Source organism: Hyperoodon ampullatus, assembly GCF_949752795.1.
Source record: "Hyperoodon ampullatus genome assembly, chromosome: 19".
Classification (NCBI taxonomy): domain Eukaryota; kingdom Metazoa; phylum Chordata; class Mammalia; order Artiodactyla; family Ziphiidae; genus Hyperoodon; species Hyperoodon ampullatus.
In genome coordinates this window covers 38,826,748-38,962,545 of record NC_136932.1, presented here as the reverse complement: position 1 = coordinate 38,962,545, position 135,798 = coordinate 38,826,748, and the positions used below count along the sequence as shown (strand labels likewise).

At 49.6% G+C, this 135,798-nt stretch overlaps 4 protein-coding genes across 4 annotated transcripts; 3 read left to right on the top strand and 1 right to left on the bottom strand.

Annotated features, from left to right (window-relative positions):
• Positions 1–6,684: 6,684 nt before the first annotated feature.
• On the bottom strand, positions 6,685–11,662 carry TP53 (tumor protein p53; the record flags this gene model as incomplete). The annotated part of the gene is made up of 11 exons (XM_079726073.1): positions 10,857–11,662; positions 10,153–10,254; positions 9,994–10,015; positions 9,647–9,904; positions 9,019–9,205; positions 8,826–8,938; positions 8,503–8,612; positions 8,024–8,160; positions 7,863–7,936; positions 7,328–7,434; positions 6,685–6,766 (listed from the first exon to the last, which is right to left on the bottom strand). The coding sequence occupies exons 1-11, from the start codon at positions 10,946–10,948 to the stop codon at positions 6,685–6,687; spliced, it is 1,284 nt and encodes a 427-aa protein (XP_079582199.1). The 5' UTR covers positions 10,949–11,662.
• An 8,026-nt stretch (positions 11,663–19,688) lies between these two features.
• On the top strand, positions 19,689–31,715 carry WRAP53 (WD repeat containing antisense to TP53; the record flags this gene model as incomplete). The annotated part of the gene is given in 11 exon segments (XM_079726186.1): positions 19,689–19,760; positions 19,763–20,094; positions 20,245–20,343; positions 20,824–20,935; positions 29,354–29,442; positions 29,642–29,732; positions 29,842–29,974; positions 30,538–30,746; positions 30,953–31,056; positions 31,201–31,335; positions 31,454–31,715. Coding segments are annotated over 11 exon segments (1,623 nt in total). The 3' UTR covers positions 31,701–31,715.
• Positions 31,716–33,820: 2,105 nt separating this feature from the next.
• Positions 33,821–37,721, top strand: EFNB3 (ephrin B3; the record flags this gene model as incomplete). The annotated part of the gene is made up of 5 exons (XM_079725660.1): positions 33,821–33,942; positions 36,115–36,407; positions 36,577–36,669; positions 36,772–36,876; positions 37,312–37,721. 5 exons carry the CDS (start codon positions 33,821–33,823, stop codon positions 37,719–37,721), a joined length of 1,023 nt encoding a protein of 340 aa, XP_079581786.1.
• Positions 37,722–47,317: 9,596 nt separating this feature from the next.
• DNAH2 (dynein axonemal heavy chain 2) lies at positions 47,318–135,301 on the top strand (the record flags this gene model as incomplete). The annotated part of the gene is made up of 87 exons (XM_079725443.1): positions 47,318–47,474; positions 51,674–51,735; positions 54,038–54,208; positions 62,979–63,207; positions 63,751–63,861; positions 64,030–64,268; positions 65,236–65,427; positions 66,357–66,514; positions 66,994–67,081; positions 67,411–67,616; positions 68,054–68,183; positions 68,449–68,631; positions 69,134–69,348; positions 75,497–75,643; positions 76,452–76,608; positions 76,860–77,099; positions 77,394–77,582; positions 77,779–77,926; positions 78,649–78,841; positions 80,205–80,405; positions 80,501–80,657; positions 81,022–81,196; positions 81,600–81,763; positions 83,625–83,786; positions 83,887–83,990; positions 85,012–85,168; positions 85,320–85,402; positions 85,493–85,673; positions 86,281–86,419; positions 89,317–89,534; positions 89,750–89,851; positions 90,182–90,307; positions 90,785–90,895; positions 91,205–91,393; positions 91,838–91,941; positions 92,042–92,231; positions 92,763–92,943; positions 93,681–93,808; positions 94,136–94,288; positions 94,569–94,694; positions 99,104–99,322; positions 99,551–99,668; positions 99,881–100,017; positions 100,535–100,672; positions 100,763–100,921; positions 102,351–102,503; positions 102,675–102,766; positions 103,095–103,293; positions 103,445–103,669; positions 104,660–104,764; positions 105,509–105,697; positions 105,897–105,982; positions 106,111–106,241; positions 106,399–106,548; positions 106,902–107,069; positions 107,316–107,476; positions 107,755–107,894; positions 109,309–109,441; positions 109,553–109,692; positions 110,989–111,199; positions 111,410–111,526; positions 111,697–111,838; positions 112,523–112,692; positions 112,829–112,945; positions 120,540–120,704; positions 121,402–121,527; positions 121,666–121,814; positions 121,888–121,954; positions 122,095–122,245; positions 122,498–122,646; positions 122,833–122,966; positions 123,121–123,265; positions 123,347–123,546; positions 125,027–125,153; positions 126,652–126,838; positions 127,062–127,210; positions 127,337–127,520; positions 127,759–127,949; positions 132,370–132,561; positions 132,732–132,916; positions 133,133–133,361; positions 133,446–133,597; positions 133,720–133,834; positions 134,326–134,502; positions 134,600–134,674; positions 134,851–135,001; positions 135,147–135,301. The coding sequence occupies 87 exons, from the start codon at positions 47,318–47,320 to the stop codon at positions 135,299–135,301; spliced, it is 13,521 nt and encodes a 4,506-aa protein (XP_079581569.1).
• Positions 135,302–135,798: the final 497 nt, after the last annotated feature.

Here is a 135,798-nt window from a genome sequence, read left to right as displayed (position 1 = left end):
GAAAGAGGCAGAGTTCCTGCCCCCAAGGAGCTCCCCAGTTTAACAGGAGAGGGGAGGAGCACACGAGAAACTCTCAAACCAGGTAGACCTAAATGTATTTCCAGGAAGTGGAGAAAGCTGGTGAGGACAAAATTCAGAGTGGTCACCCACTCCCTGTGGGGGCTTCAAAGGGCTTAAAGGATGTGGTGGTTTTAGGGGGAGAGACTAGCATCAGCAAATGCCCAGAGACGGGTGAGGAAAATTGATCAGAAGAAACAGATCTCAAAACAATATGAACCGTAGGAGCCCAGTTTTGTGCATAAAAAAAGTACACACACAAGCATAGAAAAAAAAGGATGGATGAGTTTATACCACAGTGTTGATTGTGGAATTTGTGGATGGCTTTATAGCTAATTTTTATTTTCTTGGGGCTTATTTGTTTTTGTTTGCAATGAGTTCCTCAATATTTGCCTTGAAAAATAACTTTATTACACAGTTTTATCATGAATGCATAGTAAACACACACACACACACAGAGGGATTGCTGGGTTTTGGTCATTGTTACACCAAAATTAGATCATATTATACACAATTCTGTGCATCTCACTGTGTTCACTCAATTTCACCTGGCCTGGTAGACCTCTAATTCTTTTTTTTTAATGGCTGCATAATATTTTTTTCTGTTGGGTCGTTCTTCCCTTGTTAATTCGTTAGAGCTCCTTGACAGTTGTAGATATAAACTGTTTTATGCATTATAGAATTTCCCCCAATCGATTGTTTGCCTCTTGAGTTTGTGGTTTCTTTTACTGTTAAAAGTGGTTTCTGGGCTTCCCTGGTGGCGCAGTGGTTGAGAGTCCGCCTGCCGATGCAGGGGACACGGGTTCGTGCCCCGGTCCGGGAAGATCCCACATGCCGCGGAGCGGCTGGGCCTGTGAGCCATGCATGGCCGCTGAGCCTGTGCGTCCGGAGCCTGTGCTCCGCAACGGGAGAGGCCACAAAAGTGAGAGGCCCGCGTACTGCAAAAAAAAAAAAAAAAAAAGTGGTTTCTTTTCCGTTTTTGTTTTTGTTTTTGTTTTTGGCCACGCCTCCTGGCTTGTGGAATCTTAGTTCTCCCGAGCAGGGATTGAACTCAGGCCCTCGACAGTGTAAGCGCAAAGTCCTAACCACTGGACCGCCAGGGAATTCCTGGTTAGTTTTTCATGTAGTCAAATGTGCTTTAGTTGTTCTTTTGCACTTTCTGGGTTTCCAGTCAGTAGTGTATACTCGTTTTGTAAATTTTTTTGACAGGATTTTATTTCAATTTTTACATTCACCTTAATTCATTTGGCCTATTTTTTAAAAAATTAAACTGACTTTATTTATTTTTGGCCGTGCCTCTCGGCTTGCAGGATCTTCCCTGACCAGGGATCAAACCCGGGCCCCCCTGCGGTGGAAGCACGGAGTCCTAACCACTGGACCACAAGGAATTCCCATATTTGGTCTATTTTTGTTTCTTTTTGTGTGTGGTGTGAATGAGGAGTCTGGTTTAATTTTATTTTTTAGTTGTGTCAGCTTCATTTAAAAAATATCCTTAATTTACCCCCATTGAATTGAAATGCCAACTTCGGTTGTATAATACATTTTGCTGTATGCTGAGATCTACTTCTGGATTCATTACTGGCTTGTCTTACCACTCCATACACCAAGCCATACTGATCTGATTCCAGTAGTTTTATAGTATGTTTTCTGATATCTAGCAAGGCAAGTAAGGCTCCGCCCATTCCTTTTTAAAAACAGCTATTGGCTATTTGGGGGCACTTATTCTTCTCTATAATTTTTTATAAAAATAAGTAAATTTATTTATTTATTTTTGGTTGCGTTGGGTCTTCATTGCTGTGCGCAGGCTTTCTTTAGTTGCATCGAGCAGGTCTACTCTTCGTTGTGGTGTGCAGGCTTCTCATTGCAGTGGCTTCTTTTGTTGCGGAGCACGGGCTCCAGGTGCACGGGCTTCAGTAGGTGTGGCACATGGGCTCAGTAGTTGTGGCTCGCAGGCTCTAGAGCGCAGGCTCAATAGTTGTGGCACGTGGGCTTAGTCGCTCCACGGCATGTGGGATCTTCCGGGACCAGGGATTGAACCCCTGTCCCTTGCATTGGCAGGCGGATTCTTAAACACTGTGCTACCAGGGAAGTTCCACTTTTGTTATTATTTTGAATGGAATATTTTTCATTCTTTTTTCCTCAGTGCTTTTGCAAGAAGACAAAAATTTTTTTCTATCTACTATCCATCTGCCTTATTGAATTCTCTTAATTACATCATCTATTATTAACTAAGAAGTTAGTTTTTAGGTACATGATCATACGATCAAAAAGGCAAACAGGGGCTTCCCTGGTGGCGCAGTGGTTGAGTCTGCCTGCTGATGCAGGGGACGCCGGTTCGTGCCCTGGTCTGGGAAGATTCCGCAAGCCGCGGAGCGGCTGGGCCCGTGAGCCATGGCCACTGGGCCTGCGCGTCTGGAGCCTGTGCTCCGCAGCGGGAGAGGCCACAGCAGTGAGAGGCCCGCGTACCGGAAAAAAAAAAAAAAAGGCAAAGAGATTTATTTTTTTAACCAATGTTTTGTTTTCTTTTTTTTTTTAATCCTCTTGAGTGTTCTAAAACCATTATTAGTGGGCATTCCTATATAGTTCATAATTTAAGTTTAAATTATCTTAGTCTTTAACCATTAGGATAATACCAGTATTCCATTACTATTTTTTTTTAACATAAAACAGATCGTGTCACATTCTGCTTAATACCATTTAATGGACTCCCACTGCTTTTATTTAAAAAAATTATTATTTTTAATTTATCTAAATTTTTGGCTGCATTGGGTCTTTGTTGCTATGCACAGGCTTTCTCTAGTTGTGGAGAGCGGGGGCTACTCTTTGTTGCGGTGCACAGGCTTCTCATTGCGGTGGATTCTCTTGTTGCAGAGCATGGGCTCTAGGCGCGCAGGCTTCAGTAGCTGCAGCACACGGGCTCAGTAGTTGTGGCTCACGGGCTCTAGAGCACAGGCTCAATAGTTGTGGCGCATGGGCTTAGTTGCTCCACAGCATGTAGGATCTTCCTGGTCCAGGGCTCAAACCCGTGTCCTCTGCATTGGCAGGCGGATTCTTAACCACTGTGCCACCAGGAAAGCCCGCTCCATTACTATTTTAATTAAGGTTTTTTTTTTTAAAGGAGTGGCTGCTGAAATTTAATCAAATTCCTTTCAGCATGTTGATATGATATTTTTCTTCCTTAATTTGTTTTTCTTAATTTATTTATTTACTTTTGGCTGCATTGGGTCTTCGTTGCTGCGCGTGGGCTTTTCTCTAGTTGCAGCGAGCAGGGGCTACTCTTCGTTGCGGTACACGGGCTTCTCATTGCGGTGGCTTCTCGCTGCAGAGCACGAGCTCTAGGCACGTGGGCTTCAGTAGTTGTGGCATGTGGGCTCAATAGTTGTGTCTCGTGGGCTCTAGAGCGCAGGCTCAGTAGTTGTGGCACACGGGCTTAGTTGCTCCACAGCATGTGGGATCTTCCCGGACCACGGCTCGAACCCATGTCCCCTGCATTGGCAGGCGGATTCTCAACCACTGTGCCACCAGGGAAGCCCACTCCATTACTATTTTAATTAAGGGTTTTGTTTTGTTTTTTAAAGGAGTAGCTGCTGAAATTTAATCAAATTCCTTTCAGCACCTGTTGATATGATCATATTTTTCTTCCTTAATTTGTTAATGTAATGAATAATGTTGATAGATTCTCTGTTAAACCAACTTTATGCTCCTGGAATAAGCCCTACTTGGTTATAGTGTTAATACTCTTTTGATTCATCAATGTATTCTGATACTACTTAGAGATCTTGTATCTCTATAAATTAATTTGGCTTCTAGTTTTTTAGTATCTTGATCAGGTTTTAATATTAATAAAACCACAATAATTTTACATGAATTGGAGATTCCACTCTTCCTATGGTCTGGAATAGTTTAAATAATATTGGATCAATTGGCCCTCGCTTTTTTTTTTTCCTCAGTTAAGCTCTTGAGTTTTTCTTTTCTTTTAAAGTGTATTTTTTTTAAAGCCCTGCTTTTGAATCTATCCTTTCAACCAAGATTGCTTTCTCTTTCAGTAAGTTATATCTTTAATTTTTAGGATGCATGCTAGGTTGCTTTCTTTTTCTTTTCTTTTTTTAAATAGTGAAAACATTTATGGCTTGACATTTTCCTCATTATACAACTTCTGCTGGGTGTTATAGATTTGGGGACCCCTGTGTTCCTGAAGTCAAGGAGGTAAGTTTTTTTTTTTTAAGGAGGTAAGTTTTTAAAATTATTCCAAATCTTAGTGGGACAGGACTTGAGCTCTCTGAGCCTGAGGGCAGGGGCCATGTCTGCCACAGGCCCCCACAGCCTAGAACAGTCCTGGGCACAGAGTAAAGCAACAATCAATGAATATCTACTGGCTAGATTGTCAGAGGAATGAACACAACCAGAGGGGAGGAAGTGAGCAAGTGGGACCAGAGAGGTCAGGGACTCATTGGAGGTCACACAGCTTAGTAGAGCTGGCCTGAAAACCCAGGACTAATAATTCTCAGACCAGTAATCTATCAGCTCACAAAGGGATTGGCAGAGCCAGAATGGATCTGCTTTCTGAAGTAGTAGAGCAGAAATAAAAACAGAGCTAAGGACACACTCGAGAGAAATGCTGAGCATAGGGGGGTCCCGGACACTGGTCAGAAAGAGAGCTTCAAGGTGACCTGTCTACAGGAGTGAGAGGATGGAATGAGTTTCAAGTGCTCTGGTTTGCCAAGGGCCCGGCTGGTGGGGAGAGATGGCAAGGTTAAAGATCTCTAAAAGAGGTGGTTCTGGGTCTCCTGGGGAGTGTTTGGCATTCCCCAGCAGGGAAGAAAAAAGGTGGTTTTGAGGCCAGGGAGGGCGGTGGCTTCACAGCTGTCTGGGATCCTCGGGGTAAGCCAAGGGACTCCCACAGGCACTTTAAGCCAGGTTGAGAGGACAGTAGCCCCAGAAGCCCCTTTGGATCTTACTCCCTTCTCTCCGCCCCCAGGGTGGCAGGATGAGCCACGTCCCCACTGTCTGGCCATCCCTCCGAGCATTGGCTCGGGCAGCAGCGGGTGATGGGGAGAGCTCGCCCCCAGCCCTCCTCCTTGGGAGCTGGCAGCACTGAGGGACAGAATGGTTGGGGAGAGTGCTGGGTTCCCCAGGCTCGACTCTCCTCCCTACCCCAAGAAGCCCTTTGAAAGGTTTTCCTGGCAGAGTTTAAAGCTTCAATTCATTTAGCTGGCTGGCATGAGGCCCAGATGAGGGGATGCTGGGAAGGCCCCAGTCCCACATCCCAGCCCTCACCTTAGTCGCCCCCACTTCCTGGGGACCCCAGCTGGCAGGCCTCCCCCTGCTCTCCTCGATCCATTAGCACCCGCCCTCCTTCCCCTTGGGAACCCAGGTATCCTGCCCCTTTCCCGTGGAGCAGATGGCCACCCCAGAGGCTCAGGCTTGCTAAATCAGACATTTAAATCCCATAATCCTTGGTGAGAGGCTGAGACGGGGCAGAAGCCCAATCCTAGAAGCAGGAGCAGAAGACCTTGTGCCAGCCCTGGCAGGAGAGGAGGGGGGACAGTTGGTTCCCGAGTTATGAATGGAGTCACCCCTTCCCTTATTGTCATGCAGCCTGCGGACTGACCCAGTCTCCAGGCTTTGTTCTCCTCCCGGAACCCAGGCGCTGGGCCCCCCAAACATGCTCCCTGAAGACTCAGGTGGCTGCCTCCCAAACGCACCCCCTTCTTCACCCCTGCACTGTGGGCCCCAGGCACCCCGCTCTGGCACCGATCTCTCAGACACACAGGTGGTAGCAAAGTTTTACTGTAAAATAAGAAATCAATATAAAAATGGGATATAAAAAGGGAAGAGGAGGGGTGCGGGTGACAAATGCAGATGTGCCCTGCAGAGTACAAAAGAAATCTGCCGGGGCATTTGGGGGAAATAAAACAGATCTCGGTAGATACACCAGGGATGGAATCCTCCAGGACGTGGGATAGGGTCAGATTTCCCCTTGGGTGCTGAGGTTCGCCAAGAGATTAGATAGGCTTTGGCAGGGCCGGGAGCGGAGGGACTTGGAACTTCCTTCCCCTTGGCCAGCCATCCAGTCATAGAAACTATCAAATCATCCACCAAGGGGGACACAGAACAGCACCCACAAAGGCACTAAGTCCCAGACATCACGTAATAAAAAGATGGTTTGGGGGTCAGACATACATTATTTCATTAACCCTCACAACAAACTCCGTGAGGTAGGTATGATTATCAGCATTTCGTAAATGTGGACAATCAAGTTCGGAGAAACTCAACAACTTAAGATAGCTTCCCTGGCTAGTATGGTGGAGAACTGGGCTTCCAACCCAGTATGGCTGGTTATAAAATGTTCCTCACATGCAGGAACGTTTTCCTACCTCTCTCAAATGCTCCCCACAGTAAAAACCTTAAAAGCTAAGCTGGAAGGCCCCAGCTACCTCCCCAAAAAACCACGAGTGCAGGCCAACCTCTTTGGCAGAGCCCCAGGCCAAGCAAACGGAAGAATTCCACGGTGTTTTTGAGGCACACCTGCACCAAGCAGAGGTTTAAGCCCCTGAGACCCAAAAAATGGCAGGGAAGGGGGGAACGAGGGTAGGGGTGTCAATAGGGGACAGGAAGCAGAAGATGTCAGTCTGAGTCAGGCCCTTCTCTCTTGAACATCAGTTTTTTATGGCGGGAGGGAGACTGCCCCTTCTTAGACTTCAGGTGGCTGTGAGGAGAGAGGGGGAGGGGAGATGACATCATCTGACTAAGAAGCTCTGGGCCCCTCTTCCTGGACCTGGGCTTTGAAGGGCCTGAGGCGGGAGCAAGGAGAACTTAAGTTAAAATGGTCACCACCAATGGCAGACATGCTGACTGAGCACCTTGGGATACTTGTGGGTATTAACCTCTCAGTCTTCCCTTATCCCATTTGACAAATGAGGAAACTGAGCCTGGGAAGGGAAGTAACAAGGCCACACAGGACTCCTCAGTACTTTGCAGGGCGGAGGATCTGACCCCAAACTCTGACACTGTGTCCTATACTCCCACAGTTATCAGTCCCCTATTTGAGACCCTAGCTCTGAGGGTCTAGGGGTTGTTAGAAATGGCAAAGAAATATCCATGCCCCTGGACCCCCGGAGGCAGGAAAGTAGAGGAAGACTAAAGAATGTCTGGGCAGGGCTGGGACCCGATGGCAGGGTCCCAGCCTTTTACCTTGAAGGCAGGATTAGAATGGAATCCCATGGTTTTCCAACACAGGAAGGCAGGGGAGGGGACCTGGGTCACTCACCTAGAGTGAGCCCTGCTTTCCCCTGGCTCCTTTCCAGCCTGAGCATCCTTCAGCTCCAAGGCCTCATTCAGCTCTCGGAACATCTCAAAGCGTTCACGCCCACGGATCTGTGGCAGGGAAGGAAGGGGATAAAGAAGTATTAGGCAAAATCATAGAAACCGTTTTTATGCTCTCTTTAACAATTTTCTTTTTGGAAGAGTCTTCTTTAAAATGTGTGTTAAGGTACAAGCTGGCGTTTGAAGTTAGGCACAACCAGGAGCCATTGTCTCAAGGCACCACTGCCCCCTGATGGCAAATGTCCTAAATACAGGCAAAGCAGTCAAGAAGAAAATAGCATTTGGACTGCTAGACTTGAAACTTAAATCTGTCAACCCAATAATATTAACTACAAGAGTCAAGGCCATGGACAGGGGACAGGATGGCTAGAGAAACTGGGCTTAACCTCACATTGGCTACACTTATATTTTTTCTTCCCTTATCCAACCCCCATTGAGTGGTGGCAAGAGCCTGCATCTCTCTCTCCCAGACTTGGTACCTGAAGAGTGAAATATTCTCCATCCAGTGGTTTCTTCTTTTGAGGTGGAGAGGAGCTGGTGTTGCTAGGCAGTGCTGGAAAATAGGCAAGGAAAGGTGAGAAAAGAGTGAATCTTGGGCAGAACTGCACCCTCTCTGCCTCCTCTTGTTCTGCCTGCTTACCTCGCTTAGCGCTCCCAGGGGGCGGCTCAGGGCAAGACTGCCCCTTCTTGAGGAAATTTTCTTCCTCTGTGCGGCGGTCTCTCCCAGGACAGGCACAAACACGCACCTCAAAGCTGTTCCGTCCCAGCAGATTACCACTACCCAGGTAAGAAGAGGGAAGCAGAAGGCAGTAAGGAAGGTGGGCCCCGCCTCCCTGTTCTCCTGTAAACCAGGCCCCACCTACTCCCAACCACCCCCATCCTACATGGACCCTAAGGTCCAGCTCCAGGAAGATTGAGAAGCCACAGGCTAGAGAGATCCCAAAGCCAGAGAAAAGAGAACTGGGAGGGAGCAGCAGAGGAAGTCTACCAAGGGGATGCAGTGAGGAAAAGATGGCTGGTAGCACAGAAGAAAGTGGTGAAGGGCAGAGCCCAGGGGACAGAGAGAGGCGGAGGTTAGGGAGGAGCATGCCAGCGTGGAGGGCGGCGTGTTGTCCCTACTTGGAATCTTCCAGTGTGATGATGGTGAGGATGGGCCGCCGGTTCATGCCCCCCATGCAGGAACTGTTACACATGAAGTTGTAGTGGATGGTGGTACAGTCAGAGCCAACCTGGGAGAGAGCACAGGCCCCAGGTGAGGCTATGTTAGCCTTTGTGAGCCTCGGTTTCCTCAGCTGTGGAATGGGGATAACCCATCTGCTCCACACACCTCACCAGGTTGTGGGAGATCAAGGAAGGAGAAAGCCCTCCATCTCCCACTTGGATGGTCACTGACAAACCCCTCTGGCCCCCTTCCCCCAGAGACCCCAGTGGCCAAACCAGACCTCGGGCGGCTCGTAGGGCACCACCACGCTGTGTCGAAAAGTGTTTCTGTCGTCCAAATACTCAGCACGTAAATTCCCTTCCACCCGGATGAGATGCTGAGGAGGGGCCAGACCTGAGAGCAATCATGGAGGAATTAGGGGTTTGGGGGCTCCAGGCACCAGCCTTGCCCATCCACAGCCCCCCGCTGCTCACCGTCGCTATAGTCAGAGCAGCGCTCGTGGTGGGGACAGCGCCTCACAACCTCCGTCATGTACTCTGACTTCTTATAGATGGCCATGGCACGGACCCGAGTGCCGGGCGGGGGTGGTGAGCTGACCCACAGCTGCACCGGGCAGGTCTTGGCCAGCTGGCAAAACAGCTTGTTGAGGGCAGGGGAATACTGGAGGAGAAGGAAGAATGAATGGAAGGTCAGGGGACAAGGACCTAGGGGTCAAATGAACAAACACTGCACTAAGTACCGACTGGAAGCCATGTCCTGTGGGGGGAGGGTAGCTAGAGATGGCACGGTCGAGCATCTATATCCCAGAAGCTTACTTACAAAAGCCAAAGAATGAATGAGAATGAAGAAAAAAGAATAAAAGAATGGCCTCATGACAGATGCTGAGAACGTGATGGGAAGGATGAAAACCCAAGGTCAAGGGGGGAAACGCAACTTTGGGACTGGGGTCAAAGGTCATAGACTAACTAGGTAAAATGTAAAAAGACTGACAAAAAGCCAAAGGCTGAAGTGGAACCCTAGAGTTCCGTACAGAGAAACCCTGGGGCACAGGGGCCATGCATCGAATTGTCACAGGGAAGCCAGCCCTTCAGGGCCACTGACCGTGCAGGTTACAGACTTGGCTGTTCCAGAATGCAGGAAACCTAGATGGAACCCATAGCTGCCAGGGTAGGTCTTCTGGGAAGGGACAAAGGACGACAGGGGCCAGGAGGTGGCTGGTGCTGGGGCAGCCGGGGCGGGGGCAGCTGGCGCAGGGGGCTCTGGCATTTGGGGGGCTTCATCTGGACGTTCATCAAGCCAGTTTGCGACGTCTTCTGGGGACAGCAGCAGGTCATCCACGGCTGGGGAGAGCTCAGAGGACTGTGGACGGGAGAGACAAGAGTCAGAAGGCCAGGTTTTCAGCCCCCAGCTCTGCAGCCCCTGGGCCCTTCTCGCAGCCCAGTCCTTACCAGAAGGTTGTTTTCAGGAAGCCTGAAAAACAAGAGCAGAAAGTCAGTACTGGTTTTTGCTTCCCACAGGTCTCTACTTAGGGGGCTGGGGACTCGGGTGGGGCAGGGTTATTAGAGGCTGAGCAGTGAGCCTGCCCCTCCCTCCAGACCTCCACTTACAGTTTCCACAAGTCTGAAAACGTCTCCTGACTCAGAGGGGGCTCCACGCCGAGTTCTGCCTGCGACTCCTCCATTACAGCTCCCTGGGAGGCAGTGTGGCCACTGCGGGGAGAAAGGCGAGAGGATCCAGTGTGAGACATACCCAGCCGAGGGTCACCTCGCCCTGAGGCGAGAAGGAGCCCTGTGCACAGACCACGCCAGGGCGGTGAGGATCTGCTACGGGGGCAGGACTCCCCCACAGCCCAGGCTGCGGCCTGCCCCTCTCCTCACCACGCAGAGAGGGACTTCCAACCCTCCCACCACTGAATCCAGAAGCCTTCCTCAGTGTCTACCTATTTCTGCCCTCCTTTGTGGTAATAAGGCTGAAGCAACTCTCAGCCCACTCCCTCCATCTGGGGGAAGATACCTCCCCTGACCCGCCCATTCCCCACCTGCACCCTTGGGACGGCTCCTCACCCCTGGCTTACAAATCCCTCAGGACCCAGGCCCTGCCCACCTCTTTGACCTCATCTCCTAGCACCCTCTCCTTTCTCTGGTGCTTGAGCTCCACTGACTGCCCTGGTGCCAGAAAGGCTGGGGACCGCTGCTCTACTGGAATATAAACTTCCACAGGGCAGGGAAGTTGACTTGTTCACCAGTTATCAGCATAATGCCTTGCACCTGGTTGGGCTCAATAACTGGGGTGAATAAGTGAATTGTCGTACCTGGGCCATGAGTGGTTATAAGCAGTCAAGGGAACAAGGGGGACAGAGAGGTGGCTGCGGTCCAGGCCATGGCCCTGCCGCCATCGTCTCATCTCTCAGGCCAGCTTTCAAATGGTTTCATCATGCCCTCTTTCTTTCTTTTTTTTCTTTTTGTTCCCAGTTCATTTCCCCATATATTTATTCTCGGATTAGTGATTTTTGAACAGGTGTTCATCTCTTTAGAAATACCTGTGCCATGACCGCAGACTACTCAGATTTCTTTTTGGCATTTGGTGGCATATGATGGGGAAAGTGATGAGTTGTATGACAGGAGAGGTACAAGGTGAACCTTAGAGTAAGTAAGACTTTATGCATAGTTCTTTTTTTTTTCATGTGTGAATTCTTTTTTTTTTCACACACACACACACACACACTGTATTTTATTTTTACAAGAGATAAACAGACTGACACCAAGCATTGTAAATGGATGACCACAACAAAAGCAACAATGATTGCAATTACCAAACACGAAACACAGTCATACTATGTCATAATATTGACATTCAGTACAGGAATCCTCCACTGTAACAGCTCCTTTACTTTGCAGTGAAATTTGATTTGTATATCTTGCCTCTGAGTCCTTGTGGGATTTTTTTTTTAATTCAAACAGAAGGTCACAAAAATTATAATCATCCTCATCAGTTCACTCAGTCCCATGTAATTAATTTTTTTTTCATCTTGATCTTTTGTTAGCACCATGCCCTCTTTCTTGATGCCAAATTTGTCATCAGCTTTGCTCAGAAACATGCCCACTGAAAAAGTTCCTGTTCAGTACATTTTTCCTGCTGTCTCAATGGCACTGACAAACACCTCCCGCACCACGCCCCCCAAGCAAGCAGCTCTTTTCTCATCTCCCTTAAGGTTCACCTGCACCTTTATGTTGATACAGAACCTGCTTTCCTGTGTATTTAGAGTGTGCAAAATCCTTTCATGTGGGTTACCTTATCTGTCCCGATAACCACACCTGCCTCTTGACAGGTGAGAAAGTCTCACAGAGGTTAAGTGACCAGCCGACAACACACACAGGTGAGTGAATGAGCTTTTATGAAAAATGACTGTTCGAAGGTCTAGGATTAAGAGGCTTACTTCATCACAGACTAACCTGCAGAGCGCTCATTTGTAATCAGTTAAGTCTGAACTTGAAGATTTTAGCTGATGAAAGCCCGCCCACTGAGAGGTTGGCAAAGGGCCTCTTATCATAGCTCCCAAAGCTGATGGGGGATGGACTATGAACGTGCATGGAGGAAGGCAAGAGGGGACAGCAGCGGGACCCCAAACATTTGCCTTGGGGGGAAGGACCAGGGTTCCCCCTGGATCGATGATCAAAACAACTTTGAGACTTTTATGGAAGGGAGGCTCGTGTCAACAGAGATGGGGCTCAGAAGTCAAAAGCCCTTGGTTTGATGTTGTATTGTCACTTAAATTTGCTGCATGACCTCACTTATCTTAAAGCTCCCATGGCAAACGTGGCAGAGCATGGGCTCTGGAGGCAGACAGTATAGGCCTGCATCCCAAGCTCACCATCTAATAGCTGTGTAACTTTGGGAGGTTGCTTAACCTCTCTGTGCCTTAGTGTCCTTTGCTCTAAAATAGGGCCCCACTTGTTATGGGAAATATAAAGAGTTGAGAAAAGCACCTAGCACTTAGAGCTCAATAAATGCTTCTTTTTATATGATTATCCCAATTTTATTTGTTCTCTATTATTGTTGGAGAGTGAGAGCTTTGTGATTGCGAGGGGGTGGGGTTTTTGGGGTCCTGCCTGCATTCATGCTAGTTCCCCTCCTTCAGGCAACTCTGTTTAGTAAACATGCCAGGAGGGGCTGTCCTGGGATGGTGGGCCAAGGTCTCAGTCCCACTGCGGGGAGACAGCCCCATGGACATAGGAGGTCTCCTTCTCTCAGACCTCGGCAACAACTGAATTCTCAATGTTTCTTTCTCTAGGAAACCTCTTCACAGTAGGTACTTCCCATGGGTATGAGCATCAGGGGGTCATGATGGTTGTGCGAGGCAGAACATTTACACTGGCAGCCCTGGTGGGAAGGCAATAAACTCAGCTGGGACCCAAAGGCGGGGCAGGCCTGATGGCCATCATAACAATGGCAGCTGTTTATATAGACCTTATCTGGATCCACTGCTTTCAGTGGCTAATCTCAATCCTCTCAAAAAGCCAGTAAGGTAGGTCCTATCATCAGAAGAGAGGAACTGAGGTTAAAGGAATTACCCAGGCTCAGAAAGCTCCCAAGGGGCAGGGCCAGGGATTTGAACCTGGGCTGTCTGAAGCCACACCCAAGCTCTAAATAATTATGCTCCTCTGGCTCCACCCAGAATCTGACGTAAAAAAAATTTTTGGCTGAAAGCTATGTGATTGGGGGAAAAAAAAAAAAATTGATTCTGGGAAGAAATAAGGCAGCGTCTGGTGAAACTGAAAACACGTACATTTTACTACTCTGCAAAACCACTTCTAGGTGGACGCCCTAGAAAAGTGGTTGCAGGGGGCAACAGAAGGAGTCTTGCACAAAAATATTCATGTCGTTGTTCCTAATGGCAGGTGACAAGAAACAACCTTACTATCCATCAATAGGAAATAGGTAAATGAAACGTGGTGTATTCATTACAGTGGTTTAGGGAAATGAATTATCTGTATATGTAATCCAATACAGCTCAGAAACATGTTGGGTGAAAATACAATTTGCAAGAAAAAAGCAAAACACAGTAATTTGGTTCATGGAATTTAAAAATATAAAATGACGGACTTCCCTGGTGGTCCAGCAGTTAGGATTCCGGGCTTCCACTGCAGGGGGCACAGGTTTGATCCCTGGTCGGGGAACTAAGATCCAGCATGCTGCGTGGCAGCACAGGGGGATAAAAACAAAACAATATATATACATATATATAGAAATATGAATATATATAATGACTATTGCTTATAAACGTGTATGTAAAAGTATGAAAGACAGGCAAGAAGAATAAAAATTCACAAAATCTATGATAGTGATGGTCTCAGGGAGAGGAGGATGTATGCTTAGGGTGCTGAGGGTAAAGTCAAAGGGGGTTTTAGCTTTATTAACAAAGAAAAATTTAAAAAGATGGTATCCATACATTACTTGTATAATTAAAATATGGACAAAAATAAGACAGAATGTTAAGTGTTAAAATTATTTGGTGGGGATATGTGTTATGTTACTTTTGTACCTGTATTTTTCCAAAATAAAAAATATCTAAAAATGAAAAATAAATAGAAATTATGGAAAATTTTAACCATATAAAAAGGTAAACAGAAAAATATCCCAAGTACCCATCACACAGCTTCAAGAATAATCAACATTCTGCCTTTTTTGTCTCATCTACACCTCTAGCCACTCCCCACAACCCCACAAATGTTTTTGAGATAAAACTTACATAGGTTGAAATGGCATCATACTATTTTGATCACAAAACTTGACAAATTTTGATACAGCTCTGTAACCCACCCCTACCAAGACAAAGATGTTGTGTTCTCTGAAAGTTTTATGTTCAGGTCTATTAACCATGTCAAATTAACTGTTGTGTATGGTGTGAGGTAGATGTCAAAATCCATTTTTCTGCTTCAGTTGTTTCAGCACTGTTTGTTGAAAGACTTTCCTTTCCCAACTGATTCACTTTGGTGCCTTTGTAGAAAATCATTTACCATATTTATGTCTTTTCCCATACTCTATTCACTGGTTGTTGTCCTACTGTATCTTTTTTTTTTTTTTTTTTTTTTGCGGTACGTGGGCCTCTCACTGTTGTGGCCTCTCCCGTTGCGGAGCACAGGCTCCGGACGCACAGGCTCAGCGGCCATGGCTCACGGGCCTAGCCGCTCTGCAGCATGTGGGATCTTCCCAGACCGGGGCACAAACCCGTGTCCCCTGCATCGGCAGGCGGATCTCAACCACTGCGCCACCAGGGAAGCCCTGTCCTACTGTATCTTTACAGTAATCTTGATATCAGGTATTTTAAGACCTCCAACTTTGTACCACTGCTTCATTTCGGAATCAGCTTGTCAATTTCTACAAACAATGTTTTAAATCATTGAGTTAAATCATTCTGAAGAGTACAGATACCTTAACACCAATAAGTGTTCTAATCCATGAATACGGTATCTCTCTGTTATTTAAATCTTCCTAAATTCTCTCAGCAGTATTTTGCAGTTTTCAATATGGAGCTCTTGTCCATCTTTTGTTAAATTTATCCCTGAGTATGCCGTGTTTTTGACTTTGGATTCAAGGTTGCTATTATATAAAAATACAATGTATGTATATTGCCTGTGAAACTTTTAACTTTGCTACAATCACTTATTAGTCCGCATAGTGTGAAAATGAATTTTCTATTAGGACTTTTTGTGTACACAATCATACCATCTGTGAATAAAGCAATTTTATTTCTTCTTTTCCAATTGTTATGTTTATTTCTTTCTCTTGCCCGGTTAAGACCTCAAATTTACAATGCTGAAGAGGCCAGAGTCAAATCCTTATCTTAGAGGAAAAGCATTCACTCTAGTCTGTCACTATTAGGTATGTTGTTGATGGTAACTTGATTGGGGGTGCACTGTATCAGACTGAGGAAGTTTCCTCTCCTAGTTTGCTGGGAGGTTGGTTTTTCTTTTAAAATCACAAACAGGTGTTGCATACTGTCAACAGCTTTTTATGCATCTATTGAAGCTGAATAGGATTTTTACCCTTTAATCTGTTAATGTTGGCAAATTACAGATTGATTTTTGAATGTTAAATCAACGTTGCAGTCCAGGGATAAACTCTACTTGGGGACGATATATTTATCATTTTTATATATTACTAGGTGTGATTTGCTAAAGTTTGTCAGGTTTTTGCATATATATGCTGACAGCATTACACTGGCCTCATAAAATGAGTTGGGCAATGTTACTTCCTCTATATTCTGAAAGTTTATGTGAGATTGGTTTTGTTCCTTCCTCAAGTATTTGAAGTGAAGAACAAAGGATAGGAAATACCACTAAGACAGCAGATTTAAACCCAAATGTAACAATAATTGCATTAAATGTAAGTGGACCAAGAGCTCCAATTAAAGCAATTCAGTGGGGAAAGGAAGGCTATTTCAACAAGTGGAGCTAGAACAACTGGATATCCATAAGAAAAAATAAAACAGAACCTTGACCTCACATCATGAAAAAATTCTTAATTAATCAGGTAATTAATTATGGCTCACAGACCTAAGTGTAAAACCTAAAATTAGAAGGTTCTAGAAGAAAATATATGAGAAACTATAAGAGAATATCTTCATGACCTTGGGCTAAGATTTCCTAAACAGGTCACAGCAACCACTTAAAAGAAAAAAGAATCTGCTCCTCTTAAGAGCTGTTAAGCAAGCAACAGGTCAGGAGAAAATACATGTATCTGACAACAGATACACTCTTCCTATCCAGGATGTACAAATAACTTCAACACCTCAACAACACAAAAAGCAAATACACCAATTTTAAAAATGGGGAAAAGACTTGAACAGTCTCTTCACATATAACACAGAAATGGCCAACAAGCACATGCAAACTGTTGAACATAGTTAACAGAGAACTGCAAAATGAAACCACAGTGACGTGCCACATCAGAGAGACTGACAAACCAAATCCTGAGACAGGATATATCCTGCTGGTGGGAGTGTAAAATGGTACAACCATTTTGAATAATTAAAACTTTTTAATAGAATTTAAAAAAATATATAGATCTACTCCTCACTCTATGACCCAACAATTCCACTCCTAAGTATTTATCCAAGAAACATAAAAACATGACTACAAAAGTAATTGTACAAGAATGCTGATAGCAGCTTTATTCAAAATAATCTCAAATGGGAAACAACTCAAAGGCCATCAAAAGGAGAATGCATAAACAATCGATGGTTTATTCATTCAGAGGAATATATTAAAATAAAAAGGAGCAAAGTACGGATACACTGATACATGCAATAAAATGGGTGAATTTCACAGATATAAGAAGTTCTCCAACAGGCAAAAATAATCCATGGTGACACAAATCAAAATAAAGGTGGGGAGTCAAAGACAGGGAAGAAGCAAGAGAAACTTGTATTTTGATAGGCGGCGGGTGTAAATGCTAGCCCTAATTTAGAAAAAAGAACGCAAGTACAGCGCACAGTGTCTGGTTCGTAGCAGGTGCGTGGTAGGTGACCGCGCCCTAAACGATGAAAATGCGGGAAAAATGGATACGGGTCCCACTTCGCGCGGGGTCCGCCGCCTCCCGCAGGCCAGAACTAGCCGGGACTGCAGAGCTGCACAGAAGACCTCGGGCCCCGCCCCTCTCCAAGCCCCGCCCCATCCGCTTCAAGACGTTCACTCTGCGTCCGAAATGGGAATGGCTCAGCCCAAAGCCGAATACAGAAGAAATCGTTTCTCCGCCACAAACAAACGACCCATCGTTACACTCTTTTATCGTTTAATGCTCAGATGTACCCATTCTCGAAAATACCCAGGGTCTGCCCTCAGACACTTAAAGAAAAAAAACAAACCATCCCACGCAATGGTAGCGTCCGCCTGGTTAGCAGTCGACCGGGATGGAGCACACCATTCAAAGAGGGGGGAGGGATTGAGGTTTGCATGAAAACGAATACCTTTTCCTTTCCAAAAGCGGTAGCTAAGTAGTCCAGGAGGGGGAAAAAGAAAAAAGAAAAAAAAGTAAAGGGGGTTAGCAACCTCCCTCCGCAAGCAATAGGAACTAGTCTAAAAGACCTTTTCTCTTTCTACTTCCCTCACATAGGGTGAATAGTGGTCTGTTCCGAAAAAAGAAACCGGAAATGCTCCTGCAAGTGGCAGAAATGTAAATGTAGAGTCAAACAATAACAGGACTCCCGGGCCTCTCAGGCTGAGTTAGTTCTGCCGGGCTTCGCGGGCAAATCTCTCATTTAGCACGTCCCACTTCCACGACTGACAGTCTTTAACCGGATTTTCTCCTTCTAGCGGAGCCACGGGCTATTTGGAAAGATCACTCCAGGAAGGACAAAGATCCGGAAGTTATGGGACCATAGCAGCTTGGCCTTCCCGGATCACCCCGAATAACCACTTCGGAATGGAGCCCGAGGTTCCACTGGGATGCCAAACGCTCTAAAATCCCGAGCCAAATCCCCAAAGTTCCGAGATCCGAAAGTCTCAGACCTTGATGCTTTCTGCGTCTTATTTCGGAATCCCCCACACCCTGGGATGGGGTGGTGGTGGTTGGAAGAACCCCTTAGGCCGGCTCAAGTTTCCCCAAAGCCCCACTCCCCCGCCCAAGTGTTCAGCTTGGAGTTCGGTTGGTCCTAACATCCCCATCATCTACACTCGGGCCTCCCAATATTGCATTCCTCTGTTGGTGCCGCTAGCCAAGCTTGCATTCCCCCCAGAGTCGCTAAATCCCCAATGCCCCGCCCCCAGCCCCCAGCCCCCTCTATTCCCGCGAGCTGAAAATACACGGAGCCGAGAGCCCGTGACTCACAGAGGACATATGAGGCTCAGTCAAGAGCTTACCCGAAGCTCAGGGGAGCGTGTCACCGTCCTGGGATGCACGCTCCGAGGCTGGACGCCAGGTGACCCCGGACCCCAGCTACTACCTGCGGCCAGGATGGTAGCTCTGGACTTTTGAAGAGCTCAAAACTTTTAGCGCCAGTCCGGAGCACGTGGGAGGGGAAAATCCCAATCCCAGCAACCCTCGCGAGGTTCCTGGCACAAAACTGGACAGTCGCCATGACAAGTAAGGGCAAGCAATTCCCCTGAGGGCGGAGGCGATGGGAACTGAGATTAGGAGAGGAGATTGCGGGGAGAGTCAGGATTCTCGCAGTATTGGTACTGTAGCTACTGAGAGTTTGGGGTGGGGAAGTTCGACGAGCCAGAGCCGTGAGGGCACAATTGGTGGAAACCATTTTGGTAGAATTCTGCCACTGTGTCAAATATGAAGGTGAAAGGAAGAAAGGCTTTGCACTTGTCATTCCCTCTGCCTGGAACACTCCTCTTCCTAAATAGCTGGGTAGTTTTTACTCAACAGCTAAAATGTCACAGCCCCATCACTTTCTGAAATGATGTGTTCCTTGCCTTGAATACACAGCAACCTAAGCCTTAGGAGGGCGGAGACCTTGTCTACTATCTTATTCATTGTTGTATTTCCCAGTGCCTAGTACAGTACTGGGTAGCAAGTAAGAGTTCAGTAATAAATATTTATTGAATGAATGAAAAGAGACGGAGGTCTGAAGAATTTAGCGAGTGAGATGCGAAAGAGGCTTAAAACCAAACATAGCGCTAGCGCCCTCTGCAGGTGGGGGAGAGGAGTAGGTGCTTTAAGAATGATCGCAGAAGACCGCAGGGGGAGCTCAGGCACTTCTCGCCGAGGCAGAAGCCTTTGGACTACAACTCCCAGCAGCGACTAGGAGCCCCAGGGCTTGATGGGAACAGTAACCCGTGACCTGTTACGTCCCTGCCCTGTCCCTCCGTGGGTCCCCCGCGAAGTCTGATCCGGGATGCGGAGGTCCAATGGAAAGGTGTGCCCAAATCCCGCGAGAACAGGTGGCTCGTAGCGACCGAGCGACCGAGCAGGCTGAAGAGCGCCGTGCTTTCTAACGTTGCAGTTCCGCAGTTCTCCTGGCCTTCTGCCCCCTCCCGGGGGAAGCAGGAAGGCATCGGTGGGTTTCTCCAGTTCTGCATCCGGATCCGTGCGAACTTTGAAGGGGTCTCGGCCGTTCCGCGGGCCCGGCAGCTGGTAGCCGGTGGGAAGAGGGCTGCTTGGCCGCGGCCAATGTCTTCCGCGCTTCCTCTGCAGTATGAAGACACCGGAGGCGCCGCTGTTAGCTCCGGACTGCCTTCCTTCAGACCGGGCCCCAGCTCCAGCCCCTCTCTCTCTCCTCAGGCTTCCCCGATGGATAAAAATACGGACCCTGAACTGATGCCACCGACACCCGATGGCGATGATCCGCCCCGGGTGTCCCCAGATCCCATGGCTGTCTCAGCTGTGTCCCAGGAGCTGGAGGAGGGGGACCCAGCTTCTCTCTCCATTCCCCTGGAAACAGGGTTTGGTATTCCTAGTGGGTTGAGCCCTCGAGTCGAAGAGCAAGAACTTTCTGAAAATGTGAGCCTTCCTGCAGAAGAAACGAACAGGCCAGAGTTGGGGCCCGGAGAAGACGTGGAAGGTGTGTCTGAGGAACCCGCTCCAGAGGATGAGGGATACACGTAAGTGGTGATAGCAGGTGGCTCAGGAATCTGTGGAGATTGGAAGTGTGAGATATATCTTATCCGCCAGTCTTCAGCCCCACTTCTCCAGGCCCATTTCCACTTTGCTTTGGTGAACCCAGGTTTGTTGTTCCCCCATCTTCCTTCCAGCGTCTGGAGCTACAGCTTCTCCGAGGTACCTCGGTTTCTCAGCGGTTCCTGGTCAGAGTTCAGCACCCAACCTGAGAACTTCTTGAAAGGCTGTAAGTGGTAAGTAAGCATTAATGGGGCAGGGAGATAATCACGCTCAGGATTTCCACCTTAAAACACCCCAGTTATCTGGGAGAAGGAGCCACCATGGTGGGAGAAGGAGTAAGAATTCCTCTGGATTGAGTTTAAATTTCATGTGTGGGCTTCCCTGGTGGCGCAGTGGTTGAGAGTCCGCCTGCCGATGCAGGGGACACGGGTTCGTGCCCCGGTCCGGGAAGATCCCACATGTCACGGAGCGGCTGGGCCCGTGAGCCATGGCTGCTGAGCCTGTGCGTCCGGAGCCTGTGCTCCGCAACGGGAGAGGCCACAGCAGTGAGAGGCCCGCGTACCACACACACAAAAAATTTCATTTGTGATTGTGTGTCTTCTACTTTCTCAGGGTCTTGGGGGTGCTTACCTATACCAGAGGTCAGCTCAGCCCTAGTCCTACACGTGGAAAATACAGGTCTGTCCAGCTTTCTAACTCTTTCCTACTCCTAGGGCCCCTGATGGTTCCTGCATCTTGACCAATAGTGCTGATAACATCCTGCGGATTTATAACCTGCCCCCAGAGCTGTACAATGAGGGGGAGCAGCTGGAATGCGCAGAAATGGTAAGGGTAGGGGCTAACCCTGCCCCTTCATGAGACACTGCGCGTTTAATTCCTTCCTGTAGATGGAGAAAGTACAGTCCCCATGTTTCCTGTTCACAGGCAGGACATTTCACCATGAGGTTCCACAGGTAGCATTTTCTACCCTGAATTCTGAAGTCATTTAAAGAGGTGTTTGTCCTTCTTTAGTTAAGAATATGTGTTTTCCATAAAAGAGTAGTGGATTTCTCACGGTGGTTTTTAATTGACTTATAGGTATTTATTGAATGACTACCAGTGTGTCACTTACTGTGTTTGGTGTTGGGATAAAGTAATGAATGTGACAGATGAAGAGCTGCTTTGCTTTCTTGTATGGGACATAGACAACAAACGTAAACCAATACATAATCAAGTTCATTACAGATTATAATAAATGCTACAAAGGAAATCAACAGAATGAGGAGAGACTAACTAGAGGATGCCGCTTTAGATAAAATGGTGGGTCAGGGAGGGGCTCTCTGAAAAAGAGACATTTGAGCTGAGACCTGAAGGATGATGAGATCAGTCATGTGAAGAGCTGTAGAAAGAGCGTTCCAGGAAGAGGCAAAGATGCTACAAAGACCCAGAGCTGGGGAAGAGCTTTGTGTGTTCAAGGAACAGAAAGAAAGCCAGTGTGCCTGGACCAAGGCCAGTGAGGGGGAAAGCGTGGTGAGGGTGGAGAGGTGGCCGGCAGCCACATCTTGTCAGATCTTCTTGTGGGTAGGGCATTTGGAGTGTTTCTGGGGGAGCCATGGGAGAGATTTTAGAAGAGCAAAATGATGGCTGAATTTTGGAGAATAGATTGTGAGTGGGCAAGAGTGGAGACTCATTAGGAGGCATTTATCACGGTCCAGGCGAGAAATAATGTTGGCTTTGCTAGGGTGGTATCAGGCGAGATAGATGTGGGTGGATTTGAAGTATATTTCATAGGACTTGGAAGTCAATTGGGTGGATGGGGGTACAGTTTACTCAGAGGATATGAAGAGGTATTGGGACAGAAGTCAAGGGTTTAGGTACTTTATTTATTTTTATTTTTTAAAAATAAACTTAGGACTTCCCTGGTGGTGCAGTGGTTGAGAGTCCGCCTCCCGATGCAGGGGACACAGGTTCATGCCCCGGTCCGGGAGGATCCCACATGCTGCAGAGCGGCTGGGCCCGTGAGCCATGGCCGCTGAGCCTACGTGTCCGGAGCCTGTGCTCCGCAACGGGAGAGGCCACAACAGTGAGAGGCCCACATACCACACACACAAAAAAAAAAAATTATTAATTATAAATAAATAAATAAACTTATTTGTGTTTCGCTGTGTTGGGTCTTCGTTGCTGTGCACGGGCTTTTCTCTAGTTGCGGTGAGCGAGGGCTACTCTTCATTGTGGTGGCTTCTCTTGTTGTGGAGCACAGGCTCTAGGCACACAGGCTTCAGTAGTTGTGGCACGTGGGCTCAGTAGTTGTGGCACGCAGGCTCTAGAGAGCAGGCTCAGTAGTTTTGGCTCACGAGCTTAGTTGCTCCGCGGCATGTGGAATCTTCCCAGACCAGGGCTCAAACCCGTGTCTCCTGCACTGGCAGGCGGATTCTTAAGCACTGCGCCACCAGGGAAGTCTGGGCTTTTAGGTACTTTAAATGTGAAATGTTAAGCTAAGGAGAGACTTTGCGAAGGGTGCTAGGGATATACCTTGGAAGCGGGAGAGCATGTCGATGGTATCTTGTGTCTTGAGAACGGAGTCAGTCTCAAGAGAGAGTGTAGATGGACAAAAAGGCTCAAGCAGAGCCTGGAACACTCCAGCGCATTGAGGTGGGTGCAGGAGAAATTATAAAAGTGGAGGCAAAGAGTCATGTCTCACGTTGTTGAGAGTGAGGGCAAATTTAGAGAATGACCCAAGAAGACATAGTGACCTTGACGAGAGCACTTTCAGAGAAGTGCTGGAGGCAGAAGGTAATTAGGGTAGGAGGAAGAGAGAATTCTTTGGAAGTGTTTTCCTGTGAAAGGGAGCTGAGAAATGGAATGGTGACCGGAGGGAATGTGGGGCTAAAGAAAGATGAACAGGATGCTTCTGTGAGGTCAGAATTACCCCTGAAGAGAGGGAGCAATTGCTGCTGTTGTCGGGGATGGTGACGAAGTCCCTGCATGGCTGGGTGAAGACAGGATCCAGAGCACGTTGAAGGACTAGACTGACAGGCGCAGAACCCTTCCTTGCTGTGGGAAGAAAGGCAGAGGATGCGTTCAGAGGCAGCTGTTTGGTCGTGGGAAGATTTGGGTGTCTCTGTCTCTTGGCTTCTCAGTGAAGCATAAAGGGGATGTTATCAGCTAAAGGCAGAGGGTTGTGGGGAGAGAGCAGAAGGTGTGAGATGATCGGTCCTGGGGAGAAGAAAATCAAAACCACCAAGGAATGCTTGGTGTAGAGTAGCATTGCTATTCTTTGCTCAGTGCCCACTAGAAATTTGTTGTCAACCATGTAAAGTGAGACCAGTTAGCATGGTTGTGCATCTTTCCCCAGTAAGTTGACTATAGTTTCTTTGTTTGTAAAATGAGGATGATAATAATAGACCCACCTCATAGAGTTGTGGCGAGGATTAAAAGAATTAGGGTAGGACTTCCCTGGCGGTCCAGTGTTTCAGATTCCATGCTTCCACTGCATGAGGCACGGGCTGGATCCCTGGTGGGGGAACTAAGCTCCTGCACGCTGTGTGGCACGGCCAAAAAAAAAAAAGAATTAGCGTAAAGTGCTTAAAGTATTGCCTGGCATGTAGTCAGTGTTCAGTACATGCTAGTTGTCCTTGGTGTTAGTTGGATGCAAGCATGGACTAGAAGGAATAGGAGGTCTGGCTGGGGTTTGCCAGGAGAGAAAGACCAGGGGTGTTTCGAGAGTGTCTGCAGGGGTCCACCTGTTGTGCTTGACCAGAGTGTAAAGTGGGTAAGAAAATGGATTGTGAATGGGTTTCTGATGAAGCTGAACAATTGTAGTGGAAATGGCAGAGCAAGGGAGCTGGGTGGGTTGGAGATGGTGGTCAGAGATTGTAGTGATGACTCGACTGTGGGAGTGGGCCCCTGGTGTAGAGTGAGGGCCGCGGCCGTGGGTGCTAAGGAAGTCAAGGGATGGCAGAGGCCAGGGTGTTGGGTGTTTTTATTCATTCTTTCATTGATTCATTCATTCAACAAGTTTTCATTGAGCGCATTCTATGTGCAAGGCCTGTTTTAGCTGCTAGGGGTCAGTCAGGAACAAAACAGACAAAAGTCTGTGTCTTTGTGAAGCTTCTATTCTAGTGTGAGAAACAGGCAATAAAGAAATAACACAGTGAAATACATATCTGACAAGTACCACGGAGAATGATAAAGCAGAGAGGAGGACTGGGGGAATTCATTGCAATTTTAAAAAGGGAGGTTGGGGGCGTTCCCTGGCAGTCCAGTGGTTAGGATTTGGTGCTTTCACTGCCATGGCCCCGGGTTCAATCCCTGGTCGGGGAACTAAGATCCTGCAAACTGTGCGGTGCAGCCAAAAATAAAATAAAAATAAAAAGGGCGGTCGGAGAAGCCTTCACTATTCAGGTGACATTTGAGCAGCGATCTGAGGGAGTCAGGGAGTGAACCAACGTGATATTTTGGGGAAGAATATGCTGGGCAGAGAGAGCTGCAAGCTCAAAGTCCTGGTGGAAGTGCACGTCACCAAGAGTCACAGTATTTGTGTGGAGTGAGAGACTGAACCAGGAGATGAAAGTCTCAGTGATGAGGGAGGGAGACAAAAACAGGGAGCTAGTGTGATGGCAGGAACTGCAGAGGAGGTGGAGTTTGGAGAGGTGAAAAGATTTGGAAATGACCTTGATGTTTGTACTGAGGAGGGGAGTGAGAATGAAAGACATCTCAGCCTGAGAAAGCCACAGCGTCGGGCAGGTCCAGGTGGGTGGACAGGGCATTCTAAGAAGATGCAAAATAAGGGAGTTTGGGCTTCCCTGGTGGTGCAGTGGTTGAGAGTCCGCCTGCGGATGCAGGGGACACGGGTTCGTGCCCCGGTCCGGGAAGATCCCACATGCTGCGGAGCGGCTGGGCCCGTGAGCCATGGCCACTGAGCCTGCGCATCGGGAGCCTGTGCTGTGCAACGGGAGAGGCCACAGCAGTGAGAGGCCCGCGTACCACAAAAAAATAAATAAATAAGGGAGTTTGAAGGTTCTAGAGTGGGAATTTCAGAGGCCAGGAGGTAAGGATTTGGGGGGCAGGGAGGAGTGTGGGATTGGGGCCAATCAGGGAGTGTGTTGAGCAGCGAGCAGGTGGTGGTGAGACCAGATGGCCCAGAAGCCTGGGACTTCTTTAGTGCCTGAGGTTCGTGGGAGTGCCGGTCTTGATGGTGAAAGAAGGGTGCGTTCCGGGGATGGTCCTGAAAGCCTGCCTAACCTGCATCTCTGTGAGATCGGAGGCTGCAGACATGTGAATTCTGTGTGCAAGCTGTCAGGCACTCCTAGCCCTGGTTCCTGGAACAGAAACCAGTGGTGTCCAGAAACCAGGGCTGGGTGGGCGTGGCACAGCCAGCCTGAACGAGTTCAGGAGTAGGGATAGTCAGAGGAGACTGGAAACGTGACAGGTCGAATATTTATTGTACACATTCACTTGAGAGAAATGAGAATGTTAAAAAGGGAAAAAAGGTGGGAATTCCCTGGCGGTCCAGTGGTTAGGGATCGGTGCTCTCACTGCCGAGGGCCCAGGTTCAGTCCCTGGTCAGGGACCTAAGATCCCACAGGCCGCGTGGTGTGGCTGAAAAAAAAAAAGGGAAAAAAGTCATTGTTACCTACCACTCTACAAAATTCAGCCCTTTAAGTTTTTCTACATTCTTTCTAAGCTCTGTCCAAGTAAGTACTGGAGCTCTCTGTGTGGTTGTAACTCTTTGGTAGATGGTTTTGTACCCTGTTTTTTCTTTTAAGAATCATATCGTAAATGTTTTTCACGGTGCTCCAGTGTTCATAGTTATGCTAAATGGTGTATGGTATTTCATTGACTGCCTATGATAGTTTTCTTACCTGTTCACCTGTTTTGGACTTTTGGGTTGTTTCCAGGATTGTTATATCATAAATTATTTTTCAGTGAACATCTCCATGTGTTTTGATGGAGATTCTTCAGAGAATCAGAGAAATTTTACAAGTAAGAAACACCCTAGGTGAGAGAGAATCAATATCTTTTTTTATGTCTTGTGATACAGATAGTCAATTTGTTTTCGAAAGCTTTTTGTGCTGCTTATTCTTTTTTTTATTATTATTATTGCTGTTGGCAATATGAATGTACCAATTCTATCATAGCCTAAATACCTAAATACTCATTAGGCATTTTCATTTTTAATGTCTGCAAGTTTAGTATGGAAATGGACAGCATTTGTATAGGTGGGGAAATTGGGGGAGGATATTTTGGGGTATTTCTGTACATCTGTGTACTGCTTCTTACCACCATAGTTTCCCAATTCCTCCCCTCCCTTCTCCACCTTTTCACAGAGCTTTCTGGAACTCCTGTTTCTAACTCCCCACTTCTTCCCTGAGTACTCTCTGTACCCCGTGGCTCTTGCCTGAGGCTTTCCCTTTCCTGTACCCTCTCTGGGAGAGACTGCATCCTCTGTGCCCTACATATCTCAGGTTGGAGAGGGAGTGTCCTCATTCCCAAATGCTATATCCAGACAATTGCTCTTTCACTTTGTAAAAACTTTTCCTTTGACGCTTATGCTGTCTGAGTCTCCCTAACTCACCGAGGACATTGGCACCTCATAGCCTTCCTGTGTACCCCAAGTCCTTCCACCATCTTGGTGACCTCAGGTATCCAAACCAGAAGCCAGGGTCTCCTCTTTTAATCTTCCTTTTCCCTAACCCCCATGTCCAATTAATTGCCAAATCCCGTCAAGTTCTCGTGATCTTCCTAATCTATCCACTTCACTCACTTGACTGCCTCTGTTTTAATTCAAGGTGCTATTATTTTGGGCCTTATGTTATTGGAACGGTCTTCTGTTTCCATTTTCCCATTAAAACATTTTTTTAAATTTAATTAATTTATTTATATTTTTGGCTGTGTTGGGTCTTCGTTTCTGTGCGAGGGCTTTCTCTAGTTGCGGCGAGCGGGGGCCAGTCTTCATCGCGGTGCGCGGGCCTCTCACTGTCGTGGCCTCTCTTGTTGCGGAGCACAGGCTCCAGACACGCAGGCTCAGTAGTTGTGGCTTACGGGCCCAGTTGCTCCGTGGCATGTGGGATCTTCCCAGACCAGGGCTTGAACCTGTGTCCCCTGCATTGGCAGGCAGATTCTCAACCACTGCGCCACCAGGGAAGCCCCATTAAAACATTTGACTGCTGATTGTACACTAGGTGTTGGGGAAGCAGTGGTGAGCAAGACGGACATGATTCCTGCCTTCTCAGATGGGTATGCTGTAGCGTGGAGGGCACAGAGGGCTCTTGGAACGTGGAGCAGGGCACCTGGCTCAGCTCGAGGGGTTGGGGAGGCTTCCCAGTGGAGGAAGTGTCTAAGAGACCCAAAGGATGATTAGGATTCAACCAGGAAGAGTCACTGGGGGAAGTGAAGGCAGACTATTCCAGACTTGGAGACTAGTGTGCCTGAAAGTGTGCAGTTCAAGAGTGTAGGGGGTTGGCATCTTCTAGGAACTGAGAGTCAGGATGATGGGACGTGGAGCTAATACAGGGATGAGGGAGGAGCCTGGAAAGGTGGGTATGGGGTAGACGCCTGGTAAGGGAAGCCTTCATAGGAGATTGGGTTTTATACCGCGGGCTTTGGGGAGGCATTGCAATGTTTTAAGCAGGAGAGTGACGCTGTACAGGATTCCAGGGGCCTCACTGTGGCTGCAGGGTGGAGAATGGAGGGGCAGATTGGAGTGTGGGGTGCAGGGAGGCTGGGGGAACGTGTAGAAATGCTAGCAAGAAGGCAGTGGCTTCACGTGGGATTGAAGGCAAGGGGACAGGTTCAAGCGAACCTAGCGGGTGCAATTGGCAAGCTCTGGCCTTGGGTTGGACGAGGAGAGGAAAGGGAGTGAAAGGTAGTAGTAGTCAAGGTACTCAGGTTTCAGGCTTGAGAACTGGGTGGGGAGCCCAGGAGGAGCAGCAGGTTCACAGGCGGCAGAGGCTGGGTCTGTTCCAGACAAACTGAGTTTGAGGACCCTGTGGGATGCCCCAGTGGAGCTTTCCACCAGGCAGTCGGATGCAAGGGTTCAAGGTGGAGAAGTGGAGCCTGCCTTCACGGCTGGGTGACATCACCCGAGGGCCAAAGGGGTGACGTCACCTCGCCAAAGGACTGGTATCCAACTGATGTAAAGATTTCCTTCAAGTCAGTAAGAAAAAGACAACAACCTAGGAGAAAACTGAGCGAAAACCATGAAAAGGTGCCCTTAAACATAAAAATGTCTAACTTCACTGGTTAGACATTGAGAAACGCCAGTTTATATCGTAATGAAATACCATTTCACAGCCTTCAAATTGAGAAAAATTTGAAAGTCTGACAACACTGAGAGGATGCGAGCAACAGGCGCTCGTACATGCTGCTGGGGGGAGAGTAAATCTGGATGAGCACTTTCGGAAAAACGTGACATGATCTAGTAGAGCTGGCAGAGTGCAGACTGTAGAGCCCCAGTGATTCCCTTTTAGCAGAAACTGCAGAGAAACCCTCCCACACGGGTACCAGAATGTTACAGCACACTAGCCAGAAATTGGGAAAACACCAGTGACTGTCAGTAGAGAGGGATGGGTGAGTGGAGCGCTGTACAGCAAGGAAGATGCATGAATTTGAGCTCAGTGTGTCACCGTAATCTCACAGTCGCGGTGGGATGCATACAGCTTGCTACCATTCATATTAAGTTTAACAGCACGCAAGACCATGGTATATATTGTTTTTTTCTCTGTCTGAATGTATTCCTAAAGAAATACATGAGAGTGATAAATTCAGGATGGTGTTTACCTCTGAGGGAGGGTTTCAGTGGGAAGAGGTTTTAACTGTTTGGTAAAATATTTTGTTTCTTAAGCTACGTGGAGGACTCACAGGGTTTGTTTGGCTTTGTTTTAATACTTCTTTGCTTGTTTGAACTGTTCAATAATTTTTTTTAGAGGATCAAATGGCGCCTCGTAGGCACTCGGTAGATATTTGTATCATTGGTTGGTTCTTTGTTTCTGGGTTGGGAATTTACTTGTTTCTTCCTCTCTAAGTGTTGAAAAAGCAAAAGGGTTACTCTGCATGGCTTTTGGTGGCCCAAGTCTGATGTTAAAGTCTGAGCTAAACCATGAACTTTGAGATCAAGATCCTGTTCTTCATATTTACCCCGTCTGCCTTCTCCTACCTGGTTAAACGCCCACAGAGCATCTCGCTCTGCCATAAAACTGCTAGATTTCCGAGTGGGCCTCCTTTTCCTGCCAGTGACCCAGGCATCCCCACATTTCTGTCCAGGCTCCCGTCCTTCGAATGGTGGAAGGCGACACCATCTATGATTACTGCTGGTATTCTCTGATGTCTTCAGCCCGACCAGACACCTCCTAGTAAGTGATGTCTTTCACCTCCCCTCCCCGCTCCCCCCATTTCAAGGGGACCCTCCACTGAGAGAGTCGGGGGCTGCCAGGGGTCTCGGGAGGAGGAAAGCTTGCTGTGCCCTTCAGATGTGAGCTGAGAGGGCCGGTCAGTTGGCTTCCTCCCCTTCCTTTGACAGCACTGGGGCCTCAGTGTCCGTGTCTCTCTCAGCGTGGCCAGCAGCAGCCGGGAGAACCCGATTCACATCTGGGATGCCTTCACTGGAGAGCTCCGGGCTTCCTTTCGCTCCTACAACCACCTGGTAGGGACCTCCCCGCCCAGCCCCAGGGCTCGTCCTGGCCCAGCTCTCCTTCCTTGAGAACGGCTGAGGCTCTTTGCTAGGCCTATTTCCAGCCCTTTCCCGCCCCCAGGACGAGCTGACGGCAGCCCACTCGCTCTGCTTCTCCCCGGATGGCTCCCAGCTCTTCTGTGGCTTCAACCGGACCGTGCGTATCTTCTCCACGTCCCGGCCTGGCCGTGACTGTGAGGTCCGAGCCACGTTTGGTAAGCAGTCTGCGCCTCTGAGGGAGGAGGAGAGAAAAGGGCCCAGCCACATGCAGAGGGGCCTTGTGTGAGCCAGGGGGTCACGTGCAGGGGTGAGGCGGGGGTCACATCATCCTCAGTACAGACCTGTGGGGCAGGTTGGGCCCAGTGGGCAGGGAAGAAAACAGTCTCAGGGAGGGGACGAAACTTTACCTCTGGGTAAAGAGCTGGTTCACTCCTGAGCCCACTGCCCTGTACATTTTGATCTCCAAAATCTTGGTATCTCCAGGAAACTGGAGGTAAAGCTGATTCCCTTTTCCTATAAGCCTTCAACTTTCCAGCCCTTCAAGGAAAAAAAGGTTTGAGAGGGAAGAAGTGGGGCTTGGGCCTTTAGGTCCTTTGCAGGGGATAGAAGGATCTAGGGAGCATCAGAGGTCTTCATCTTGCTTAAAACGAACGGGGTGGGGGAGGCACTGAGTCCAGCACATGGGCTCTGGGACGGGAGACAGAGGTGCACCTCTGATTAGCGTGGTTAATGCCAGGTGCTCTTGCCCTCTCCCCGACTTTGTTCCTTCCCTTTCTAGCAAAAAAGCAGGGCCAGAGCGGCATCATCTCCTGCATAGCCTTCAGTCCAACCCAGCCCCTCTATGCCTGCGGCTCCTACGGGCGCTCCCTGGGTCTGTACACCTGGGATGATGGCTCCCCTCTTGCCTTGCTGGGAGGGCACCAAGGGGGTATCACCCACCTCTGTTTCCACCCCGATGGGAATCGCTTCTTTTCAGGAGCCCGTAAGGTAGGGATCATGTTCTGAGATCCCAAAGCAGGGGGGTAAAAGGCAGGAGTGGGGATGTAGTTTGTGCTGTGTTGGGAGATGGGCATGGGAAAAAAAAATCAACCCAGCTAAAGGAGTGCTTATAAAGCTGGAGGGCAGCAGGCATGTGTTGGGAGTGGGGGAGTGGAGGGTGGAAACGATTCCAGGCTCCTGTTCTTTGTCCTTAGGATGCCGAGCTTCTGTGCTGGGATCTCCGGCAGCCTGGGCATCCACTGTGGTCCCTGAGTCGTGAAGTGACCACCAATCAGCGCATCTACTTTGATCTGGACCCGTGAGTGACTGTGGGTCCTTCCTGCCCAGGGTCTTGATGCCCCCAGGGATGCCAGAGCCCACCTGTAGGGTCCCAGCCCCTGACCGTGAAGGGTTCCTGCCCCAGGTGATGACCATGCCAGCAAGCCTTCCCTCTCTTCCCCAGGAGTGGGCACTTCCTGGTGAGCGGCAGCACTAGCGGGGCTGTCTCCGTGTGGGACACCGGTGGGGCTGGGCATGAGGGGAGGCCGGAGCCAGTGCTGAGCTTCCTGCCCCAGAAGGACTGCACCAATGGAGTGAGGTCATAAGTTAATTCTACAGATTTGGGGGCTTGGGTTGGGGAGAAAGGTAAAGCCCTGAGGGAGCAAGCATCCTAGCTTGCTCATGGTGTGACTGGCACCACCCATCTCTCCCTACAGCCTGCACCCTAGTCTGCCTCTGCTGGCCACTGGCTCCGGTCAGCGTGTGTTTCCAGAGCCCACGGAGAGTGGGGACGAGGGGGAGGAGGAAGTGGACCTTCCCCTGCTCTCCATGCGCCACGTCCACCTTGAATGTCAGCTTCAGCTCTGGTGGTGTGGGGGTGCCCCGGATACCGGTGTCCCTGATGCTCACCAGGACGAGAAGGGACAGGGAGGGACAGAGGGAGGTGGGTGTGAGTTTATATAAAAAGGTTTTATATGATATTAGAGTCTTTGTGTCTGTTTGGGGAGGCAGATGATGGAGATGGGGCCGGGAGGGGTACCAGTGAGCTCCCTGGTCCAGCAGCAGTGGGGACTGGCATATTGTTCCTGAAACCAGGGTTGAGAGGTGGGACTAGGCGGGAACCAATGGGGCTGCTGAGCTTGGTGTGAAGTCAAGTAAGTGGGGGGTGGGGCTTCATGCCACTGACTGGCTGGTTGCTAGGCAACTTGGTAAACTGAAGGGGGGAACCTGTTTGAAATCTCACTCCCAAGGTGGGGGCAGCAGGGGTCAGGGTGAGTGTGGCTGAGCGGGAGTGGCAGGAGCTGTGTGTCAGACTGTTGCGTGTGACTGTGTGAGACTGTGCAGATGGTGACAGACGACACCCGCTCACTCCTGCTCAACACTATTTACCATCCTCCAGCAGCAGAGGGACCATTAGTCAGCTCTGGGGGAAGGGGAGCAGGAGGACTGCCTCCCCTCCCCTGGACCCCCCCCAGGAGGCAGGTGACTGAGTAGCCAGAGTCAAGGGCACACATGAAAGAGTAAAGGTGCCGAAAAACACAGATGTCACATTCTGTATTCCCGTTAGATGCAGGACAAGGGCGAGAGTCATTCAGTAGCTGTCGCTGGTCTGGTTTCTTCATTTATCTGCTCTGTCTTTTTGGGGGGTATGTTATTTCAAGCAGTGGCTCCCCCCTCCCCCCACCTTGCCACACACTGAGAAGGGGGTCTCTGAAGAGATACTGTCAGCAGAGGATTTGATTCTGGACCTCACAGCCTAAGGGAAGGGACTGGAGGCCTGTGACGACTAGAGAGGGGAGAGGAATGTCACCTCTGCCCAGAGGTGCTGAAAGCCAGGGTTCTTACACCCAAAAAGGCAAATCCTCCTCCCTTCCCCCAGGATAATTGGAAACAGCCCTTCCGGCTGCATGCGGGTTTTGGGTTGTAGGTTCTCCCTATCTCCCGGCCCCATTTCTCCCCACAACCATCTAAGAAGGGCCCAAGTTTACCCCCGAATCTCTTGCCTTTCGTCAACCTCCAGATAGTAGAGGGTCTAGGAAGGAGGCTGTGACAAAAGAGACCCCAGGAGTGGGAGTCCAGCAGCCTGGGTCTGGTTTCGGCTTTATCCCAGATTCCTCGTGTGACCTTGGGCAAGTCACGGGGCCTCTCTGAGCCTCAGTTTCTTCATCACTGCCACGGGGGTCCTTAAGCTCTGCCCCTCCCATTTCACACAGGTAGTCGAGAAGGTCAACTCAGCCCACTCTGTAAAGTGCGGAGCCTTCAAGGTTATTATTATTCTCTCCATACCTCCCCGGAGCAGCGGTGTTGTTTTGGGATGGGGGAGGAGGGGGCTGCGGGAGCGAAAGGGGCTGGGTTCCTCGGGGTGGAGAGGGCGAGAGCCTTTCTGGATTTGAGGGAGCGGAAGATTCCAACCGCTCGGGCGATCCGAGGGCAGGAAGGGAGGTGGGCAGAAACTAAGCCAGAGCCGGAGAGTTGCAGAGACAAAGGGGGCGTGAGACACCGCGCGGGGGAGTGAGGCGGGGCGGCGGGGTGAGGGCTGGGAGGTGCGCGAGGTGAGGGAGGTGTGGGGGGCGTGGGCTGCATGATCGCCCGCTCCGACTCGGGCTCCAGCTCCGGTTTTTCCCTCCGCCATCCTCTCCCCCTCCCCGCCTCTCCTTTAACTCCCCCCTCCTGGGCTCAGGACTGGTTGGTTTCCTCCCTTAGCCCGCTGCCCTCAATCCCGGCGAGGCTGGGGCTCCGGCTCGGCGCCCCCTTCCCCGCTCCCTCGCCCGGCGCCCCATGCCGCCCCCGCCCGGTCCCCGGCTCCCCCAGTCCCCCACTTAGGCCCGCTCATAAATACCGGGGTGCCGGCGCGTGGGCCGGGGGCGCAGGGCGCCTGCAGACGGCCCCTGGAAGGGCTTCTGCGGGCGGAGCGCTCCGGAGAGGGGACCCGGGCGGAGCAGGAAGCGGGTCCGCGTGGGAGCGGGGGGCATCAGCCACCCGGGTGGCCGGGGCAGAATAGCCCGGGCGCCCAAGACAGTCACCCCAGGGGGTGAGCGACTTTGGGGGAGTTGGTGCCCCGCCCCCCAGGCCTTGGCGGGGTCATGGGGGCCCCCCATTCTGGGCCGGGGGGCGTGCGAGTCGGGGTCCTGCTGCTGCTCGGTTTTTTGGGGCTGGTGTCTGGGCTCAGCCTGGAGCCCGTCTACTGGAATTCGGCGAATAAGAGGTGAGTGGCCCGGGGGTGGGGATACCCCACACCCTGTGGGCAGGGAGTCTGGAAGCCTTGGGGACTTTGGGGGCTGGGTTCTCGGAGCTGGGAGGAGGCGGAGGGAGGGTGCTGGTGATCGGATGTGAGCTGATGGGCAACCAGACAGAGGTGGTCTTGGGAGCCAGACTCGCGGGTCGCGCACAGAGCTGGATGCGGGTGGTGACAACCATGTGTCAGGAGTTTGAAAGACCCCCAAGGGGCAAGGATTTGAAAGATCATGGGTAGCCGGGAGGGCAGTGGAGTGGTTATTTGGGTTTGTGGGAGACCTGTGTGGTGTCGGGGGCTGGGCTTAGAGGGAGCCTGGTTAATGTCAGCTCTCAGGAGAGCAGCTGAGTAGGTGCTGCTGAGGCGCTGAGAGGAAGGGCAGGGTGCCTCCCTCTCCAGAAGGGACTCAGTGGTGGAAATGGGAGGGAAGGGCTCTCAGTTTGGGGGCTCTGGGGACAACTCCCCCAAGGCTTTTTGACCCTTCTTCCCGCATCCGTCTCCTAACTCTTGCCCACAGCCAGAGGGTCTGTGAGTCCTTGATGGAACAATTTCCCAACCAGAAGATTTTCCTGCCTTCCTGGCTTGGAGATTTCTTTCTGGAAGAAGCCTGGAGCCCCCTAAAGCCCCCACTTTCCCTCTTGCATCTGGAGTCCTGAGGACTCCGTTGCCGCCTCCCCCATCTTTGCTGCAAACTCTTCCATCAGACCCTCTGTTCTGAGGCATGCTTGCTTTGCTCTGAAAAAAGGCCAGGGGTCAGATGAAACTTCAAGCCACACAGAGTAGCACAGAACCCTTGGGAGGTCATTTGGGTCCCTTGCCTCCAAGCAGATCCTACTCCCCGTTAGCAAAAGAGTTTTGTGTTTTGAAAACTTCCTAATTGCCTGGGGAGGCTGTGTGAGGCCATGCAAAGAGGGTGTGCTTTGGAGCTCATCAAATCCTAGGTCTTAATCCTAGGTCTGCTGCTTTCTGCTGTGTGGCCTTGGGCAAGTCACTTAACCTTTCTGAGTTTGTATCCTCAATCCTTACAGGTTTTATGAAGATTAGAGGTAAGGTATTTGAACATATTATATGCTCATTAAAGGAAAACTAGGGTAATTATTCTTCCTCTCTTTACTTCGCAGCTTCCCTCACATTTCCTGTCCTGGCCTCCCTCCCATATCTCTTGGGGTCTAATCTCAAATGTCTTTTCCCCTCTCAGTCTCCTACCCACCAACTCCCAGATGCAGTTGGAGTATCAGGAGCAGTGTGAGGATGTAAGTTAGGCTTATCCTGATAGAGCTGAGAAAATGGAGTTAGGGTGTTCTGGGAGCTCTTTGGGATGTTGGGGCAGGGAGGGAGGGGGTTATTTGGGAGTCTGGGAAGATACCAAGCAGCAGTCCCCTGTGACCAAGTTCTGAGACCCTGTCTGCAGTTGTTGGCAAGTAGTGGCTGTGCTGGGCCAGTGGCTGCCGGGGCTGAGGGAGATGCGGACTTGTGTCAGCTGTGGGTCGAAAAGTCAACTCTTTCAATTCCAAAGCAATAGGGCACTTTCCCTAAGAAGTGTGGGACCTGGGGGAAGTGGGGTACTGAGCAGGGAAATGTCTGGGCCAGCTGCTCCGATTAGCCCCATTTAGGGCCATTGCCAGACCAGGCATTTGTGTCCTGTTACATTGCCTGGCTACTTGGAACTCTGGTCTGGATCACCCTCCACACCCCCTCCCCCACCCTGCCCCCTTTGCCCTGAAATCACTGAAATTCAGTGGTGGCCTGTGGAAGGGGAGGCTCTGCCCCCATGGTTGACTGCCATGGAATAGTGAAATCACCCGGGAGGGGTGGGCTGTGTGGTTCCAGAGAGGCCAGCTCCTTGGTAACTGGCATCCTGTTGCCATGGCAACAGGACTGGTGATGGAGCGAGAGATGGCAGTGTGCATGTGGTGAGGGCGGGCTGAAGAGTGCATTTGGGCACACCAAGGGGCAGGAGACCTCTGAGCCTGGCTTCCTGCTGCTTCCGTGAGCTTCCAGAGACCTTAGTGCCTGCTCTGTCAGAACAGACTCTCCACTCAGACAAAGGCTGTCTTGCAGGGATGTGGGGTGAGGGAGGCAAAGCTCTGGGGACCAGACCTCTGACACCTCTCATCCTCATCCACCTTGCCCTCCTCCCCATAGGTTCCAGGCAGAGGGTGGTTACGTGCTCTACCCTCAGATCGGGGACCGGCTAGACCTGCTCTGCCCCCGGGCCCGGCCTCCTGGCCCCCACTCCTCTCCTAATTACGAGTTCTACAAGCTGTATCTGGTAGGGGGTGCCCAGGGCCGGCGCTGTGAGGCACCCCCTGCCCCAAACCTCCTTCTCACTTGTGACCGGCCAGATCTGGATCTCCGCTTCACCATCAAGTTCCAGGAGTATAGCCCTAACCTCTGGGGCCACGAGTTCCGCTCACACCACGATTACTACATAATTGGTACTGCTGGGCAGCGGGCAGGGTCGAGTTGGGAGGTGCTCCTGGGATCGAGGGCAGATGAGGGAGGGGACCACTGGAGCCACCTCGGGTGGTGTTGGGACCAGGCATGGAGACAGAATAGGGGTAGACTCTGGAACGCCAACTTCTCCCTCTGGTTCTTCTCTCCCAGCCACATCGGATGGAACCCGGGAAGGCCTGGAGAGCTTGCAGGGAGGTGTGTGCCTCACTAGAGGCATGAAGGTGCTTCTTCGAGTGGGACAAAGTGAGTGGGGCTGGGGCACACCTCCTAGGGGCCGAGGGGCAGTACCATCATGGTCAGGGGGCTGCTGTCTCAGCCCCTCTCTTGGCCCTTCCCCATCTCCAGGTCCCCGAGGAGGGGCTGCCCCCCGAAAGCCTGTGTCTGAAATGCCCATGGAAAAAGACCAAGGGGTGGCCCACAGCCTGGAGCCTGGGAAGGAGAGCACAGCAGGTAGGAGCCAGGGGTCCAGCCTCCTGTCTTCCCTAGCCTCCTCTGCTCTCGGACCCCAGCTGCCCTAGCTTCACCCTCTCCCTCCCTCCCTCCTCAGTTTTGGGGGCAGTGATACAGGAAAGAGGAGAAGAGAGGATGGGAGGGTGGGAGGGGAATGGAAGCCAAATGAGGAAAAGACTCAATTAGAACTAATTAGCCAAGTCAGTGCTTCAATCAGTGCTGTCAGAGAAGGGGGGAGGACTACTTGGCATGGAGCTGAAGGGCTGGACACACCTGGATTCCGAGTGGGGCTTGGAGGGGAGGGGAAGTAGGGTCCCCAAAGGGCCTGGGCACTGCTGGGGAAACCCATGGGGACCCACAAGGATGGGTGTCCAGATGCCCGGGTGGCTCCTTCAGCCCCACCCCCTCTTTCCTCCTTCACCCCTTCCCTGCCAGGTGACCCCACCAGCAATGCAACCTCCCGGGGTGCTGAAGGCCCCCTGCCCCCTCCCAGCATGCCCGCAGTGGCCGGGGCAGCAGGGGGGCTGGCGCTGCTCTTGCTGGGCGTGGCAGGGGCTGGGGGTGCCATGTGTTGGCGGAGACGGCGGGCCAAGCCTTCGGAGAGTCGCCACCCTGGTCCTGGCTCCTTCGGGAGGGGAGGGTCTCTGGGCCTGGGGGGTGGAGGCGGGATGGGACCTAGGGAGGCTGAGCCTGGGGAGCTAGGGATAGCTCTGCGGGGCGGTGGGGCTGCAGACCCCCCCTTCTGTCCCCACTATGAGAAGGTGAGTGGTGACTATGGGCATCCTGTGTACATCGTGCAGGATGGGCCCCCCCAGAGCCCTCCAAACATCTACTACAAGGTATGAGGGCTCCTCCGACCTGGCTCTCCTGGATCCAGCCCTTTGTGGGGTGCTCCTCCAGTTTAACTCATGGTTTTGAGGGACACCTCTAGCATCTCCTTGGCCCCCTTTGCCCCCCCAGCTCCTTTGCTCCTCCTGGCTCTCGCCTCTTCTCCACTTTTAGGGTCCCCTAAGACATCCACCCAACGACCGCCTGCCCTCTGGTTGGCTGTGTGTGCCCCTCTCTGTCTCTGTGTTCCTGGGTCCTATTCCCCTGGGGAGGGGGCGAAGATTCAGCCTCTTGGTCTAACCATGACCCAGGGATCCTTGTCCCCCCTCACCGAGAGCTAAGGGTGGGAACAGTCTGTCTTTTGGTTGGCACCTCTTTCTGCCTCTCACTGTTTTTCTCTTCTTTTCTCCTCTCTCTCTTATTTTCTGTCTCTCTCTTCTGTCTCTAGGTCTGTTCCTCTTCCCTAGCATCCTCCTCCCTGTATCTCCTTTTATTTACCCTCTTGGCTTCTTATCCTGTACCTCTCCCATCTCCCAGGGTGGGGGCGTCAAAGCATTTCTCCCCTCAGCTCCCTCTTCTGACTTCTCTTGCCAACCACTCCCCTCAGTCTGCCAAAAATGGGGGCCTTATGGGGAAGGCTCTGGCACTCCACCCCAGCTCAGGGCATGGGTAGCAGGGCCTCCTCCTCTGCCCTGCCCCAGGCCTCTACATACTTACTCCAGCCATTTGGGGTGGTTGGGTCATGACAGCTACCATGAGAAGTGTCCCGTTTTGTCCAGTGGCCAATAGCAAGCTATGAACCAGTCAGGACACATGTGGACTTGGTCTGATGCTGAATGGGCCACTTGGAACAGGAAGTGACTTGCTCCAGACAAGAAGTGACCAGGCCTGGACAGAAGTGGCCTGGGAAGTGGAAGCAGTGCAGCAGGAACTGGAAGTGCCTTCATCCAGGACAGGAAGTAGCACTTCTGAAATAGGAAGTGGTCTGGCTGGAACCGGAAGTGGCTTAGTCTGGGGGGTGGGGGGAGGTGGATGGTTCTTACTCTGTGGAGAAGGGCGGGCAGGAAGAACTTCCCATTTCAGGAGGAAGCTGGAGCTTACTCTAAGAAGATCGGGTGGACTGAGGTTCTTCCTAGTATTCAGTGTCATGTGCCAGGATCTCCCTTCCCTTGTTCTCTGTGCTGCTTTTAGGACAGCTAAGGTGGCTGCCATCTGCCATGGCAGGCTCAATTTGTCTTGTTCTTCCCTTTCCGTATCCCAGTATAATCTCTGTTACTCAATAGGATGACCCCAAGAACCCACGTGTTGTCCCCAGTAACCTGGATGGTTGTCTTGTTCATCACATTCTCCATTTCCTACTCCCTTCAAACTCAACACAGCTCCCTTCTTAGTGACCAAAATGGTGGCCTACTGACTGGTCTAGCTGACAGTGGTCCTTAGCAACAGCCACTCTTTCCATAGTGACCAGCTGATACCTCTTCCTGCCCACTAGTGCACAATTGGGTGTTGCCTCAGTTTCCTCCCAGCTCATTTCCTTTAGGTCAGAGCTGCCTTTGGGCACCACGTCGGCCACCTCAGTCACCAGCCAAGATGGTTGCTTTGTCCACCAGAGGTCAAGCTATCTCTCTGGTGCCGTAGTTCCCAGCTCCTTCCTGATTTTTCTAACCGCTCCTTCCAGGGAACAGGAAGTTGATATTGCCATGGGGGAGGTGGCGGGGTATGGCCGTCACCTCAATAGTTTTACTGTAAAAGGGAAATTTGAACAACAAAAACCAAAAAAAATAAAAAACTTCAAAAGTTGATGAGAAGGCTGGAGAATGACTGGACATGAATTGGGGCAGAGAACTGGTGATTAGAACGGCTTTCCAGCTGAGGGTTGAATTGCATGAAACCAAGGGGTAGGGAGGGGGTTGGGTTGGATGGGTGAGGTGGACAGGGCCTGGCTGGTGGAGGGGGGTGTGGTCATGGGCTGGGTGAGGAGGCTGAGGAAAGCAGCCCCTGCCAGGGGAGGGAGAGAGGAACCCAGGTGGCAGTGGGTTGCCAATACATCCAAATGGGGCTGTCTGTGAATATACGTTCACACATGGGGGAAAGCCCAAGTGTCTATTGCTAAACCAAGTACCAGATTCAAGGCAAGTCTCAGTCGGAAACAAAGTGGAAAAAACATGCTCACGTGTTCAATCTATTCCCTCCCACCCCTGCCCAAGGCACTCCTGTGCCCAGAAGACTCAGGGACCCAGGCATCAAGCTGCCTATCCCCTGGCTCCCTGTGTACCCATAACCCAGGCTCTTCTCCCCACAAAACCCAGAAGCCCAGTCCCCTAGACTCAGCCCCATTCTCCAACCACAAAAGCAGCCGTGAGGAGCATCGCTGCAGCCAGTCGGTGGGGGTCACAACCTCTGACCTGCCCGCCCCTCCCCTGACTTTAGGTCCCCTCCCGCTGTCTCCCATCTGCCTGGAGGTCAAGGGGTCCTCCTGCCCCTCCCCCTGTCTGAGCAAGATGCCTGGGTCCCGAGAGGTGCAGGCACTGTAGGAGGGGAGTTGGAAACTGGGAGGCCAGGTGCTGGGCTGTCTGGAATTTACTCCTGCCTTCTAAGCCCACACTGGAGCTGCCCGAGGTGGGGAGGCTGGAGGGGGTGTGGAAGGGCAGGTTCCTGCCCCTTAGTGGGGGTTGGTTGTCATGGCAACATCCCCTTCTTCACACAATGGGAAGCCCCCCTCAGCCTCCCGCGTGGATGGAGCCGACAGCCCCATCGCTGGCTATCAGCCTCAGGGACTTGGCAACCGTCACTATGGCAACCCAGAGCCCAGCAACAGGGCCCAGTGAGAGAGGGAGGGGTCCACAACTGGGGCAGGGCTGTGTGTGCGAGGGGGCAAGGGAGCCAAGGAAGACTCCCCTACACGTATATCCAGAGGCACAGGTGGAGAGAAGAGAGGGAAGAGAAGTGGGGATAAATAGTCTCCGTGACAGACAAACATCTCACCAAAGCAACCGAGACATCATTACATGCTGAGACACAGGAAGACACCTGGGGACAGATGCACAGCTGGGGAGAGGAACAGCACATTCTGCACATTACCCTGGGACACACCCCTTCAGAGAACTGGCATCTATAGACTCTCCTCTCCCCAGACATTAACAACGCAAGACCTAGAGCCTTCCACATGTGTAGTGATCTTTTGAGCTATTTGAAAGCTCAGGTGACTTCCACACAGAAAAACACATGCCATCCTATTTGCTTTCTAGGCACAAACACACAAACACACTCCTAGGGTAACAAGTACAACAAAGCAAGAAGAGGTACAGGAAGACATTCATTTATTCATTCACTCATTCACTCAGCATCATATTAAATGTCTACTTTGTTCCAGGTACTATTTCAGGCACTGGTAGTATGAGGTGAATAAGGCAAAGCCCCTGCTTTCATGAAGTCCATATTTTGGTGGGGAACAACATAATATTTCTGGTAGTGATAAGTGATATAAAAAAACAGAGTGAAGAAGATGGAGAGTATCAGGAAGATGCTTTAAGTTAGGAGGTCAGGAGGGTCCCTCTGAAGAGGTGACATTTGTTCAGGACCTTGAATAATGAGGAGTATGGAAGGCAGGCACTATGGGGAAGGGCAGAGCAGAAAGAGGGAACAGCAAGTGCAAAGCATAGAGGTGAAATCTCGACAGGCTTGGGAATAGTGAGAAAGACATCATGACCACATACATGTTCTAGGTGTGTCCTGTCTTTCCCCAGCCTCAGCGTGTAGGGTAGCATGTGACCAAGGAAGAATCCACATTTAGGAAGTTGATCTAACTTCATCTTCCATTTTTTCCCCTTTGTTTGTTTGTTTCTTTCTTTCTTTTTTTGACCTAAAACCATGCTTTTTTACTTCATTATAATCAATACAAAGAAATCAGCACACAAAATACATTTCCAGACAAGCAAACACACCAGTTTTTTTTTTTTTTTTGCGGTACGCGGGCCTCCCACCGTTGCGGCCTCTCCCGTTGCGGAGCACAGGCTCCGGACGCTCAGGCTCAGCGGCCATGGCTCACAGGCCTATCCACTCCGCGGCATGTGGGATCTTCCCAGACCGGGGCACGAACCCGTGTCCCCTGCATCGGCAGGCGGACTCACAACCACTGCGCCACCAGGGAAGCCCAAACACACCAGTTTTATAGAAAAAGATATAAACGTTTACTTTAAGGTCTGGGGCGGGAGGGGGTCCCCTTTGTTTTTTGTGTGGATGTGAGCTGTGTTTTCCTCAACTAAATGTTATGCTCTGGGAGGGCAGGGATAATGCTCTGAGATTTTGGGGCTGTGGTACAGCTGCTGGTACAGAGTCTAGAGCAGAGTGGGAGTAAAGGATCTGAGAGAGTTGGGGACCACAGAACGTAAAGCCCCCACGCAGCACAGGATGGAGGCTGTCCTGGGGGCTGTGCTGCAGACAGAAGCTCACACTTTTCCATCCTTCCAAACAGAAGCAGGATGTAAATTAGGTTGAGGTATGTATGTTTGTGTCTGTGGTCTATGTTGAGGGTTTTAAGAAAAGGAGAACAGAGCAAAGGGTTGCAGTGCGAATTTCTGATGGGGAATGGTTGACATCACAGCTGGAAATGTAGTTAGAATGAAAAACAGAGCTTCCTAAGTGGAGTCACAAACATGGGGCATCCCCTTCCCTACAGAGAGTTTCAAGATCTGTAGGCAGGCTGGGAGAAATGTGGCAGGCCGGTTTGGAGGCAGGGGGCTAGCTGGGATGGGCTCAGAGAGTTGGGTGGGGGTAGGGAAAAGGATACAGAATAAATGGGAGTGAAAACTCAGCACAGGAGAGATGTTTGAAAGGCAGCAGCGAAGGTGGAGTCCTGTAGGGAGTTCTGAGGGGATCAGGTCCTAGGGTCCCCTGATTCCCAGAAGGAATCGAAGCATTCCACGGTCTGACTCTCCCACTTCCCTCAGTTGCCATCAGAAACTCGGGCATCAGCTCCCCCCAATCCAAGTGCCTAGTGGTGGTGGTGGGGAGATTGAGCAGCCTCAGGGGGCGGCAGCTGGTGAGTGGGGAGGAATCTGTGTGCTCAGCAAACAGCAGCCTCAGTGCCCAGTGGCTGCTTCCTCCCTCATCAATCAGCCCAGCCAAATGTCCTTGCATTCCCACCACCCCAAGGGGACTGGGGCTGGGCCAGGGTCCCCAGGGGAGTGAGATGGGACGGGTTGGGGGAGGGGGGTTGGTGCTTGGCTCCCCATCTCTTGGCCTCTGTTCTCTCCTCTCCTGGAAGCTCTCGGCTGTTCGAGTCATGGAACGGACTCCCTCCTGGTGCTACCATCGTGAGGGCATCAGCTACAAATCACCTGTGGGGGTCTGCTGGTGGTGGTGGGGGGTGCAGGGGGGAAGAGGGATGAGTCAGGGCTGAAGAGGAATCTACTCTGGTTCTCACGGGACTGGCCCCGGGCACATTCAGCAGGGAGGCTGCTGGCACAGGGGCTCTGCGCCCCCGGCTGGCCTCTCCATCCCTGACGGATGCTCTGGACAGCAGGCTGAGACCTGGACCACAGAAATGTCCTCCCTCTTCTCACCTTTTCCTAGCCCCCAGCCCTAATTCCCCACTTCCCACCACGATCCAGAGGGCCAGCCCCCAGCTCACCCTAAATCTGCTGCTCCCCCTTGGGGACAGGGGCCTCCAGACCTTAGCCTCTGGCTCACTCTCCCCCCTCCTCAGCCCTTGCTCCCCTCAGGGACCCAGGCGTCCTGCCCACTCCCTTCACCATAACAACCATTCTTTTGGAGTTGCTTAAGACTTTAATATCATTTCATTAAGTCAGCTAGTTCAGAGAAGGTTGGGGGCACAAAGAGACTGGGGTGGGCAAAAAAGAGCCAAGGTAGGGGGGAAGCAAGGGAAGAGCTCCCTCTCTCCGTGGAGATGGCTCTAAGAAATCAAATATTGACAGTGAGAGAACAGAACTTATTAAAGCTGGGACAGGGGTGTGTGGGGGGAGCTGTGGGAATGGCCGGATGCCTGGGTTCTGAGAGTAATGAAGGTTCTGGGGGGAGGGAGTGCCTGAGGCTGGGAGGATGCAGTGAGATGAAGGGTTCTGTCGCACAACCCTTCTGCCCATTTCCTTTGCGAGGTACTGAGTCTTGCTACCCCGGCTGTTTCTCAGCTGTCCCCTAGAGCCCCTGGGGACAAGACCCCCGTCACAGCTGTGGTTGCCCCCCCTTTCATCCCTTCTCCCTACCTCCACCTCTGTTGATGAGCTTCAGTGGCGTTTAATCGGATTGAGCAGTAATTAGCAAAGCGAGATGTTTGATTACCTATTTAGCATAATGTAGGGGGCTGGGATCCCTAGGCACAGCCAAGGCCGGTGGGGGTGGGGGGTGGTTCAGAAAAGAAATGGGGTCTACACAACATTCCTTTCCCTGAGGGAGCCATGAGCCCCGCCTATAAGTCTCCCCATCCTATGCCTCCCCTCAAATCTTCACTCCTCTGGGACTTTCTCCCTGGGGGATCTGACCAATCATGTCACCTCTCTGCCACCCACTGCCTAACTGGTTAGAGGATCACCCACTTAGCCCTGCTTGCTGTGCAGCTGATTTTGGGGTGTGGCAGGACCCCTCTCTCCTTCAATCCTTGCCCTCAGCAACAGGAACGTGGGCTGGGCAGGAGCCCAGAAACCACCTTTAAGGATAATGGGGGGGGGGGTGTGCCAAGGGCAGGGGTTGTCAATTCTTGAAATTAAAATGGGGTAGGTAGGATGGTGAGGTCAGAGCTGGGCTCAGGTGTGGATTAATCCACAGGCCCTTCAGGAGTACCAGGGACTGCCAGTCCTTGCCCTGCCAGACTGGCATAATGAGACCCGTCAGGTGTGAACATCAACCAGGAAAAGGGGGAACTGAGGTGCCAGCTTCTCTCCTCCAGCAAAGAAAATGTCATCAATTTAGCTCCTCATGGAAATGTAATCAGTGGGCTCGCTGCGGGCTTTGTCTTAATTAGGCACTATTGATGGAAGCAGGGAGGGTGCCTTCCCATCCCCCTGACTCGCTTCCTCCCTGCATCTCCCAGGCCTCCCTAAATCTTCCACCAGCCCCAGGTACGGCTCAGTCTTCCAGGCGCCTCTTCTGCACCCCGGCCCGCAGCGCCCCCTAGCACCGGCTGCGGTCTGCCCCTCCTCTCACACCCCTCTCCTGTCGCTTCCCCACGACTCTGTCTTTGTTCTTATGGAGAGCCGAGCCCCTCCCCGGCCCGGTCACCTTCCCCAGAGAGTCCCCGCCTCCTGTCCCCCCCAAAACGAGCGACGCTTTCCAAAGCCAATCCTCAGATTCCAAAAATTCCAGTTCCGGACTTCCCTCCTTCCCCCACCCCGCGCTGCCCGGCGATCCTAGACCCCAGTCCGAATTAAGAAGGGGGAACGAGCGGGAGGGCAGGGGTGCTCCAGCCCCGGTTTTTTCCCCGGACTCAGCTGCAGCCACGGCTGTCTCGAAATCCTGGAGCGCCTTCTAGAGCGCGCGTGAGCCTCGCAGACGGGACCTCGGGCGCCATCTGCTGGACTCGCTCGGAATGGAGCTCACAGACCCGCGCGCTGGGTCGGGCGCTTGGGTTCCCCCAGCCTTTTCAGTGTCCTCCGGGAGGCCACTCATTGTTTCTAGCCCCGGTCCTTACCGCCCGTCCTCAGACCAGGCCTCCCGTCCCCCTCCAGCCCCCCTCCAGCCCCGCTCCAGCCCGGCAGGTTTAGCGGCTTCCCCTTGCCCCCCAGCCCTCTTGCCCCCCAGCCCTCTTGCCCCGGCTCCCCGCCGGGGTGACGCGAGCGCAGCCAAGCCGGGAGCGGCTGATCAGGGCGTCTCTGCGTCTGCGCCGAGGAGGCTGGCTCGGCGCGCTCGGGCCCCCGCCCCCGCCCCGCCGCTGCCTGGGGTTGCCAAGGCGACGCGTGCAGGCGCCGGCCCGAGAGGGCCACGCGGGGCAACTTCTCAGCTGGAGTGCCCGGTCGGTCGGCGTAGGGAGGAGAGGGTCGGCGTCGTGAGGTGTGTGTTGGCGGGGGAGGGCACCAGGGAGGAGGGGAGGAATGCCGGGGAGAGTGGGAAGCTACGGGGAGAAGGGGCAGTGGTGAGGGGTACGAGGGAGAGTTGCGGGGGCGAGGGAAAAAGGGGCCGTTGCGGGGGAGGGCAGAGGAAGGGGCAGCTGAGAGGAAGGAGCGGCGACGGTTGTGACAGTTGTGTGAGGAAGCTCCTGTGAGGGGAAATTTGCCCACTGGTAGCCACTGGTGGTTGGAGGAGAGGAGCGGCCCCCTACGGTATTTCCTGAGAAATAGAATGAGTCCCAGGCTAGTAGAAGACCCCTCCTGGGGCCTCGGTGTGGGACCATGGGGCGAACCCCATTGGGAGGTGGCTCCCAGCCTTGCCACCGGAATGTTCCTGAGGCTCCAGCCGGAGGCAGGGAAGCACAACCTGACGCTTCTCTGGAGACCGACGGGAGAAGCCGCGCTGTGGTACCTGACTTTATTGATGTGTTGGCCTAATAGAACGGTGTTCCTCGGAGCAAAGTACAAATCCTTCAAGTGTGAAACTCATAGCGCATGATCAATGCCTGTGGCAGCCTGTGGGGATGAGGAAGAAAAGCCACAGGTGGTTGTCAGGCTAGAGCTGAGTGAAGAGGGACTGCCCAGCGAATCAGACATTGCCCTGGGCGCCCACCAGAGATGCCCCGCTTCCCGCCCTCCTGCTTTTCTGAGAGAGACACTACTGGGCCTTCCTCATCGCCCCATTTCTCCCTCCCCCAGACACAATTCCAAGTTCACTGTTGGATGACTTTTGTCCTTCCTCTTCCAGTCTGTTCTCAGGACATCTGGGATCGAATGTTCTTGGTCTTCATTAATCGGTTAGCACAGACTCACTCAGCCAACTGTGCGAAGACACCTTTTCAGTACACACACAACAGGGTTTCTGCCCCTCAGGATTGAAAAGCTGAAGAGACAGGTTGCAAATACTGTTTCTTCCTTGTTTAAGGAGGTCACAGATTTTAGTGTGGGTAGGAGGGGCATTTTTCTTTCTCCCCCACTTCCAGTGGGTAACTTGGGAGAAAAGGAGGTACATAGGAAAATCATCTTGGTTGCTCAGTGACTTGACACAGTGACAGAGAGTGTGGAACCTGGGGACAGTCTTCCCTTCCCTGGGCCCTCTCTCACTCACCCATGGCCCTGAGACCTAGAGTGCTTGAGAGTGTGTGCAACCACACCTCAGCGTGGTAGATCTTTTCCTGATTATCTTATTTTCTCATACCTCTGGGCAGAGATAGGGGTTCCTAAATCCTTATTAGTGGGTGTCTGCTGTGCCCTCATTTTCCCCCCCACCCCGGCCGCGCCTTGGGGCTTGTGGGATCTTAGTTCCTGGACCAGGAACGGAACTCATATGCCCCCTGCAGTGGAAGCGTGAGTCCTAACCACTGGGCTGCCACGGAATTCCCTGTGCCCTCATGTTTAGCTTCCATTCGTTCCTAATGCCTTGAGGGACTGATTTTGATTTTTAACCCAGTGCCCTGAAGAAAGTGGGATATTCCAGGGAAGAGACTGAGGTTTGGGGGTGGATCTGGTGGTGGTCCCCCAGCTTCCGTGTGTCTGCAGGTTTTGCCAACACAATGTCCAGCAAAGCTGACAAGAAGCAGAAAATGAGTAGCCGGGGAAGCACCCGCTGGCGAGTCGCTCAGTCTGCTCTGGCCGCACAGGCTGTGGAGACCACCCTGCCGGCCAGCAGTGAGTCCCAGGCAGAGCCCGAGTCTCTCAAGGAGGAGCCTGGTGGGTACCTGCTGGGGAGAGGCTTGGAGGCAGAATGTGTGTATTGAAGGAGGGTCTTGGGGCCGGGGAGCAGGTTCTGTTGCTTCTGGGTAGGAAGCAAGGGGTTCAGCGGGATCTCAGGCCTGCTGCTAGGTCCCTTGTTTTGTGTTTTCTTCCTGGCCAGCCTTATACTTGTTCTTTCTGTCTTAAAATTTCCCCCCAGTGCACCAAGAGCTAACCAGCCAATCCTCTATCCTAGCCTCTTCTTCCTTATTTCACGTGTTCCTGGTTGCTCCTACCCCACTGAAGAGGGTTTGATCTCTTCCTTTTTCCCATTTTCACCCTGGGTGGCAAAACAAATAATGTTTTCCTTCCATTAAGCCCATCACCATGGAGACTCAGCCTGCTTTGCCATCCTTTGAATCCTAAGCCTGACTGAATCTTTCTCCCATCTGTTTAAGGCTCTTGTATCTCTGCCCTCATTTCGTCAGGGCCTTGGTAGACTAAGGAGGTTCAGGTTCAGGGCCACAGGAAAAGAAGCCTGATGTCTAGATTGAGGAAGAAAAGAGTTTAAAGAGGCTGCCTCTTGTGGCTTTGATCTGAGGGATTCCTTCCTGTTGGGTGAGCTGGAGCCAATAGGCTTGGAAGGTTTTTGGTAGCTGTTGCTGTCACTAGGCTGTCCCTTAGAGCACTGGCCAGTGTAGCTATGACTGCTAGCTAAGGATAGTCCTCCCCTTTTACCTGGGGCTTCTTTACACTGCTAGCAGCCTGTCCAGATGGAGAGAAATAGAATCCCCTTTTAATATTAAAAGTTGAGAGATTAAGCGTGGGCATGGGAGAAAGGTCCAGGGTATACAGGGCCTTGCCCTGGGATCTAGGCATTGGAACCATGCAAATTTTTTCTTCTGAGTTCTCTTAAGAGCAGTTTAAAGTGGGACTGGCTCCTAGAAGCTGGGTACCAGGAGCAAGGGGAGGGAGGAGGGAAGGCAGTGAAGTTCAACTTGGAGACTCCTCTGGGGTGGGAAGGGAATGTCAGGGTGTCATGTGATGTTGCTTATATGTGGAATCTAAAAAAAGGGTACAGATGAACTCATCTGCAGAGCAGAAATAGAGTTACAGACGTAGAGGGCAGACTTGTGGTTGCCAGGGGGTAAGCGGGGGAGGGATAAATTGGAAGATGGTGACTGACATATGCACACTACTATATGTAAAGTGGATAAGTAATAAGGACCTATTGTACAGCACAGGGAACTCTACTCAATACTCTGTGGTGGCCTATATGGGAAAAGAATCCAGAAAAGAGTGGATGTGGATATATATATGGGTGATTCACTTTGCTCTGCACCTGAAGCTGACACAACATTGTGAATCAACTATACTCCAATAAAAATTATTTTAAAAAAAGGAACTTCTAAATGAGAGCATTGACCCCCAAACACCAAGGATCTCTGAGTCCTTTTAGCTCTAAGCCTTTTTATTGTTTGATGTGGAGCTTTCTAGCTGACACTTGATAGAGGTTCAGAGAAGAATCGGGCCTCCAAGGCGGCCCTGAAATGAGCCTTAATCCCTGTCCTCAGGACTTCCCTGGTGGTCCAGCGGCTAAGACTCCGTGCTCCTAATGCAGGGAGCCTGGGTTCCATCCCTGGTCAGGGAACTAGATCCCACATGCATGCCACAACTAAAGATCCCGTGTGCCACAATGAAAGATCCTGTGCAGCCAAATAAATAAGTAAATATTAAAAAAAAAATCCCTGTACTCTTTGGAGTTGGGGAGGGATTGAGGCCTGTCCCACAGGAGACAGAGGGGGCCTACTATGGTCTGAATGTTTGTGTCCCCCCCAAATTCATATGTTGAAATTCTCATGCCCAATATGATGGTGTTAGTAGGAGGGGCCTTTGGGAGGTTGCTTAAATCATGAGGGTGGAGCTGTCATGAGCGGGATTAGTGCCTTATAAGGAGCAACTCCAGAGAGATTCCTTGCCCCCTTCTGCTGGACACAAAGAGAGGTCTGCACCCCAGAAGAGGGCCCTCACCCAACCCTGCTGGCACCCTCATCTAGGACTTCCAGCCTCCAGAACTGTGAGGAATAAATGTCTGCTGTTTAGAAGCCACCCAGTCCATGGTGTTTTGTTATAGTAGTCCAAATGGGCTAAGACCAGGCCTAAAACACTTCTTGGTGAAGGATGTTGGGTTAAAGGGCAAACACCCTTTTGAGGTCTTTATTGATATCCTTTGCTCCCTTAAGTGCTCCTCCGTTCCCACTAAGAAAAGAAGTACAGGTTCACAATCCCATATCTGTAATTTTAAAAAGCCCTAAGAACTGAAAGGTTTTTTTCCCCAAAATTTGGCATCCAAACTTATTTGGTGGTGAGACATAACCTAAACTGACATGAAGGTATTTATAGTCTATTTAAACCACTTAGTATAAATTTTCATATGTTTTACTGCAGAAATACTGACATTAAAAGTTTGTGGAGTGCTGTTCTAGAGGCCCCAAGATGTGGTGGGGGTCTCATATACCATACGGTATTACAAGTCTACATTCTGAAATATACTTGATCCCAAGGGTTTTGGATAAGGGATTGTGACCTGTATTTCAGGCAAATCAGAAAAAATACAGAGAATGAGATAATGAACACCCATGTACCCGTCACCCAATGTGAGAATAAATCATGATGGCAACAAGTGAATCCCTTTGTCCCCCTGCTACCGCGCCCCGCCCCCCCCCCCCAAGCCCTTCTCTCCTTCTCCAGAGGTCACTACTATCCTGAGTTGGAGTTTGTCATTCTCAAGCCTGTTTCTTAAATTTTTACTGCATGTATCCATGACCATCACATACTAGTATCGTATTGCATGGTTTAGACTTTATATAAATTGTATTACAATAGAGGACAAAACCAGTTTACTCTTGAGATTGTCTCAGTCTCCCTCCCCCGCCTCGTTCCTGTCTGAAACCTTGGATGCCCTTGGCTTTCTCGAAGGGCGTTGGGTTTCTTGTTTACCCATCCCACTCACCACTGAGCTCCTAGAATCAGCTGTTCCATCTTTCTCATGATTTCCTTCCTCGGCTTGTATGCCTCACTCCCCTCTTAGGTTTTCTTTCTGGAAGTTGGAGTGTCCTGTTCCCAAGGACTTTTGCTTGCACCTCATTTGTTCCTTCCTCCTTTCAGCCCACGGGAGATGGGAGGCCCACCAGTTTTACCCCAGTCTCCTGTGTGAGCAACAGATCAGGAAGGAGAGGGACACCCCCCTGGGTTTTATGGAGTCCAGAGTGGGGATGGTGGTTTGCTTGGAGAGGGGCTGATTTCTGTGGGCCCCAACCTCTCCATGTGGGAACAGGATGGGGGAAGAATGGCAGGCCAGAAGGTGAATGCCTAGAATGACCTTAATACTGACTGCCTTCATTCCCCTGCCTCCTTCTGTGCCAACTCCAGCCCCAGTAAGCTTTTTAAAAGAACATTTAAAAAATATATATATTTATTTATTTATATTTGGCTGCACTGGGTCTTAGTTGTGGCACGTGGGATCTTCGCTGTGGCATGTTTAGTTGCAGAGAACTGGAAGCAGGGACTCGAACAGACATTTGTATGCCTGTGTTCACAGCAGTGCTATTCACAACAGCCAAAAGGCGGAAACAGCCAAGCGTCCATCAACGATGAATGGATAAACAAATTGCAGTGGAATATTATGCAGCCATAAAAAAGAATGAAGGTCTGCTACGATACAACAACGTGGATGAGCCTTGAAAATATGCCAAGTGAAAGAAGCCAGTCACAAAAGACCGCATATTGTATGATTCCACTAATATAAAATGTCCAGAATAGGCAAATTCATAGACTCAGAAAGTAGATTCATAGACTCAGAAAGGTTACCAGGATCTGGGAGGAAAGGGGAATAGGGAGTGCCTGCTAATAGGCTAGGCCCTGGTGCAACTTAAAAGTAAAGATATAGGGGCCATGGGGTGCCAATTTCTCAAGGTACTTCAAGTACCTTGAAGTGGAATTGCTCGATCATATGGTGACTCTGTGTTTAACTTCTTTTATTTGTTGTTGTTTTTTGGCTGTGCTGTTGGCACGTGGGATCTTAGTTCCCCATCCAGGGATCGAACCCGTGCACCCTGCAGTGGAAGCTCAGAGACTTAACCACTGGACCGCCAGGGAAGTCTCTGTGTTTAACTTTTAATGGAATGCCTTCATTTTTGAATTTTCATTCTTCCCAGAGCCAATATTGGAGGAACCTGAAATACAGAAAGAAGAATTACAGGAGTGTGAGGTAGACGTGGTAAGTTTGGCTTTTCTCTGATTCAAATGTTCCTCTCCAACAACTGGTGAATCAAAGGATCAGTTGCAGAATGGTGCACGAGGAATTCTCTTCAGTCTCTCACTACCTTCTCCTTACTTTCTACTGGTAGCCTGCTCACTGCAAATCCAGTACACCGAGTAAAGGACAGAGTTATCCGTGTCCCCTACCCCTCCCAAAGAAGAGGGCTTTCAGTGAGGAACAGGGCTCTTAGAAGGCCCTTCCTCATCTCTCCACCTTGGGTCAGATTGCAACAAGCTATATCTGTTGAATGCGTGAACATCTGAACAAGTTGAACAAGCTGGGCGGACACTGTCCTAATTGGATAGTAATTTCTAAGACATCCTCTTTCTTCCTGTCCTTCAGTTCCCTCCTTTGGCTGAAGAGTTTACAGAAGCCATTTGAAATACTTTCAAAATTTGACACTCAGTAACCTCTACACCTTTATTTCCAAGCTGCATCAGAGCCTAGGCACACCCTCAGTTACCTGGGTTAGAAGAACAGAATGGTGACCTTGAACTTTTTTAAAAAGGGAGAGAAAAGTGACAACTACTCATTAAAGAAAAAAATTGGAAGGGACAGAAAAGTAAAACAAAGAAAGGGAAAATAAAAGTCATAGTATTACTGCCTGAGCACATCCAACGTTACTAATTTGGTATATGTCCTTTCTTTCTGTGTAGATTTGCAAGTTTTTTTGTTTTTTAACAATCCTAACTGTACCACACATTATAATTTTTTATTAGGCTTTCTCACAAAACATTTTTTTATTCTTCATGTTATTATATACTTAAAAAAATACATCAGGCTGCCTTTATTTTTTTAATCACAAATATGTAAATCACAAGATACCTCTTTTTTTGATATGTAGTATTTTCATTACTGTTACATACTTTTTGTAAGCATCTTTTTTTTTTTTTTTTTTTTTTTTTTTGGCTGCGCAGCTTATGGGATCTTAGTCCCTGACCAGGGATTGAATCCGTGCCCCCTGCAATGGAAGCGTGGAGTGTTAACCACTGGACCACCAGGGTGCCTGTAAGCACCATTTTTAATGTTCATATGGTGCTCCGTAAGATATATGTATCACAGTTAAATCCTTACTCTTGGACATTTGCCATTTATGATTTTTTTGCTCTCATAATAATACAGTGATGAATATTATAAATAAAACTAACACATTTTGAAATACTTAATATTTCCTTAAGTTAGGTTCCTGTATATGGAGTTCCTGAATCAAAGAGTAAAGAACATTTCTAACACCTTTAATACATAATGCCAAATTGTTTTTCAAACAAGTTGCATTTTTTTGCCCTCACACTAGCAACAAACCCTTTCCAGGCCTGGGTGTTAGCAGTTTAGCAAAGTTTTTTTTTTTTTCTGGCTCCACTCCGCAGCTTGTGGGATCTTAATTCCCCGAGCAGGGATTGAACCTGCGCCCTCGGCAGTGAAAACGTGGAGTCCTAACCACTGGACCACCAGGGAATTCCCTAGCAAGGATTTTTTTTTTTTTTTACATCTTTATTGGAGTATAATTGCTTTACAATTGTGTGTTAGTTTCTGCTTTATAACAAAGTGAATCAGCTATACATATACGTATATCCCCATATCTCTTCCCTCTTGCGTCTCCCTCCCTCCCACCCTCCCTATCCCACCCCTCTAGGTGGTCACAAAGCACTGAGCTGATCTCACTGTGCTATGCCGCTGCTTCCCACTAGCTATCGGTTTTACATTTGGTAGTGTATATGTGTCCATGCCACTCTCTCACTTTGTCCCAGCTTTAATGGAATATTACTCAACCATAAAAAGAAATGAAATTGAGTTATTTGTAGTGAGGTGGATGGACCTAGAGTCTGTCATTACAGAGTGAAGTAAGTCAGAAAGAGAAAAACAAATACCATATGCTAACACATACATATGGAATCCTAATTGTTTAACTTAGGCTAATATCCTACATGTTCCCTTGATTTAGTTTTACTGTGAGGTTGAGGGTTGCTTGATAAGACATTTTTACAAACACAGGCATAAATGAAATATCTTGGGAAGATAATATCCCTCAGTCTTCCTTCATGATCCATTCTATTTTTACTGGTAGCGGGAAGAGAATTTTATTGTCTTGTTTCTTCGAAAGCTTGAAACCTGTCTTTCAGTCCGTTCTCAGCTTTCCCTTCCCCGTTCTGAGACTGTCTGACTTCTCTCATCCCCCACGTCCTCATACGTGACAGTGGATGGGAGAAGTGACCCATCCTAACAGCTGTCCCTGCTCTGGCCCTCCGCTCTCCTTCTGCAGAAGCCCCTTTTCCTGTCCCGAGCTGCGCTGACAGGACTGGCAGCTGCCACTTGGACAGAGGAGCACGATACCATTCTGGAACACTTTGTCCAGGACCCTTCGGAGCCCATCCTCACCATCTTCATCGACCCCTGTTTGGGGCTGAAGCTAGGTCTGGGGATGCCTGTGCAGGTGCGTACTCCACGGTCCAGACCTCAGAGTGTTCTCCCAGGGAGCTGAGAGTTCTGAGGATCTCTGTCATCTGTGAGTCTTATCTCCTGTGTACAAGGTCTGTTGAGCCTCACAGTGTGTCAGACACCCTGCTTGGCAGCGGGATACAGAGAGGAATGTGGCAAGGTTTTGCTTTTTTTTTTTTTTTGCAGTACGTAGGCCTCTCACTGCTGTGGCCTCTCCCATTGTGGAGCACAGGCTCCGGACGCGCAGGCTCATCGGCCATGGCTCATGGGCCCAGCCGCTCTGCAGCACGTGGGATCCTCCTGGACCGGGGCACGAACCCGTGTCCCCTGCATCGGCAGGTGGACTGTCAACCACTGCGCCACCAGGGAAGCCCCAGGGTTTTGCTTTTGATGATCTCATGGTCTAGTGGGGAAGACAGACATATAAAAAATATTTACAGTATATTATGATGCCTGGGCAAAGCTTTATAAGAGCTTTTTTGGAAGCAGCTAATGTAGCCAGTGGAATGCTGGCAAGGCTTGGTGATGGAGGTGATATTTGAGTTGAGGATGAAGGGTAAGTAGGTTTTCATCGAGGCTGAGTAAGAGCATCCAGGTAAAGAACACTTTATGTGCAAAGAAAGAGGAGTTGTGGGAAATGATACTGGAAAGATGGGTTGGGGTCAGCTTGTGACGGGCCTTGTATGTTATGCTAAAGAATTTGGCTTTATCCCAGAGGGAACTATTGAAGGCTTTCATGGGTTAGATAGATAACTATTCCAACAATGGGGAGGATACATTAGTGAAAGGTAAACCATGAGTAGGGAAACAGTTAAAAGACAGAAGTATAGTAAAATGTTGGCGGTAGAATATGGGTGGTGGGTGTACAGGTCATTATTGTAAAATTCTTATAGTGTTTCTGTATGTTGGAAATTTTTAGAAATAAAATTTTGGAAAAGAAAAAGGGCTATTGCTTTGCTTTTATTGGCAGCACATATACAAAAATTGAAATGATAATGAAGATTAGCATGGCCCTGCTCAGCAGCACAATTTGTGAAGCTTCCACATTAAACAAAACCCAAAACAGGCCATGGCTTTTTCCTGTGTATTGGCAATAATCGGCTATAAAGCATCATGAAAAAAATATTTCATTCACAAAAGGAACAAAAATTTTCAAAAAATAATTTAGGATTTATAAGAAAGAAAACAACTTTGTTGCAGGCCAAGAAAGAAGATTTAAATAAATGATGAGCCCTACTTTGTTATAAAGCAGAAACTAATACACCATTGTAAAGCAATTATACTTCAATAAAGATGTTAAAAAAAATGATGAGCCCTATCCTGTTTCTGAGTGGGAATCTTAATATTATAAAGATCATTCCATCCAAAAAAATGTACTGTTTTAATGCAGCTCCAATCAAAGTGCCACAGACCCTAGATCCCTAGTATAAAGAATTTTTTAAAAGTATATCTAGGGGACTTCCCTGGTGGCGCAGTGGTTGAGAGTCCGCCTGCCGATGCAGGGGACACGGGTTCGCGCCCCGGTCCGGGAAGATCCCACATGCCGCAGAGTGGCTGGGCCCCTGAGCCATGGCCCCTGAGCCTGTGTGTCCGGAGCCTGTGCTCCGCAACGGGAGAGGCCACAACAGTGAGAGGCCCGCGTACCGAAAAAAAAAAAAAAAAAAAAAAAAAAAAGTATATCTAGGAAAATGAAATGAAAATAGCAAAAAAGAAAAAAAGATGAAGAAAAGTAATGTAGGAGATCTGTGAATATGAAAATCTTTTATTAAATTACAGTAATTAAAATAGATTGGGGCACGAATATGTATTATATAAGCAACAGTAAAGAAACAGAGAGTGTCCAGAAACATATATGTAAGCATTTTCTACAAAAATTGCATTTAAAATCTGTGGGGAAAGATGGATTATTCGATGAATAGAATTGGGAAACATGGAAAACAAAGGTTTTCTATTAAAAAAATCTAGTGGGGCAAGGGGGAAATAGGGAAATGTTGGTCAAAGGGTACAAATTTTTTGTCACTACAGCAAAGGCAATAAAAGCAAAAATAAACAAGTGGGACTACATCTAACTAAAAAGCTTCTGCACAACAAAGGAAATCATCGACAAAATCAAAAGTCAACCTATGATTGGGAGGAAATATTGGCAAATCATATATCTGATAAGAGATGAATACATATCTAAAATAAATATATGGGGCTTCCCTGGCGGCGCAGTGGTTGAGAGTCCGCCTGCCGATGCGGGGGACACGGGTTCGTGCCCCAGTCCGGGAGGATCCCACATGCCGCGGAGTGGCTGGGCCTGTGAACCATGGCCACTGAGCCTGCGCGTCCGGAGCCTGTGCTCCTCAACAGGAGAGGCCACAACAGTGAGAGGCCCGCATACTGCAAAAAATAAAAAAATAAACAAACAAACAAATAAATAAAATATATATAAAGAACCGATACAATTTAATAGCAAGAAAACAAAACAATGTGATTAAAAACTGTGCAGAATTGAAAAGACATTTTTCCAGCGAAGACATACAAATGGCCAACAGGTACGTGAAAAGGTGCTCAATATCACTAATCAGAGAAATGCAAATCAAAACCACAGTGAGGTATCACCTCATACCTGTTAGAATGGCCATCATGAGAAAGACAAGAGATGACAAATATTGATGAGGATGTGGAGAAAAGGGAACCCTTGTGTACTGGGAATGTAAATTGGTGTAGTCACTATGGAAAACAGTATAGAGGTTCCTCAAAAAAATAAAAATAGAGCTACCATGTGATCTAGCAATTCCACTTCTGGGTGTATATTCAAAGGAAATGAAATCACGATCTCGAAGAAATATCCACACCCCACATTCATTATAGTTTATTTATAATAGCCAAGGTATGGAAACAGCCTAAGTGTCCATCATTGGATGAGTGGATAAAGAAAATGTGGAATACACACACACAGAGGAATATTATTCAGCAATGAGAGAGAAAAAAACCTTGCCATTTGCAAAAACATGGGTGGCCGTGGAGGGTATTATGCTAAGTGAAATAAGTCAGACGGAGAAAGACAATTACTGTATGATCTCACTTATATGTGGAATCGAGAAAAAAAGAAAAAAAACTAACTCATAGAAACAGAGAACAGGACAGATTGAGAAACAGAGATTCAGATGGAGGGAGACAGAGGACAGATTGGCGGCTGCCAGAGTTGGGGATGGGGGAGTAGGGAAAATGGATGAAGTTGGTCAAAAGGTACAAACTTCCAATTATGAGATAAATAAGTTCTGGGGATTAATGTACATACAGCATGGTGACTCTAGTTAACAAAACTGTATTGTATATTTGCAAGTTGCTAAGGGAACAGATCTTAAAAGTTCTGACAAGAAAAAAAAATTATAATTATGTAAGGTGATAGGTGTTAACTTATTGTAATCATTTTGCAATTCATATACATATCAAATCATTACACTGTATACCTTAAACCAATACAATGTTATAGGTCGATTATATCTCAATAAAACTGGGGGAAAATTGTACAAAATTTCAGTTATGCAAGATTAATGAGTTCTGGAGATTTAATATACAGCATGGTAACTATGGTTAATAATACTATAATGTATAATTTGCTAAAGGGTAGTTCTTAAGTGTTCTCACTACAAAAAGAAAAAAGAAAAAGAAAATGGTAGCCATATGGGATAATGGATATGTTAATTAGCTTGATTGCAGTGATCATTTCACAGTGTATATGTATGTCAAAACAGCAAGGTGGGGGCTTCCCTGGTGGCGCAGTGGTTGAGAGTCCGCCTGCCAATGCAGGGGACACGGGTTCGTGCCCCGGTCCAGGAAGATCCCACATGCCGCGGAGTGGCTGGACCCGTGAGCCGTGGCTGCTGAGCCTGCGCGTCTGGAGCCTGTGCTCCGCAACGGGAGAGGCCACAACAGTGAGAGGCCCGCGTACCGCAAAAAAAATAAAAAATAAAAAATAAAAAAACAGCAAGGTGTACACCTTAAATATATACAATGTTTATTTGTCAATTATGCCTCGACAAAGCTGAAAAAAATCTATTTAGCATGCCAAAAAATATTCTAAATAGATCATGGATTTAATTGTATTCTCCTGGTGCAAGATTGAAATTGAAAAACTTCCTTAAGAAATTATTACTCTTGAATACTTGATAAAATAGTAAAAAGTAAAACGAGAAAACAACAACAACAAACACCCAAGAGTAAACAAACAAGGAAAGAAGCAAAATCTAATCTAATAAACTTTAAAAGTGGGGACCAATGAAAGGTCTATGAACTAACTTATAGAAACCGTCCTCCCTGTGGGAATGGTGGACGCCCCCCAGTGAGATGGAGCGAACCTTGGTTTTTTACAAAATCTGAAAAGAAAGAGCCCATGTATTTTAACAAAGATTTTACACTGTTTTAAATTAGCCGTAACCATCTGCCCATCCCCTCATGCAGTTATCTTAGGCTAGATAAAAGTGAATGAAGCATAAAATACCCAACCCTTTCACTTTAACTTCGAGGGGGAAATGAAACTGGGCTCTCACAGTGGGACATCAGGAAATCACCCACAGTACTTTAAAGCAAAAAGAAGGAATTCAGAGAGCTGCGCAAGCATGAGGCAAGTGAAATTGCGTGGCAACTGCAAGCATACCACATCAAGGGAGAAAAAGAACAGAACAAAACATGCAAAAGAGGAAAACATAACTGAACAGAAGGCAATTCCTCACAACAGCATCATGTTACAGTACGACTTAATAAGAACACGAATTTAATTTTTTAATAAGCTGAGACGAAATGATGAAACGTGAGAATGAAATAAAAGGGAGACTGCAGATTTTTGAAATAAGGAAAGCAGCATGTTTACATGTTAAAATTAGTAGGTTAGAAACAGCAAGGAACTGAATAGCTACCACTGAAAATCTGAACGGATGTAGAAGAGAGGCTTGAGATAATTACAGTGTATGCAGAAGAAAAAACCAATGACAATACAAGTAGAGAGAAGTTAATAGATGTGAAAGACAGACACAGGTGATCTAACATAGGGTACCAACTAATGAAACAGAATATAAATTTAAAAATAAAATACAGAGGGACTTCCCTGGTGGTGCAGTGGATAAGACTGAGCTCCCATTGCAGGGGGCCCGGGTTCAATCCCTGGTCAGGGAACTAGATCCCACACGCATGCTGCAACTAAGAGTTCACATGCCATATCTAAGGAGCCCGCCTGCCACAACTAAGACCCGGTGCAAAAAAAAAAAAAAAACAGAGAATTTCCCTGAACTGCAGAAGGAACAGAATGTGGGAATTGAAAGGACATACTTTATTCCACAAAAAATTTGTTACACAGTGTTTAATGTCAGTACACGTCTTAGTTAGGTTACTTAAATTCGGGGAAATTAATTCTTTGGGAACATCACCTATGTGGTATTCCTGCCAAGAATATTTAACCTGCATCTAATAGTGAGGAAACAATCCAATAAATCAAAATTAAGGGACATTTTGGAAAACAACTGGCCTGGACTATTAGAAATATCACTGTCATGGTAGAAAGAAAAAGACTGGGAAACTATGTGGAATTAAAGGGGACACAACAATGTGTGATCTGTATTGGATCCTGGATGGGAAGAAACCAGCTGTAAATGACATTATTTGGACCACTGTGGAAAATCAAATATAAACTGTGTATTATACAAAAGTATTAAATGAAGTTAAATTTTTAGAGTGTGATAATTACAGTGTTGAGAATGTTGGAGAATATCCTCCCCTTTAGGAGCCATATGCTGAAGTATGTAAGGGTGTAGTTTTATAACGTCTGCTGCTAACTCTGAAATGGCTCAGCAGAGAGAGGAGAGAAAATGAGAGAGAGTGCAATCATGCACAAGTACAGCAAAATGTTAACAATTGGTGGATCTAGATGAAGGGCATGTTATTGTTCATTGTGCCTTTCTTGCAACTTTTCTATGGGTTGGATTTTTTTCAAAATAAAAATTGGGGAAAAAATTATTTAGGCCTCTAGTCAAAAACCCAAATTATCTATCAAGGGGAACCATTAGGCTGATCTCAGACTTCTCTGAACACCCAGAAGTTACACCTACGAGTTCTCCAGGAACCATAGTGTAACCCAAGGGTATAATTCCCAGCCTAGATGGTCAAGTATAGAGGCAACAAATAGGCAGTCATTTTTAGTCTTGAAAGAACCCTACTTTGAAAAGCAAAAATGATGTCATCAATGGAAATCCAGTTCATCAAAGAATGAACCAAAAAAAAAAGAATGAACCAAATAGAAAACTCAGGAATAGAGACTCTGTGAATATTCAATTCATTTAAATAAAGAACTAATACTAAATAACCATGGGAATTATGGTTATGTTATTGAATGTGAATGTTATCAACCTGGACAATGTAAAAGTAATAGTATAACAAAAATTGGGAAGTGGTGAGAGAATGCAAGAGAGTAAGAGGATGCCAATGTTCTTGTCGTTCAAAGCAGCGAGTCAATTGAACTTAAAATTGGAAGGCAGTGCGAAAACTAACCTCTTTTTATTCATTTATTTATTTATTTTTTGGCTGCATTGGGTCTTCGTTGCTGCACGTGAGCTTTCTCTAGTTGCAGCGAGCAGGGGCTACTCTTTGTTGCGGTGTGTGGGCTCCTCATTGAGGTGGCTTCTCTTGTTGTGGAGCACGGGCTGTAGGCATGTGGGCTTCAGTAGTTGTGGCACATGGGTTCAGTAGTTGTGGCTCCTGGGCTGTAGAGCGCAGGCTCAGTAGTTGTGGCGCACGGGCTTAGTTGCTCCGCGACATGTGGGATCTTCACGGACCAGGGCTCGAACCCATGTCCCCTGAATTGACAGGTGGATTCTTAACCACTGCACCACCAGGGAAGTCCTAATCTCTTAATATTTTTCATAAGCTTTCTTATAACCTTAGAAAGGGGTCTTTTAGGAAGAAATCTCTCTTAGAGATAAGGAAACATTTATTTGAAACTCAACCGTTTACTATATTCACATCAATATGTTTTTATTCTATTAAATCCAAGTAAAATTAAATTTAATACTTTTAATTACAAATAATATGATCCTGGGGCTTCCTTGGTGGTGCAGTGGTTAAGAATCCACCTGCCGGGCTTCCCTGGTGGCGCAGTGGTTGAGGGTCCGCCTGCCGATGCAGGGGACGCGGGTTCGTGCCCCGGTCTGGGAGGATCCCACATGCCGCGGAGCGGCTGGGCCCGTGAGCCATGGCTGCTGGGCCTGCATGTCCGGAGCCTGTGCTCCGCAACGGGAGAGGCCACAGCAGTGAGAAGCCCACGTAATGCAAAAAAAAAAAAAAAAAAAAAAAAAAAAAAAAAAAAAAAAGAATCCACCTGCCAATGCGGGAGACACATGTTCGAGCCCTGGTCCAGGAAGATCCCACATGCCACGGAGCAACTAAGCCCATGCTCACAACTACTGAGCCTGCGCTCTAGGGCCCACAAGCCACAACTACTGAGCCTGCGTGCCACAACTACTGAAGCCCGCGTGCCTAGAGCCCGTGCCCCAAAACAAGAGAAGCCCCCGCTCGCCGCAACTAGAGAAAGCCCGTGCGCAGCAACGAAGATCCAACGCAGCCAAAAGTAAATAAATAAATAAATTATATGTTAAAAAATAGCATGATCCTATTTTGAAATAACTATTTTAATTTATTTTTCTGTATATATATATATATATATATATATATATATATGTGTGTGTGTGTATCTACAGAGAGATGTCTGGAATAGTATTTTCTCTAATGATCATAATTAATGTCTGGGTGGTGGAATTTTAGATGACATTTAAACTTTTATCTTTGTACTTTTCTGCATTGTTTCAGTTATTTATAATTAACATATCATTTTTAACAAAAATAATAATTGTTAAGCTTTTTTTAAAAAAATCAAATACAAGGACTTCCCTGGCAGTCCAGTGGTTAAGACTCCGTGCGTCCAATGCAGGGGGCGCAGGTTCGATCCCTGATCAGGGAACTAAGATCCCACATGCCGCATGGCATGGCCAAAAAAAAACCAAAACCAAAAAAAAATGCCAAAATTTAATTCTGGGTAGTGGGAAGTTGAATGATTATGAATTTCTTCTTTGCATTTTATTTTCAGTTTTTAAAGTTAAATCAAGTATAAAGAGTAGCTACAAAAGTACTAAAGAAAAAAAGACAGGTGAATCTGATCTTAGAGTGGGAATGACTTTTCTAAGCATGTAGAAGTCAGAAACTTTAAGAAGTTTTAACAACAGGAAAGTTATACATTTCTGAATGTAAACAACAACAAAAACTCAGAATAAACACAACTGAAGGATAAGTGAAAAATTGGGGGAAAATATATGCAAGTGAAATGGAAAACCCTACACAGTTGTCTCTTACTTTTGGTCCTTCTTCTTTCTGGTTTTCCTATATCCTTTTCTTTCCATTTATCCATCCATCCTTCCATCCATCCATCATTTATGGAGCATCTAATATGTCCCTGTCACTGTGCTAGGTCTGGAACCAAGTTGGACAAAATACACAGTCCCTACCCTCAAGACATGCTCTCTCCATTTCCTCCCCACATCTCTGTATACAGACTCTGTTATGTCCCTGACAAGAACAGGAAGCACCTCATGTTGCTTATATTTGGAGAAGGATTGGATACACTGAGGGAATGCGATGAAGAACTCAGCCAGGCTTTCATGATTGGAGCCTCAGATTCCCTTGGGTATCATGGCTGGGCCTGAACCCTGAACTCTGATCTACTGTCTTTCACACAGACCCAGAACCAGATTGTCTACTTCATTCGCCAAGCACCAGTTCCCATCACTCCAGAGAACTTTGAGGCAACTGTGCATTTTGGGACAGTGCGGGGTTCCTACATCCCAGCCCTGCTTCGGCTGCTCAACGGCGTCTTTGCCCCTCAGATCTTTAGAAACACAACCTGGCCCGAGAGCATTCGAAATCATTTTGCTTCTCACCTGCACAGGTTCTTGGCCTGCCTGACAGGTGAGTGGAAAGACAGGAACGCCTGCTCTCTCCCCAGTCCCCACCAACAGTAGAGAGAGTGAGGCAGGGGGGAGATTGATCCTGAGTACCCGCGTTGCTTGGCACAGAGTAGGTGCTTGGAATGTGTTTGTTGAATGAGTGGAACAGGTTACAGAGTTTGCCTTCTAATCCAGGTAGAGTTTCCTGCTGTAGAACAGTTGGCCAGACCCGCTCAGAGTTGGAAATTTCCAAGAGTACATGTAGGGTAAGGGGAGATGGCGGGGGCAGCAGGGGGAGTACATGTGTCATAGAAGAGAGTGTTGAGGGCATGGTATAGATCTTTGACCATATTTTATGACAATCTCTTATTATGTCTCAGTGAGGTATCTCTGCCTTCTGTCATTTTCCCGCTTGATATCAAAAAAGCATGAGTCATAGTTTCTCCTGCCTGCTCTCCTGAAATGTGTAGACTTCCTGGGCCCCAGATCATCAACCATGGTTGGAACTGGGGTGGCATACACCCATCACCCTCTGTGAACTCTCATGGTCCTTGCCTTTTCTTAGATACTCGGTACAAGCTGGAGGGGCACACTGTTCTCTACATCCCTACAGAGGCCATGAACGTGAAGCCTGAGGCGGTGGTTAAAGACAAAGAGCTGGTACAGCGACTGGAGAGTGAGTGGCTGGCACTGCCCATGTGTCGGGGCTCCTCGGGGAGAGGTGGGGGGCAGCCAGAGGCTTGGACAGGAGTTGGGATAGGAGGGCTCTGTAGGGGAAACAGGGAAGGACACAACTGGGGAGTCCTGCAAAGAAATGCAAGAGGTTTTGTCCTCTCCCCGGCAGCCTCCATGATCCACTGGACACGGCAGATAAAGGAAGTGCTCAGTGCCCAGGAAACTGTGGAGACAGGAGAAAATTTAGGTCCTTTGGAGGAGATTGAGTTCTGGCGCAACCGATGCATGGACCTGTCTGGCATCAGCAAACAGCTGGTGAAGCCGGGAGTGAAACACATCAAGTCCATCCTGCGTCTTGCCAAGTCATCCTACCTGGCGCCCTTTATGAAGCTGGCCCAGCAGATACAGGTCTGTGAGTGGATCAAAGGATGGAGGCTTGCCAGAAAGTAGACAGCAGTTGGGACACTGTAAGGTGCTAAGAAGAGAGAGTCAACATAGTCATCAAAGGCAAAGATAGATGCACCCAGTGCTTGGACTTGGACTTGTGGGAGAGTATAAAAGTGGTAGAACACAAGGTCCCAAGGAGCTTATAGTTTAGTTAGGGAGACTTCTGGTTACTCAACAAGTGTCCTACATTGAGTGCCCTCTCTGAGCCCAACCCGTACAGTCCAGCTGAGAAATAAGACTTACACAAAAGAGATGGCTAGATGGCCTGGGGTCAAAGACAAACCCACACGGTTCAGCCGAGAGAGCTGCAAGAGAAACACTTAAAAAAAATTAAATTTGGTATAATATGACAAGCTGATAATCTTAGTGTTGGGACACACAGAGATCAAAGTGGTCTGTAGAATACAGAGAGAGAGGCCCTGTCTTCCTAGGTGGAATCTGAAGCTGGTATTGAGGGAACTGAGCTACCGTTAGGTGGAAAAGTCTAAAACCCTCGTTGAGAACAGGGCAGTGAAGGGGCCTGGGTGACAACCACTGGGCTGAATGAGAGTGATATCCAGTCAGTTGATCAACACCTATTGAGCGTCTCCTTTGTGCAGAGTTAGAGTTCAAGGGGAAAAACTAGAGAAATAGACGCAAAACCCGAGCTTGGGGAATTCCCAGTCTAGTGGGAGAGATGGGACTCACACATGAGAAAAGACATAAAAATATTTTTGTAGAAGCTAGTAAGTGAATAAAAGTATGTATGTACAAGCTCTGGTCCTGAAGGGTGGCAGAGACCTGAGGTGATTGGCACCAGATAGGGTTAATTGGGAATGCTGCCCGGGAGAGGCACGTCGGGATGGGGTTTGAGGAGGATCAAAAGCGCTCGCTTTGAACCGGTTCTTTCCCGGGGGTAAGTTTTCTCCTGGTTTCTCTTCACTGCCAGGATGGATCTCGTCAAGCGCAGTCAAACCTGACTTTTTTGTCGATCCTGAAGGAACCTTACCAGGAGCTGGCTTTCATGAGGCCTAAGGACATCTCTAGTAAACTCCCGAGGCTCATCAGTCTCATCCGCATCATCTGGGTCAACTCTCCCCACTACAACACTCGGGAGAGACTGACCTCCCTCTTCCGGAAGGTGTGTGTCTACAGAGGGAGGGACAGAGGGTTATAAGGGGGTGGCCCTATTAGTAGGACACACATTTCTGGAGAAGGCGGAATTCACCAGCAGACATATGCGGTGAAAAGGTAGTGAGGAATGCACTTCAGGTCGGACGGAGACCACAGGTTTTTGCCTGCATCGTCAACTTTAGTGATGCTTGGAGTTGGGGCCTGGACTGGACATTTTGCTTCCAGATGGACGTAGCCCAGGCGGGAAGAGGGGCTTTACAAAGAGGCGTAGACGGAGTGCAGGGAGGGAGGGGGGCACGAAGGACAGACTCCCAGGCTGAGTTGTACGGGAGGGGAAGACCCACTCTTTCTCGTTTCCAAAGATGGAACTCGCAGTGGGCGAGAGGCAGATTTAGGAAGGAACACCGACTTTTTTTTTTTTTTTTTTTTTTTTTTGTGGTACGCGGGCATCTCACTGTTGTGGCCTCTCCCATTGCGGAGCACAGGCTCCGGGCGCGCAGGCTCAGCGGCCACGGCTCACGGGCCTAGCCACTCCACGGCATGTGGGATCTTCCCGGACCGGGGCACGAACCCGTGTCCCCTGCATCAGCAGGCAGACTCTCAACCACTGCGCCACCAGGGAAGCCCAAGAACACCGACTTTAGAGGATCAGGAGCTGGCACATTTCCTGGAGGGCAGTGGAGCCAAAGAGTGGGGCAGGGGCGCTGAGCCGATCACTGGCTAGAAATGCAGCCGCAGACCTGGGCTGAGACAGGCAGTGGAGGTGGAACGCAGAGGTGCTGCCATGCCAGCAGTGGAGGACCAGGGGCGAGAGCGGTATCAGGAGCCAGATCCAGAAGTAGGAGGCTGAGACCTGAGGTGCGGTCTTGGGGACTCCGAGAGAGGGTGGGGTGCAACTAAGGCTGTGAACTGAGGCTGTTGGGACCCCATCTGCAGATGAGCAATGAGATCATCCGCCTGTGCTGCAATGCCATCTCCCTGGACCGGATCTTTGAGGGATACGTCATTTCTAGCAAGGAGGACCTACAAGGCTGCATCTCCTGTTGTCATGCCTGGAGAGACCACTACCTACAGGCTGTGCAGATGCATACTCAGTACGACGGGCCTCCCCTACTATCCTGTGTGTTACCCACCTTGTCGTTCCTATAGCGGGTAGATTCTGAGTCCTTTTGCTTGCCCTTGAAGCCTATGGATTATATTTTTCTAGAGTTTTTACATGGGTCTGAGTTTTCTCTGTGGATGCAGATATTCTAGCTCCCAGCCGTAGGTCCTCCTAACTCTAATAACCTTCTCCCTGATCCCAGGAATCCCTCCTGGTCTTTTCCTCCTTTCTTGGCCCTGAAGTCTAAAATTCCATTGTGTGTAAACCTTCTCTTAGAACTGAGATGTTTTTGTTTCCTCTTTGGCTCTCCTCACCTTGAGTTTCTTCTCTTGGGGTTCAGGAAAACTGTTTCTTGGGGTCTCAGTTTCTAAGGCTCCCCCTGAACTAGGACTCATGTTTCTAGCCTGGCCTGGGCAGGTTGATTAATGCCTTGTGTTCCCACTTCTGACTGGTCAATCTTTCTTCCGACAGGTTCTCCCGCTGGGGCTGGGTCCTAGACCAGACCAGCATATTTGCCCAGGTCGATGCCTTTGTGCAACGCTGCAAGGACCTTATCGAGGTGGGAAGACTGTCAGGGAAGGAGACTCAAAGCCAACAGCAGACGCTCCAGGAGTTGGGGGAGCTGGGGCTGAGGCTACACATAGAACTTGCTGCTTTGGTTCTTTTCACGTGACTGTGTGCCTGACCACCATCCCGTGCTTTGAGACTTCTGCCTGTTATCACTGCCTTAGTATCTCATATTTCATTCTGCAGCTAAAATTCACCCCGGTAGCCCCTTGCATCTGGTTGGTCCTCCTTAGTTTTTAGCCATTTAAAGCTAAACCAAAGAGCTCAGGACAGAGAGGTTCAGAAAGGAGGGCAGGAAGCCTCACGCTGACTTCTTTGCAGGTATGTGACTGTCAGTTCCATTTTGCCCGCTGGGAAGATGGCAAGCAAGGTCCCCTTCCCTGCTTCTCTGGCGCCCAGGGGCCCCAGATAACACGGGACTTGCTGGAGATTGAGGACATCTTCCACAAAAACCTGCACGTGCTGCGAGCTGTTCGCAGGAGCATCCTGGATGTCAAGAACACCTCTTGGCACGAAGACTACAATAGGTGAGAGCATCACAGGCAGGCCCCCAGGGTCGAGCAGGGAAGGGAGGTCGGGGAGGTGAGAGCAGAGTGTACTGGGGAAGCGTGGAGGCCACAGGTCAGGGATGGGGAGGGCAGGGGGACTGCAAGGAAGGAGGTGGCGGCTCAGACTCAGGGTCCAGAGTCAGCCTTTCTGGGCTTGGATCCCGGTTCTGCCACAAACTAGTTACGTACATTGTTCTACCAGCTGGGACCTCTGTTTCCTCACCTATAAAATACGGTTAGTGATAAAGCCTACCTCACTGCACTGTTTTGAGGGATAAATGGATTAATGCGTGTATAGCACTCAGTGCCTGGCACCTAGGAAGCCCTCAGTACAGAACGCATAGAAGTCTTACTCAGGGGATGTCCTTCGGGGCAGGCGAGGGCACCCACCCTTCAACATGCCTCTAACGGTGCAGGTTCCGGGCTGGAGTCAAGGACCTGGAGGTGATGACTCAGAACTTGATCACCTCCGCCTTCGAGTTGGTCCGCAACGTGGAGCATGGGGTGCAACTGCTGGACACCTTCCACAGGCTTGCAGCCCGAGAGGTGCGGCTGCCCGCTTGCTTCCTCCACCCCTGGTTCTCTTCTGCCTTCCTTCAGTTCCTCCTGGTCCTTCCAGACGCCATCCAACCTCCATTCATGCTCTCTCCCATGTCCTGAATGGCCAGTGCCTCTTTTCTTCCACTGTTCCCCCAGTGTCCGGATGCCTTGGGAGCAGGACTTCCACGGCAGGGGTGTAGCTTTCCTCCAGGGTGGAGCTGCAGGGAACCCGCATCCCTGGGTGTGTTGTCAACTTCCTCTTCTTCATCAGACTATCAAGCGAACATATGACAAGAAGGTGGTGGATCTCTACATGCTGTTCAATAGCGAACTGGCCCTCGTGAACCATGAGCTGAGCAAGAAGTGGCCATACCTGGAGCCCTACATGGCCCAGCATTCGGGGCAGGCGCACCGGGTGCGGATCCTACGGCATCGCATCGACAGGGTCATGAACGTAAGCCTGGCCTTTTCCAGGACTTGTTCTCAGTGCGGCAATGGTAGAGTTTGCAGGCTGAGCCCAGTGCTGGGGCGGGAGTGGGGTTGGGGGCAGGGGCGGGGGGTTGCCTCCAGAGAGTCTCCCTGGAGAGGTTTCCCGACAGAGACTGAGTCTGTCCAGGGGGTGGCAGACGTAGTGATCTGTCCTGAGGAAGGGCTCATGCTAGTTTTCGACCTTGTGCCTCTTAAATTCCTCACCTCCTGTGATGGACTTCCTTTTCCCAACTTTTTTCCTCGAGCTGAATCTCTGTGCTTCTCTTTCTTCATTTGGACTCCCTCTCTCGTTGTGCCGTGGCCTCTTCCTCTCACCTTTCCTTTGGGCTCCACCTTCCCTCCGAGTCTTCCACATATTGTCGAGTGTCTGTGTGTGTGTCGGGGGGCGGGGATGGGGGTCTCAGGGAGAGGGTGACTCGGAGGAATGTGGCAGGTGACTCCAGCCATGCCTGGTTCTTCCCCCGCAGTGTCTTTCCAATGCTCATTTCCTGCCCCACACCGGGACGGGAGAGGAGAGCGTACACACCTATCAGCAGATGGTTCAGGCCATTGACGAACTGGTTCGAAAAACCTTCCAAGACTGGACATCAACGCTGGACAAGGACTGCATTCGGCGGCTGGATACGCCGTTGCTACGAACCAGCCAGGAGAAGGCGGGCATGCTGGACGTGAACTTCGACAAGTACGACACCCTCCGTGACGCCCTCCCACTCTGCTTGTCCTGTCTTTAGCGCCCTTCCCTTCCCCAACCCTCCCCAGAGTTGAACTCCTATCTCTTGGTTTCTCTCTCCATTCTTCTAAATCTCTCTTATCCCGTAATATGTTTACTACCACTTCTTAATTTTAATTTCACATTTTATCTTCAAAAAAACTGATTGAAAACAGAAAAACCCCAGTAACCTACTCAACCAGTGATGTAGGCGCTCTGCCACTAGGTGGCCGCGATGGCTCAGCGAAACCTTCCAAACTGTGAGCCACCAAGGGGCCTCTCCTGAGAACTGATGGGCTGTCAGATCATGTCCTCTCCTACAGCTTTAGAATCATGACATTTTCATATCACCATTGTTTTAAATTTAATTAATCCATTTATTAATTATTCAAAAATATATAGCCAGTGCCTTCCACATGCTAAGCGCCGAGATGGGCGCAGGGAATGTGTCCAGTGGCGAAGTCCCTGCCCTCTGTGGCTCTGTAAGTGAACAGTTCTACCCTGGAGCCATACCGCCTTCCCATATAAGATGCAGAAGAGAGAAATAAAGAAGGAGCTATGTAAGGCAGCTGACTACAGAGATGAAAAACCTTTTTATTTATTTATTTTGTTTATTTTTGGCTGCATCGGGTCTTAGTTGCGGCACACAGGATCTTCGTTGAGGCATGCAGGATCTTTTGTTGCGGCGCGTGGGCTTCTCTCTAGTTGTGGTGTGTGGGTTTTTCTCTTCTCTAGTTGTGGCATGCAGGCTCCAGGGCGCATGGGCTCTGTAGTTTGCAGCACGCAGGCTCTCTAGTTGAGGCGCGTGAGCTCAGTAGTTGTGGTGCGTGGGCTTATTTGCCCCGCGGCATGTGGGATCTTAGTTCCCTGACCAGGGATCGAATCCACGTCCCCTGCACTGTAAGGTGGATTCTTTACCACTGGACCACCAGGGAAGTCCCGAGATGACAAACCTTCTGATGACAGCATTTTCCTAATCGGAAGGAAATAACTTTCTCCTTGATTGGTTTGGGCTCCCTCTGGTCATCAGTGAGGCCCTATAGAAAGGTTACTTCCCACGCTTCTAGGCTGTTGCTACTAGATTTGGCTTTAACTCATGGAATGTCCTTATCTGTTGGGGCAAATGTCTATAGAAGGGGCTTTGCCAGAGAGGGCCCACGTGGAGATGGAGTCTGGGACAGAGGCACTGAGTGTGTCGTCCCGGGAGCCAAAGGCAGAGTAACCATGGGGGAGATGACACATGATGTCTGAGGAAGGAATCAAAAGAACTGAGATGGAGAGACAATGCTGAGTGTCAGGTCAGAGAAATGAGGGTAAGGCAGTAGTGAGAAGCCACACGGATCAGGAAACAGGTGACAAGCAGAGTGTGAAGACGAGGGTAAGAGGTTTAAGATAAGCCTTTGACCAGGGAGGGGTGTCGAGATCTGCTTTGATAGGGTTCATGGTTTTTTGAGGTATGGCCAAGCAGGATCCCCAAAAAATGGCCTCATGAATCAACAATAAAGTTTTGAAGAGATGGGAGTCTAGGCCAGGGTTACCCCGGCTGTGACATTTGCAACCACATAATGAGGTTGAATCTGCAAGACACATTGTCCCATAAAGCTGGGTACCCACGAAGGCACTGAGTTTGGAGAGGCACCCAGACATGCTTGGAATCACATGAATATGAGCACACACAGCCCACCAATTGCCCTTTTCCCATGAATTAAACGATTGTATTCAAATAACAGAATTTTATTAAACATCAGTGATCGCTATTTACATTTTAAGTATAAGAAAAAACAAGAGTTGAGAGAGAGGTAAAGAGGGGCCATAGGTCAGCACTGGTTGGTGGCTACTTCTTTCTAATCCTCAGGGCCAGCCTGTGAGAGTGAATAAAGCATAAGCGTCAGTGCCAGGCCGACTAGAGTTCGAAGCCTGGAGCAGGTCTGTTCTGCTGTGTGACCTCAGGCAAGCACTGCATTCCTCTGAGCCTGAGTTTCTTTATCTACTTAAAAAACGCTTTTCTGATATGGTCATGAGGCGAGATGACATGTAAAAGTCCTTGCAAAAAATAAACAATCAAGAAACATTGTTTTCCCTTTAAAAAGATGGCCTCATAGAACTTGGTGTGAACACAGTATTTTCAAAACAAATTTTGCAAGGTGATATAATAGTTTTAATTTTTAAAACATTTTCACCTTTTAGAAGGGGTAATAAATGCACGTTCTAAAATTCAAAAGTCAGGGCTGAGAATGAAAAATCTCCCTCCACTGCTGTTCCCTAGTGACTCTGTTTCTCTCTAAAGAAAGAGTCAAAGGGCTTCCCTGGTGGCGCAGTGGTTAAGAATCCACCTGCCAATGCAGGGGACACGGGTTCGAGCCCTGGTCCAGGAAGATCACACATGCCACAGAACAACTAAGCGTGTGCGCCACAACTACTGAGCCTGCGCTCTAGAGCCCGTGAGCCACAACTACTGAGCCTGCGAGCCACAACTACTGAGCCCGTGCGCCACAACTACAGAAGCCCGCACGCCTAGAGCCCATGCTCTGCAACAAGAGAAGCCACTGCAATAAGAAGCCCGTGCACCACAACGAAGCGTAACCCCCGCTAGCTGCAGCTAGAGAAAAGCCCGTGCGTGGCAATGAATACCCAAGGCAGCCAAAAATTTTTAAAAATATGAAATAAATTTTTTTTAATATATTAAAAAAAAAAGAAGAGTCAAGGTTACCAGTTTCTTGTATAACATCCCAGGGATAAGAGTGTACGTCTATCTAAGTATACTTTTTTTTTTTTTTTTTTTGCGGTACACGGGCCTCTCACTGTTGTGGCCTCTCCCGTTGCGGAGCACAGGCTCCGGACGCGCACGCTCAGCGGTCATGGCTCACGGGCCCAGCCTCTCCACGGCATGTGGGATCTTCCCAGACCGGGGCACGAACCCATGTCCCCTGCATCAGCAGGCGGACTCTCAACCACTGCGCCACCAGGGAAGCCCTAAGTATACTTTTTAACATGAATAGTAGCATACCGTCCTCACTATTCTATACTTTCAAAGTGTTCTCAAAATCATTTATTTAATCTTTCCATTATAAAATTCTTCATCCTTTTAGAAGATTTGCAGAACGCAGAAAAGTAGAAGGAAGAAAAAAATTCCCCCAAAGATAACCACTGTTAAAGATTTGGTATATTTTTTATCACTCCACCCCACCCATTTCATATGGTTGCTTTTTTTTAATTTTTAAAATCTTTTTTAATTTTTAAATTAAAAATTTTAAACTACAAAAGTAGTGCATGCTCAGTGTGAAAGAAAATAAAAGAGATTGATGTAGAAGTATATAAAGGAAAAACTGAAAATCCAGCACACAGCCCCACTCCCTAGAGGTAACCATGATTACCATGTAATCAAAAATACACACTGCACACATAAAACAGGATCCCATTATAAACAGTATTTTTGCAACTTGCTTTTTTTTTTAAGGTTAACAATATGTGTGGGAGATTTTCCATTCTGTATGTACAGAACTACATAATTATTTTCCACGGCTTATAGCATCCCATGATTTTGCTGTAATGTAATTTAATCCATCAACCCACTACTGATGGACTTAGAAGTTGTACCGTTTCCATAAGGTTCTTGAATATTCTGTGCTGGGCGCTTTCAGCTTGGCTTCCTGCATCTTGTTCCCTTCCCCCCACAGTGGTATGTCCACCTGATGTTTGAGCTTAGTGCCCACGTAGCAAGGATAAACTTAGGAGACAACTTTTCTGTCTGCCGTGATCATCTCTTGTCGAGGGACACATTGGATATTTATCTCAAACACCATTGCATAATCTTTACAGTAGAGCTTAACAAGACAACTTTGGGCCAAATATTTATGGCCTGGGTTTAGCCAAAACCCAAATAATGGCTAAAACACTTCTCCCAGAGAGAAGAGTTACCCCCATCCTTTGGCAGTTGTTGTCTAGAGAGATCTGTTTTAAGCTGCTTTACATTTTTGTGGCTTTATGATAAACTACCTCAATCCAGTAAATAATGTATGGGGGAAAAAAAAAGCCATGATCACGGGGAAGGATTTTGAAAAGTTTGGGCTCATTAAACCAGTAAAGACATCCAAGACAGTTTCAGCTTTTCCAAAACGTATGAAGGCTCCAAGGAGGGGCAGATAACTTTATCAGGTTTACTTTCTTGTGTTCATGGTCTAGATAAGATCTTGAAATAAGCATGCTCTTCAAATGTCCTGATGTCCTCAGAATTACCTGACTCTCCCTTCATTCCGGGAGCCTTCCAGTCCCTAATGGCACCTATTTTATCTCACAAGGGGTTTTGTTATCCCACCTTATATCCCAAATATTTGAACTCTGAAGTCCAAATTGGCTTTTACCAGGTTTTACAGCCAGACCAGCCTTACAGATAGTACTTAACACAAACATATTCCAGATGTCGTCTGTACCCTGGCTGAAAAGAGCTGTGTTATTGCTGTGTATGTAGCAGACTCCTCTGTGTAGTGGGACTTCTGCAGAGCAGGACAGGGGACATTGGCGTCTGTCCGTGTTTTGTGTATGGGACTTCCTCTTCCTCCTTTTCTCCTGCTCTGACAGCACTTTCTCCATCCTGTCAGTTCATTCTGGACTGTCAGCACCAAACCCAGCCAGCTTCCCTGTCCTACCTCTACTGCCTGACCACTTGTCTGAGGACAAATCAGAAAATATTTTACAAAAATTATTCCCCAGGCTGATTTTTTTTTTTTTTTTTTTTCGGTACGCGGGCCTCTCACTGTTGTGGCCCCTCCCGTTGCGGAGCACAGGCTCCGGACACGCAGGCCCAGCGGCCATGGCTCCCGGGCCCAGCCGCCTCGCCGCATGTGGGATCCCCCCGGACCGGGGCACGAACCCGTGTCCCCCGCATCAGCAGGCAGACTCCCAACCACTGCGCCACCAGGGAAGCCCTATCTCTCTTTTGATTTAAAAATTTTCTGCTCTCATTTTTTAACTTCTAAGAGCCCTCTTGGTGTCCCTTTTCTAGCATCTTGTTTCTGTTTCACGGATGCTCTTTTGTCTCTTATCTCTCTCTGAGGATGTTCGAGGTGGTTTTGTTTGTTTTTCTTTTGAGGGTGGGCTGTCTTCTTTCTGCACAACCGCTGTCCCCTCTCCTTCCCTTCTGGTTGCTTTTTTCTGTTTGTTCTGACTCCCACCTTTTGTGCTAGGAAAGACAGAGACCAGTGTTCTGTAACCCTTGGTTGTCTGTCCATATTTAAGGGACAGGGGCTGGAAAGCTGACTGGCAGCTCTGCTGAGCAGGAAAAGGGGGGCTTCTCAACTGGGAGCCTCACTGCAGGCTTGTCCGTGTGCGCTGTTTCCTGGCGACTCCAGAGGTCATCATCTGTGGGACTTTTCTATTTAGGCTGGTCCGAGGTCACAGAGAACCATCTTTCAAACTTTGCTCCGGAGGGTATATAGCTCCAGCCGCCAGAGTGCTGGTTTCTGGGCAGGAAAGGGAGGCGGGGATCTTAACATTCAGTGTGTTCACGGTGACTCACCACCCCTGCTCCCAGTGTATTACTCTCTCCTTCAACTGGGCCCGGGGTTCCCCAGTCCAAAGACCCTCTGTTTGTCTCTGCACTGCCTCCTGAGACAAGAAGCCTTCAGTCTTAGGCTGGGGTGAGGGAGGGCAACTTGCTTAACTACGTAGAGTAGGAGAGGGAACATGGGTAGAGCTGCTTCCTAAACTTTCAACTGCTGGTTCCTGTTATAGTCCCACCTCAACCCCTTTCCTGAGATACTTGGAGCCACCCGTCCCCAGGCCTCTAAAGAGGCTTCCCCGCTGTCTCCAGCGCCAGCTGGGCTCTCCTCTTCTCCTTATCCATCTGCTTTTCCACTTTCAGATGTTTTCGGTTGTTGTCTTCTTGTATTTGTGGGCTTATGCCTTAGACAAGCGAAACCCCCCTTTACTGTTATTTTGGTTATTTGGGGAGGGGAGCAAAAGTCAACGTGTCCAGTCCGCCTTCTTTACTCGGAGGTTCTGCTTCATTGCTTACCTTTAAGGGTCTCCATGCGCCCCAGCCCTGTACCTCTTGGTCGGGTGTTGGTTCCGGGTTACGCCCTTGGGCGGCCCCGCAGCTGCCCTGCCCCTCTTCCTCCCCAAGGTCCCTGTTGATCCTCTTTGTGGAGGCCGACTACTGGGAGCGGCTGCTTTTCGAGACGCCCCATTACGTGGTGAATGTGGCTGGGCACGCCGAGGACCTGCGCATTCTTCGAGAAAACCTGCTGCTCCTTGCCCGGGACTACAACAGGTGGGGCCCTCGCTGCAGCCCTCCTGAATGCCACTTCATGCTCCCTCTTTATCTTATGCGCCCCATGATGTTGTCCATTTCCTACAGTGTGCGTCCTTCACATTTTGTCCATCTCAAAAAAAAAAAAAAAAAAGGTTCCCGTGCTCTCTCGTACGGCCCTACGATTATTCCTGTCCCTTTCAGTGTTGTCTTCTAGCTTTAGAGTAGAGAGCAAAAAAACACCACGTCCCCTCCCACCCCACTGGGCACTTGGACCATATATACGGTCGGCCTGGGTGACTTCTCTAGGAAGCAAGTTGATGGCGTTAGGCTTATGGGCCCAGAACAACATAAGATTCGTTGAACCAAGCAAGGCCATGCTGGCCCTCCTCTTAATACCCTTTGTACTCATCTCTGGAGTGAGGCTTAGCTCGGGGTTGGGTACCTTTCTCAGCCCAGTTCAAGTCCGAGGGGATGGGACCGGCAGTCTTGTTTGGGTGTCTAGAACTGCGCGGTCCAATGTGGCAGCCGCTAGGTGCATGTGGCTATTTCTATTCAAGTTAATTAATCGAAATGAAATAAAATTTAAGGTTCAGTGACTCATTTGCACAGGCCACATTTCAAGGGCCCCACAGCCACACGTGGCTTGTGGCTACCGTACCAGGCAGCATGAATGGTAGACCATTTCTGTCATCGCAGAAAGTTTTATTGGAAAGCTCTAGCCTAGAATCATGAACTTTCAGAGTTCTCCACCAAGTGTCCTGGTGTGGAGGAGAGGTCGTCAGAGCTGATAGCTCCCTATCAGCTACCAGTCTCCTCTTATGCGCAGGATTATTGCCATGCTGTCCCCAGATGAGCAGGCCCTGTTCAAAGAACGTATCCGGTTCCTGGATAAGAAGATCCACCCTGGACTCAAGAAACTGCACTGGGCCTTGAAGGGGGCCAGTGCCATCTTCATCACAGAGTGCCGTGTACACGCCAGCAAGGTGGGCTGTGGTCATTAGACCCTAAAGGTCTGCAAGGCAGACTGAAAGGCTGGCATGTGGGTAATTAATACCTGAGTCATGGGTAGTGGTGGAGAGACCAGGGAGTCGTGTGAAAGAGATGAAGTGTGCTTAGGGAAGTTTTTTTTTCTTAATGTCAGCAACGCTAGCTAGAGGACAGTGGGAGGATAGAATTAGGCCCAGAGGGTCTATCCCCAAGCTGAAACTCCCCCATGGCTGGGGTCTGACTCCAGGTGCAGACGATTGTGAATGAGTTCAAGGCGTCCACCCTGACCATTGGCTGGCGAGCCCAAGTGATGTCAGAGACACTGCTGGTACGCATTAGTGGCAAACGGGTGTACAGGGACCTGGAATTTGAGGAGGACCAAAGAGAGCATCGGGCAGCGGTGCAGCAGAAATTGATGAGCCTGCACCACGATGTGGTGGCCATCATGACCAACTCCTATGAAGTCTTCAAAAACGATGGCCCCGAGGTAGGGGGTCCTGTGGCCAGGGCTTTGTGGGTGGGCAGGTCCTCAGCTCCCCCAGTCCCAACAGACCCTTCTCTTGGTCTTTCCCCTCCCCCCAACCCCCACGTGCTTCTCAAACATCCTGCTCTAGTCTTGGCTTCAATCAACCTTCGGCCTTTCAAACCTCCTTCCTTCAGGACTCGGAGTCCCGTCTTTCTATTGAACGAGCTCGTTCCCCTCCCTGTTGGCTGGTTCTCATTTCCCAGGACCTGCCTTGTCTCCCCTGAGGGGTTCTCTTCCCCCTGCTCTTCCCACCAGATTCAGCAGCAGTGGCTGCTGTACACGATTCGGCTGGACCGCATGATGGAGGATGCCCTGCGCCTGAATGTGAAGTGGTCACTGTTGGAACTGTCCAAGGCCATCAGTGGGGATGGAAAGACCACCCCCAACCCACTCTTCCAAGTCCTTGTCATTTTGAAGAATGACATGCAGGAAGGTGTGGCACAGGTGGGAACCACTTTGCCCCCAACACCCCAAAACCATCACACGTTATTTGCCAGTTTCCATCAATCCTTAAACTTGGCTCTAGGCCCTGACTTTCTCCTACAGCCTCCAGGCCTGGTTCTGCGGTGTCCAGCCTTCCCAGTCCTGAGCTTGTGTCCTCCCGGGCCTGTGCTAAGCCCTCTCCACTGTGCTCCCACAGGTCGAGTTCTCACCCACTCTGCAGACCTTGGCAAGTGTGGTCAGTGACATTGGCAACCACCTCTTCTCCACCATCTCTGTCTTCTGCCACCTCCCTGAAATTCTCATCAAGTGCAAGTTTCTTCGTGAGCCCATCTACACAATCGTGGGTGAGTGGGCAGTGGGAGGGCACCAGGTGCAGGGGTAGCAAAAGCTTAGGGCCTGGCAGAGCCAGGAGGAGAGACCAGGGCTGTTTCCAGATGTACTGGGCCAGTCATCTCCATGACTGGTGGAAAACCCAGGTCAAAGGGCTGGATTGGGGAAGGGAGAAGGGCCACAGAGTGGGGTCAAAACTAGGTGACTGGGGCTTCCCTGGCGGCGCAGTGGTTGAGAGTCTGCCTGCCGATGCAGGGGACCTGGGTTCGTGCCCCGGTCCGGGAAGATCCCACGTGCCACGGAGCGTCTGGGTCCGTGAGCCATGGCCGCTGAGCCTGCGCGTCCGGAGCCTGTGCTCCGCAATGGGAGAGGTCACAGCAGTGAGAGGCCCGCGTACCACAAAAACAAAAACAAACAAACAAACAAACAAAAAAAACTAGGTGACTGATGCTCAAGGGGTTTGGGGTTTGGGGTTGGGAGACCAGGAAGGACTTGTTTGGGACTGGGGCTGGGCTATAAGAGCCCTAGACACCAACAGGTGAGACATCTGAATCCTACAGAGGAGAGTCATTCTTTTACTTTCGGCCTCCTCCTTCATTTTCTAATGCTCGTGTTTGAGCTGTATTTCTTTGGGAAGGTGCTGTTGGAGGGGAGGTTCTGGGGCAGTGGCCAGGGGCTGGGCTGCAGCTTGGGCTGGGGTGGAAGTTAGTGAGAAGCATTTTGCTGGGTCTTGAAGAGCGGGACAAGGACATCAAGAAGATCCAGGCCCAGATCAGCAGCAGCATGACCAACAACGCAGCCCTGCTACAGAACTACCTCAAGACCTGGGACATGTACCGGGAGATCTGGGAGATCAACAAGGACTCTTTCATTCGTCGATACCAGCGCCTCAACCCGCCGGTCTCTTCTTTTGACGCCGACATTGCTCGGTAAGGAGCAAAGGTGGCTGTGAGGGTCTGTCTTGAAGAGGCGGAGCAGTGCAGGAGGAGGTCTGACCTGGAGGCTGGGGGAGGGGCAGGAAACTAGAGGACGAGCACCGGACCTAGGGCACTGGACCTTTGTTTCTCAAGGGGATAGCGATCCGATAAGAGCTGGGCAAGATTTAGGGAAAAAGCTGCTTTGGTGCGGAGTACCTCAGGGTCCTGCTGGGAAAGGAGAGATGCTAGGGATCTGAAAGGTGAGAGACGTGAACACTTTCATTTTAAGAACGCAGATGGGAGTTAAATGGAAGAGGATTCTTAAATTCTGATATGAACTCCCGTCTCTTTGTCCTCTAGTCATTCATTCATTCATTCATTCATTTGTTCAAAAACCACCATTGTTATGACGGGTTGTGAGGAATTAAAAACAAAGAAATGAACAAGTTTTTTCCTCCCAAGGGCTCTAGCGCAGTAGGGAAGATAAGAATATTGCTGAAACAGCAGTGGCTGTGGCATCTTGAGGACAGTTGAAATCCCAGCTCCACCACTTACTAGTCATGTCATCTTAGGTCGGTTATTCACAGTCTCTGGGCCTCAGTTTCCTGTGAAATAGGTGTTATACTACCGACCTCATAAGGTTGTGAGGCTGTTAAGTATATGTAGAAGCACTGTGTGAACTCTGAAGCGCTAATGTGCTGATGTGCTCAGTGTTCTTATACAAGCTTCCATGTGATCAGCGCTGTGAGTCAGGTATGCAAGATGCGGGGCAGTTCGATGAAAGGAGAGAGAATTTTCAGCCGGGGGCATCGGGGGAAGGAGGACGTGGATGAAGGGAGTGACTCTGGGGCTTTTCAGGATGGGTAGGACATCAGCAGGCAGAGATGGGCAGCGGGAGGGCATTCCAGGCAGAGACAACAGCACGAAGATGGGACCACGTGAGCATGTTCGCCAAATCGTGAGTATCCAGAAAGGAAGTCAGCAGAGGGGTATATGTACAGCAGCCAACTTAATCCTCTCCCCAGCCTCGCAGGGTGGGTTCTGGTACCATCACCAGGTTACAGATGAGAAGACTGAGGTTCAGAGCAGTTAAATAACCCGCCTGGCGGCACAGAACTAGTGAGCAGCTCAGTGTGAACTCCACCCGGATCTCTGAGCCTCTAAAGCCTTGAATGCAAACCGAGGAGTCTGAAAGCAGCGGTTGGGAAAATGACACAATCACAGCCGTCTGCTGGGGGACGGGTTGAAGCGGGAGACACCTGGGAGCAGAAGAATGCTTGAGCGCTGCTGGCTGGGAGGAAAATATCACCCAGGTAGGGCATCTGGCACGTCTGCCAAGAAAAAGACGTCCTAGCGGGGACGTGGGCCTTTTCAGCTACACAGAGGTGGCTAATAACGTGCAGAAGGAGGAGACGGTCCTCAACATCCAGTTTGTGCTGCTGGACTGCTCGCACCTCCAGTTCTCGCTGGTGCAGCACTGCAGTGAGTGGCAGAACAAGTTCACGGCCCTGCTCAAGGAGATGGCGGCCAGGCGCCTCCTGGAGCTGCACACCTACCTGCAGGAGAACGCGGAGAAGTACGGCGGGCGGACGTGGGCTCGGGCCGCGCAGGGGGGAGGGTAGGCCCTGCCTTCGCGCCCCCCCGCCCACGCTCCCTTCGCCCACGCTGCAGAATCAGCCACCCTCCCCAGACGCTGGAGGAACTGGGGGTCAGTTTGCACCTCATGGAGACCCTGCAGCACGACATGCCCAACTTGGAGACCCAGATCCCTCCCATACACGAGCAATTCACCATCCTCGAGAAGTATGAGGTGCCAGTTCAGGACAGCGTGAGTTCCTAAGGCGCACGGCCCACCCACCCAAGCCCGGCCCATTCCAGCCCCAGGTTGCCGGGGACGCTGACGCCCCACGTCGGAGACCCTCGGCTGTCAGGAGGGAGAGCAGAGAAGTGAGCGGGGGAAGAAGGCCCAAGGCCTCAAAGCCTCTGAGAGCCAAAGCTAACTCGAATGATCTTTCGGGTCACCCTGAGGATCTCTTTCAGGCCCAGCAACTGCTTGTTTTCTTTGAGCCTCATTGCATGTGGAACTTGGGCACACATGCTGGTCCAGAGGATCGGAAAAGAGTTCTTCGAAGTGTTGGTGGGACGGGCAGAGCTCCTGCTCATGGGTCACCTCCACTCTGTGATGTCCCCAGGTGCTGGAGATGCTGGACAGTCTCAGCGGGCAGTGGGTCGCCTTCCAGCAAGCTGTGCTGGACAGTGAACAAATGCTGAAGAGGCACAAGGAGAAGTTCAAGACAGGCCTCATTCACTCAGCTGACGATTTCAAGAAGAAAGCACACAATCTTCTGGAAGAATTTGAATTCAAAGGTACCCTTCTCGCAACCTCTCCCATGGCTTTCCCTTTGTCTTGACCCAGTCTTTCAAAGCCTAGGTCCTGGGGGAGGTGCAGACAAGGCTGAGCATGGGAAAGAGCCTGGCGCGTCTGTTGGTGACACTCCTGTTGTCGCTGAGCCTTGGCTGGAAGGCAGCAGCCCAGCTCATAGCCTCTCCAGTTTTCTTACACTGACTTTTCATGTCCCACCCATTTCTGACTCTCGAGCCACAGTTAGTAGTTTCAATGCATTCTTTCAATGCGTTCCCTCTTGTTTTCCTTCTCTTGTGGGAGGAGAGAAGTGAGATTTACCCACAAAGAGGTAGGCAAGCCACGGTGGCCTTTCAGGGGACCTTGGCCTTGAGTGGGAATCTGAACTTCACCTTGGACTCCCCACAGGCCCCTTCACCAGCAATGTGGGGCACCAGGCGGCCCTGGAGCAGATAGCCCACGTACGGGCCATGCTGAACGCCATGCGGGAGGAAGAAAACAATCTCCGTGACAACCTGGGCATCTTCAAGATCGAGCAGCCAGCCTCCAAGGACCTGCAGAACCTGGAGAAGGTGGTGTGCCGAGCAAGGCCCTCGTGGTGACCAAGGGTAGGGGGCAGGAGGCAGGAGAGTGGGTCCCAACCTGCCTGGGAAAACAACCGGGGCCAGGAAGATGGGTACACGAGGAGCTTTTTTTTAAAAATGGGGGGAAAACTCAGGTAACAAAGGACCCATTTTAAAGTGAACGGTTCAGTGGCGTTTAGCACATTGTTGTGTAACCATTACCTCTAATTCTAAAACATTTTCATTACCCCCAAGAGAAACCCTATACCCATTAGCAGTAACCCCCCATTCCCTCTCCCCCCAGCCCCTGTCGACCACTAATCTATTTTCTACTTACAGTTGACCCTTGAACAACAATGGGTTTGAATTGAGCAGGTCCGCTTATACGCGGATGTTTTTCAATAGTAAATACTACAATACTACACAATCTGTGGTTGAATCCATGGATGGGGAACCATGGATATGGATGAACTGTGGATGTGGAGGGCAGACTATAAGTTATACACAGGTTCCCTTGACTGCGTAGAGTGTTGGTGTCCCTAACCCCTCTGGTTTTTAATGGTCAACTGAACATGGGTTTTGCCTATTCTGGACATTCTGTGTAAAGGAAAGCATGCAATATGTGACTTTTTGTGTCTGGCTTCTTTCATTTAGTGTAGTATTTTCAAGGATCATCCATGTTGTAGCATGTGTCAGTACCTCATTTCTTTCTATGGGTGAATAATATTTCATTGTATGGATTTTGTTTATCCATTAACCTGTCAATGGACATTTGGGTTGTTTCCACTTTTTAGCTACTGTTAAGTGGTGCTGCTGTGACTATGCGCGTACTTGTATTTGTTTGAGTTCCCGATCCCAATTCTTGTGGGTATGTACGTAGGAGTGGAATTGCTGGATCATATGGTAACTCTATGTTTAAGGTTTTGAGGAACCTCCAAGCTGTTTTCCACAGCAGCTGCAGCATTTTACTCTCCCACTAGCAGTGTACGAGGGTCCCTACTTCTCCACATCCTTGCCAGCATGCCCCCCTTTACTTTTGGTTCTAGCCATCCTAGTGGGTATGAAGTATCTCACTGTGGTTTTGACTTGCATGTCCCTACTGACTAATGACGTTGAGGATCTTTTTCTTTTTTTAATATTATTTATTTACTTATTTATTTTGGCCACATTGGGTCTTCATTGCTGCACGCGGGCTTTCTCTAGTTATGACAGGCAGGGACTACTCTTCGTTGCGGTGTGAGGGCTTCTCATTGCGGTGGCTTCTCTTGTTGCGAGCACAGTCTCTAGGTGCACGGGCTTCAGTAGTTGCAGCACGTGGGCTCAGTAGTTGCGGCACACGGGCTTAGTTGCTCCGCGGCATGTGGAATCTTCCCGGACCAGGACTCGAACCCGTGTCCCCTGCACTGGTAGACGGATTCCTAAACACTGCGCCACCAGGGAAGTCCGAGGATCTTTTCATGTGCTTGTTCCCTGAGGCGCTCTTTTTTTTGTTTTGTTTTGTTTTGTGTTGAGGTACGTGGGCCTCTCACTGTTGTAGCCTCTCCCGTTGCGGAGCACAGGCTCCAGAAGCACAGGCTCAGCAGCCATGGCTCACAGGCCCTAGCCGCTCCGTGGCAATGTGGGATCTTCCCAGACCGAAGCACGAACCCGTGTCCCCTGCATCGGCAGGCGGACTCTCAACCACTGCCCTGAGGCGCTCTTAAGGCAAGAGAGTGGAGGGAAAAAAAATGTGAACTGAGGAGGCAGCTGTATGTTGCCAGGAGGGAAAAACTTCTCAGAATGAGAGGAGGAGAGGCCCTGCGTGTTTGCCAGGGAGGAGGAGGGCGAGAGTCACATCACTCAATGCACCTGTCTGCTCTTGGCCACGAAGGAGTTGGACGTGCTGCAGCAAGTCTGGGAGATCACCCGAGACTGGGAGGAAAACTGGAACCAGTGGAAGACCGGCCGGTTCCTAACCCTGCAGACGGAGGCCATGGAGACCATGGCCCACGGGCTGTTTCGCCGCCTCACCAGACTGGCCAAAGAGTACAAGGTGCGTGGGGAGAGGGTGGGGGGCCGCAGGCAGGCCGCCTGAGGAAGGGGCCATGTGGGAAAGATGATCACGTCTTCTGACACCTCTCGCTTTTGCTCAGGACCGAAACTGGGAGATTATTGAAACCACTCGCTCAAAAATAGAGCAGTTCAAGAGGACCATGCCTCTCATCTCGGACCTGCGAAACCCCGCCCTTCGAGAGCGGTGAGGCTGCCCCTCGGCTCCTGAGGGTCACCCCCTGGCCTGGCCGTCACCTGGTTCTCCCGGTTGTCCCCTCCATGGCGTTCCTAGCTCTCTCTGCCCCTCTGTTCACCAACACACGCCTTGAAGAAGGCTTCCCAAGAGCCCACCGCCGTCCTCTGTCTGTCACGTCGTCCGGTTCTCCAGCCTTCTAGGCTCTTTCCCTTCCGTCTGCCCTCGATGTATGTCGTCTGTCAGAGCTAAGCTTTACGACTTCTGTCCTACAGACACTTGCATGTTGTAGCCCAAAGCCTAACTTTTGTCCTTTAGGAGTTTTGCTTTTGTGCCTTGTTTAAGAGGACCCCGTCTACCCCAGAGTTGTAGACACACTCTCTCCATACTTTCTTCTCATACTTTATAATTTTGCTTTTCAAGTTTACCTCTTTTAGTGCATCTGGAATTTATCACATGATAGAAGAGGGCTTTGAAACCATTGAGGCTAGAATAAACTATTTTATAAATGGTGTTTTAATAATTATCTATCTATTCATTTAGGAGTAAGTAATTTTACTTCTTTGGTATTGCCTCCAGCATAATGTTTTTGGCAATGCTTCACTAATAAGTACTATGCAGTTAAGTATCACCTAACCGCTTTTTTTGCTTAAGTTATTTACCCTCTCTAAGCCTCAGTTTCTGCATGTGTAAATGGAATAACATGTATAGAGTGGTCCTCACTTATAGAGTGGCCATGAAAATGAAATGGTTCACGTAAAGCAGCTGGCCCAGGACATCATCTATAGTGAACCTGCACCCATCCGTCCTAACTCCCTCTCCAGAGAGTCAGCACCTCAATCTCTGTATTCCCCACAGTGCCTCAGGTTGTATTTTAGAGGCTATTTAGTAAATATCTGTTGAATCGTGAATTAATAAATACACGGAATCATAATATCCCAATGGGAGAAAGCCATTGGGGAGTGATGCTGATACTTTCCAGTAGGCTCTGGTGTTCCAGCGTCCTGATCTGACCTTTTGTCCCTGGCTGCAGGCACTGGGATCAGGTCAGGGATGAGGTCCAACGGGAGTTTGATCAGGAATCTGAAAGCTTCACCTTGGAGCAGATTGTGGAGCTTGGGATGGATCAGCATGTGGAGAAAATTGGGGAGATCTCTGCCTCAGCAACCAGAGCGCTGGCTCTAGAGTTGGTACGACAGAGTCCTTTCCCATGGTCCCTCATTTCCTAAGCTTCCTGAAACAAAGGCTTCCAGCTTTTCATCATCTGATGGCCTCTCCCCGTTCCTAATACCCTTGGGGACTTAATACCTGATTGATCTGTTCCCCAATTTCTTTCCGCAGGCATTACAAAACATTGCCAAGACCTGGGATGTGATTCAGCTAGACATAGTCCCCTACAAGGATAAGGGCCATCACCGACTCAGGTAGACAGGGCTGTGTGACCTGGGCTGCAGAGTGGGGACCGAGGCTTGGCAGATGGGGCTGGACTATGATTTTGATACCTTCCACCGCAGAGGTACAGAAGAAGTATTTCAGGCGCTGGAAGATAACCAAGTGGCTCTGTCTACCATGAAGGCATCTCCTTTCCTCAAGGCCTTTGAGAAGGATGTAGACCACTGGGAACGCTGCCTCTCCCTCATTTTGGAAGTTGTTGAGACGGTGCTCACAGTGCAGCGTCAGTGGATGTACCTAGAGGTCAGGATTCACTGCCTGAGCTCTCCCTACCTGCTGTTTTTTTGTTTGCTTTTTTTTCGGTACGCGGGCCTCTCACTGTTGTGGCCTCTCCCGTTGCGGAGCACAGGCTCCGGATGCGCAGGCCCAGCGGCCATGGCTCACAGGCCCAGCCGCTCCACGGCATGTGGGATCCTCCCGGACTGGGGCACAAACCCGTGTCCCCTGCATCGGCAGGCGGACTCTCAACCACCGCGCAACCAGGGAAGCCCCTACCTGCTGTTTTGACTCCGTTATTTGTATAGGACCTAGATAGTTGCCCTGTTATCGGCCCCGTTTTCCCACCTCTAAAGCCATTCTTCACCTGGGACCTAGGCATCTGACTCTTGGTTATTACCTCTCATCTTCAGCCCCCTCCTTGAAAAGCCTGTGTTCTTTTTCCATTTTTCTTCTCGGACCCACATACCTGGCCTCCCAATCCCAAGTTTCCTTCTAGAACTTGAGCATCTTGCCCTTTGGTTCTGATGCTCTTTATCTTCTCCTCAACTGTCATTCCTGGTCTGAGAGCAGGGAGCAGAGTGTGGAGAGTGTGTGAGAAACAGCCTCTCATGCCAGTTGTTTGGCCCTTCAGAATATCTTCCTAGGAGAGGACATCCGCAAGCAGCTGCCCAACGAATCAGGCTTATTTGACCAAGTCAACGGCAACTGGAAAGACATCATGGACCGGATGAACAAGGACCCCAGTGCTCTCCGGAGCACCCATTATCCAGGTCTGAGCCCTGACGTAACCTCAGCTGGTGCTATATGTATGTGAAGTCATGGCCACATTCTTCATTTACTGAAAGATTGACCATTGCACCTGGCTGTGCTACCATCACCACCACCTCTTCTAAGTATTAAATAGTAGTTCCGTAAATTAAACTCAACACATATTTGAGCAGAGTACAATATAGTGGTTAAGAGGATGGGATATGGAATCAGACAGACCTGAGTTCAAAATCTGACTCATGCCTTACCGATTGTGTGCTCTCAGGCAGCTTGCTTCCTCTGTACTGCAGTTTCCTCACCTGTAGTGTGTGTGGGGTTAATGATAGCTATTTCTCAGGGTCTTTGTAAGGATAATAGAGGAGTATGTAGCACTCAGTACAGTGTCTGGCATAAAGTTAGTGCTCAATTATTAGTACTGTGCCTCAAGAAACACTGATCGAGGAATCACTCTTCTTCTCTAGCTGGTTCATTCGATGAGATGATGCAGGTAAATGAGATAATGCAAATAAAGCACTTGTCACATTAAATGGCACAGAGAAAACCTTTGGTTACTATGAGCTATTGTTATTACCTTGACTTTAATTGGTTTATCAGATTAGCTAGTCTTTAATGTAGACATTTTGGTAGGCATGGGGATTGGGTAAGGGGATGGGGAAGAGATGTACACATAGTGACGTCTGGTTGATTGTGCTCGATTGGGGTAAAGAATGAGGAAGTCATGTTTGGCGATGGGTACCTACAGTGCATGTCCTGAGAAGAGTTTTGGCATGGGGTACGGAAGACCTCTTTGTTTTGCCAAGGGCCAATCTAACAATTCTTCATTTTCCCAAGAACCTTAAGTATACACATCAAAAAAATTATTATTCAATTACTCTGGTAAAATATAAGTATTAGGATGTGCAAAATTGAATGACAACATGAATTTTTTAGAAATAATATTTGAGATAATTGACATAATTACATTTTAGAACAATTTATAAGCAGAGCCATCTCTTCGCTGAACACACAGAACAAAGCTGTGTTGTCCACTGCTACTGGGTCTCCCTGTGGTCTCCAGGGGCTACTCAGGTGGTCGCTCAAAGGTTCTAACAGCCTGTAGGCTTTGTACTTGAAGGCCTGAGGGTCACCTCAGAGTTCAGACTCTGTGACATCCATGCTTTCTTCAGAAAGCTAGAAACTTGGAAGACCAGGAGATAAGCTAATCAAAATCTAATGCTGGGAGAAAACTAACATTATCAAGAACCTACAAATGTGAACACATTTTATTTTATATCTCGAATTCTTCTTTGAGGTGGATCTTATTACCATTTTACAAAGAGGTAAAAGATCCCTGAGGTTAATTGACATGCTAATTAAGTGAAAGAGCCGCAGTTTGGATGGCCATCGTCTGCCTCCCAATCTAGTGCTCTTTTTTTTGAATTTTTTAAATTTTTTTATTAGTTTCTGCTTTATAACAAAGTGAATCAGTCATACATATACATCTGTTCCCACATCCCTTCCCTCATGCATCTCCCTCCCTCCCACCCTCCCCATCCCACCCCTCCAGGCGGTCACAAAGCACCGAGCTGATCTCCCTGTGCTCTGCGGCTGCTTCCCACTATCTATCTACCTTACGTTTGGTAGTGTATATATGTCCATGCCTCTCTTTCGTTTTGTCACAGCTTACCCTTCCCCCTCCCCATATCCTCAAGTCCATTCTCAAGTAGGTAGTGCTCTTTTTGTTTGTTTGTTTGTTTGGCCACGCTGCACAGCTTGTGGGATCTTAGTTCCCCAACCAGGGATCGGAACCGCGCCCCCTGCAGTGGAAGCTCGTAGTCCCAACCGCTGGACCGCCAGGGAATTCTCTCTAGTGCTCTTTTTGCTCTGTCATGAGGGACACTGGCAACCCCAGTGACTGCAAACCCCTTTCATTGTGTGCGTGTGATATGTATTTAAATCTAATGTTTTTTTTTTCAATTTATTTATTTTTGGCTGCATTGGGTCTTCATTGCTGCACACGAGCTTTCTCTAGTTGTGGTGAACAGGGGCTACTCTTTGTTGCAGTATGTGGGCTTCTCATTGCGGTGGCTTCTCTTTCTGTGGAGCACCGGCTCTAGGGGGCGCAGGCTTCAGTAGCTGTGGCACATGGGCTCAGTAGTTGTGGCTCACGGGCTCTAGAGTGCAGGCTCAGCAGTTGTGGCGCACGGGCTTAGCTGCTCCACGGCATGTGGGGTCTTCCTGGACCAGGGCTCAAACCCTTGTGCCCTGCATTGGCAGGCGGATTCCTAACCGCTGCACCAGCAGGGAAGTCCCAAATCTAATGTTTTAACTTGTTGAATTGTTTATGTGCAGAACAAGCTCTAATTTTCAGAAGCTCTTGGGATGATCGGCAGAGCCCCACTTCTTTGGTGGGAAAGGACTGATGGGAGATGTAGTTATATTAATGGAATTGTATAATTAATACGTAATGTATAATGCGTACAATAGTGTATAATGAATACTTAATAATGAATTAATGAAGAGGATGGGAAAAGAGTGACTGGGGACACTGCATCTGCTTCCAAAAACCATATGGCAGTCTTTGCCCCAACACTCAAGAGCTGGCAAAGTGGTGGGCTTCCCTGGTGGCACAGTGGTTGAGAGTCCGCCTGCTGATGCAGGGGACATGGGTTCGTGCCCCGGTCTGGGAGGGTCCCACATGCCGCAGAGCGGCTGGACCCTTGAGCCATGGCTGCTGGGCCTGCACGTCCAGAGCCTGTGCTCCGCAGTGGGAGAGGCCACAACAGTGAGAGGCCCGCGTACCGCAAAAAAAATAATAAATAAATAAGAGCTGGCAAAGTGGATATAGTTGGAGGCTCCAGATCTACTCAGGGCAATGGTAAAAGGGCCACCAAATATCATTCACTGTTCTCTTCTCCAGGCCTCCTGGACACATTGATAGAAATGAACACAATCCTGGAAGACATCCAGAAGTCTCTGGATATATATTTAGAGACCAAGCGCCATATTTTCCCCCGCTTCTACTTCTTGTCCAATGATGACCTCCTGGAGATTCTGGGCCAGTCCCGCAACCCAGAGGCTGTGCAGCCACACCTCAAAAAATGCTTTGACAACATCAAATTGCTGAGAATGCAGAAGGTCAGTAGAGGTGGCCATGATGCGAAGGAGGACAGGGGAGGGATGGTGACGTCAAGGTGTTCAAGGCCTCGGAGGGGACCGTGCCCTCCCAGCAGGAGGGGGATATAATGATTCTGGGTATCTGGGACAGAACTTTCTAGAATTGGTAATATAGAGGGGAGGGGGGAGGAGCAGACATTACCCTCCAAGGGCTCAAGAGCTTCCTGTTTCTGCAGGTCGGGGGACCCAGCAGCAAATGGGAAGCGGTGGGAATGTTCTCGGGCGACGGCGAGTATGTCGACTTCCTCCACTCGGTACTTCTGGAAGGGCCTGTGGAGGTGAGCTGCAACGAGGGCCTAAGAAGCAAGCTGACTCTTCTAAGTTTGCTTGGCTCTGTGAGGAGAGGGCATCTCTGTGAGGGGATATTTGTCACTTTTTGCCCTCCCACCTGGCATTCCTAAAACTCTTAACCTCTACCCTGCACCTGAAAGTCGCACAGTCTGTCCCCTAGCCTCCATTTCCCTCAGGGACGCAGGCCGGCCGCTTCCCAGCTCCTGCTCTTCTCTTGGGCCCCAAAGCCCCAGAGTCCTGTTTCCAAAGCACCTTCACTCTGGGGACTCCTGATTCTGGCCCTGAGGGTGAGCCACCCTGTTCTCACCTCCCCCCAGTCCTGGCTTGGCGATGTGGAGCGGACCATGAGGGTGACCCTCCGGGACCTTCTCCGGAACTGCCGCCTGGCCCTCAAGAAGTTTCTTAACAAGAGGGACAAGTGGGTGAAGGAGTGGGCTGGCCAGGTGAGCTGGGGTCAATGGAAATGAGGGAACAAGGAGGACTGAGCCGAAAGGAAGCAGCCAATGTAAAGACAGGATCTTCTTCTTTTTTTCTTTTAAATATTTATTTATTTATTTGTTTGGCTGCATTGGGTCTTAGTTGCTGCATGTGGGATCTAGTTTCCTGACCAGGGACCGAACCCAGGCCCCCTGCATTGGGAGCGCAGAGCCTTAGCCACTGGACCACCAGGGAAGTCCCTAAGGACAGAATCTTGAGTCGCACAAAAGGCAGGTTTCCTGCTCCCTGTTCTGGGCTGTGGCCCCGGAAGCCTGCACCGCGGACCCTTAGCTCCTGACTTGGGCACGTGCCCATCCTTCAGAGCAGTTTAGGCGTAGTGAGAGGAGTAGCAGCTGGTCCCAGAAGAAGCTGGGTTTTGGGAGCCGGGCTGTGTGTGTGGCCAGGGACAGGGTTTTGGAATAGAGCCTCTACATGTGCCCCAGGTGGTGATCACTGCCAGTCAGATCCAGTGGACGGCTGATGTCACCAAGTGCCTGCTGACAGCTAAGGAGCGGGGAGACAAGAAAATCCTCAAGGTCATGAAGAAGAAGCAGGTGGGGAGCCCTGCCAGGACGGGAGAGGCCTGGAGTTAGAGCTGGAGGAAGGGGGCAATACATTGGGTCAGAATTAGCGATGAGCTGGCGGGAAAGGGTCCGAACGAGGGTGCGTTATGGGAGGCGTCCAGCAAGAAGAGGTTGGGTGGGTCAGAAGTACGTCTCCCTGTGCTGATGTTGGGGGCCAGGAGCTGCAGTGGGGGTGGGGTCAGCATTGCAGATGGATGCGGAATGATGCTGGGACGAGGCGTGATTAGGGTTTGGTGGCATTGCTCGGGCCACCTTCTTCTCTGGCACCTCGTTCCGCAGGTGTCAATACTGAATAAGTACTCGGAAGCCATCAGGGGGAACCTGACCAAGATCATGCGCCTTAAAATTGTGGCTCTGGTGACGATAGAAGTCCACAGCCGGGACGTGTTGGAGAAGCTTTATAAGAGTGGCCTCATGGATGTCAGCTCCTTCGACTGGCTCAGCCAACTGCGCTTCTACTGGGAGAAGGTGCCGAAGGGCCAGCTTCCCACTCCCGTACCCTAAACCCGATCCTAATGCTTTAACTAAATTCATGTTCTCTAAATACAGTAGTATCCCAACCCAACCCTTAGTCTATCACAGCACCCTAATCCAGCTCGTAACTCTCTCTCGAATCTGCTAAGTAAGGAGTGGCAAGTGGCACTTTTCCAGGGAGTGCCCACTCTGGGTGTCACTTGATCAGGACTCAGAAAGACTCCAAGCAGCTGCTGCAATAGTTTGGGCTGGACACGTGCAGCGTGACCCCCAGTTTCCATCTTGGCCGTAAGCCCATCCCTCCTTCTAACTCTAAACGGAGCCCCCAGTCTTCTCCCTGCAACCCCCCTGCCGCTTCCAGTCCTCCTGTCAGCCATCGCTGCAACTCTCTGTCTTCCTCCAAGCCCGCCCCTCTCTTACTCTGCCCTGTTTCCCTAGGATCTCAACGACTGTGTGATCCGCCAGACCAACACACAGTTCCAGTATGGTTATGAGTACTTGGGTAACTCTGGCCGGCTTGTCATCACCCCGCTGACAGACAGGTCTGCCGTGGGGAGGCAAACAAGGGGCTTGGGGTAGGGGCAGCAAATGCCGAGCTAAGGCTTCCAGGAGTCCGGCTTGAGTCCTGTCCTCCATCCCCAGGTGTTACATGACACTGACCACGGCCCTGCACCTGCATCGAGGTGGATCCCCCAAAGGTCCCACAGGCACAGGGAAGACCGAGACCGTCAAGGACCTGGGCAAGGCTCTCGGCATATATGTCATCGTGGTCAACTGCTCTGAGGGCCTGGACTATAAGTCCATGGGCCGGATGTACTCAGGCCTGGCCCAGGTTAGCATCCTGCCAGCCTGGCCAGGAGGCCCCTTCAATATCTTTTAGTTCCAGAAAATCAGCTGAAACCCAGATCTGTTTCAGTGATTTGTAGCTGACGACACTGCATTGCCTCAGTTAGGTCTTACAACTGGGGAAGTCCCTGCGCCTCCCTGAGCTTCACTTTGCTTATTTGAAAAATCACAAGATTATGTAAGGATTCAATAACTCATGCACACTGGAGTCGCTCAACACCCACAAGTTCCCTACCCTGGTCACTTTCCCACCCACACCTCTCAGGCATTCCCCTAGATCCTTCCTGTCTGATGGAAAGTTCTGGCCAGAAACCACAACAGTGCTACGGGGCCCGCTCCACCACACACACACACACACACACACACACACACACACACACACACACACACACACACTCATTTTAGAGGCTGCTGCTCCTATCCAAACATTTCAGGAAGAATATGTTAGTCACAATTTTTAGTTTCTCCCAGTCTGGGGGTACCCTTCTTGCTCCCAGCGACTCCCCCCCACCCACAGATGGGCGCCTGGGGCTGCTTTGATGAGTTTAACCGCATCAACGTGGAAGTGCTATCCGTGGTGGCCCAGCAGATCCTGTCCATCCTCTCAGCCCTGGCTGCCGGCCTCACCCGCTTCTATTTTGAAGGCTTTGAAATAAATCTGGTGTGGTCCTGTGGGATCTTCATCACCATGAACCCTGGTAAGGACCTGGGAGTGGATGGGGCTCCTGGGGGGAGAACTGAGGGTTCAGGGCAAATAACTGTGCATCCCCCCACCCCCTGCCAGTGTTTTTAGCCAAGTGAAATGTGGCTAAAGACCATAAAGTGTGAGAAAAGGATAAACGTACACATTTCTGGGAGAAGGGGTGGCAATCTTACTGTTCTCCCTAAAGGGATTAATAACAGCTTGCGGGCATATATGTAGCCCTAGTCTTTTAAAGTGCTTAGCCATCTTCTTTTGTTGGACTAGCTCCCAGAGTTCTGGTCTGTCTGCCATCCCTTTCGCCGAATGGGAGAATCTCCCCCAAAGTGCAGGGCCTAGGGTCTCTCATTACTGTTGCCTGGGAACAGCTCTGGGGGAAGGAACTAGGAGAAAACAGGAAAGGGTTTCGGTACTGAAAGAATCAGATAAACAGGTGCGATTTCTATTAGCACTAACATGAGTTAATACATGGAACTTGGAGAGATGGGAACTTGACAGCTCTGTGATTTGAGTTTGAATCAGGGCCATGCAGAAGGTTAAGGAAAGGACCAGGGTAGGAAAGAAGAGCAAAGTGGTGTGGGAAGAGCCAGGGCTGAGATGAGAAAGGAAGAGGTCTCAGAGTTGGAGCTGGGGAGAGAGTTAGGGATGGAGCTGGGGATGGGGAAAATGGGACTGATTGGGAAGTAGGTCTTTGGGAAGCAGTATGGATTCTGAATAAATGGCACTGTTTTCCAGGCTATGCTGGTCGCACAGAGCTTCCTGATAATCTTAAATCCATGTTCCGTCCAGTTGCCATGGTGGTGCCCGATTCTACCCTCATTGCAGAAATCATTCTCTTTGGGGAAGGATTTGGCAACTGCAAGGTATTCTGATAATCTCGTCTCCAATACTTTATTTCCCTTCCGTGATTATTCTCTGGACCGAAGAACCCCCTGGAGGCCTCCTAATCAGTTTATCCTACAAGGAACTTACATGGCTGTCAGTAGGATATGGAGGGAGGTCTCCCCTCTAAGGCGTCACTAGTCCTTGATGGCACGATTCACAGGATCTTCTCATTAGGATGGTCCATAGAGCACTTCCCAGCTGCTCCAAGTCCCGGGACCTAGCTTCTTGGATCTGTAACTGTCCCTAGATGAAGCAGAGGGATTGGTGGGGAGATGGATTGTTTCCTCCTCTATTTTGTTCTCCAGATTCTGGCCAAGAAGGTGTACACACTTTACTCGCTGGCCGTGCAGCAGCTCTCCAGACAGGACCATTATGACTTTGGCCTACGTGCCCTCACCTCCCTCCTGCACTGTGCTGGCAAGAAGCGCCGCCTGCAGCCGGATCTGTCTGATGAAGAGGTAGATTGAGGACACGACCGTTGGACCTTAACGTCCATTGTCACTGGTCCTATGCGCCTTCACCGAAGTTTTTGAGATCCTTACTTTCTCTAGCTTAGGTTTCCCACCCTCCTGCCCCTCCCCTCAGGTGTTGCCTGCGTTCCACCTGTCCTATCGCTAAAGACTAGCTCGGATGTATCCACTGCTCTTAGCTCCTGCCTCTCAGCCAGTTGGAGAGGAAGGGCCTAATGAGTACCTCGGCCCTGGCTCCGCGAGCCTGAGTCTGTCTTTTCCCATTCAGGTTCTGCTGCTTTCGATGAGAGACATGAACATCTCCAAGCTAACTTCAGTGGACGTGCCACTCTTCAATGCCATCGTGCAAGATCTATTCCCCAGCATCGAGCTGCCGGTCATTGACTACGGCCAGGTATTTGTTCCTCAAGACTCTCCCTGACCTCATGTGTGAATGTGGGTCTGGAAACAGGACACCTGGCCTCCAGGCCTTGTTCTGCCCTTCATTAGCTGTCCATTCACTGGCTGTGACTTTGAGCAACACAGTTGGCCTCTCTTTGGGCTTCCTTATCTATAAAACCATACAGGCCTATTCAAACATTCTACTTTCTCACCTCAACTCCCTACTCCCTGACTCACCAGCTCAAGTACTTCTACTCATCAGTTCCTTGACTTCACTGAGACTGCTGATCCCCTGGCCTTTCTACTTTCTACCTGTCTCTACCTCTCTTCTCATTCAGGGAGTTTTGAGGAGGGACTGCTAGGAGCTCTTTGATATATGAGAGGAGTGGGATGGAAGAGGCCAGGGAGGAAGAGGCCAGGGAAGGAGCATTTTAGAAAGTGTAGGAATTTTCTTCTCTGGCAGTATGGTAGTTTAGAGACCCTGAATGATTCTTTCAGTTGAAACCACTAAAATGCTGGATAAAAATATAAAAATACATCTTTTAAAATGTATTGCTAAACTGGCAAGAAAGAAAGAAAGAATCCTGGGATGGGGAGGGGGAGTAAAAGCAGGGAGGCAAGTGAATGAGAAAGCTGGGTTTCTCTCAACTGAGAGAGAAGAGAGCCTGAGAACGCAGTCTCTCGAGTTGAGGCACGCGAGCTCAGTAGTTCTGGCATGTGGGCTTAGTTGCCCCATGGCATGTGGGATTTTAGTTCCCTGACCAGGGATCGAACCCACGTCCCCTGCATTGTAAGGTGGACTCTGCACCACTGGACCACCAGGGAAGTCCCCAGACTTATTTAAGAAGAGGAAATCGATACCTGATGAGAATAAAAGTTTTGAGAGATTTAGTCAACTGGCAGAGTTTGGAGTTGAGTTAAAGGTCAGTATATTAAAAACTAAGCAAACAAAAAACCAGAGCAACTATTAGCCCCTAGGGAAAACCAAAAAGTTGTGCAGGAAAGGAAAAATAATCATGTATTGAATAGTATACATTGTTATACTAATATTTAATACTGTTTACAAGAGACACATGTAAAACGTAAAGACAAAGGGTGGAGAGTCAAAGACTAGAAAAATACATCAGGTAGACACTAATCAAAAGGAAGCTGGGGTAGCAATATCAGACAACATACATCTTAAGGCAAAATGAATTACCAGAAATAGAGTCGCTTCATAATAATAAAAAGTTCAATTCACCAGGAAGATACAACAATTCTAAATTTGCATGCATCTAATAATATGGCCTCAAAATAAATAGAACAAAATTTTTCAGAATTTCAAAGAGAAATAGACAAATCTACAATCGTAGTGGCACTCTTCACATCTCTCAGTAACTGATAGGCCAAGCAGACTAAAAATCAGTTTTGTTAAAGAAGATTTGAACAACACAATCAATCTTGAGTTAATCAAGACATTGACAGCAATTGCATTCAATAACTGAAGAATAACCATTTTTTTCAAGCATACATAGAATATTTAGGTTACTTGACCATGTAAAGGTCATAAATCTGCCTCAAAAATTTCAAAGGAATTTATTCAGAACACATTTTCTGATCACAATGTTAACTCTACTGATATCAGACAAAGTAGACTTTATGGCAAGAAGAATATTAAAGATAAAGGGGCACATTTCATAATGATAAAAGGGCCAATGCTCAGAAAGATATGGCATTCTAAATTTGTATGCACTTAATAATAGAGCTAGAAAATGCATAAAACAAAATCGACAGAACTAAAAGTAGAAACAGATAAATCCACAACCCTAGTGGGAAATCTTGACATGCTTCTCTCAGAAATTGATAAAATAAGCGGATAAAAAAATCCATAAAGGGAGTTCCCTGGCAGTCCAGTGGTTAGGACTCAGTGCTTTCACTGCCGTGGCCCGGGTTCAATCCTGGTTCAGAAACTAAGATCCTACAAGTTGTGTGGTGTGGCCAAAAAAAAGAAAAAATATCCATAAAGATACGGATTTGAGGGACTTCCCTGGTGGTCCAGTGGTTAAGAATCTGCCTTCCAATGCAGGGGACATGGGTTTGATCCCTGGTCAGGGAACTAAGATCCCACATGCCACTAAGCCCGCGAGCCACGACTACTGAGCCCACGTGCCACAACTAGAGAGAAGCCCGAGCACTGCAACAAAGAGCCTGTGCCCCACAGGGAAAGTTCCCGCATGCCACAACTAAGACCCGACATGGCCAAAAATAAAATGAATAAGTAAATAAATATTTTTTAAAAGATACGGATTTGAATGCTTTTAACAGATTTGACCTGACACATGTAGAACATTATATGCATATAATTGCAGACACATATTCTTCTCAAGTACGCATGGAGCGTTTACCAAAATTGACTGTGCACTGGATTATTAAGTAGTGGTCTCATAAACTTCAAATGATTGAAAATTATACAGAGGATGATCTCTGACCACAATAGAATTAAACTAGAAATTGGTAACAAAATATAATTATCCCAAATGTATGGAAATTAGGCAATACAATTCTAAATAACTCATGGGTCAAAGAAGAAATTACAGGATTTTTTTTCTTTTTTTTTTGCGGTACGCGGGCCTCTCACTGTTGTGGCCTCTCCCGTTGCGGAGCACAGGCTCCGGACGCGCAGGCTCAGCGGCCATGGCTCATGGGCCCAGCCACTCCGCGGCATGTGGGATCCTCCTGGACCAGGGCACAAACCCGTGTCCCCTGCATCGGCAGGCGGACTCTCAACCACTGCGTCACCAGGGAAGCCCCTACAGGATATTTTAAACTGAGTAAATAGAAAATGTAACATTTTAAACTTTTGGCATGATGCTAAACACGCACACACACACAAATACACCCAAACATGCTAATACAACTAATTCTCAGACAGTGGAGGGAAGTAGTAGGGGTGAGGCCTCTTAGTGGTGTTTGAGAGATACAAGTAAAATCTTGCATTTGTTTGAACTTTCTTGGTTGCATTGGCTGTGTATTTAAAAATGTCACACTCTTCTGGGACCCACATGGGTCATGGTTCTATAAGCATTTCTTTATTTTTCATTTTTGTTTTGAAAATTTTTAATGGAGTATAGTTGATTTACAATGTTGTGTTAGTTTCAGGTGTACAGCAAAGTGACTTAGTTTTTCTTTTCTTTTTTTTTTTTTTTTTGGTTCGCGGGCCTCTCACTGTTGTGGCCTCTCCAGTTGCGGAGCACAGGCTCCAGACGCGCAGGCTCAGCGGCCGTGGCTCACAGGCCTAGCCACTCCGCGGCATGCGGGATCTTCCCAGACCAGGGCATGAACCCATGTCCCCTGCATTGGCAAGCGGACTCTCAACCACTGTGCCACAAGGGAAGCCCTAAAGTGACTTAGTTTTATATATATATATATTTTTCACATTCTTTTCTATTATAGGTTATTATAAGATATTATATATAGTTCCCTGTGCTATATAGTAGGCCCTTGTTTATTTTATATATAATAATTTGTATCTGTTAATCTCAAACTCCTAATTTATCCACGCCTTTCCCCCTTTGGTAACCATGAGTTTGTTTTCAATGTCTATGAGTCTATTTCTGTTTTGTAAATTAGTTCATTTGCATCATTTTTTTAGATTCCACATGTAAGTAATACCATGTGATATTTGTCTTTGTCTGACTTACTTAAGATGATAATCTCTAGATTCATCCATGTTGCTGCAAATGGTATTATTTCATTCTTTTTTATGGCTGAGTAATATTTCATTGTATAAATATACCACATCTTCTTTATCCATTCATCTGTTGACGAGCATTTAGGTTGCTTCCATGTCTTGGCTATTGTAAATAGTGCTGCTATGAACATTGGGGTGCATGTATCTTTTTGAATTTGAGTTTTCGTCTTTTTAACTTAGGTGATGATTTGTTTAATGTCCGGCTCCCCCACCAGACTGTGGGCTCTGCGATATGATGAACACTAATTTGTTCTCAGCACCCAGCACACTGCTTGGCACATACTTTAGAGGCTTAATAAATATTTGTTGAATGATATTAGAAAAGATGTGTAGAGCTGCGTGTCAGACATTGTGTTTTACATTGACTATCTTATCTAATACAACAGCCCTACGTGGGAAGTACCATCATTACTCCCATTTAACAGAGTAGGAAACTGAGGCTCAAAGAAGTTAACTTGCTCAGGTTCACATAGCTGAAAGCTGGGGACCCAGGCTGACTGACTCCAGAGCCCAATCTCTTAACTCTGCAATTGGCCAGCCTCCCAAGGAACAAACAACTGCCAGGGTGCAAAGGGCCCTGGTGCAATTTTTAATGGTTTGCACATTATCCTTCTGGGTATCCATGAGCTTTTGAAAGTCCTTTACAAGCTGCACCCTTTTTCTTCTGCTTCCTGTATTTTCCCTTCTCTCAGCTGCGGGAGACCATTGAGCAGGAGATTCGGGATAGGGGCCTGCAGACCATCCCATTCACGCTCACCAAGGTTATCCAGCTGTATGAAACCAAGCACTCCCGCCACTCCACCATGATCGTGGGCTGCACAGGCAGCGGCAAGACTGCCTTGTGGAGAATTCTTCAGTCCTCCTTGTCCTCCCTGTGCCGCGCCGGAGAGCCCAACTTCAACATTGTCAGAGTACGGACCTGGGACAGTGGGGCCACTGGAGGAGACTTGAGTAGCAGGAAGACAGTGGGGCTGGGGGCAGGGGTGCGTAGGTGTCTGGGAGGGGGTGGTGCAGACCAGGAGGGCGGTCTGGGAGGGATGAGAGAGACAGGGGCCAAATACAAATACCTGGAAATAAAGGGACATCTTGGGATTTGTGTCAGCCGGCAGTTTAAAACCCCTTTCCTGTGTCATTTTTAGGAGTTCCCTTTGAACCCTAAGGCACTGTCCCTAGGAGAGCTGTATGGGGAATATGACCTCAACACTAATGAATGGACAGATGGCGTCCTGTCCAGTGTCATGCGGACGGCTTGTGCAGGTACCCAAAGGATCTTGGGGCAGGGAGAGCAGATGCCTAAATCTCCTGCGGGGGTGGGCAGTCTGGGGATAGAAAGCTCATTTGGGGGGAAAAAATGCTTGGGGAATGTGGAGATCACCAGGAAGCAACAGCTTGAGTCTCCAGGGAGATGAGTGTGGAGGGAGGGCTGGGTAACAAAGCTCTGGTTTCCTTATCATCTACCTCCGACCAAGACGAGAAGCCGGATGAGAAGTGGATCCTTTTCGATGGCCCTGTGGACACACTGTGGATTGAGAGCATGAACTCTGTCATGGACGATAACAAAGTGCTGACCCTTATCAACGGAGAGCGCATCGCGATGCCTGAGCAGGTTCGGGAGTGGAAACTGGAGGGCCTGGGGCAGGGCTAAGGGGAAGAGCAGGGGCATCCAACAAGAAGGGGACGTTCTATAGGGACGCCCAGGAGGAGGATGCCTGGATTCAGGGCAACCTGTGACTAAAGAAGAAATGCCTGTCTTACCACAGACGCTGAGGACAACTGCATAGAAAAAACGGTGTACTAGGACGCACTGTGTGGACTGAGGCAGCCTCATTGCCACTGACATATGAGGGATGACCTTCCGTTGTGCGCCCAGAGTTACAATTCGTGGGCTTTTGTAAAGCCCACCCTTTCCCACCCGCTCAAACAATGTGAGCGAGAGAGTGATTTTTCATAAGGATGACCTTGAATAAACCCTGATTTCTTTTAACGAACAAATCATTTGTAAAGCTTAGGTCTTTATTCATCCCGCCACACGTGGTACTCAGTAGAGACACCTTGGGGCATCAGATTTCTGGGTGTTTTTATTACTGAGGGAAAAGCAAGGTTCTGACCAAGTATATCCATAGGTGTCTCTCCTGTTCGAAGTGGAAAACTTGACAATGGCCTCCCCCGCCACCGTGTCTCGCTGCGGGATGGTGTACACTGACTACGCTGACCTGGGCTGGAAGCCCTATGTTCAGTCATGGCTGGAGAAGAGGCCAAAGGTATGAAGGGAATGGAGGAGAGGAAAGGAACCAGTGGGGCCTGGTGGGGGACACAAGAATAATTCAGAGCCCCTGCTTATTCAACTCCAGGTAGAGGCAGAGCCTCTTCAGCGCATGTTCGAAAAGTTCATCAACAAGATGCTGACCTTTAAGAAGAACAACTGCCACGAGCTGGTGCCCCTCCCGGAATACAGCAGCATCATCTCCCTCTGCAAGCTGTACTCAGCCCTGGCCACACCGGAGAACGGGGTGAGGGGGGACCAGGGCAGGAAGGGCTCTCGACCTCCCGGGACAACTTCAGGGAAACGGTGTGTCTGAGACACAATTGGAACATGAGGCTTGAGTGGAGCAGAGACTCCAAGGGGAGGCCTCACCAACCGTGGAGGCAGTGAGCAGTGTGTGTGTGTGTGTGTGCATGCGTGTGTGCGTTTGCATGCGCGTGTGTGTGCTCACGCGCTCGCATGTGCATGCACACTGGGAGGCCAAACTAAGGACTCTAAATCAGATATAGTACACAAGGGGTCTCACTGTAATTTCCTGCCCATATTTGGGAGCTGAGGATAGTTCATTTGGTTCCTCATTTCTCCATCCTTTCAAAAATTAAATATTAAGTCTTGGAATCTGTGAGGCCTTGGGATACTGTTTCTTTTTTGTTTGTTTTTTAAGGTTTTTTTTTTTTTGGGATATGAACCATTTTTAAAGTCTTTACTGAATTTGTTACAATATTGCTTCTGTTTTATGTTTTGTTTTTTTGGCTGCAAGGCATGTGGGATCTTAGCTCCCCAACCAGGGATTGAACCCACACCCCCTGCATTGGAAGGTGAAGTCTTAACCACTGGACCGCCAGGGAAGACCCTGGGATACTGTTTCTGCTGGGAGGAGCTCCCCACCTAATCTGATGAGGGGTTTTAGAAATTTTCAGATGAACTGATATTTAAGAAAATTTTTGTTTGGTGTAGAATTATGGAGTAAGGACCAAAATTGAGTATTTTTCTGTTGAGATTAAATCACTGCCTAGAAATGGTTCATATTGTTTTTAAGGACATTGCCAGGTCACTCAACTATTAATATAAAGTTCTATAACAATTAAGATCTATAACAATATGTGTCATTCCTGGTACGGTTAATATAAATTAAAACTATGTAGGTGAAGTTGCAAAATGACATGGGGGAAAGGACAGTAATATAGTGTCAATGGCACCCAGCTGCTGAGGAGGACTGGGTAGGGGGAAGAACGCTGATGAACAAAACAAAGAGAGGAGGGCAGTCTAGCTAGGTAAAGGGAATGGCTTTTGCAAAAACACAGAGACACAAGAGTCAGTCCCCGCTGGGCAGGGTGGGTGATGGGTGGATGGTGTTGGCAGTGTTACAACCCCTCTTCACTGCAGCAGAGACCCTGAGAAGAGGATGGTGAGATGTGTGTTGAGCTGGAAGGACAGACTAAAGATTGTGGATTCAATATGGTAGACAATGGAGTCTCAACACAGTTTCCCGCTGTGTCGCTGTAACTTAGTAGGTTTATTTAAATGTTTTGATTTAGGTTTATCTACAGCCATATGGTTTTCCGAACAGAACCAGGAAGGGAGGGAAACTCTAAGCCTTTGTGATGAGCTGCCAAAATTAGACGCCTCCACCTCTTATAGATTTACGGTATTTCCGTTTCTCCTTTTCCACCCAGGTGAACCCAGCTGATGGTGAGAACTTTGTCTCCATGGTAGAGCTGACATTTATGTTCAGCATGATCTGGTCTGTGTGTGCCTCCGTGGATGAGGAGGGCCGCAAGAAGATCGACAGTTACCTCCGAGAGATTGAGGGCACTTTCCCCAACAAGGTCAGGGCCCTCAAACCCAGCTGCCCTATTTTTCTGCATCCCTGATCCTTAGGCTCTTCTTGAGCCTCAGCCTGCCACCCAGCTCTCTTTCTTCTGCCGAGTGGTCTGTGAGCGCTTTTTCTGGGCAGGGAAAAGCTAAAGGAAGGCTCCCTGCACACGTTCCCTCCTCAGGACACAGTGTACGAGTATTTTGTGGACCCCAAGATGCGGAGTTGGACATCATTTGAGGAGAAGCTCCCTAAGAGTTGGCGCTACCCTCCAAAGTGAGAGCCGGGCCTGGGGGGTGGGTCAGGCTTGGGGCTGCGGTGGGGGGAGATGTGGTGAGAGAGCAGAAGAGGGGTGCAAAAGTGAGCTGTAGGAAGAGAGGGTGGATCCCAAGGTAGAGATGACTTTCCAGTGCAGGAAGCGGGATCTAGAGGAAATGGGACAGGGTCCTTCAGGAGAATGCCTGATCCTCAGACCCCGCAGGAGGCAGGCTTGGTGATTAGAGAGTGGTGATGCCGGAGGAAGATAAACACTGGCGGGCAGAAGGAAGCGGGAGTTAGAAAGGAGCGGGCCACGATCTTGAGACACAGTCCCTTTCCCCACCAGCTTCCCCTTCTACAAGATCATGGTGCCCACCGTTGACACTGTCCGCTACAACTACCTGGTGAGCACCTTGGTGGCCAACCATAACCCTGTCCTGCTGGTGGGTCCCGTGGGGACTGGAAAGACGTCCATCGCTCAGAGTGTCCTGCAGTCCTTGCCCTCCAGCCAGTGGTCAGTGCTCACTGTCAACATGTCTGCGCAGGTGTGTGCAGGACCCAGGGCCAGGCCGCCAGCTCCCTGCTCTTTCCCTGCCTCTGCTCCCCCTTGGGATCCAAGTGCCTGGTCGACACTCCTCTCTAACCCCGTATTTCTCCTGGGGGACCCAAGCATTCATTCTGTGCCTTTTTCACCAGACCACATCCAATAATGTGCAGAGCATCATTGAGAGCAGGGTGGAGAAGCGAACCAAGGGTGTCTATGTGCCATTTGGAGGCAAAAGCATGATCACCTTCATGGATGACCTAAATATGCCAGCTAAGGACACGTTTGGGTCCCAGCCCCCCCTGGAGCTGATTCGCCTCTGGATTGACTATGGCTTCTGGTATGATCGAACGAAGCAGACCATCAAGTACATTCGAGTAAGCATCCCGAGAATTGGTTCTTCAGGCCTCCGTTCCCGCCCATGATGGGTTCAGTCCCCGCTCCTCTGGGACCCCAGGATAGAATCCTGTAAGCCTCTGTTCCTCCCCACACAGGAGTGTCCTGCCTTTCTCAGGACCCAGACATCTGGCTCCTAGGTTATCAATTCCTGTTAGTAACCCTCCTCACTGACTGTCCTGTGCTTCGTGACCAAGGGAGCCTGTCCTCCAACTTCCACTCCTTTCCCAGGCCTCTTATACCTCTCTCCCATGGCAACGCTGATGCCAACCAGAGCTGCCCATAACCCCATCTCCAGGCCTCTCCACCTCCCACTGTTTCAGTAACCACCTCCACTCCCCACCCAGAATCCAGGCGTCTCCCTTCAGTCCTGGCTTTTCTCCCATGGGATTCTGAAAGTCTTGTTTCTTTTTCCCGAATCAATGGGCAGCCATTCCAGCCTGATATCTGGGGCACTCATATGTCTGGCCCTCGGGGTCCAAAACTCACCTAATAATATATTCATACATTTCTGAGAAAAAACAAGCACATACATACACAGATACATGTATATATATATATATATATATATATATATATATATATATATATATATTTATTTATTTATTTAAAATAGAAAAGAAGAGAAAGTCTAGAAGACGTAATCAAATGTTGTTTTTTTAACTTACCTCTATTTTCCAATTTGGGAACATGGATTATAACGATGAAATAAGAACAGATACATTACTTTAGTAATTCTGTAAAAAGGTCCCAAATCCCTTCCTTCCCCTCACCTTTCCCTGCCCCACTACTCCGTGTTTCTTCCTGCTCTTTCTGTCCCTGTCTTCCCTCTTCCCGTTTGTCCCTCCATCTCCTCTCTTCCTCATGGCTCCTCTCACATCCTCCCTATTTCCATGCTCCCTCTCTTCCTGTCCTCTCACCTGTCTCCACCAACCCCCCCACACACACCCCATCTGGTCTTTGCTCTCTAGGACATGTTCTTGATGGCTGCCATGGGCCCTTCCGGGGGTGGACGGACCGTCATCTCCCCAAGGCTGCAGAGTCGCTTCAACATCATCAACATGACCTTCCCTACGGTGAGGGCATCCTGAGGGCTGGGGGAGGGGACCGTAGAAGGCAAAGCCATCTGTGGCTCAGAGAACGACGGGGCAGATAACAGAGGGGCCCAAGGACCCCCAGGGCTGAGTTGCATTCAGGGAGCTATGATACATGGAGGGGAGACTGCTCTCTGCAGGAGCCTTGCTTCTGCTGAGCTAGGAGAGCTGCAGGGTGAAAGTGTAGCCTGGCTCTGGCATGTGAAGCCTAACAGTCCCAGTGGGCAGAGAGTGGGGACCAAACAGGCAAGGAAGGTAGAGCCTCCAAAGCAGAGAGCTGGGAGCGGCCCAGGGCTAGGGTGAGGCGAGGGAGGCACTCAGGGGCACCCAAAGCCCTCAGAAATCAAGATAAATAATATTTTCATGCAACATTAAAAAAAATTAATGCCCAAAATTCACAATGAACAAGACACCAAAATTTTAAATAAGTACAAGAACAGTATAGTACCATGCTGAGCCTCATGAGAGCCTGGGGCAAAAGGAAAAACCAGCAATACGGATCCCGTCTTTATTTAAAATGTTTGTATTTGTTCATCGTGGACAGGATGCATTAATCTTGATTTTTAAATATTACACTAAAACATTATTTCTCTTGATTTCTGAGGGTTTTTTGTGCCCCCCTTAAATTCTGCCGCCAAGACAAGTGCTTTTCTCCCCTGACCCTAGTCCCCCCCTTGGCTGAAAGGTCACGAGCCTGCAATGTTGAGTCTGAGAGCCTGTTTCTAGGAGCCCCAGATCATCCGGATGTTCGGCACCATGATCAATCAGAAGCTCCAGGACTTTGAGGAAGAGGTGAAGCCCCTTGGGAATGTGGTGACCAAGGCCACCTTGGATGTGTACAACACTGTGGTACAGCGCTTCCTGCCCACGCCTGCCAAGATCCACTACCTCTTCAACCTTCGAGACATCTCCAAGGTGAAACTCTCAGACCTTTTGCCCCTTTGGCCCAGCGCAGCCTCCTCGGAGGCGTTCTCCTCTCCTCAAAGTAAGCCTTGGAGCTCAGTAGCATCCCACACACCCCAAACCACCCCCATCCGGGAATGCTGCTTTCTCTAAAACTTCTGGAGGCACTCTCTTCCCTCCCTCCATCCCACTAGCCACGCCCCTGCCCTAGGTGTTCCAGGGCATGCTGAGAGCCAGCAAGGACGTTCACGATACCAAGTCCAGCATCACACGACTCTGGATCCATGAATGTTTCAGGTGAGGTAGCTGTGCCTGCCAGAACCAGGCCTTCCCAAGGCCAAGCCTCCACCCCCCACCCGCCTGTCCCTTCCCCAAGACCACGCTCCTCTTCATTCCCAGATCTCACCCCAGCTCCCTCCCTACAGAGTCTTCTCTGACCGACTGGTTGACACGGCAGACATGGAAGCCTTCGTGGGCATCATAAGCGACAAACTCGGCTCCTTCTTTGACCTCACATTTCATAGCCTTTGTCCCAACAAACGTTCTCCCATCTTTGGTGAGCTGGGAGCTGTGGCCCCTCTAGGCTGGAGACTCTTAGGAGATGGGTTAGAAAGGGAGGCGGGGCACCAAGTCCCATGGATGTGTAAGGCCCTTTGGGGAAGCCTGGGGAGGACCAGACCTTTGAGATCTGCCCCCCTCTTCCCATGACCCAGGGGACTTCCTGCGGGAACCCAAGGTGTATGAAGACCTGACGGATCTGACGGTCCTGAGGACAGCCATGGAGACGGCGCTAAATGAGTACAACCTGTCACCCGCCGTCGTGCCAATGCAGCTGGTGCTCTTCCGAGAGGCCATTGAACACAGTGAGCACCTCCTGCTCCCATCCCTTCTCCAGCATCCCAGTTATGGGATATTCCAAGGAAATGGGGATCTCTTCCCAGGTTGCTCCCAAATCAAGTCTCAGAAGTTGCCTTCCTCCCTAACCCCAGATGTGCTTGTGGCCATGGGTGGGGCTTTCCTTGATGATGGTGTTTAACAGAGGTGGTGGAGGTTGAGAGTTGAATTGCTACCAGTGCTTCAGTCACCAACCTCTTGCCACGCTGCCTGGTTCCTCTACTGCAGTTTTAGTCGTCCCAGTCCCCAGCCTAGGGCCTGGAGGTCCCCTGAGGTTGTTCAACCAACTCATTACCCTCACCCCCTACCCCCTACCCTCCAGTCACACGGATTGTGCGGGTCATTGGACAGCCTCGGGGCAACATGCTCTTGGTGGGCATTGGGGGCAGCGGACGCCAGAGTCTGGCCCGCTTGGCCTCATCCATCTGCGGGTACATCACCTTCCAGATTGAGGTCACCAAACATTATCGAAAGCAGGAATTCCGAGACGGTAACGCTGGGTTTCTGAGATGGGAGAGGGTTTGGGGCTGGGAGTGAAAGATCAGATACCTGAACTTCCTGTGATGACAAGTGAGAGGAGGGATGGAAGCCAGGTAGGGAGCCGCGCCAGGCCCGGGTGGGGTACAGGACGGTGTCACGTATGTGTTGCCAGCTGGGGGAGGGCTCCTGAATCTCAGAAGGGGAAGGAGGGACAGGATGGTGAATCTGAAGAGTCTTTCTGTCTGCTCTGGCCCAGATATCAAGCGTCTGTATCGCCAGGCTGGGGTAGAGCTCAAGGCCACGTCCTTCCTTTTTGTGGACACCCAGGTTGCTGACGCATCGTTCCTAGAGGACATTAACACCATCCTCAGCTCAGGCGAGGTCCCCAATCTCTATAAGGTGGATGAATTTGAAGAGGTGCGAGCCTTCCACACCCACTACCAGTTGGTTCTTCGGCCTTCCTAACTAACCCCTTCTCACCTGATCCCAGAGGATGCTGCTGTAGCACCCCCTCCCTCCAGCCCCCCATTAGATGGTGCTTCCTCTTCTGCCATCCTCCCTCACAGGACGCTAGCGGGCTGAGCTGCTTTAAAACCCACTCCCTGTCAGCCCAGCCCCACCTGCTGCTCCCTCCTCCCTCCCGCCCTGGGTTCTGCCCTTGAAACCTCAGCCCTCTGACTGTGGCTTCCACGCAGATCCAGACGCTCATCATAGAGCAGGCCCGCGCCGAGCAGGTCCCCGAGTCCTCAGACAGCCTCTTCGCCTACCTCACCGAGCGTGTGCGGAACAACCTGCACATCGTCCTCTGCCTCAGCCCCGTGGGCGACCCCTTCAGGTGACTCTTGTTACAGCCTTCTTCTCCCTCGAGGCCCCCACTCATCGCGGGGTCCTCCTCCCCGGTTCTGGCCTCTGTGCCTTCTGCCAGCGAGACTCAGGAATAGCGCTGGCCTCTCCAGCCGTGTACAGCCCGTCTCCTGGCCGTAGCCTGTGTTTCTTTCAGCAAGTTCCTGCTGCTTACATGGGAGCCTTTTGGTGTATCAGATTTCTTTATTTTTCGGAAGATGGAGGTGGTTTTTTTGTTTTGTTTTTAAATTGTGGTTAAAAACACACGTAAAATTTAATCATTTTAGCCATATTTTTTTCAGGTTTGTGGCTTGTCTCTTCACTTTCTTTAAGTTTTTTGGCTTTTTTTGTTTTTGCTAAAGAGAAGTTCTTAAATTAAAAAAAATGTTTATTTATTTATCTTGGCTGCTAGGTCTTAGTTGTGGCACACAGGATCTTTAGTTGCGGCATGCAGCCTTCTTAGTTGTGGCATGCGAGCAGGATCTAGTTCCCTGACCAGGGATTGAACCTGGGCCCCCTGCATTGGGAGCACAGAGTCTTAACCACTGCACCACCAGGGAAGTCTCTAACCGTTTTTAAGTATACAGCTCAGCAGTGTTAAGTATATTCACACTGTTGTGCAACAGATTTCTGGAACATTCTCATTGTGCAAAACTGTAACTCTATACCCACTGGACAACTGCCCATTTCCCCCACCACCCCCAGGCCCTGGCAACCACCCTTCTACTTTCTGTTTCTGTGAGTGACCACTCTAGGTACCACGTAGAGGTGGAATCATAGAGTATTTGTCTTTTTGTGACTGGCTTATTTCACTTAGCATAACGTCCTCAAGGTTCATCCATGTTGTAGCAGGTGTCAGAATCTCCTTCCTCTTTAGGGCTGAATAATATTCCATCGTGTGTATACACCACATTTGATCCGTTCTTGGTATGACTAGATTTTCAAGGGCATTGGAAAATAGGACAACAGAGAACTTGTGCAGAGAGGCAGTTTGGGTTACCATTTTGTTTATCTTTTGATCTTTTTGCTTTATGGCGTATTTACCATGTACCAGGCTCTGTGCTAAGCGTTTTACACGTGTCACCCCATTGAATCCCCTAACAACTCTAGTTAGTATGTTTTGTTATTCCCATTTTAGAGCTAAGGAAAATGACGTTCAAAAGATTACATCACTTGCCCCAAGATCCACACCTAGTTGGTGTAGAATCGGGTCTTTCTGACCGCAGAACCTGTTTCTAAATCCTGTACTGAATCAGCTCTGAGGGGAGCAAAACCTGGACAAGGAGATACAGGGGCATGGGGGTGGGGCTTTTAGGTTCCTGGGGAGTGGGTGGAGCTGTGACGAAGCCCCTCCCTGGAGGCTGAGTCTGCAATTGGGCTTAACTGTCTCTCGAAACCTGCGCCAGGAACTGGATCCGCCAGTACCCAGCCTTGGTGAACTGCACAACCATCAACTGGTTCTCAGAGTGGCCCCGCGAGGCCCTGCTGGAGGTGGCTGAGAAGTATCTGGTGGGAGCAGACCTGGGGACCCAGGAGAACGTGAGGCCCTCCTCCCCACCTTTCCTCACCCCCCTGCGCCTCCCACCCATTTCTGTTCTCTGTCTGCCTTTACTCTTGCTCTGTCTCACATCCTCTATGAATTGGCCTCAGATCCATAGGAAGGTGGCCCAGATCTTCGTCACCATGCACTGGTCAGTGGCTCAGTATTCCCAGAAGATGCTGCTGGAACTTCGAAGACACAACTACGTCACACCCACCAACTACCTGGAACTTGTATCTGGATACAAAAAGTATGATGAAGAGTAGGGGGCACAGAGGGCCAGGGAGCTTGGTGTCTTTCGAGGGTGCTTGGTGAAATGAAATCAGGGAAAATATCCAGGAGCTGGCCAAGGGGACCCGCTCAAGGACTGGGATGTTGATGTGGAATGGCAGAGATGCCAGAGACCTTGATTCTGTCCAGGAAGTTAAACAGAGAGATGGGGTTTCCAGGGGCCATGGCCATCTCAGGGGCCCTCTGGCTGTGACCACTTTATACACCTCTCTGTCCTTATCTTCTAGAATGATGTCTCTCTTCCCAACCACAATACAACTGTGACATTATATTATGGGTATATATGACAATGTAGGTCCTCTTCTCTCTGCCTTTAACATCTTCTAGACTTTCCACCATTCCCAAGAATTGTATATTCATTCATTAAGTTGTACTGACTGAGTTTTTATGTGTACAACACAATAATTTGCTTTGAAGGATATAAGAGTAAGGTAAAAAAAACTCATTTATTGGATTTAGTATTTCAAAGGTGAAGAAAAAGCCATTTGTAATAATAATGATAGCCAACATTAATTCATTCATTTAAAATATATTTTTGAGCACCTACTCTGTGCCAGGCACTAGTTTAGATGCTTGTAATAGATATGCCAGTTAACAAAATAAAGTCCTTGCCTTCCCTGGGTACACAGGCTAACATCCTGGTTAGGATTTCCCAGTCACTGTGTTAAGCTCTTTACATGCATATTCTTACTTAATCCAGAAAACAATCTTGCATAGACATTTTTCTTCGGCCGTACAATGTTAAAACTCATTTTTGAGTGAGTTGCCAACATTTAAAACTTGGGGAGCCTTAGAAAACTCCAGATTTCCAGTCTGTCTTGAAGCATCAGAAATTGTGGCAATACTGAGCCCACATTCATTCTCAAATGGAAAAAAACAGGTTGGAGCCCAGAGATGGCCACCCCCTTGAGAGAAGTTTGTGTTTTCTGGTTCACTGCAGCCCCCCTGTCTGCTGCACAGCGGGGAAGAGTCTCAAGTAGGGAAGTGGTGTGATAAAAACAGTAGCAGGCAAGCTGATTCTGACAGCGTTGTGTAGAATAAATCAGAGGCAGGAGAGTCTGGAAGCAGGAAGACCGGTTGGGAGGCTGTTGGCAATGATCCAGGCAGGAAATGATAAAAATCTGACTAGGATGGTGTTGGTGGCAACGGGCAGGAAGACAGGGACCAGAGCCGCTCTGGGAAGGAAAAGACTAAATGGGCCTCTCCTTTCTGGGCGCCCTGGCTCCTGAGGCACCGATCCTACTCTGTCCCCTAGCTTGCTGGCAGAGAAGCGGCAGGAGCTGCTGGACCAAGCCAATAAGCTGCGGACAGGGTTGTTTAAGATCGATGAAACTAGGGAAAAGGTGGAAGTGATGTCTTTGGAGCTGGAGGATGCCAAGAAAAAGGTGGCTGAGTTCCAGAAACAGTGCGAGGAGTACCTGGTCATCATCGTGCAGCAGAAGCGGGAAGCGGATGAGCAGCAGAAGGTGCCCCCGCCCACTTCCCCTGCCCACCGTGCCCCCTACTCCCCGCGCCCACCGGGCAGGGGCTTCCCAGTCTCCACTGGTTACAGGGCAGGGAATGGGAGTTGCACTCCTCATGTTTTCTTTAGCTTTCTCTTCCTCTTACCACCAACACCGTCACTGCCACTTTTGCTCAAGGTGAAGTCAAAACCCTCGTTTTCTTTTCATCTGTAGGCTGTCACAGCCAATAGTGAGAAGATTGCAATTGAGGAAGTCAAGTGCCAGGCACTGGCTGACAATGCCCAGAAGGATCTAGAAGAGGCATTGCCAGCCCTGGAAGAGGCCATGCGGGTATCGGGGTGGGAGGGCTCGGGAAGCGGGTGGGGCCGGCCTTCTTTGTTCTCAAAGTCCCTGGGGAAGTAGGGAAGAAGAGGGGAACTTCAGCTGGGTCCTATCTCCATAAAGGAAGCCGTCTTGCCACCTGAGTTGACTCTTGTTCCCAAGTTAATCCCTTTTCCCAGGCCCTGGAGTCTCTGAACAAGAAGGATATAGGAGAGATCAAGTCTTATGGACGGCCCCCTGCCCAAGTGGAGATGGTGTTGCAGGCAGTTATGATTCTCCGAGGCAACGAGCCCACCTGGGCAGAGGCCAAGAAGCAGCTAGGTAAGCCAGGGATCCCGAAGGTAATTAACGTGAGTCCACCCAGCGTTCCCTAATCATCTGCTGGGTGTCAGGCACTCAGAGAGACAGAGATGAAGGATGCATTGTACCAACCCTCAAAGCACAGAGCCTAGTAAGGAAGAGAAGGCATAAATGTCAGTCAGGTTTCTTTGGTTGTAAGTAACAGAAAATGACTCATCTTAATTTAAGCAAAAAAATTTTTTTTTCATAAAGCTATAGGAATTATAGGAATATATCACAGAATCCAAGGACAGGAATGTCTTCGCTGGCCCATCCTCCAAAAACACAAAAATCAGAAAAGGGATAACAAGAGTCTTTCTGTTTTATTCTTGTGATAGTTTTCCTGCTCTGAGTTCTGGTGGTAGAATGTAGCCTGTAAGCTGTAGTTTGGTGGGCCCTGCCCTAGAAGAAAGTGCAGAGTATATAGAAAGAGTGGTGTGGGGGGCAGTCGGGCTGAGAGTGTTGAAGGTAAGTGATGGGAGTTGAGGCTGCAGAGGTTGTGGAGGCCCTGGGAGCTTCGAGGGTCTAGGGAAGGGAGCAAGGTCAGCGGAAGGAGCTCGGGATGAGGGCAGATACGCTGGCCTTGGGAACTGAGCCCAGGAAGCATGTGGCCTGGATGGGGGGGGTTGGGCCCTCTGGCTGAGGCCCCCTACCTTCATCCCACAGGGGAACAGAACTTCATCAAGTCACTGATCAACTTTGATAAGGACAATATCTCAGATAAGGTCCTGAAGAAGATCGGGGCCTACTGCGCCCAGCCGGACTTCCAGCCTGACATCATTGGCCATGTGTCGCTGGCTGCCAAGTCCCTCTGCATGTGGGTTCGCGCCATGGAGGTAAGCGGTGGCCAGTGGGGAGGGGAGCAGTGAGGCCGGCCCAGGAGGAGGCAGGATGGAAGACCCAAGTGGGAAGGAAGGATCACGGGCAGGTGAGTGGGTGGCGGGTAAGAGGGTGCCTGCTGTCTCCCCGCAGCTGTACGGGCGGCTGTACCGGGTGGTGGAGCCCAAGCGGATCCGCATGAACACTGCGTTGGCCCAGCTTCAGGAGAAGCAAGAGGCCCTGGCTGAGGCCCAGGAGAAGCTGCGTGAGGTGAGCCTCACACCCGCGTTTTCCGTTTTCCGAGGTGGTCCCTCCCCCAGATTTCCGAGGGATGCTTCCTGACTGTTTCTTTTTCCCTGTCAAATTCTACTCCCCTCTCCCTTACAGTCCTGTCTGCCTCCCCGCCTGTGCCTTGTTTAGACAGTCTGCCTCTGGCTCAGAAAGCTAAGCTGACTGAGAGGGTTACAAACGCACAGGGGCACTGTCCCCAAGGAGCCCTTCCCAAGACTGACCGGGGAGCCGGCAATGTCTGCCATCCTTCGTTGGGGGCCCTTTGGAGAGGGACCCTGAGACAGTGGCCGATGAAATCTGTGCAGCAAATGTGTCTTTGCCAGGGGGATGGGACAAAGGTGTCACACTGCTGCTTGGACCTGGAGGAATGTGAGGGCTTTGGAGCCTGGGGAGGGGATGGGGTCGTCTGGAGGTAGAGAGGGGTATTTCCTGTGAGTGGGCTAGACAATCCGGAAGGTGATTTCCTATAAGATATATGCACAAGTAACTCCCTAACCAGGCAGAATATGTTATTATCAAGAGTTCAAAATTCTTCCAGTCTATCATTTAATTTTCTATCATTGATTTTATAGGTAATATAAATACATCCACATGGTTTGAAATTTAAAAAGTACAAAAGCATATCCAGTAAGAATTCTCTCTCCCGCCTTCTACTCTCTAGCCACCAGCTCCGCTCCCTTGAAAGCAACCCGTATTACAAACTATTGTTTCAGCAAAATTTCTTTTCTTTTTTTTTTACATTACTTACACACACTGTTCTGCACCTTCCTATATTACTGACTTATATATTGAAGATTGTTCTATATCAGTGTATAAAGAGTTCCTGCTTTCTTTTTACCGCTGCATGTTATGCCAGTAGATAGCTAGACCATCATTTTTCTTTTTTTAAATGGCCGTGCCACGCAGCTTGCAGGATCTTAGTTCCCTGACCCAGGTTTGAACCTGTGCCCCCTGCAGTGGAAGTGCGGAGTCTTAACCACTGGACCACCAAGGAAGTCTTTTTTTTTTTTTTTTTTTTTTTTTTGTAGACCATCATTTATTTAACCATTTTCCTTTTGGAAAGACAGATTCATTGCTTCCAAGTTTTTCATCTTCACTTACCCTCTAACTTGGTTGATGCTATCTTTTTTTTTTAAATAAATTTATTTATTTATTTTTGGCTGCGTTGGGTCTTCGTTGCTGTGTGTGGGCTTTCTCTAGTTGCGGAGAGCGGGGGCTACTCTTCATTGGGGTGCGCAGGCTACTCTTCATTGGGGTGCGTGGGCTTCTCATTGCGGTGGCTTCTCTTGTTGTGGAGCACAGGCTCTAGGCACGCGGGCTTCAGTAGTTGTGGCTCATGGGCTCTAGAGTGCAGGCTCAGTAGTTGTGGCACACGGGCTTATTTGCTCCGCGGCATGTGGGATCTTCCCAGACCAGGGCTCGAACCCTTGTCCCCTGCATTGGCAGGCGGATTCTTAACCACTGCGCCACCAGGGAAGCCCACTGCAATACTCTTAATTAAGGCCACCCTTGCAGACTACATATTTCCTCTGCCCAAGTCCAGTTTCCTAGAAGTTGCCCTCCTTCAAACATCCTGCCTCTATAGAAATAGCCACTCACCCATGGAAAAAGCTGCAGCCATCTGCCAAGGTCAGAATATCACAGGGTTGGCTTAAAGACTTTCACTCAGAGGCTTCCCTGGTGGTGCAGTGGTTAAGAATCTGCCTGCCAATGCAGGGGACAAGGGTTTGAGCCCTGGTCCGGGAAGATCCCACATGCCGCGGAGCAACTAAGCCCATGTGCCACAACTACTGATCCTGCGCTCTACAGCCCGTGAGCCACAACTGCTGAGCCCACATGCTGCAAGTACGGAAACCTCTGTGCCCTAGAGCCCGTGCTCCGCAGCAAGAGAAGCCACCGCAATGAGAAGCCCGTGCACCGCAACAAAGAGTAGCCCCGCTCGCTGCAACTAGAGAAAGCCTGTGTGCAGCAACGAAGACCCAAGGCAGCCAAAAATAATAAATAAATAAATAAAAATTTTAAAAAAAAGACTTTCACTCAGGCCATAGAGGTTAAAAGCCAACCACACAAGTGTAGAAACCCACTGGGCTTAATGCCAGCCTCTGCAGGTCACCTAGGTCGAAACACCTGTCCACACCCTGCTGTCTGCCCAGGAAACCCCCAGCCCCTCCAAAAACCTTGTGGTGTGTTTTCTGGTCTGCGAATATGTATACTCTTGAACAGATCTGAGAACTAGCAGCCTTCTTCTATACCCAAGTTCTAAACAAATTGAGAAATAATACAAAAGGCATTTGGCCAAAATATCACCTTTAAAGGCTAACTTGGAGGATGTGGCTGATGTCTGTGAACTAGCAGCCCCCCTAGTAGGGACCCCATCTTCAGACAGACTTACCTGGTCTTGGGCATTGCTGGGGGGCCAGAGTGGGACTTGTGCTCACCCCTAAAAGGAAAGGGCCTGAGCTCAGTCGAGCATTCCCTGTTTATTCTTCCCAATTTTACCAGTCTGATCAGTCACCACCTCCTCTGGAGAAGGGGTGAGAAAAAGTCCTGGAGGAAGTCTTCCAACACACAAGGGAATGACCAAAACAAAAAACCGTAACAAGACACGACCCCAGAGGAAAAAATAAACCCAGAGAAAATTCAGGTTACAGAGAAAACTTGAAAAAGCAGACCTAGTCTAACTGGTATCATCAGACAGAGTGATTAAGGAAGAAATGACATCCACAGAACAAAAATAGGATGATGAAAGTCCAAACAGAGAAAAAGAAAGAATTCTGGGAAATTTTAAAATGATCAAAGCATGACATTGGGTGGAAGGGTAGGAGGACAGCGTCATGGACTATAATATAAAACCCCAAACCAGAAACAGACAACGTGAGAGAGAGAGCGAAGAGACACGATCCAACCCGTAAGAATTTCTGAAAGAGAACACACATAATCAGGGACAATACAAGAAGTATTTAACAACCAGCTCAGCACACAGTGACCTGTCAGAATGTGTCTCAGCCACGAGCTCACAGCCAGCCACCTGGTTCACACTGGGCACCAACCCAGGTCACAATGACATCGACACTGTTTATTGGCATTTGGCCTTTATAATCAATCTAGAGACAGAGCACAGAAGACTGAGGGTGGCCTCTGAATGGGAATGTTGTCAACCTCGACGATATAAAAATAGGACGTACAGCCTAAAAAGTTGGGAAGTGGACACAGGTCCACTAGGGGCTGGGGGAAAGACAGGGCAATGCTTTTGCAGTAGATAAAATAGAACGCAGTTTTAACATGTTTGGACTTCCCCGGAGGTCCAGTGGTTAGGACTCTGCGCTTCCACTGCCGGGGGCACAGGTTAGATCCCTGGTCCGGGAATTAAGAGTCCACATGCTTGGAGGAGCTGTAGAAAACAAAGAAACAAAAAACGTGTTATTTAACATTATAAAGGTAGCCAGTAGGAAAGAGAAAACTATTAGGAGTAGAGAGAAAGGGTTGGTGGTATGGAGGTATAAGGGAATCAGATCTTCATCTATCACAGCATAGAGTCCATAGAAATAGTCTAACGTTGATAAACCAGGAAACAGCTGTATAGAATATACTTGTAGTATCCGTAGAGGATGCACTGGAAGGATATTCAAGAAACAGGTCACATTGGCTACCTTGAGAAGGAAGCTGGGTAGCTAGAGAACAGGGCTGGGAGGAAGATTTTTCATGCTCTTATTTATGCCTCTTGAATTTTTAAGTTACTTATTCACAAAGTAAACAATTAAAATAGAAAAGAAATAGCAGCGTCAAGATGTGCTTATGCAAGTACATGGAGGAGATTCATTGCAGCATCATTATAATAGAAAATGTTGGGAAGACACAAACGTCCATCAGCAGGAGACTTGTTATATAAATTATGGTTCCACCACACGCAAAATTATTTGCAGCTGTTAAAAAGAATGAGGCAGCTTGACAAGAACTGATTTGGAGACAAGTAAAATATAGTGAAGTACAGGGACTTCCCTGGTGGCACAGTGGTTAAGTATCTGCCTGCCAATGCAGGAAACACGAGTTTGAGCCCTGGTCTGGGAAGACCCCCCATGCCGCAGAGCAACTAGGCCCGCGAGCCACAACTACTGAGCCAGCGAGCCACAACTACCAAAGCCCGCGTGCCTAGAGCCTGTGCTCCGCAGTAAGAGAAGCCACCGCAATGAGAAGCCCGCACACCGCAACGAAGACCCAACGCAGCCAAAAATAAACAAATAAATAAATTTATATAGAAAAAATAGTAAAGTACAAAACAGTGCTATTGAACGTTACTGTTTATCTTTTTGAAAAAAATTCATCCATTCAAGAAATATTTATTGTGTGCTGGGCACTACCCTAGGTCTAAGGATTCAGTGGTGAACATGATGCTGCCCTCACGGTGCTTACATTTTCTTTACTATTGATGGACTCTGTCTGGAAACCTACACTAGAAACTGGTGATAGGGCTTCCATGGTGGCGCAGTGGTTAAGAACCCGCCTGCCAATGCAGGGGACACAGGTTCGATCCCTGGTCCGGGAATATCCCACATGCCGCGTGCTAAACCTGCACGCCTAGAGCCCGTGCTCTGCAACAAGAGAAGCCACCGCAATGAGAAGCCCGCGCACCGCAAAGAAGAGTAGCCCCCGGTCACCGCAACTAGAGAAAGCCCACGTGCAGCAACGAAGACCCAGCGCAGCCACAAATAAATTAAAAAAAGAAAAGAAAAGAAACTGGCAACAGTGGTTCTCTCTCAGGCTGGGGCTGGGGGCTGGGGGCTGGAGTAGGAGGAAGATGGACCCTTCACTCTATACGTTTTCGTTCCTTCAGAATGTTGATTCATGTGAAACATATTCACTACTCAAAATGCTACCTCAATAAAAATGTTAAAAAAAAAGAAAACATCATACAATATAAAAACTGTATTACAAAAAAAAAAAACTGTATTACACAGCAAAAGAAATTATTCTAAAATCCTGTTTCTTGAAAAATAAAATAAAATTTCAGTAGTGTAAAAAAAAGACATAAATGGGAAAAGTTATTTTCAAAAAAAGATAAAGATGATGTTAGGTGTGATAATGATGCTATGATTATGTCCTTTTAAAAAAAAGAGATGCCTTATGAGGTATTTAAGGTTGAAATGTCATGAGTTTGCAACTTAAGATACTTTGGCAAAAAACAAGTTGATGGAATAAATATAGCAAAATGTTAACAGCTGTTAAATCTAGGTGATGGGTATATAGGTATTGCTTATATTAGTCTTTTTTCTAGGTTTGAAATGTATCATAATAATTTTAATTTAAAAAAGATTAAAACTGCAAAAATTGTAAAACTGTGTGTATGTATATATATGTGTATAGTAGCGGCATAAGTGTAATAGTCAGAGATATGGAAGTAATTACCAGAAGAAATAAAAAGAGGAATGGTTAAAAAATAATTTGCTACTGAAGGATGGGACTGAGTAGGAAAAGTGGGCTAGAGGACTGTTGCTTTTCATTATAATCCCTTTTATTATATTATTTAGGTTTTTAATCTTGTGCATATATTTCCTACATGAAAAATAAAAACAGTGAAGACAACACCACGCGCAAAATAAATAATGAAATATAGATCCGTCATGTGGGCTGGCTGCCTCCCCAGAGACCAGTCTCCATGGGAAGCCAAATTATAATCAGAGTGTTGCTGATGAGCATGGCCTCAGCGCAGGGAGGTGGTCGCGTGAACCTGATGACAGGGGTCACGCGGTAGAGCCTGCCAGATAACCCAACATGCGTGTGCAAGGGGACCTACATTTCCCTGTAGGTCCCCAGCCTCCAAGTGGCCCAGCTGATCACTGAGTGACACCTTCTTTCTTTAGATGCTAATGCCTTCCAACAGATTCCTACCAAGGCTTGACCTATAGGCCGTCCTGTCACTCAAGGGTGACATTTTGAATCTCCACTTTGCCTTAAAAAATATTCCTTGGAGAGCTACCTTTCCCATTCCCAAGTTCTGGGAGGTCAACCTCGATAGCTGAGCCCAGGTCCTGCTTGCTTACTACACAGTAGGCGTTGTGCTACAACCCACATTTATCCTTACAGCCATCACTCAGTAAAGTGGGGCAATGATCTGAGCACTGCTGCAGACTGCCTCTCCCAGTGGGGATGCAGCAGGAAAGAGAACTAACGTTTATCGTGTGCACACTGTGTGGCAGGCACTTAGTGTAAGGCCAGCCCCCCGTTCCTCTTCATGAAGAGAACAGGTGACACGGTGTGTTCACAGACACGATTACTGTTTGCCAGTCAGGGACACAGAGCGGGTCCTGGAAAAGACTCAGTTCTTTTTTTTTTTCCTTCCAGTTTTATTGAGATATAATTGACATACAGCACTGTATAAGTTTAAGGTGTGCAGCACATTGATTTAACTTACATACATCATGAAATAATGATCACAATAAGTTTAGTGAACATCATCATTTCATATAGAGGCAAAAGAAAAGAAAAAGAAAAACTTTTTCCTTGTGATGAGAACTCAGGATTTGCTCTCTTAACAACTTTCCTATACAACATACAGTAGTGTAATTATATTAATCATGTTCATTACATCCCTAATACTTATTTAGTTTATAACGGGAAGTGTGTACCTTTTGACTGCCTCATCCAATTCCCCTCCCCCACCCCCTATCTTTGCCTTTGGTAATCACAAATCTGATTTCTTTTTTATGTTTGTTTGTTTGAAGTATAATTGACCTACAACACTATGTTAGTTGCAGGTGCACAACATGGCGATTCGATATTTCTAAACATTACAAAACAATCACCACACAGTCAGTTCTTGACTTCGGATTTGAGTGATAAGGAGTTCCCTGGCAGTCCAGTGGGTAGGACTCTGTGCTTTCACTGCTAAGGGCACGGGTTCAGTCCCTGGTCCGGGAACTAAGATACCACAAGCCACACGGCACGGCCAAAAAGAAAAAAAAAAAAAAGATTTGAGTGATATATTCCAACCTCAGCAGAGCCCCCAGGGTGGCAATGAGTCGAGGTGAGGGAGGCTTCTCTAAGAGGTAAGGCTCTTCCCAGGTCCCATCTTCGGTGGGACCTCGGACCTGGGCCTTTTTCCTGAATGGACTCCCTCTTCATCCCTCCAACAGCTCCTGGGTTCATTCTAAATCCTTCTTCTTCTCTCAGGGTCTCACCTTAGGTGTGGCCTCTGGCACGGAGTGGCCGTTATTTCTGTGCTATCTGGTCCTCTCTTGTCAACACATCCTGTGTGCTTTATCACTATGCTACGAGAGGTGTGTCTCCTACTCAGCATTGAGTCCTTTACCAAGTAGTTTCCAGGCTCAAGGAAAGGGTGGTGGAGGGATGGGAAAGAAAATGCAACTTACCACACATATTTGATCTTGTTTTTCTCCTCACAACAACCCTGCAGGGCAGATGTTGATTGTTCTTATTTTGCACGTGAGGAAACAGGCTCAAAGAGATCATTTTCCCTGAGGTTCATTTTCCCACAACCCGGCAGACTGGTGATCCAAAGCCAGGACAATCTGGCCTCAAGCCCCATGTTTGATCCCTGTACTCTGATCCCTCCCAGGTGGCTGAGAAACTGGAGATGCTGAAGAAACAGTACGATGAGAAGCTGGCACAGAAGGAGGAGCTTCGCAAGAAGTCTGAGGAGATGGCGGTGAAGCTGGAACGAGCCGGGATGCTGGTGTCTGGGTTGGCTGGCGAGAAGGCCCGATGGGAGGAGACGGTGAAGGTGAGATCATTGCACCACCTGGCTGTCCTTCCCTGCCCACCAGTGCCAAGAGCTCCCGTCCCGTTTAGGTTGAGAGACAGGTGGGGGAAATGGGGATACTTCGGTGTAGGGACATCCAAGAATGGGGCATGGGAGTTCTTCCCCTCCACCTCCTCACATTTGGTGAGAATAGTAGAAGGAGAGACTTTTTGTACCATGAGGGATCTGCTTCTGTGTTTAGGTAGGGCTGGAAAGCACACACGAGGACCCTTGACATAGCCCACTGGCCTGATTGAAACTGACCTGGGGCATCTAGTCTCTACCCTCGGTGAGCTCCTGGCTTCACAAGAGGCTTAGACCTTATCATAAGAAATAAACATTGCTGTTAAAGATGGGGAACTCAAGGGAGTTCCCTGGTGGCCAAGTGGTTAGGGTCCGGCACTATCACTGCCATGGCCTGGCTTCGATCCCTGGCTGGGGAACTGAGATTCCTGTAAGCCGCACAGCGTGGCCCTAATATGAAGAAAAGGGAAAAAAAGATGGGGAACTCAAAAGTTGTGAGAGTAGGTTAGAGTTCTCAGGGTGCAAGGGTCTAGGAGAGGCAAAGACTCTCTCTGATCTGGATAGTGTCCAGAGGAGAGTGCCTTCAGAGCAGTCCAGGTGTCTCCAGGCTGGGGGCCCAGGCCTGACACCTTACACCTCCCCTGCTGTCCTCCAGGGCCTGGAGGGGGATCTGGGCTACCTGGTGGGAGACTGTCTCCTGGCAGCTGCCTTCCTGTCCTACATGGGACCCTTCCTGACCAACTACCGGGATGAGATCGTCAACCAAATCTGGATCAGGAAGGTGAGACAGGGCTTAGGCGTGATGAGTGAGCTTGTGGGCTCTGAGATTGTGGCCTTTGGGAGTAACAGAGATGTTGGGAAGGGGCAGGGGTGCTGGGCTCAGATCTTCAGGCTGAAGCTTGGGGCTCTTCTCACCCAGATCTCGGAGCTGCAAGTTCCTTGCTCACCCCACTTCACCTTTGATAAATTCCTGTCCAATCCTACCAAAGTTCGGGACTGGAACATCCAAGGGTTGCCCTCGGATGTCTTCTCCACCGAGAATGGCATCATTGTCACCCGTGGCAACAGGTAAGGATGCTGCTGGGAGCACGAGGCTGAGTAAGGGCAGAGCCTGTCTTCTGACTCACGCTTCCTCCTTCAGGTGGGCACTGATGATTGATCCTCAGGCCCAGGCCCTGAAATGGATCAAGAACATGGAAGGAAGTCAGGTATAAGGCTGGGGGACTGATTTGTCCCCTTAGATTCTCTTCCCAAGCCTGACTCTTCCTGAGGTCCTTCCCTCAGGCCATTACCACGCCCCCCACTTGTATCCTGCAGCATTTCTTGCATCTTTTTCCTTGCTCTCTAGGGCCTACAGATCATCGATCTGCAGATGAGCGATTACCTTCAAGTCCTAGAAAAGGCCATCCAGTTTGGACACCCAGTACTGCTCCAGAACGTGCAGGAATATCTGGACCCCACACTCAACCCTGTGCTCAACAAATCTGTAGCTCGAACTGGTGAGGGCCCAGGCTTATTGTGGGGTTGGTCTGGAGGACAAATCCTAGAGCCCAGCCGAGTCGGACACAGGGGAAGAAAGGGCTGGGTCTTTGGCTCTGTCCTCTACTTACCTGTCCCTGTATTCAGACAGCCCTGGGCTGGGGACATTAGGGCAGGCGGAGTCACTGCTACTGGATTCCAGTTGGGGAACAACGGGTCAGCCCACACCTGGTCACGTGGCGTCCTTGCCCTTGACCCTCCTGTGGGTGCAGGTGGTCAGCTGCTGATGCGCATCGGAGATAAGGAGGTGGAATACAATACCAGTTTCCGATTCTACATCACCACCAAGCTCTCCAACCCCCACTACAGCCCAGAGACCTCAGCCAAGACCACCATTGTCAACTTTGCTGTCAAAGAACAGGTGGGTGGGGGCTGATGCCTAGACTGAGCGAGGGTGAACCCGGAAGGGCTGTAGAGTCCAGCAGGATTGCGAAAAGGCTAAGATTGTGTCGGGCAGCTGCGGATGCGGGGCGTGAGAGAGGTAAAGGGATCAAACGGGTAAAGGTCACTGCAGTGGGATTCTCACCACGAGTCCTGGTGATGCCAGGGCCTGGAGGCTCAGCTGCTGGGCGTCGTGGTCCGGAAGGAGCGGCCGGAGCTGGAGGAGCAGAAGGACTCACTGGTCGTCAAAATCGCCGCTGGCAAGAGGCAGCTCGAGGAGCTGGAGGACGAGATCCTTCGGTGAGGCCTTGCCTCCCCCCACCCGCGGCCCGCTGGTCTGCTCGCAGGCCGGACTACAGCCCCAGGGGGCTGATGGGGGGGTCTCCCCACCCCCTCACCCCAGCCCAGTACCCCTAAAGCCTCTCCGTCCACGTGCCTCTTGGCTTCCCTCCAGGCTGCTGAACGAGGCCACAGGCTCCCTGCTGGACGACGTGCAGCTGGTGAACACGCTGCGGACCTCCAAGATAACCGCCACGGAGGTGACAGAGCAGCTGGAGACCAGCGAAACCACGGAGATGAACATCGACCTGGCCCGCGAGGTGAGCCCCTGCGCCCTCCGGCCCAACCCCCTCCTTGCCCGAGCCCCCGCCCCTCCGGCCCTGACTCCGCCCCCTCCGCAGGCTTACCGCCCGTGCGCCCAGCGGGCCTCGGTGCTGTTCTTCGTGCTCAACGACATGGGCCGCATCGACCCCATGTACCAGTTCTCGCTGGACGCCTATATCAGCCTCTTTATCCTCAGCATCGACAAGAGCCATCGCAGCAACAAGCTGCAGGACCGCATCGACTACCTGAACGAGTACCACACCTACGCCGTCTACAGGTCTGCGCGCCTGCCCGCGTGCCGCACGAGCTCCGTGGGAGGCCCAGTGGCTCTACGCCGACCCCTCTTGCTACTTGTGCCTTCGTGCTGCCCCATGCCACCGCTCCTGTCCCCCTGCCCCTCTCTCCATACACTTCCCCTGGGTGGCGTCCGCGGTAGGGGTCTAACCATCATCCACGGGCTGACTAGTCCCTGTTCCAGTGTATCTTCTCTTCAGGTCTCCCTTGAGCATTAGCCTTGTGTGTAGAACTGTCTCCTATACCAGCACTTCTCAAGCGGTTCATGTGCCCACGACGCACTGGGAATCGTGTTAAAATGCAGACTCAGATTCAGTAGGTCTGGGCTGGGGCCTGGGAGCTTGCATTTCTAACAAGCTCCAGGTGAAGCTGCGGCTTTTGGTCTGTGGCTCGCCCTTTGAGTAGCGAGGTTCCTGACCCCTCTTCCTGGACTTCCCACAGACCCTTCAAGTTCAGCTTGTTTCACATCAAACTCGTTATCTTCCCTCTTTCTTCGGGGCCACACCCCTGAGTGGCACCAACACCCGCCTCCCAGGCACCCAAGCCAGAAGCCAGGAGATGTTCCTGACCCTTTGCTGTTCCTCACCCCTCAGATCAGTCACCAGGTTTTGCTCATGATTCTTTCTGCAAACTGTTCCCCCACCCCACCCGAGTCTCCCCAGTGCCATGACTGCACTTCAGTGGAGGCCGCCGTGATCTTTCTTTCTGAATTCCCCAACGGGCTCCCAACAGGTCCTTCTGCCTCCAAGTCTATCCCTCTCTAATCTGCCCTCCTGCAGGCGCCAGCGTGAGCCTTTTAAACACAGAAATCTGGCCATGCCACTCCCGGCTTACACTCTTTGGTGGTGGTTTTGTGTCCAATGGCCACAAAGTTCTCCGTGCCTTGGCCACCACCTGCCTCCCAGCCTCACCTTTCCCCTTCTTACGGCTGGATGCCTGAGCACCGCTGACTGCCCTGCACCCCATGGTTTTCCCGCCCCCACTGCCTGCTTCGCTTGTGCTCTGAGCTCTCCCTGGCGTCCTCCCCTCTCCTCTCTGCCGCATCACTCGGTAACTCGGTAACTCGGCTGTACCTCCAGGCAGCTCCGCTCCAGGCAGGGCGGGGGCTGCCACCCTTGTATAGGACTCATCACATCCTATGGTAGCCAATGGCCTCTCGCCTGTCCTCCCCACTCTACCTGACTTCCTCCAGCACAGAGACCGTGCTTGTTCATCTTTGTGTCTTCAGGACCTGGCAGAGTACCTGGCACATAGCAGGGGTCCAGTCATTGTTGAGGAAACTCTGGGAGAACCACGTCCTCTCTCTAGTGCCCCGAATGCTTGGCTGTTTACAGGAGGTTTGGACTCGAAGCTGAGTAAGGCCCTCCTTCTGTGTAGGGCTCTGTGATGGTCTGGTCCTCTCTGAGGAAGCATTCATGCTGAGTACCCTACCTCCCGCACCCCCATCCCCTGTCCCCTCCCAGGTACACCTGCCGCACCCTTTTCGAGCGCCACAAGCTGCTGTTCAGTTTTCATATGTGTGCCAAAATCCTGGAGACTTCCGGCAAACTCAACATGGATGAATACAACTTCTTTCTGCGCGGGGGCGTGGTGAGTGGAGTGCAGGGCACATCCGAGGGTGGGGCGGACAAGGCTGGGAATGGACTCCAGACCCAGAGGGTAAGGCCCGAGGCTCCAGCGAGTGCGCATGCGCAGAGGAACGCTGGCAGGAGCAGGCGCCTGACAAACTCCTGGGGGGGCCTGGGGGGTGACTTGCCTTGTGCCTCCTTGCCCGAGTTACAGGCGGGGCTTTGGGCCCCTTACCTGCGACCAGCTGGTTGGTATGAGCTGGCCACTCTTTCACTGCCTCTCAGGCCACTCCTTCCCCAGCCTAATTTCGTGGCCACCATTACCCTTTCTCCCTTGTCAACACCCTCAGCCCCTTTGCACACCGCCCCCCCTCACCCCCGGCACGGTGTGGCATTTGCTCGCTGAAGCTACCGCTCTGGTAAGATCCAACTCTCCTTCCCCCTCTGTCCCAGTGTGCCCCATGCAGCTGAGCTTGGCTGGAGAAAAACATGCCCACACCGACTGGACTCACTTTAAATCCATGACCGTACACCTCAGGTGGGCCCTTAAAGCTGCCAACCATACCACGGTTCCCTGAGCCGTCAGCACACCCTCCTTGGACAACAGTTTCGTTCCTTTTGCCACCTTCACTTCACCTCTCATCTGGATTTTAGCAAGAGCCTCTGCCACCCCTAGTCTCTCAACACAGCGACCAGAGAGATTCTTTGAAAATGGATGCCCCATCACTGATGTCATCCCCCGCTGCTCAGCTCCACACTGTCCACTCCAGCTGCACGGGCCTCCTCTTGTCGCAGGCATATCCCACCCCAGGGCCTTTGCACTCGCTGTTCCTTCTGCCAGAAAATTGTTCCCCCTCCCCTCCTTCAAGTCTTGATTTAAATCTCACCTCACTGAGATTTCCTTGACTCTCTTATTTGGTATTTCATACTACCCCCCAGCAGTTCCAATCTGCCTTATCCTCCTCAACCTATTCTCTTTTTCCATGGCACTGCCACCTTTATTGTACTAGATAATTTACTTGTGATGTTTTTGGTTCAGTATCCACTGTCTCATGTTGGAAAATAAGCTCCTCAAGGGCAGAGGTGTTTGTCTGTTTTGTTCAGTGGTGTGTCCCAGGTGCTTAAAACACATAGTTGGTGAACAACAAATATTTATTAAAAAGGGTAAATGAGTGAGTGAACAGTTAGTTTGTGCTTCTCTCAAGGGTGAGGCTGCAATTGAAATCATTCGGGTAGGAGGCATTATTGCCAGGCAACCACCAGAGGGCGCCCGCTTCCTAACTTCGGACTGTGGCATCTCCGCACAGCGTCTCAGAGACCTAGCCCCCACCCCCACCCCCGCCACCCCACTTATTTCCCCAATAAAGGTGGATTCCGATCCACCTCAGATTCCTGTATTTATTTCTTCATTTTGTTTTATGAAACACTCATCATGGCTTTTCCACCTTGAAAAAAGAGATAATGCTTTTGGGGTGCTCCCGGTCAATTGTTTGCTCCTCTCTCGCCACCCTCCCCACCAGGTCCTGGATCGCGAGGGCCAAATGGATAACCCCTGTACCAGCTGGCTCGCAGACGTCTACTGGGATAACATCACAGAGCTGGACAAGCTGACCAACTTCCACGGGCTCATGAACTCCTTTGAACAGTATCCTCGTGACTGGCACCTGTGGTACACCAGTGCCACCCCGGAGAAGGCTATGTTGCCAGGTGCCTGGGCGCCAGGCTTCCCTCTCCTGCCTCTATCCTGCCCTCGTTCAGCCGCGTGCCCGCTCTTCCCTCTCTAATTCCTCCCCTCTCTCTCCCAAGTTCCCTCAGCGCACCTGCCTCCTGACCCAGCGTTCCTGCAGGTGCCCCTTTGTTTACATGCCCCGCTCTTCCCGACTCACTCTCCCCGCGATTACTCACCCTCCCCGCGATTACTCACCCCCAGGTGAGTGGGAGAACGCCTGCAATGAAATGCAACGGATGCTGATCGTTCGCTCCCTGCGCCAGGACCGCGTGGCGTTCTGCGTAACCTCCTTTATCGTCTCCAACCTTGGCTCCCGCTTCACTGAGCCGCCTGTGCTAAACATGAAGTTGGTCAGTGGCTTGGTTTCCTTCCCGCCTCCCTCTTCCTGTCCCAGTCGGCCGCCCGCATTTCCTCAGTCTCTGTCCCACTGCCTCACCCGGCCTTCTGCCTGAGCCCACGCCCTGTGCTGCCGGCAGGTGTTGGAAGACTCAGCCCCGCGGACCCCACTCATATTTATCCTGTCCCCCGGCGTGGACCCCACCAGTGCCCTGCTCCAGCTGGCAGAGCACACAGGCATGGCCCAGCGCTTCCATGCCCTGTCTCTGGGCCAGGGCCAGGCCCCCATCGCGGCTCGGCTCCTCCGAGAGGGTGTGGTTCAGGGTCAGTGTCCACCCTGTTCTTCTGCCCCCATCTGTGTCCCTGGCCCGACTGCCCACCGCCTCCCACCTCCTTCGCCCTGCTGTAACTGCAGCTCCCACTTCTCCAGAAGGCTCCAGGGGTGGCACCTGAGCATTTGGACCCCATCTCTCCCAGCCACCACACACACAATCAGGTGGAAAGTGGGGGGACAGGTGGGGCATAGGGAATGGTTCCCACTGCATCCAGCATCTCCTTGCAGGACATTGGGTGTTCCTGGCCAACTGCCACTTGTCGCTGTCGTGGATGCCTACCCTGGACAAACTGGTGGAACAGCTGCAGGTGGAGGATCCACACCCTTCCTTCCGCCTCTGGCTCAGCTCCAGCCCCCACCCAGACTTCCCTATCTCGATCTTGCAGGCCAGCATCAAGATGACCACAGAGCCGCCAAAGGTATGGGCAACTGACAGCCAGCACTGACCGTGCCATCTGGCCTACCTTTCCTCTTCCAGGCCTCAGGGAGAGGGTTTAACCTTAACAACAACGCGGCTTTTTTTGATTCTACTGTCCTCTAAAAAATTCCACCTCCTTTCCCTCTTCTGTGTGCCAAACTCTTAGAACATAATAGTAATAGCTAACATCTCTTGAGTGTTATTATGTGCCAGGCATTGTTCTAAATGCTGTACATTTATTAATCCATTTAACACACACACACCTATCAGGTAAGTACTATCACCCCCACTTTACAGATAGGAAACAGAAGCAAAGAAAGTGTATATAACTAGCGCTTGGACCCTTCAGACCCTTCCTCCTCCTGACATTTCCTTACATTCTTACCCTGATGTCACTTCCCGGCCTTTCTCCTTCCTTCCCTCCAACTCTATTGAACATTTTATCTCCAATATTACAAGGTCACCATTGAATGCAATCAGTGAATTGCAGATTTAAAATCTGATCATGTTGCTGCATCCAACCCACTTACCTCCTACTTAAAACTATTTTAGTCACTTTTCATTGCTTTTTTTTTTTTTTTTTTGCGTTACATGGGCCTCTCACTGTTGTGGCCTCTCCCGTTGCGGAGCACAGGCTCCGGACGCGCAGGCTCAACGGCCATGGCTCACGGGCCCAGCCGCTCCACGGTATGTGGGATCTTCCCAGACCGGGGCACGAACCTGTGTCCCCTGCATCGGCAGGCGGACTCTCAACCACTGTGCCACCAGGGAAGCCCCTTCATTGCTTTTAATCAAGATCAAAACCCTATTCACATGGCCTGTGTGCCCCAGTGGGTGCCTCTCCAGCTTTGTCGGTCGCCGCTCTCCCCTTCACTCTCTTTGCTCTACCTACACCGTTGATTTTTAAATTACTTTGTTCTTCTTCCTTGATAGACCCTGTATTCTCCTGCTTGGGGCTTTTGCGTGTGCTGCCCTCCCTGCTTTCCTCCCCGTCCCCTCCTTTGCCCCTTCAGGTCTCAGCCCCACCAGCACTTTCTCAGGAAGACTCTGACCTCCATGTCTAGGTAACACTCCTAAAACCTTCACCACTCCCTCTGGTCTTCCCACTGTGGGGAATTTTACACGTATTAGTGTGATTCTGGTTGATGCCTGACTTCTTCTCTAGACTGTAAGCTCCAAGAAGAGGGCAGAGGCCATGTCTTTTTTTCCCCTTCACCGTTTTGCTCATCCTGTGACTAACACAGGGACGCGCATGTAGTAGGTGCTCAATAAATGAGGACCGTTTGAATGCACAGGTGTGTGGATGTCTTTCATCATTAAATCCTTTTTGACCACCTGGAGGCAGCTGGCATAGTTGACTCTCCCTCTCCCTTGTTTCCCTGACACACACTCCTGGTCCCCCCTCTGTTTCTTGCCACATTATTTATTCCTTCTGTGTTTCTTTCTCCTCCTGTCCTGTCCTCATTCTACATTTCCTCCTTTCACAAGTTGATGGAGAAATTGTCCTCTTCCTGATTTCAACCCCAATCCCCATCTCTGGCTCCAGTATCAAACTCACTGCAGGGCCTGAATTCCATCTGGTTACGAGGCATTTCTTTTCGGCACACCAGCACCATAAATCCCATGCTCTCAAAACAAGTCATCCTCCGCGTAGATCATCTCCTCATCCCATTTTTGTTAATGGTGCCACTAACTTTTTAAAAATATATGTTTAGGGCTTCCCTGGTGGCGCAGTGGTTGGGAGTCCACCTACCGATGCAGGGGACGTGGGTTCGTGCCCTGGTCCGGGAAGATCCCACATGCCGCGGAGCGGCTGGGCCTGTGAGCCATGGCCGCTGAGCCTGCGCGTCCGGAGCCTGTGCTCCTCAATGGGAGGGGCCACAGCAGTGAGAGGCCCGCGTAACGCAAAAAATAAAATAAAATAAAGTATATGTTTAAGTTGATTTTTATTCTTTTCTGCCAACAAAAGTATTCTGTACTCCCATTTAAAAATGTCAAACAGTCCAGAAATGTGTTGCCAAAGAAACAGAACCTTTTTTTTTTTTTAGTTCATTTTTTAAGAGCCTTTCTTATTGCCTTCTAAGAGAGGTGTGTGCCCTGGTAGCCCGTGGGCCCTCTGTTGGCTGAGCCCCACCCTCTGTGATGGGTAGAGATGTGTTGGCCCTGAGGTAGGTGCTGTTTAGGTCGGCATGATAAGCAGTGAGCATGGAGGCAATGATGAATTGGAGCAAAACCCAGGAGGAGAGAGGAATCAGAGAGGATGGCTCCGCCGTGGTTGGGTCACCAAAGGAGAGGGCCTTGTTCTAGCTCAGCCCAGGACAGCCTTCTGTGAAATGCTGCTTGCTGGTGATGCAGAACCTTCCTGCGATCCACCAAACCTTCAGAGAAAGTAGGACGTTCAGGGTATAGTTGGTGCAACCAGATTTCTTTCGGAAGCTGACAAAGAGGCCAATATTTTAAAAATATTTTATTTGGAAATAATTTTAAACTTACAGAAAAGTTGTAAGAATAATAGTACAAAGAACCCTCACATGTATGTTACCCAAATTCATCTGTTGTTAACATTTTGTCCCACTTGCCTTATCATTTGATCTCTTTCTGTTTTTCGCTCTCTCCTCACTCACACTTCTTCTGAAACATTTGAGAATTCATTGCATGTATCCTGGTCCTTTACTGCTACATACTTCAGTGTATATCAGTGTAAGGGGCTCAGTCCTAAGAATAAGAATGTTTTCTTATATAATTGCAAGCACAGTTGCCAACTTCAGTCAATTGATACACTCTTTTAATCTAAATGTATTATATATTCCAATTTTGTTAAATGTCCCAATCATGTCATATATATACAGATGGGTTTCTGGGCCCTTTATTCTGTTCACTGGTCAACTTGTTTATCCTGGGGTCAATGTATACTGTCTTAATTACTATATAGCCCTATAATAATTCTTGATAGCTGGGAAGGCAAGTCCCCTCACCAATGTCCTTCTCCAGGCTATTCCTGACCTTTTATTCTCCAACATGAATTTTGGAACTATCTTGTCAAGTTTTCACCAGAAAAATTCTATTGATCAATTTGGGGGAAATCATCATCTTTAGGATATTGAGCCTCCCAATCCATGAGTATAGTAGGTCTCTCCATTTATTCTTTTTTTTTTTTTGGCTGTGTTGGGTCTTTGTTGCTGCTCACGGGCTTTCTCTAGTTGCGGCGAGCGGGGGCTACTCTTCCTTGTGTTGCACGGGCTTCTCATTGCAGTGGCTTCTCTTGTTGCGGAGCACAGGCTTTACGTGCGCAAGCTTCAGCAGTTGCAGCATGCGGGCTTCAGTAGTTCTGGCGCGCCGGCTTAGTTGCTCCGCAGCATGTGGGATCTTCCCGGACCGGGGACTGAACCCGTGTCCCCTGCATTGGCAGGTGGATTCTAAACCACTGCACCACCAGGGAAGTCCCTATTCTTTATTTCAGTGAAGTTTTGTACGTTTCTCTATAAAGATGTGTAAAGGGAATTCCCCAGTGGTCCAGTGGTTAGGACTCGGTGGTTTCATGGTATTTTACATAATTTGATGATGTTATAAATGGTATTTTTTAAATTATATTTTCTTTTTGTTATTGGTCTATCCAATGTTCTTACTTCTGTTTTCTCCCTGCTCCATTCTGTCCATCATATATGAGTCTTCTTAAAATACTCTTTCAGTGTATCACTGTCCTACTTAAGACAGAAATGGCTCCAGGATACCTGGTGAATCAGGTCCAAATGGCTCAAACTGCCCTTCTTATTGCACTCCATCTGCTCATGGCCATTCTTTCCCCACCTGAGCACTTGCACTTGATTTCAGTTAGACTTCTCTTCTCACTTTATCTCCCCTTTGTGCCTTTATTTCTTCAATTCTTCCCATCTCTGGGAAACTAAGGCCCTCCTCTCAGCCTCGTCACATCCTTCCCATTTGTAAGACTTAGGCCAAATCCCAACCTGTTCATGAAGCCTGATAAATCCAATCACACAGAACGTTCCTCCTTGATGAGACACTATCACCTGACCCTTTGCCCATAGTTGTGTACATTTTTGTTCATCAGTAGTGCACGTTAATGTTCCTGTTCATATTTTCTGGCACTCCCAAATTGCGTTGGCCTACCCACCACTGAGAACATTGTGGTTGAGGGGATCAAAAGGCGGGGGGGCGGAGACAAGAAGACAGGGCTGCCACCAGTCTGCACAGTGCCTGTGTGTGAATTAGAGAAAGGCACGCAGCCCCGTGAATGAGTGCACATCCTGGCATGCAGCTCAAGGGCTGGATTTCAGCCTCCACTCATCCCTTCAGCCAGTGCCCTTGTGCAGTGTGCAACCTCCACAGCTGTACACAACGGTGCTAGGGGCAGGGCCAAGCAAGATGCATGTCATCCCACCTCTGTACTTCATTGTCTCCAGGGCCTAAAGGCCAACATGACCCGTCTTTACCAACTGATGACAGAACCACAGTTTGCCCGCTGCTCTAAACCCTCCAAGTATAAGAAGCTGCTGTTTTCACTGTGCTTCTTCCACTCTGTGTTACTTGAACGCAGAAAGTTCCTGCAACTTGGCTGGAACATCATCTGTGGCTTCAATGACTCCGACTTTGAGGTTTGTGCTAACCAGGGTCCCTCATCCCAGTCCTGTCTCCTTACACTTCCTGCCCCATGGCTGCCCGGCAGGAATAGCCACTGACAGGAAGCCTGTGTTAAAGCGCCCCTGGAAGTGTTCCTGCCATAACTGTGTGTGGGGCTGGGGGCTCGGGCTGGGACCACACACAGGTGTCAGAGAACTTGCTGAGCCTCTACCTGGACGAGTACGAGGAGACGCCCTGGGATGCGCTCAAGTACCTCATCGCTGGTGTCAACTATGGCGGACACGTCACGGATGACTGGGACCGGCGCCTGCTCACCACCTACATCAACGACTACTTCTGTGAGCAGGCTCTATCAAGCCCCTCCTACAGGTGAGGGGGGGTGCTGAATGGGGTGGGGGCAGCTGGCAGCACTGGGGGTAGGGGAAGTGTGTGAGGAGACAATGTGAGATGGGAGAAGCAGGCTTTGTGGGGTTGTGGGGCGGGGGGTGGAGCAAGAGCAGGGAGCTGGATGAATGGGGTCTTAGCCTGGCATGGGAGCCCCCCGAGTCCCCACGACACAGTGATAATTATGCGGTGGCTCCCCAGGTTGTCAGAATTGGAGACCTATTTCATCCCCAAGGATGGGAGCCTGGCCTCATACAAGGAGTACATTAGCATGTTGCCTGGCATGGACCCCCCTGAGACCTTTGGCCAGCACCCTAATGCAGATGTGGCCTCCCAGATCACTGAGGCACACACTCTTTTTGAGACTCTGCTTTCCCTGCAACCCCAGATTACACCCACCAGGGCCGGAGACCAGAGCCGGGAAGAGAAGGTAAGGACAGACAGACACCTGGGGGAGGGAAAGCAATGAGGAAGAGGGGCCTGCACTCAGAGCTCAGAGCTCCTGCCTCGGCAGGTCCTTGAGTTGGCTGCTGATGTGAAACAGAAGATCCCTGAAATGATCGACTGTGAAGGGACCCGAAAACTGCTGGCTATGGACCCCTCCCCACTTAATGTGGTGCTTCTTCAGGAGATTCAGAGATACAACAAGCTTTTGGAGACCATCCTGTAAGATGGAGGGCGGTTCTGTGGAACGTGGTGAGGGAGCACGAGGAAAGGCCTTCACTCCCTGTGTATGATGGCTCTCCCAGGCCCACCCCATCCCTAACCCTCCACCTTACCCTGTTCAGGTTCTCACTGACAGACCTAGAAAAAGGCATCCAGGGCCTCATCATCATGTCTACAAGCCTGGAAGAGGTTTTCAGTTGCATCTTTGATGCCCATGTCCCTCCGCTCTGGGGAAAGGCAAGATTACATTACTGTTGATCCTAATCCAACAATGAACTCTCCTTTCACCCCTGGGCCAGCGACCTCCTGGTTTTAAGGAAGCATATAGCAAAAAGCAGTGAGCCTGGGCTTTGGGGCCAGACACATTCAAGGTTGAAATCTGACTCTGCTCTTTACTGACTGACTTTGAAAAGTTATTTAGTTAGAAACTTACTCAGGGTAAGTTCCTAGCCTCTCCAAGGATGTTTCAAGGATTCCCTGTACTGTGCACAATGCTAGAAGGTGCTTCATTAATGGTAACTTGTTAATATTACTGGTGCTATTGTTAATAGTTGTCATTTTATGCTTCTCTCCTGGGAGTTGGCTTTTGGAGAGCTGTGCCGAACTATGGTTGGGGAACAGGGGCTGACAGCATATATTATTCTTATAGCTGCTCCAAGTGTTGAAACAAGGATTTGAATGCATGACTAAGTGAATGAATAAACACACACTGCCTTCTCCTCCTCCAGGCATATCCCTCACAAAAGCCATTGGCTTCATGGACCCGGGACTTGGCCATGCGTGTGGAACAGTTTGAGCTGTGGGCCAGCCGCGCACGGCCTCCTGTGATCTTCTGGCTGTCTGGCTTTACCTTTCCCACCGGTTTCCTCACTGCTGTCCTGCAGTCTTCAGCTCGCCAAAACAATGTGAGCGATGTGGAAAGTGTGATGGGGACGGTTGCTGGGGCTATGTATCTGCTCTCCTCTTTGGGAGTCCTCCCTTCTTCTCACCTTCAATCCCCAGATTTCAGTGGACAGCCTCTCTTGGGAGTTTATTGTTTCCACTGTGGACGACAGCAACCTAGTGTATCCACCCAAGGTGGGAGCCAGATGTGCTTGGGGTTCCGAGCAGAGGGGGTTCTGGTGGAGGAGGAGGAGGGTGCTGGGAGCAAAGGTGGGAAACAGTTGGTTGGGAGGGGAGGAGAGGTGGCAGGACAGGGGTGCTGGCAACTGAGGGTCTAGATTTCCCCCCAACCTGCCCCCATGTCTCCCCAGGATGGTGTCTGGGTTCGGGGCCTATACCTGGAGGGTGCTGGCTGGGACCGGAAGAACTCCTGCTTGGTGGAGGCAGAGCCCATGCAGCTTGTCTGCCTCATGCCCACGATCCACTTCCGGCCTACAGAGAGCCGCAAGAAGAGTGCCAAGGGTGGGACAGGGCCCTCAAGCTTGCCTGCTCCATCCCTAGTTTGGATCCTAACCCAGTCTCTGCTCCACCCCTCCCCCACACTTGCTCCTGCCCTGCTCTGCCAGAGGCTCCAGGGTCTGACTCTTTCTCTTCTCCTTCCCCGAAGGCATGTACTCCTGTCCCTGCTATTACTATCCCAACCGGGCAGGCAGCTCAGACCGCGCATCGTTTGTCATTGGCATCGACCTCCGCTCTGGGACCATGACATCTGATCACTGGATCAAGAGGGGCACTGCTCTACTCATGAGCCTGGATAACTGAGAGGACCTCCCCTTCTTCACCGCTTGAGGGAGGGTCGAGGACTCTAAAAGCCAAGACTGATAATGCACCTCGGACAGACGCTGGACCTCACTCTGGCCTTGACCTTGGTTGAATTTGTCGTCTGAGGGGGCCCTGGTAATATCCGGTTGTGCTAGCCATAAAGGTGGGAGAATTGTATTGGAGCTCAGTGCATTAAAACACCCACAACCACAAGCCTTAAGTCTCTCAATGGGATGCTGGGGGTTTGGGAAAGGAGGAAGCCCAGGTCTTACGGAGGATGAGAGCTCCTAAGAGTAGCTACTGGACCAGGAAAGGAGCAAGGGAAGTGGGAGGTCTTGAGAGGGAGGGGAGGCGTGGCCTTGAACGAATGGGCAGGGCCGTGGGGCCTAAAGAAGATGTGGCTAAATCTCTGGGCAGGACTTGAGCGAGTGGGGCGGGGCTTACTTTGGAAGGGCGCGTGATCCAAACGGAATAGGGGTTTGTCAGGCAGGGATCGG